Raw genomic sequence first — 121,896 nt, 5'->3', positions numbered from 1 at the left:
TAACAATGCACCTGGCACTGTTCTCATCTCTTTACAGGAATTAACTCATTTAATTATCATAACAGCTCACTAAGGTAGCTACTATTCCTGTCCCTACAATTCAGTGAGGTAGGTACTAATGAGGAGAGGTTAAGTAAGTGCCTGAGATCTCACAGCTAGTGAATAAACAGCAGAGTTGGAATTTCAACAACCAGCAGCCATATACTTAATCAAACTTACAGAGCAATGAGGAAAAAGAGGTGGACATGCTAGGGGCAGAGGACATGAATGGGATACTTTGCTTTTACCTACATACATTCTTATTGTTCAAATTTGTATAATGAGGATGTATTTATGCATTCACTTGTGTAATATCAAAATATATAAAACTAAACTGAAATAATAAAAAAAGCGATGCAAACACCCAAACAAAGCCAGGCGCAGTGGCTCACTCTTGTAATCCCAGCACTTTTGGAGGCCGAGGCGGGGGGATCACTTGAGACCAGGAGTTCAAGACCAGCCTGGCCAACATGGTGAAACCCCATCTCTACTAAAAATACAAAAAATTGGCCAGGTATGGTGGCGGGTCCCTGTAATCCCAGCTACTCGGGAGTCTGAGGCAGGAGAATCACTTGAACCCGGTAGATGGAGGTTGCAGTGAGCCGAGATTGCACCACTGCACTCCAGCCTGGGTGACAGAGCAAGACTCCATCTCAAAAAAAAAGAAAAAAAAAATCTCATTAAAAAATGGGCAAAGGACTTGAACAGAAATTTCTCCAAAGGAGGTTTACAAATGGCCAACAAACAAGTGAAAATATACTCACTGTCACTAATCATTAGGGAAATGCAAATCAAAACCACAGTCAGATGCCACCTCACACCCATTAGGCTGGCTATTACCAAAAACAAAAACAAACAAAAAAACAGAAAATATTGTGTTGGTGAGGATATAGAGAAATTTGACCGTTTGAGCACTGTTGGTGGGAATGTAAAATACTATGGAAAACAATATGGCAGTTCCTCAAAAAACTAAAAATATAACTACTATACTATCCAGCAGTTCCATTTCTATGCATATACTCAAAATAATTAAAAGCACAGTGTCAAAGAGATACTTGTACACTCCGGTTCATGGCAGCATTATTCACAATAGCCAAAAGGTGAAAACAACCCAAGTGTCCATCAGTGAATGAATGAATGAATAAAATGTGGTATATCCATACAATGGAATATTATTCAGCCTTCAAAGGAAGGAAATTCTGACACATGCTACAACACGAATGAACCCTTTAAGGACATTATGCTGAATGAAATAAATCAAGGGACAAATGCTGTATGATTCCACTTGTATGAAATACCCAGAGTAGTTAGATTCATAGAGACAGAAAGTAGAATGGTAGTTGCCCAGGGATGAGAGTTGGAGGACAAGAGGAATTAGTGTTTAATAGGTGCAGAGTTTTACTGAAGCAAGATGAAAAGAGTTCTGGAAATGGATAGTGATCATGGTTGCAAAATGTGAATGTACTTAACGCCACTAAACTGTATACTTAAAAATGGTTATGATGGTGTATTTTATGCTATCAATATTTTTTGAAATGGGGCCTCAGTATGTTGCCTGGGCTGGCCTTGAACTCCTGGGCTCAAACAATACTCTTTCCTCAGTCTCCTGAGTAGCTGGGACTACAGGTATGTACCACCACACCTGGTTTTTCCACACTTAAAAAAAAAATTGATGCAAAAGGAGCATGAAGGTGGTAAGGGAGAGTTTAGGAGGCGACTAGAGGGTTTGTCATGGTCTGTCAGAATGTCATATGATTCATGCCTGGATTCTTTTTTTTTTTTTAGTTTTTTAATATTTTATTTTAAGTTCTGGGATACATGTGCAGAATGTGTAGGTTTGTTACATAGGTATACATGTGCCATGGTGGTTTGCTGAACCTATCAACCTGTCATCTAGGTTTTAAGCCCCATGTGCATTATTAGGTATTTGTCCTAATGTTCTCCCTCCCCTCAACCCCCAGCCCCCAACAGGCCCTGGTGTGTGTTGTTCCCCTCCCTGTGTCCATGTGTTCTCATTGTTCAGCTCCCACTTATGAATGAGAACATGTGGTGTTTCGTTTTCTGTTCCTTTGTTAGATTGCTGAGGATGATGGCTTCCCGCTTCATCCATGTCCCTGCAAAGGACATGATCTTATTCATTTTTATGGCTGCATAGTATATATGTATATATAGCACATTTTCTTTATCCAGTCTATCGCTGATGGGCATTTGGTTGGTTCATGCCTGGATTCTACAGAGAAAGCCTCACCTCTACCCAGGTTGTATTCTCAAGAGACTCTGAGGGCCTTGGGGAAAAGAGCAGAGATGCTTTGATGCTCCAGGAGGCAGAGTATGGCACAGCCCCTGGAAGAGACAATAACCCCCACCTCTCCCCTGGAACACACTGAGATTGAACCACCACGAGCTCCTTTTACTATTCCTGCTCCAGCACTGGAATCAACTTTTCCTCCAAGAAACTAATTTATTGACATGTTTATCTTTCTCCATTTACTTGGGACCTTTGTTTGAAAATCTAATATGTATATGCTGGGTGCAGTGGCTCACTCCTGTAGTCCCAGCACTTTGGGAGGCCGAGGCGGGTGGATCACCTGAGGTCAGGAGTTCGGGACCAGTCTGGCCAACATGGTGAAACCCGTCTCTACTAAAAATACAAAAATTAGCTGGGCATGGTGGCAGGCACCTGTAATCCCAGTTACTTGGGAGGCTGAGGCAGGAGAATCATTTGAACCTGGGAGGCAGAGGTTGCAGTGAGCCGAGATCGCGCTACTGCACTCCAGCCTGGGCAACAAGAATGAAACGCCGCCTCAAAGAAAATAAAAAAATGTGTATATATGTTTGCATGTGTATATATATATATATATACATGCACACACACACATATACATACTTTCCATTCAGTTCAACTTTACATGCTTATGGCAATATTGTACTGCCTTTGATAAATGTAGCTTTGTAGTGAGTCACAAAGTCAGGTAATTTAATTCTTCCAGTTTTGTTCTTTGAAATTGTTTCGACTCCATTAGGTCCTTTGCATTTTCCTATAACTTTTAGGATCAGCTTGTCAATTTTTATTTTAAAAGTCTGTTGTGATGATGATTGGGATTGCATTGAAACTACTGGTCAATTTTGAGAGAACTGACATCTTAAAAACATTGAGTTTTCCAATCCATAAATGTGGAATGCCTCTTTATTTATCTGGATCTTACTTAATTTCCCTCAGGCATGTTTAGTAGTTTTTAATGTAGGCAGAGGTCTCACATTTATTTTGTTAATTTTTTTACTAAGGGGTCTATGTTATTTGATGGTATTGTAAAGTGAACTGGTTTTTTGTACTTCATTTTGTAACTGCTGCTAGTATGTAAAATAAAACTGACTTTTATATTTTGATGTTATATCTTTGTAACTTGTTAAATTAACATTTTAATTAATTAAATTCATCTACAAATAGGGATAAAGATTTGTATATTTCTTTCTTTCAAATCTTTATGCCTTGTTATTTCTTGTTTTATTGCCTTGGCTAGAAACTCCATTACAATGTTAAAAGAAAAGTGGGCCAGGCACAGTGGCTCATGCCTGTAATCCCAGCACTTTGGGAGGCCGAGGTGGGTGGATCACCAGGTCAGGTGTTCGAGACCAGCCTGGCCAACATAGTGAAACCCCATCTATACTAAAAATACAAAAAATTAGCCAGGCGTGGTGGCAGGTGCCTGTAATCCCAGCTACTCGCGAGGCTGAGGTAGGAGAATCGCTTGAACCTGGCAGGCGGAGGTTGCAGTGAGCCAAGATTGCACCACTGCACTCCAGCCTGGGTGACAGAGCGAAACTCTGTCTCGGAAAAAAAAAAAAAAAAGAAAGAAAAGAAAAGTGGAATCAGGCCTTATTCCCAACCTTAAGAAGAAAGCATTCAACATATTACCATTGTACATAATGTTTAGTTGTTTGTTTTTCATAGAGGCCATAGCTCTAGTTTGCTGAAAATTTTTATTATTAATGGGTGTTAAATTTTATCAAATGTAGCTGAGCGTAGTGGCTCATGCCTATAACCCCAGCACTTTGGGAGGCTGAGGTGGGTGGATCACCTGAGATCAGGAGTTTGAGATCGGCCTAGCCAACATGGCGAAACCCCGTCTCTACTAAAAATACAAAAATTTGCTGGTCCTGGTGGCGGGCACCTGTAGCCCTAGCTACTTGGAGGCTGAGGCAGGAGAACTGCTTGAGCCTAGCAGGCGGAAGTTGCAGTAAGCTGAGATTGCGCCACTGCACTCCAGCCTGGGCGACAGACCGAGAGTCTGTCTCAAAAAAAAAAAAATTATTAAATGCTTTTTCTGTATTTATTGAGATGTTCAAATGATTTTTCTCCTTTATTAATATGTTGAATTTCATTGATTTTTAAATGACAGAGACTAACTTGAATTTCTCATATAAACTACACTTGATTATTATATACATCCTTTTTATATATTGCTAGATTTAGTTTGTTAATATTTTTAGTGAGTTTTGCATCTAGGTTCATAGGTGATATATGGTTTATATTTTATGTCTTTGTATTGTCTTTTAAAGCTTTTGTATCAAGGTTATGCTGGTTTCATCAGAGAAACATGGAAATGGTTTCTCCCTTTTTTTTTTTTTTTTGAGACAGAGTCTCGCTCTATTGCCCAGGCTGGAGTGCAGTGGCGTGAACTTGGCTCACTGCAACCTCTGCCTCTTGGGCTCAAGCAATTCTCATACCTCAGCCTCCTGAGTAGCTGGGACTACAGGCACCTGCCAGCAGGACTGGCTAATTTTTGTATTTTTGATAGAGACAGGATTTCGCCATGTTGGCCAAGCTGGTCTTGAACTCTCGACCTCCAGTGATCCGCCCGCCTGGGCATCCCAAAGTGCTGGGATTAGAGGCATGAGCCATCGTGCCTGGCCTCTTCTCCCCTATTTTAAGGCTGATGTCATTACTACTCTTAAGATTTTATGGAACTCGCCAGTGGCACTAACTGGGCCTGGAGTTTTGTTGTTATTGTTCTAATAATGGATTTAACTTCTTGGATAGATATAGGGCTATTCAATTTTTCTATTTACTTATATGGCAGTTTTGATGAGGTTTTAGGAGGTTTGTTGTTGTTGTTGATTTAGAGACAGGGTCTTGCTCTGTTGCCCAGGCGAGAATGCAGTGGCACAATCATAGCTCACTGCAGCCTTGAACTCCTGGGCTCATGCAATCTTTCCACCTCAGCCACCAGAGTAGCTAGAACTTCAGGCATGTGCCACCATGCCTAGGTAATTGTTAAATTTTTCATACAGATGGGGTCTTGCTATGTTGCCCAGGCTGGTCTCGAACTTCTGGCCTCAAGAGATGTCTCCTGGCCTCAGCCTCCCAAAGTGCTAGAATTACAGGTGTGAGCCAACATGTCCCACTGACAAGTTTTGCTTTTTAAAGAAATTTGTGGCTCATATCAGTGGCTTACGCCTATAATCCTAGCACTCAGAGAGACTGAGGCAAGATCAGTTGACCCCAAGAGTTTGAGACTAGTCAGGGCAACATAGGGAGACCGTGTCTCTACCAAAATAATAATAATAATAATAATAATAATAATAATAATAATAATAATAATAGAAGAAGAAGAAGAAAGAAGGTGGAGGAGGAGGAGGAAGAAAAGGGGGACAAAAGATGAAGAAATCGTGTTGTTCAAAAAAGATGAAGATATCCTTGTTCAAGGGTCAGCTGTATAAAGGCATAAGGGTTGCTCATATATTTCCTTATTGTCCTTTTGATGGTTGTAGGATCTGTGGTGATTCCCCTCTTTCATTTCTGGTATTTTTAGTTTGTGTTTTCTCTTTTTTATTGGTAAGTTTAGCTAGAGGATTATCGGTTTTTCAAAATCTTTTCAAAGAACCAAATTTTGGCTTTGTTAATTTCCTCTATTGTTTTATTTTTCTATGTTATTGACTTCTGCTTTTGTCTTTGCTTTCTTCATTATTTCCTAAATGAAACTACTTACTATAGATTTAATTTGCTAATTTTTCCCCAGTTTCTTTCTTGCTTTTGTTTTTTTTTTTTTGTTATTTTTTTTTTAGACAGAGTCTAGCTCTGTCACCAGGCTGGAGTGCAGTGGCGGTATCTTGGCTCACTGCAACTTCCGACCCCCTGGTTCAAGCGATTCTCCTGCCTTAGCCTCTGGAGTAGCTGGGATTACAAGCTCATGCTGCCATGCCTGGCTAATTTTTTTCTTTATATTTTAGTAGAGACAGGGGGTTTTGCCATGTTGCCCAGGCTGGTTTCGAACTCCTGAGCTCAGGCAATCCACCCACCTCGGCCTCCCAAAGTGCTGGGGTTACAGGCATGAGCCACTGTGCCCAGGCTTTTTCCCAGTTTCTTAATGGGGAAACTTAGATAATTGATTTTCGATCTTTTTGAAATTATTGGCTGGGCACAGTGGCTCACACCTGAAATCCCAGCACTTTGGGAGGCCAAGGTGGGTGGATCACCTGAGGTCAGGAGTCTGAAACCAGCCTGGAGAACATGGTGAAACCCTGTCTCTACTAAAAATGAAAAAATTAGCCCAGTGTGGTGGTGGGTGCCTGTAATCCCAGCTACTGGGGAGGCTGAGGCAGGAGAATCGCTTGAACCCAGGAGGCAGAGGTTGCAGTGAGCCAAGATACAGCCACTGTACTCCAGCCTGGGTAACAAGAGCAAGACTCCATCTCAAAAAATAATAATAATAATAAATAAATAATCATTTGGTTCAAAATATTTTTAATTTTCCTTATGATTTCTTCTTTGACCCATAGATTAATAGAAGTATGTTATTTAATTTCCAAAGATTTGGGGGGAATTTTAAAATTATCTTACTGTTATTCATTTCTTATTTCATTCTCTTGGGGTCAGAAAACTTACTTTGTGTAATTTCAGTCTATTCAAATTTATTGAAACATATTTTGTGGCCCAACATATAGTCTATCTTGGTGAACAATTTATGTGCCCTTGAAAATAATGTATATTATATTGTTGGATGTAGTGTGATATGGTTTGGCTATGTCCCCACCAAAATCTCAACTTGAATTGTGTCTCCCAGAATTATCATGTGTTATGGGAGGGACCCAAGGGGAGGTAACTGAATCATGAGAGCCTGTCTTTCCTATGCTGTTCTCGTGATAGTGAGTAAGTCTCATGAGAGCTGATGGGTTTATCAGGGGTTTCGCTTTTGCTTCTTCCTCATTCTCTTGCCACCGCTATGTAAGAAGTACCTTTCACCTCCTGCCACAATTCTAAGGCCTCCCCAGCCATGTGGAACTGTAAGTTCAATTAAACCTCTTTTTCTTTCCAGTCATGGGTATACCTTTATTAGCAGTGTGAAAACAAACTAATACAGTAAATTGGTACCAGTAGAGTGGGGCATTGCTGAAAAGATACCCAAAAATGTGGAAGCGACTTTGGAGCTGGGTAATAGGCAGAGGTTGGAACAGTTTGGAGGGCTCAGAAGAAAAAAGAAAAATGTGGGAAAGTTTGGAACTTCCTAGAGACTTGTTGAATGGCTTTGCCCAAAATGCTGATAGCGACATGCACAATAAAATTCAAGCTGAGGTGGTCTCAGATGGAAATGAGGAACTTGATGGGAACTGGAGCAAAGGTGACTCTTGTTATGTTTTAGCAAAGAGACTGGTGGCATTTTGCCCCTGCCCTAGAGATCTATGGAACTTTGAACTTGAGAGAGATGATTTAAGGTATCTGGTGGAAGAAATTTCTAAGCAGCAAAGTATTCAAGAGGTGACTTGGGTGCTGTTAAAAGCCTTCCATTTTAAAAGGGAAACAGAGCATAAAAGTTCAGAAAATTTGCAGCCTGACAATGCAGTAGAAAAGAAAAACCCATTTTTTGAGGATAAATTTAAGCCAGCAGCAGAAATTTGCATAAGTAGCAAGAAGCCTAATGTTAATCCCCAAGATGTGTGGAAAATGTCTCCAGGCCATGTCAGAAACCTTCCCAGCAGCCCCTCTCATTACAGGCCTGGTGGCCCAGGAGGAAAAAGCGGTTTCATGGGCTGGGCCCAGGGTCCCTGTGCTGTGTGCAGCTTAGGGACTTGGTGCCCTGTGTCCCAGCCACTCCAGCCATGGCTGAAAGGGGCCAACATACAGAGCTCGGGCTGTGGCTTCAGTGGATGGAAGCCTTAAGCCTTGGCAGCTTCCATGCGGTATTGAGCCTGCAGGTGCACAGAAGTCAAGAATTGAGGTTTGGGAACCTCCGCCTAGATTTTGGAGATGTATGGAAACTCCTGGATGCCCAGGCAAAAGTTTGTTGCAGGGGTGGGGCCCTCATGGAGAACCTCTGCAAGGATAGTGCAGAAGGGAAATGTGGGGTTGGAGCCTCCACACAGAGTCCCTACTGGGGCACTGCCTAGTGAAGCTGTGAGAAGGCCACCATCCTCCAGACCCCAGAATGGTAGATCCACTGACAACTTGCACCGTCCACTTGGAAAAGCCACAGACACCCAATGCCAGCCCATGAAAGCAGCCAGGAGGAGGTTGTACCCTGCAAAGTCACAGGGACAGAGTTGCCCAAGACCATGGGAACTCACTTCTTGCATCAGAATGACCTGGATGTGAGACCTGGAGTCAAAGGAGATCATTTTGGAGCTTTAAAATTTGACTGCCCCGCTGGATTTCAGACTCGCATAGGCCATGTAATCCCTTTGTTTTGGCCAATTTCTCCCATTTGGAACAGGTGTATTTACTCAATACCTGTACCCACATTGTATCTAGGAAGTAACTAGCTTGCTTTTGATTTTACAGGCTCAAAGGCAGAAGACTTGCCTTGTCTCAGATGAGACTTTGGACTGTGGACCTTTGGGTTAATGCTGAAATGAGTTAAGACTTTGGGGGACTATTGGGATGGCGTAATTGGTTTTGAAATGCGATGACATGAGATTTGGAGGGGCAAGGGTGGAATGATATGGTTTGGCTGTGTCCCAACCAAATCTCAACTTGAATTGTATCTCCCAGAATTACCATGTGTTGTGGGAGGGACCCAGGGAGAGGTAATTGAATCATGGGGGCCCATCTTTCCTCTGCTATTCTCATGATAGTGAATAAGTCTCACGAGATCTGATGGATTTATTAGCGGTTTCTGCTTTTGCTTCTTCCTCATTTTCTCTTGCTGCCACCATGTAAGAAGTACCTTTCACCTCCCGCCATGATTCTGAGGCCTCCCCAGCCATGTGGAACTGTAAGTCCAATGAAACCTCTTTTTCTTCCCAGTCACAGGTATATCTTTATCAGCAGTGTGAAAATGGACTAATACATAGTGTTATACAAATATCAATTATATCAAGATAGTTGATTGTGTTGTTAAGCTTTTCTGTATTCTTAATCATGGGCGTGGGGAGGGGCTACAGTTGTTGGGAGGCCTTAAATCTCTAATTATAATTCTGAATGATCTATTTCTGTTTAGTTCTGACAATTCTTACACAATGTATTTTGAATCTCTGATTTAGATACATACACTTATAATTTTATTATTATGAAACATTACCCATTTTCTCTGGCAACATTGCTTGTCTTGAAGCCTACTTTGGTCTGATGTTAATATAGTAATTCCATCTTTTATATGCTTACTGTTTGTATAGTATATTTTTTCCATTTTAATTTCAACCTCTTAGTACCTCTATATTTAAACTGTCTCTCTTCTAGATACCACATTGTTGGATGTTTTGTTACCTATTGCTATACAATAAACTACCTCAAATCTTAGAGGCTTAAACTAACAACTATTTTATCTCTTTGGGTCAAGAATTTGAGCAGGACTTGGCTGGGCAGTTCTGGATTATTCACTTGGCTGTATTCATCTTAAACTGAGCTAGAAGGTCCAAAAAATTCTCACTCACTTGACTGGTGCCTCTGTGTTTCTCCAAATGGCTGGGTCAGGTTTCTTCGTAGTATGGTGTCCTCAGGGCATCTGAATTTCTTACATGATGGCTGTCTTCTAAGAGGGAGTGTCATCGAAACAGTTATTCTAAGTTGATGTGTCCCTTTTTTTTTCCTTGTAAACAGAAACTTAATTTTCTTTTCAGGTGACTTATTTTCAGGTGTGATGTACGTTAGGGGATGCTGTGCTCTTCTCCAGCCCCAGAGGATGGATATAGATTAAGAATCCAGTAATGATTAATCTATTCCTTTAGCCAGCAAACGGTTTACAAACAGGCTGATAACACAACTCTGGATGAAGCTTGAGGGAAAGTGAGAAAATGGGCTTTTGGGGAAGTGTTCCTTAAGTCTTAAAAAGGGACACAACAGAGGAATGTCCCCTTTTCCTGCTGCTAAGTATTACTATCTACATTGAACACCAGGAACTGTGTGGTCATATTGCTCTCCATGATGGAAGAGAGTATAACAGGACAAGTGAACATGCTGAGATAGCCAGTGAAAAATATGGAAAAAACCTGGGTCCTCGATTATGTTGCTGAGATACTGCATCAATCAATCCTAGAACCACAAGATCTCTGACCTGCTTTGTGAAGTAACACAAAGCATTCCTCTTTTACCTGCAGCTGAAAGCATTCCAAAAGATACAAGAGGAAGATGTTAAATGTGGAGGTGAAACTGGGTCCAGAGTTATTAATCTTCTATTAATAAATACTGTAATTTTATGATTAGTTATTGCAAGGAATGTGTTTAATACATTTAAATCTTTAGTGCAAGTTACAAAGCACAGCAAAACACATACTCTGAGTTAAAATTTTGACTTTACACATCAAATTAAAACCCAAAGAAACAAAATTGTTTTCTCTTCCAAGTGGCATCATTACTGTGGAACTGCTGCTGGGAACAGACCTGACATTGCATAGGGCAGAAGATAGGAATTGTGTTATCAGAAAAGAGTATCTTGAAGTTAAAAGTATGGTGACTAATATCGCATCTTTCAGCATTTCAATCAAATCACAGATTTGGGTTTAAAAATTAAAATTTTTTAATAATTTAATAATTTGTAAAGATAGAATACAGACCAAAAACCTAAAAGAAGCTCCAAATGACTAGACCTTAGGCCAGTGCTGTTACACCTATCACATCTAATGCTGTGCCTTAATCATGAATATTTCTATTTGTTGACAGTCATATGGGATTGCCTTAATATTAATAAGAGGCACAATAGGTATTTAGATTAGTGCACCCATTCTTTGGCTTCTACAGAAAAGTAATTTTTAAGGTATTGGACCAGTGTATGATTTTTGCCAACTTTTAATCTTGCCTTGCCAAGTAAAGCTATTAATTTATTATAATCATTATTTATAAAAGAAAATGTTTAACATCTCAAAAGACTATAATCTTGGAATTTTTTTTTTTTTTTTGAGACAGAGTTTTGCTCTTGTCACCCAAGCTGGAGTACAGTGGCACGATTTTGGCTCACTGCAACCTCCGCCTCCCGGATTCAAGTGATTCTCCGGCCTCAGCCTCCTGAGTAGCTGGGATTACAGGCACATGCCACCACGGCCGGCTAATTTTTGTATTTTTAGTAGAGACAGGGTTTCACCATGTTGGCCAGGCTGGTTTTCAACTTATGACCTCAGGTGACCTGCCCGCCTCGGCCTCCCAAAGTGCTGGGATTACAGGCATGAGCCACCGTGCTCAGCCAATCTCGGACTTTTAAAAAGATTAAATTTTGCTTTATAAAATCCTGTTAACTTCCCTTTGTTCATTTATTTATATTTACCACAGACAGGTGAACTCCTTCATGGACTGGCATGAGCCTGCACATGGAAAACCCTGATTGCAAATATTTTCTCCCAAATCTATTATACACTGGAAAATGTTACCTTCATCTTTCTATACTTAAAAATAGCCTTTTTGCTCCTTTATTCAATGATTATTTATATATTTGTGACATGCAAGGCCTGATGAAAACCACTGTAGAGAATTCCAAAACATATAAGACCTCACTCCTGACCTTTGACCTGTTGATGCCTTGGCTGGGCCATAAGACACATCACACAGCATCAGGCAAATTTTGTGTTCTCTGCATCAAGCCTTTTTTATTTATTAAAGTCCAAATACCAATTTTTTTTGCCTAGCCTAATTTTCTTTCAGGTCTCAACCTCAACCTTGTGTGTCTTTACTAATAGGTAGCCAGCCAAACAATTGGCAAAGCTGGTTTTGATAGTGCTAGAAAACCAGAGGTGTAGTGTTGTAAGGGGCGATGCTAATCAAAGGCCAGAGAAGGACCATGACAGGAGAGTGTGAAGATGGCAGCATCCTGTGAACAGGAGTCCAGCCACACATAGATTCATCTCCTCTGGGGCCTGTTCTTTCTGGACCCTTACTGAGATTTCTAGCCCTCTTTGAGCAAATAAAATGGATGGGGAAGCACCCCTGTTATTTCTGTGTTCTCTGATTTGTCTAGCCTTCAGAACTGTGTTCTAAGAATGTCTGAATTTGATCAGGACCATAAGATGATTATGTCCTCACTACAAGTGGATTGTGAACTAAATGTATCAGTTTGGCAGCCAAGATCAATAGCCTTGCCTTTTTTTTTTTTTTTTTTTAATCAAGTTCCCTTTGGCAGAGGCCATTAAGGGAAATCCTATCTATCAGAATTCAGCATAGAGTACAGAATTTTCTAGACCTGTCCACTGGGCAAAATTAGCTCCAACCCATTGCTAATTTGGCTCAAGAAAAAAATGCTGTTGTTTCTAAAAAACACACTAAGCAATGTTTGAGGATTTTTAAATGATCAAGTAAGGAGAAAATTGTTTAAAAAACAAAACTAAATAGCTATTTCCTGCAACACATGTTTAAGGCATCTCTACATTATTTTCAAGCCTTTCTTTCTACTACCAATAAATCAACACAGGCAAGCCAAAGCAGCCTCATAGTTCTATCACAATTTCATACATCAAGGCTCTTGGAGAGCCTATATATTTTGGTTTCCTCCCAGCTTCTTCTTTTTTTTTTCCTGTGAGCTTGTTTTATAATAAACATTTTAAACATTTTCCTCTCAAAGTGCTTCTCCACAAATATCTTTCCTAAATTGTACGTTATGTCTCAGTTCTGCTAATTGATAATCCTAATTTCCACTTCATTTAACATGCAAGCCTCGGCGTTGAAACCCTGATGGACTAATCGGGGTCATTTAAAGCCCATCTAAGAAATGGGCTTCTTCTTACATATGCTCAGTGAGATTTTGGAACACTATTGTCAGGAAATACAAGCAATCCCTGAAACTTTTTCCCCCTGGGTTATCAGAGTCCGAGACAATTGATGACATTACATCGGTCGTTCATTTTAGATTCGTGGAGCCCACAAAAATCAATAGTTTTCCATTATCAGGTCCAGCTGGGTCACTAGTCTGTCAATGAGCTGTTACAATTGCTGTACAGGGGTGAGCCTGACCAGTCAATTGCTGCTGACAAGAGGAAAACATGCTGACAGCCACGGGAACAAGTCAGAACACAGATTTGCACTTCAGTTTGCCATCCAAAGAGGCTCAGAGCAAGGCCATTTTCAAGACACAGGGCATACTCCCTGGGAGGTGGGGGTGGGGGGTAGTGGCGGGTGTGGAGGGAGGACTACCACCCCCGGGTTTTGTAGCACAAGTGCCTAAGGGCCTGTCCTGGCTCCAGCCAACCATCTCTTATAGAGATAGCTGTAGTCACTGCCTTTGTTAGTAAGAGAGCATATACCAGCCAGAATTGTCCCTAAACACACCACATTGTACCACAGCAAGATTAGGAGGAAGGAACCCAAATTTTACTATCACTGGCCCAGATGAAACTATATAAAACTTGAGAAATATAAAAGCTTAAAGAGGAAGAAAATGGGCCAGAGGCATCAAATCTAAACAAATATGGCTAAACATGTTGCAAGTAAGTATTGACTGAGGACAGGAGGTCCTCTGGTGTTGGTACATAGGCTGTCCCCTTGTTGTCTCATTGTTTATAACATTATCTATACTTCGATCTCAACATGACATATTTAACCAAACTAAGCCTCCCTGATTGGTGACTGATCCACAGCTAACTGTCTGATGCAGTGGGCAGCAAGGGGAACGGAGTCTAGTCTTACCCTGCCTACAACCAAGAAGTAAGAGTATGGAGTGGTGAGCTCGGGCAAGTATATTAACTGCCCCATATTAACATGGAGACATGCTTGCCTTACATGTGTTACAAGGTGATCATGAGATTAAAAATGAGATCAATTGGCAGGGCGTGGTGGCTCACACCTGTAATCCCAGCACTTTGTGGGGCCCAGGCAGGCAGATCACCTGAGGTCAGGAGGTTGAGACCAGCTTGGCCAACATGGTGAAACGGGGTCTCTACAAAAAATATAAAAAATTAGCCGGGTGTGGCGGTGGGCACCTGTAATCCCAGCTACTTGGGAGGCTGAGGCAGGAGAATCACCTGAATCCAGGAGGTGGAGGTTGCAGTGAGCCGAGATCACACCACTGCACTCCAGCCTGGGCAACTAGAGCAAAACTCCATCTAAAAAAATAAAAGAAAAAGAGATCAATTGAGATGAGAGTAAGCTCTGTCCAAGTAAGGGACTGTGCGAGTGTGCATGAGTGTGTATTTGTGTGTCTCTTACTCTGTGGAAGCTATCCATACAGCAAGAAGTTGGGAAGCAATTGAAAGAAGTTCTGCTCCAGAATAATTCATTTTTGGTCTAGACTAAATGTTGTCCTTCCTTAGCTGAATATATGAATAATCTCTAAAGACCATCATGAGTGAAAGCCAGAACTTAGAGGACAGCTCAGGAGTCTTAATGGGTTTTGTGGCTCTCCTTACTCCATAGAGAAGGTGGTTTAGATGCTGGCAAGGTGGACACACACCATCTGGAGCTTGCAAAGCATCATGAATTTGTGCAATGCTCTGGTCTTCTCACCCTGGTTCAATTTCAGACATCAAACTTAAGAGCTCAAAAGATAAATATTTTGAATTTATTTCAATATTATGATTTGTAATGTTCGACTTTTATTAACATCTTTCAAGTATTAAATTGTAGTATTTTTTCCCCTCAATGCCTCCAGTCTTGGGTTTGAATCTTTTGGAAGTCAACATTCACTTGTGTTCCATCATCAAAGCTGGTAATCAACTGTATTACTGGAAGCTAACTAGGGCTTTTTTTTTTTAATGCTACCCCCAAAAATTATTTTATTTAAATGAGTAAAAAAAGTAGTTTTTACAAGAACAAATTTGCTAGTAATTAGATGAACCAGTCTTACGTCTTCCAGCACTTGGAAACGTGAAATTCACCAGAACTCTCACAGCATTAATTAAAATGAATTTATGTTTTTTTAAAAAAATGCTTCATGTTTTAGCTCCTTCATTCTTCCACCAAATGTGATTATGTGGGGGCTGAAGGGAATTCAGGTTAATATGTTGACACACTTAACAATGCAGGGTCATGTTGCACAATACGCTTCACTGGTTTGGTTCAGTACACCCCCTGACAGGGCCTAATCATCCCCTGCCCTAAAGGCAGAGGGAAAGAGAGGATTTTAATTACTGCTCTGTATGCAAGTTTGCCAGCATTAAATTGAGACATAATTAGGCCTCTGAATTTTAATAATTGTCCTAGCTAATTGGGCAGACAAGTACGTTATACAGCATGCCGTGATTAGATAATTAGTATTTCCAAATGACAAAATTGGGCTCTTGATTACAAATTCTACATGAAGGAGGAAAAAGGTAGCAAGCAAATCTTTACAAGTCTATTAAGAGAGAGTTTAGCGATGTTGGTAATTTAAAGTCCATTAGGAAGCAACATTTCACTCTCAGAGCTGGATGTCTGAGACAAGGGCCTCCGGCCTCCTCTGGCTCCTCCTCACGGTGCTCTGTTTTCCCTGGGGTCTGCTGCATCCACCTTCCCCCATCAACCCCAAGGTTAGCAGCCATCATTGACCTTGGGTGAGGTCTGTTTTGCTAGATGGCAGGTGTAACTCTGAAAAAGAAATCACGAAGGGTAGGAAGGATAGAACAAAGAAGAGGTAATCTACCAAGGTGGGGAGGGGCTGTGTAAGTACCCAATGTGGCTTTCTATTGCAAACAGCTGTTCTTTCAATCGTCTCCCAGAATTTACCACTCTCATTGTATCATCAGCTCCACTAAAATCTTTTTGGTGGAAAAAAATCTTAAATCAAAATCTCAAATTTCTGAAGTATTATATTATTGGGATGAAGAGTGTGGGTATTGGAGACTGACTTGGATTTGAAGTCATCACTTACTAGGAGGGTGGTCTTGCATAAATTACTTAATCTTTCCAGGTCTCAGTTTTCTCTTTGGCAAAATAAAGAACCTTCTCCAATAAGATTGTTGAAATAATTAAATAAGATAATACACATACAGATGGTCCCCAACTTAGAATGGTTTGACTTAGCATTTCTCTACTTTACAACTTTACGATGGTACAAAAGTTCCTTCATTTATGATGGGGTTATGTTCAAATAAACCCATCATAAATTGAAAATATTGTAAGTCAAAAATGTACTTTCAACTTAACATATTTTTAAACTACAATAGGTTTATCAGGACAATCCCATCATAAATTGAGGTGCATCTGTAGTTTAAAGCTCAGTGCCTGGCATGGAGTAAATGTTCAATAAATATTAGCTGTTAAATGCAAATTAAATCAATAATATTGGAAGGCACAAGGTGAAGGTGCTGGGTCTGGCTCTTTGCTATGCCAGTCCTCAGATGAAGCAAGGTTCCCTATCCCCATTGCTTTCTGACAGAGGAATGTGGTACTTCATTTATGCTGTGAGGATGGGGGTGAAAGCCCAATGGCAACAGCTGCCTCCACAGCTCAAATACCCAACGAGATTTCCTTTCTCCCCATTCTTCAAGGGTTGGCATTGCAGATAAGCCCTCCCATGCAAAAGTCATGGGGGCACTTAACCTAAGAAGAATGTGGTATAAATTCTGCATCTTACCTTCACACCTTGTGATTCACTCTGCATGAATGTCACTTTATTACTACAAAGGCATAATTCTAGCTGCTAAATTTTTTTCACAATCAATAACCAGTAGTCTAGGCTCTAAAGCTATGTTTTTCAGGCAAAAGGAATATCACTTGGATGCAAACTAGAACCCTTCTAAAAAATGATTGATAGGTGGTTCATGGATGACTATCTGATGAAAGTTTGTAAGGGGAAAAACTCAGAAGTTCCAGATGTATATTCCTGACCACTGAGAAGGAAAATAACAATGTCTCCATGGCCTGGTCCAGTCAAAATAGCTACCAGGCTGAATCAGTATTTTTTTTTTTTTTTTTTTTTTTGAGACAGAGTCTCACTCTGTCACCCAGGCTGGAGTGCAGTGCAGTGGCATGATCTCAGCTCACTGCAACCTCCATCTCCCCCGCTCAAGAGATTCTCCTGCCCCAGCCTCCCGAATATCTGGGATCACAGGCATGCACCACCATGCCCGGCTACTCTTTTATATTTTTAGTAGAGACGGGGTTTCACCATGTTGACCAGGCTGGTCTTGAACTCCTGACCTCAAGTGATCCGCCCGCCTTGGCCTCCCAAAGTGCTGGGATTACAGGCGTGAGCCACGGCGCCTGGCCTAAATCGCCCTTTCTTATTACTTTCTTAGAACTTTGGGCTATCTCATTTATGAATGATGGAAGAGTTCTGCTGAGGATTTCAATTCAGAAAGCAGGGTTCTCTCTGTGGGTAAACTTCATATCACCCAGACATAATTTCTACCGAACATCATCAATTAAATAACAAGAGAGGAGGTCAACACCTTGAGACCTGAGGAAGAAGAAAAAATACTTATCATTAAGTGTAGGATGCAAACATTCTATTAGAAGCTTAGAAGCAAAGAGTAAGATATTATTTTCGTGGATACAAGAGAAGACAGAGAAAGACAGAGGGAGCGGCCCTTACGACTGATTTGTGTTTACACAATAAGGAAATCTCTCCTCTGGGGTCTCTCCGTAGTTCACAGGGACCCTGCTTCCAGGGGCACGCGTGGCGAAGAGAGTCCGTCCAGAGCTCCAGCCCTCACTGCACTTCCCAGGTGCCAAGACAAAACATCACTGGGTGGGGAGAGAACTGTCATGAGGATTATTCCCCCGCCACACAATGCTGAGCTTCTCTCCCTCTCTTTTTGAAGAAGTGCGTTTATGACTGATCGCTCAACACCTTGTTGGTTCTGATTGCAGAAAACACACCTTATAAATATATGATAACCATCCTGTAATAGAGAGTGTGACAATTTACTTCACAGTGCGTTTCGGGCTGCTAATTGATCGTTTCAGTCCAGGGACGATTTGGAATAAATTATAGCCATCAAAAGGATATCACAGCTCATTTTGGTGGAAGGGTTTCCACGTCGCTTCGCGTTCGTCTCCCGGAGAGAGCAGATTGCACCCGGCGGGCGTTGAGGAGCGGAGGGAGGGGGCAGGGGAAAAGGAGGCCAGCGGGGCGGGGATGGGCCGAAGGGCGGGGCCGGGGGGCGGGGCAGCGTCTCCCGCGGCGGCTGCAGGTCCGCCGCCGGACGGTAGAGGCCTCCCTTCCGAGGAGGCGGTGCTGGGGCGGGCGCAGGACTGCAGGCTGGGGCTCCGCTCCCCGGCGGGAGCCCGCGCGTGGTTCCCAGCGAAGTCCCCGCGCGGCTGGGCCCAGCGTGAGTATTCTCCGCCCGCTGTCCTCCCCCTGGAGGCGGCAGCGCCCGTTTATTTGAGGTGAGAGTCTCCCTCGGGCAGAGGGCCCTGCTTGGGGCGGGGGTGCTTGCGTGCGCGGGGTCTCACCTCCTGCCCGAGGCTTCCCCTCAGTGGGGCTGCTCCGCAGGGCAGACGCGGTGACCCAGGGCGCTGCGTTCTGCGCTCCTGGAGCTGGAGGTAGCGAGGCGTGGAGGCGCCGTGGCCCCGTTGGGGGCTTTGTGTGCACTTGGGGCTCGTGACTCGGATAGCTCTGGTTCCCACGTTGCAGTTGGGGAGGAGGCTAGTGGAGAGACCCAGTCTGGAGGGAGCTGTGCCCACCGCAAACCCCAGGAGAGGGCGTGGAGAGGGCCGGCCCGCCGGGACGGCGCAGCCAGGCGATGCCGGGGTCGCCCGGGGGTCGCTAGGGCAGCGGGTGACGCGCTGTGGAGCGCGGCGAGAACGACGGCCTCTGACCCCGGAGCGCTCGCCAAGGCCACGCCGAGGTGGCTGGACCCTGCCCCTCCCCGCTGCCGGCCTGGGCCCCAGCCTGCCTCAGAGACTTCGATTTCAGTTTCCAGCAAAAGTGTGTGCCATTGTGTGGTGGTCGTGGAGGAGGGAGACCCACGCGCCTGTCTATCGCTGGATGGGATTGGAATTTGAAGAAAAAATGTCCCTACTCCTGTTGCGGGTTCTTGCCTATCTGGCCGCCTCCAGTCCCGCCCACGAGACCTCCAGCTTTCATTTTCTTCCTGAACTAAAGCCCGAGGACTGAGGCCCTTCACGCGTAGCGTAGCCCCCACCCCCGGTGCCCAAAGCCGGCCATCGCACGGCGGTTCTTAGCTTTTTAGTCTCTGTCACGCTAATACATGCTGTTAGTCCAGGTCAGGGATGGTTCCATGCAGGCGATTTTGACAGCAGTCATCATACCAAGCTATTAGGAAGCGTGATGTCAGTGCGTTCTGGAAGGACAGATAATTTATAAACCAGTTCTTGACATGGTATCTTACAAGGAAACATCTGAAGCCATCAGTAAAAGAGGCATTTTAATTCACACACTAAAAATATTTTGTGTTTAGTTAACATCGTGCAAATGTTGAAAGAGGTAGTAGCATTTATCATTTTGTAGGTATTTATCAAGGTACTCAAAAAAGTCCCTATAGGAAGGAGGAGGTTTTTGTCTTATTTCCATTCTGACATAAACTGAGGAACAGAGATGTTATGTAACCAAATAGTCCAAGTAAGTTAGTGAGAGAGCTCTATTTATGTGACCAAACATTTTCTAAAACTGGAATAATAGGAAAAATCAAGTCCAAATTTAAGCAGATGCTTTAGGCTTAATATTATATGATAGCCAGAAGTTGTATTTACATGGACCAAATACTTTGGGAGGCTAATCTGTGGGAATTAATTTTATAGTGAACTCCATATGGGGCCCAAGATACAGTTTTCTTTTCCTCCATCCATCCATTCAATAAGTATTTATTCATTATCTATTATAGGTCCTCCACTTCCCTTTGCCATTGAACATGATCCCTATGGACCTTTAATAAGTAATTGTTGAAATGTAACTAAAATATGTATATTTTCTCCTTGCTCCAAGAAACTCAAGGAACATTATTATGAAAGAGTTAAAAACTGTGGCCTTTCTTTGATACAAATGGAAAATTGTGTTGATTACCTTTAAGTAGAAAGTCAAGGGAAAAAAATAAATTAGGAATCAGAAAGTTTTCTCCAGATTGTGCCGTATTCACAGTACCACACAGTACCATGTTTTTTTTTTTTTCTCCTTTAAAACTCATTAAGCAAAGTTTAAAGGGCATACATGATTGAAGGGGATATTCTTTTAATTACTTTAGAAAGCAAAATAATCCTTAAAAGGTCTTGCTCCTTATTTGGTATACTGGACGGGCTGGTTTCATTTGAGTTGAAAGCACTATATTTCTAGTTAAAATCAAGACCACATACAGTACCTTTTTTCCCCCCAATCTTAAGTCAGAATTGTCTACAATTAAGTAAACAAAATGCATCCCAAGTAGTCATACATACACCTGGTTAAAATTAATTGGTTTAATAAAAATATAAAAACATACTCAATATGTTTATCTCAGTTATAGTTTTCATCTTTCTTGGATAATGCTTGAAATCATTCAAAACAATATCTAGATCCTAAATATTAAAACATTTTGTGTGAAATCTGCAAGATGCACCTAAAGGATGTACCATTTTTTGAAGTACAATATGTTAGGAATAATTTTGTCCCTAACTCTCAGCTGGAGGGCTGAAACGGTATAACCAAGGTCTAACTAATGTCTGCATGTTAACAACTACACCAGAACTTACACAAACATTTTAGTGTGTTCTCATCTATCAAGTCATCTTGGAAGGCTGTCACTTATTGTGTAGGTGCTTCCATTGCTGCCATTGCTCAAAACGTTTCTGGAGCTCTTTGTTGGGCACTGCTTTCAGAACCCACAGCACATCTGGTTTAAGAGCCTTGGAGGTGGCAAGCCATCTTCCTTTAGCATCCTTCAGTGCTCTGAAGAATAAGGTGGGTGGTCAAGTCAGGATAATATAATTTGGGGTCAAAACAAGCTGAAAGAAAATTAGATGACTTCCCTCAATGACTTTTTAACTAGTTATAAAGTCATCATACTAACATATGGCAGCACCACTGGAATAAGAGTAGCTGCTAAAGGACAGCCTTAAGAAAAGTGCTACACATTCTCTTTGATTGTCAATGAATTACTAACTTAACAATCATATACATGTATAGTGCATTGGTATGCATGATAAAGACATTACTTCAAAAAGTTATATTGTCAAGAGTTTGGTTGGTTGATTCTAAATTTTTTGAGTGCACAATTTTGGTATGATTTAAAAAGCTAAGTTCTAGAATATGGAATTGGGTGGGAAACATTCAAGATGTCGTGGCTAAAATTAGGGTTGCCCTATATAATTCCACAGGATTGGCATTCCACATTCCTTGAAATATTAAAGAATCATACTCATTTAAGAAATCAAACATAACTTGTATTCTATTTGGTGAGCAAGGCTTTGACTATTACAAAAAACTTCCCCTTCTCCTAGCCTATGGGTGAGGCCTAACCTGTGAGGTCAAACACTTGTCATTTTTAGTAGTTGATCATAAATACAGACTGAAAAGCATATGTGTAGTGGAACCACCATATTGTTTTAAGTGAATAATATTCAACCTGCTTTACAAAATACAGAATCATGAAACTCCTAGCCCAGTGAACTAAGCTCTTATTATAATATTCAAGGCCAGAATGTGGGAGATGGTATGGAAAGTCATCCAAGGAAAAGAGTGGGATGGGGGAGAAAGAGGTTAGTCATGGGGCTTTTTAATTATAATTAGTTGTATTCATCTGAGGGAACAACTTACCATTGCTTTCCAAAAACCAGCAATTTAAAATTTGAGGAAATAATTCAAATTCAACTCCAGCTGAGACTATACAGAAAACCAAGAAAAGCAGAAAGAATGTAATTAGCTGAGTAGGAATTTTCCTAACAGTTCAAGTCTAATACCTTTAGTATTATATAGAGGGCCAAGGGATCATTAGTGATTAGCAAGAATCCAGACCATACTGATCAGGAGAGATCAAGGCCAATGGACAAAGATGAAAGAGCTTTCCTGCTTAAACCCAATGTTGCAAATGCTGATGCTCTTACATAGGGAAGGTCAGCCAGCAGACAAAGAAATAGGGCAGTCGTCCCAAAGCAACAAGTAGAGTCATTCCTCTCTTTCACTCCAGAGTTAGATTGCATATGGAGATTAACCAAGATTGAGCTGAGACAAAAAGAATATCATTCTTTCAGCCAGGTATAAGGTCTGGAACTGAGTCCTGTTTCTGCTTTGATGAACTTGGGTATTGTCCAGACATTGGGGAAGGGAAAACCTGCTGGGCCCTGGATACCAAGATTACACACCTAATTAAAAAGGTCAGTGAACAAGGTGGACAGACCCAATTCTAGATCTTTTCTGGGGAAAGACACCGGACTGCTTGTCCATTAGGTAGACAGAATGACTCTTAAAATGTATGTTAGATGCCAGGAGTGGTGGTTCATGCCTGTAATCCCAGCACTCTGGGAGGCCGAGGCAGGTGGATCACCTAAAGTCGGGAGTTTGAGACCAGCCTGGCCAACATGGTAAAACCCCGTCTCTACTAAAAGTACAAAAATTAGCTGGGCATGGTGACACACGTCTGTGATCTCAGCTACTCGGGAGGCTGAGGCAGGAGAATCACTTGCACCCAGGATGTGGAGGTTGCAGTGAGCCCAGATCGTCCCACTGCACTTCACCCTGGGTGACAGAGTGAGACTCCACCTAAAAAAAAGAAAAAAATAAAATTAGGGGTACAAGGGAGTATCAGTTATCTGAAGGGAGTATCAGTTATCTGGCAAACTATCCATAAATAGTACTTGTGGAAAAACAAGTAACAGTGATTTTAGCCTTCCTTTTTAAATGGGGAGCCTAACCATCATGACTACCCATCTTGTTGTTGTTGTTGTTGTTGTTGTTGTTTTGAGATAGGGTCTCACTCTGTCACCCAGGCGGGAAGTGCTGCAGTGGCATGATCTCAGCTCACTGCAACCTCCGCCTCCCAGACTCAAGTCATCCTCCTACCTTGGCTCCCCAGGTAGCTGGGACCTCAGCTGTGTGCCACCACGCCTGGCTAATTTTTTGTATTTTTGGTAGAGACAGGGTTTTGCCATGTTGCCCAGGCTGATCTTGAACTCCTGAGCTCAAGTGATACTCCCGTCTCAGCCTCCCAAAGTGCTGGGATCACAGGCATGAACCACCGCACCCAGCCATGACTGCTCAGCTTCTATAGATTTAAGAGTTCGTGCAAATATTTTAAAATTTGAGTCTAAATATTAAATTTTGTGTATAGTGTTTGTAGCTTCAGGAGTGGGGAGAGGGTAGTTCTCAGTATGGTCCAGGTAGTTGTAATAGAAGCCTGGTGAGTATAATTTGAAGTCCATCTCTTTTAAAGAGAGAGGTTCCTGTCTTTAGATTCCAAAATTCACATGTGGATCCAGAGTACAGAAAAGGTAGAGGACTGCCATGAGAATTGAGAAGTGGTAGAAAGAGTCCTGGACTGGGAGTGGGAACTAGGTTTATCATGTCCCAATTATGTTTCTTGAGGCAAATTTTAGTTTTCCTCATAGGCAAAATGTATATAATTGTAATATCTACTAGTCTACTTTGCAGGGTAGTTTGTGCCTTATCTGAGATGAAGTAAATGAAACACTTGCTGTGCATGCGCAGGATTTTGTGTGCTACAATGCAGGTTTTATAGGTGAAGGTAATGCTTATAGCCCTGGAGTTGTCCAAATATATGAACCAAAATATAAAGAAAGCTAGAAACCCACCTGTGGGAACTTGGGAGAATAGAATAGTTTTAGCGTGGATACCAGAGACAAATGGATAGTATAGTCATTACTCCTTTTTCAGATTCATAGGAAGTACCCTGTTGCCATTGCAAGAGATTTTGTTTTTACACTTCCTGAAGACCTGTTGTGTATAAAGTAACCTTAAGATAGCCCCCTTTATACTATCAAGCTCAATTCTGCAGCAGTGGCACTGAAAGGACAAACTTTCTTTGTGGAGAAAATTGACCAGACTCCTAGGCCTTGATTATTGTACTCCCAATGGTCCTTCTTTTCTTAGAGATTTCATTAATCCCCATTGCCATGTTCATACCTTAAAGGAGAAGAAGAAGCTGACTTGAGTTCTACAGATTGGCTTAATCGGTCAGCTATGAACATTTTCTAAAAACAGTTGTTATTCTTCCCACAGCAGCAATTCATTTCTTTTGCAGACACAGCAGGACCCCACCTCTCTGGACCCTGCAGACCATTAAAAGAAATTAACAGTTTAATTTTCTCCTTCTTTCCTCTGTGTATTTAAAAGGTACAGAGGATTAAGGGGGAAGGGCAGTTTGCCTCTCTACCTCACAGAAACCCCTGTACAGATATAGACAGCATCATTGGCTCCCACCAACATGAGGCATGGCTCCTAGAGAGGAGGGGGAAGTGGATGTGGGTGTCCTCAGGTGGGTATATACTCATCCTTTCTTCTGTTGAGTTGCCGGATTTCACCTCATGAAGAGTAAAAACAATGCCCCTTCTCTGAAGTCATGTTAGAGGGATGTTTTCTGGAGGCTTGTTGAGTATCCTCCATACAGGAATGCTTCATAAGTTCACATTGTGTGAGGGACCATGTATGTGAGCCAGGACAATACAGTCACAAAGGAAAAGGGGCATTTGATTCAGGCAGTATGTGTTTGAACATCAGATCTGCTCACCAGCTTAGTGGCTTGGGCAAATTTCTTCATCTCTCTGAGTCTCAGTTTCTTTATCTGCGAAATGGCAGTAATAACAGTGCTCACTTCTAAGGATTAGTGTGCATGAGGTGAGTGTATGACAAACGGGAGTTGTAATATTAGGCTCTGGGGAGTCAGGGAGGAATATAAATAAATATAAGGCAAATTCCCATCTTCAAGGAGCTTTCAGTTTGGTTGGAAGGGACTGAATAAAAATAAAGCTGACAATACAAGGCAGAAAATGGGAGCACCAAATGAGTGCTGCAGATGACAAATTCAGCAGTCTGCCAAGGACTAGGATGATGGTTGAAAGGTTTCAAGACAGAGGTGGGAGTTTCTCTCCGGATTTGCAGACTGGACAGGAGTCAGATATATGGAGTGAAATTGAGAAATCATCCAGATGACAAGAGGAAGGAGGAATCAGAACACACAGCACATGCATAGCAGGGGGGAGAGTATGCTGGAGTGGAAAGTATACCAGCTTTTGAGCCAGATGTAAGAATCCTAGTGCTGCTGTGAGACCTTAGTTGGACAAGTACCTTAACTTCTTTAGCCTTCTACAGCCTTAAAATGGGTATAATTATACCCATCTCTTAAATGGAAGGGATTAAATAAGATAATATTTGTAATGCCTAACATGGTGCCTGGCATCTTCAGTAAAATAAAGACAATTCACATGATGTTTTCAGCGGACAAAGAGAGAGCTGTCTGCCTGAAGAGCTGTCTGGCCTTGTGTAGGCTAGTAGTGGAAAACAAACCAGGAACAGCTAATTAATGCCTATGGGGAGGGTAGGAAGGAGGCTTGAAAGCCAATTTAAGAAGCTGGGGCTGGCCGGGAGCGGTGGCTCACGCCTGTAATCCTAGCACTTTGGGAGGCTGAGATGGGCAGATCACCTGAGGTCAGGAGTTCAAGACCAGCCTCAACATGGAGAAACCTCAACATGGAGAAAATACAAAATTAGCCGGGTGTGGTGGTGCATGCCTGTAATCCCAGCTACTCGGGAGGCTGAGGCAGGAGAATTGCTTGAACCTGGGAGGTGGAGGTTGTGGTGAGCCGAGATTGTGCCATTGCACTCCAGTCTGGAAAACAAGAGGGAAACTCCGTCTCAGAAAAAAAAAAAAAAAAAAAAAAAAAGAAGCTGGGGCTGTTATAGGCAATCAGAACTACCAAGGCAAAGTAGGGGTTTAGGATAGTTAATCTTAAGGCACTCTGAAAGCTGTATTTGAGGAAGGAAGAAACTCACTCCTTTATGTGTAAAGTGATCAGGGTCTAGATGAGGATGGTGGAAGGGTTAGTAGACCTGGCCAATGTCTTTTTAAAGTTATTTTCATAAAAGCAATTTAGGGCTCAGCAGTGTGGAGTAGGGGGGAGCTTTTTTGTTTGTTTTGTTTGTAGATTCCTAATATTTAGTATTGATTGTCTACAATAAAACTAGGATAGACCCACAACTTTGGAAAAGAGAGATCACTCAGCATTCAGGGACAGTACAAGGTGAGAAGTAATTCTGATGCTAAATAAGCCCTATAATTTGCTTCAACTTATAAAATAGCCCCTTTTAAAAGCCCCTTCCCCCTTCCTATTATTAATACAGATCAAGTGTGTTCCAACCACTGGTTTTCAGGAAGACATAAGTACAGATCATTTATCGTTGTATGGAGTTTGCAGTTAGGATTGTAACACCAAGAGGGGTTGGGGCAAAGGGCGAGGATGCTGCCAGCAAAATAGTAATGTTGATGATTTTATTTATTTGATAATAGTGAAATTCTGTTCTCTCCTGGGGTTTAGAAGTGATTTAATTAAAAAACAAACCTAGGAAATAGTTTTGGATACTAGGAATTAATTTATAATGTCTCACATTTTCTACCTTTCTCTTTTTTTTCTGTCTTTAGTAGTTTTGTAATGGGAGAATACATGGTAGATAATTCTGTTTCTAAGGAAAATCACACTGATTATGTATATGAACACTGGTTTTTAAAACGTTAGGAAATCCTAACTGTGGTAAGCCTTAAACATATTAAATAGGAACTGATAACCAACCTACCTCTGATTTCCTGAACTTTGCTGTTCTCTTATTGGGCTGCAAGGGCAACATTGTGCCAATAGCTCTGGGGTGCCTGAATAGTGCATTGCTTCCCTTGGAAGAAAGATGTACATGAAAGAAGATTGTGTGCAGTGGTTGACAAACACAGAAAGAAGATAAGTGACTAAGAAAAAGGTAGGCCCTGCAAGGTTAGAGGCAAAGCCAGCTGGCTTAGTCCCAGTGCTTCGAGCAGGAGGAGCAAGGAGTGTTCATTTCATTTCTTGTCTCCTGAGTTTATTTAAATCATCTGCTGGGAGGGGGGAAGGAAAGAAAGCATGATGTTATAAGGCTGATTAAGATGCAAACATGCAGATTATATCAGGCTACTGGCAGTCCTTTTCACTCCAGCCTAGAAAGAGAAGACTGTATAAGAAACCTGATCGAAGGGAAGGGAGAGGAGAAAGCAAAAGACATCTCTTCACTTTTTAATGAAAGAGTTTATGAATATCTATTGCTTTTGGATTTCTGGTATCCGTGCCACCCTAACAGATCATCCAAACTAGCCCCTGGCTGAAAGCCTGGCCAGGGGATTTGGACCAGCGGCAGATGCCATTGGGAAGAGGGTCTTCAGGGTCTGCTGGCATTAATTTTGCTAAAGAGACCTCATCAGAGACCAAGCCTCCTCTTGCCTACAGGTGGTGGGCCTTGGAGAGGGCCTCCATGGAGATTTCAGCCTTGCCCCCTCCTCCAACCTCTCTGCCTTCTGCTTTTGCATTGGGACCTCTCTTTCTCTCTTCCCCCTTTTTTCAATTAAATGAATTAATTACCAGGCGTTTAACTTTTTGCCAGGCTCTTTTATTATGCCCAGAGTTGTTGCTGAGTGGCAAAGGGAAGTAATAACATTCACAGTAAGGGGCAAATCCTGTTAATGAACAAATTAAAGTTCAAACAGTGATTCAAGTTCACAACCTCTCTGTGGCTCTTCTCTTTAATAAGAGTTTTACATGTTACTTTCCTCGCTCTTTTCTCCCTTTTATTACTTTTTAAGCTTTTCATCAACACTGCCGGGGCATATTTGAGGCTCCCAACCTTTCAGCCCTGACAAGGACTCGAGCAGTTATAATCCTGTCTTAATTTGGCAACTTTTGTAAAACACATAAAGGGCCCAGGGTCACCTTTGGTCGCCAAGGCCCTGGGTGACCCTATAGCTTCCACCTCCTGCCAGGGCTGCGTAGGCCACTCTTCTCGGTATTCATGCCCCTCTGGCAGTCAGGATCAGAAGATTCACCTTCCCGCCCCCGACACAGCCAGGCATAACCTGTCCACAAGTTAAGGGTTCGAGCCCTTTCTTCTCTCGGTCCCCTCTCCAACAGTCCTTTCTACCCAGCAGCGCTGTGGGGGGAAGGGGACGCCATGGGGAGGGAGGAGCCTACGGACTAAAAGCTGGAAACCTTTATGGGGAAACGGATTTGAGGTGGGACGGATGCCCGACTCCCTCTCCACTACCACTACCGAATGCTGCTCGCCTCGCTGAGGTCGCCTCACCACGCGGTTCCAAGGGCAGGAGGCCCAGTCCTCCTTAGTACTCTGACGTGAGCGGAGCCTGGGCCTGGCGGGAAGAGCTCAGGAGGGGTCCGGTCCCCGCCCACTCCTCTCCCCTCTCTCTCTCTCTCTCTTTCTTTTTTTTTTGTACTGTGGATTGCGTGGGGGTCTTTTCCACCTCCGCGCCGGCTTCTCACCACCATCCCCCGAGCATGGCTAGATATCATCACCATGACAACTGCAATCTATGAGCATACACATAATAGAGATGAAATAGACAAAAGATTAGCATGCCATGAAAAGTACAATAAGTTTCTTATTTAGCATTTAGATAACTGTCTTTCCTTCGGAGCAAGCTTCAAAGTTGAAGCCAGTTTAGACCAAGAGGATTAATTCTTTCTCCCGCATGCTTCATTGAATCTCTCATTACCAAACTTTGTCTGTATTGATGTAAGATTTGATTGAAGATTAGAGCATTTAGCAAATCTTGCTTTTCTGCATGTATCAGGTCCTTTCAAGCACGGATCTCGGTGCCCAGTGGTCAATACCCTTACTTTTATCCAGTGTCTGCTTCATTTAAACTTAATCAACTCCATCAATGAACTGGAACAGGGAAACGTCCCTGTGGTAAGAATGTTGTGCTTTTGTGGGATAATTCTTTGCTCTTTCCCGATCTGTTGGCGTTAAACCTAAAATTGCACTATGACGAACTTTTTTTTAATCAATATGATAATGACAATTGGGTCTGAAAGCTCTGGTGGGACTTGGAGTAGAGCGGGATCTGTCCCCCATTACCAAAATAACTTCTCGTTCTGCGATAGTCGAACTCCTTTTGTGTGGCTTTAATACCTTTTCTTCCCTGACATTGAATATTGCTCAAGCTGGAAAATGATGCATCTTTGTAGGGAAGGCTCGTATGTCACAGCCAGAAAGTGAAGCAGACCGATTGGTTGTGTGAATTATCTGACTTGCTGCAGTGAATTATTTGCACTGTTTCCCTACCTAGTCAACAAGTTCCTGAGGTATAGTAGAGATCAATCAAAACTGACAGCCCGCGTGTGAAGGCTTTACTGTGTAAATCTGGCGCACTCATCCTGGCCATGCCGGCCCTGGCATCTGTATATCATTTTTATACTGCTACCAGTAGAGCAATTTCAAAAGTATTTGCAAGGAAAATGCGTGTCCCCATCTGTTCCTGGAAGCATAAATGTGCCACCTTCAGAGGGTTTTCACTGGTAATCATATCTTTAATGATCAACAGACTAGTGATATATACCTTTCCATAAAATGGGGTTTTCTTCACTTTATTGTGATTGGCTAGAATAAATAGCTTTTCCATATGTTAGGGAGATAAAATACAAGATTAGCAGAGGTCGTTTGTTGGATAGTAAACAAAAGAAACAATTCATTCCAAATAATCTTGAAAAGAAGCAACGACAAAATTAAGTTGCAATCACAGAGTATCTGAGGCCCCAACATCAGAAAACAGACCTCGTTCCTCCTTGGAAAAGGAGCCGTTTAAGAGCAGAAACTCAAGAATCTTCTAGGGGACTCTGGTGACTTATTCTTGGAGTCGGAGAGGGGCAGGATAGGGAAGGAGAGAGAGGCTGGAATAATACTTGTTTGTTCAACTTTGTAGGATTGTATTTCCTTTCTCTTATCTCAGGTGCTATTTGGCCGCCTCCACTGCAGCACCCTGGGTAAATTGGTAGGTGATGTGTTCAGAAAGCAGGAAAATGCCACTCTGCTGAATTTCTCTTCAGGACTTTCAAGGAGATGGGGATTGTTCACATACTTTAAAATAAAGGTTAACTTCCCCTAGCCAGAGATTTCTTTTCCCATAGAAAAAGATGTTGGAGGGTGGGGCAAAGTTCCCAGCTTTACGTGAAATTCCAAAACCTAGGGAAAGGGGCCTCAAGAGATAGCCAAAACTCACTGGAGAAACCCTAGGAAATGTTCTTAGTCATCGAATCCCACCTGTATAGGTAACAGTCTGCAGATACAATCAGGCCCTGACCACTATCCCTCCTCCTCCCACACACCCACTCTCAGTGCCAAGATTCCTTTTTCTCAGATGCAGCCACTTTCAGTTTGCTGAGCCATCTGTTTTTTTTTTTGTTGTTGTTGACAGGGTTTCGCTCTCTCACCCAGGCTGGAGTGCAGTGGCATGATCTCGGCTCACTGCAACCTCCACCTCCCGGGTTCAAGTGATTCTCATGCCTCAGCCTCCCGAACAGCTGGGATTACAGGTGCCTGCCACAACACTGGGCTAATTTTGTATTTTTAATAGAGACCGGGTTTCGCCATGTTGGTCAGGCTGGTCTCAAACTCCTGATCTCAAGTGATCTGCCCACCTCAGCCTCCCAAAGTGCTGGGATTACGGGCGTGCTGAGCCATCTTGGCGAAATTTGGAAGCTTCTCCTTCAAGATTCTGGGCGCAGAGGTTTGGAGGCAGTGACTGCCTGCTTAGGAGACTACAATTCTATTTTGTTTCCAGGGTTAGGACAGAACTTCCCATTCCACAAATATTGTATTGGTTGCAGGTCACCAGAATCTGAATGATGCCCTCAGCCTTTGTGCTCTCCAGAAAATAGGTGTGAGCTATGAGGACCTGCTCCCTATGGTCAGGACTTGAGAAGGAGTTGGGGGAGGTTCTCTTTAAACATTGGGAACAGACTCTGGTTCTGCATTCTTTCCTGTTGTCTCTTGTTATGTATATGTTATGTATTGATGATCTCCCCATCCCCTCATCCCCACTGCTCCCACCCTTATTCCACAGAATTCTTTGCTCTACCCAAATGCCTACTGCTCTTATTATAGCAGGAGTGTGTAGCAGAAGTGTGTTAGTTTCAATGTGGGAAAGGTGGTCTGTAGGCAGGTCCCAAGCAGAAAGTTTCCATTAGCATCTCAGATCAAATTTGTGTTAATTTCCTGGCCCTAGAGAGACTTGGGAAAAACTTTTAGGACAGTAGAAAAACAGCTCACCCAAAGCCCATGGTGAGAAAAAAAATGCATAACTAAGGAAATACTTTTTTTTTCTTAATTTTAGAAACACTATATACATATATATATATATATTCCTTTATATATATATATTCCTTTATATATATATATATATTCCTTTATATATATATATATATATATATATTTTTTTTTTTTTTTTGAGATGGAGTTTCACTCTTGTTGCCCAGGTTGGAGTGCAATGGCACGATCTCAGCTCACTGAAACCTCTGCCTCTCGGGTTCAAGCGATTCTCCTGCCTTAGCCTCCCGAGTAGCTGGGATTACAGGCATGCACCACCACGCTTGGCTTATTTTGTATTTTTAGCAGAGACGGGGTTTCACCATGTTGACCAGGCTGGTCTCGAACTCCTAACCTCAGGTGATCCACCTGCCTCGGCCTCCCAAAGTGCTGGGATTACAGGCGTGAGCCACCACGCCCAGCCTAGAAACAGAATCTTATAGGCTGGGTTGCACATAGGCAGGTATGGACATATAAGTCTAGATTTACAAGTAGGTCACACTGACCTGAAACCACATTTCCTGTAGTATGCAATTAGACTGAAAGAAAGTCACATCTGTGTTTTCCACATTGTGATGTGATGCACTGCAGGTCTTCAGTGAATTCGCTTGCCACAAGGAAATTCTGGCATGTGTTGTATGTGAAATGTGATATGTACTTAATTTAAAAAATTGAGTTTCGTGATTTCTGTGTCTTTAAATTTGATACACGTTTTGTATTGAATTTCTATGTTAATTGTTTTCATAAAGTGAAAAGAAGTAAAAACCTCACCAACTGGTTTTATGTAGAAGAGGTAAATCTGTGACGTTTGCTCCTTCTCTTGTCCAGGAGGATGAGGCTGTCACTACTACAGTTGGGACTGTTTCATACTCCGTGCTCTTGTGCTATGCCAGGGGGTACTGTCTAACCCACAAGTCTCTGCCAGGAATGTTGCTGTCCACACTGGAGTGTAAGACACCTGCGGAGCTCGTCTATGGGGCTCATGTTGGCTGAGGCTCTGAACTACAGAACTGCAAACAACCAAGGGAGCGCCCCAGGCCCCAGGTATTCCTAAACCTTAGATCAGAGCCATTTGCAGCACAGAGTTGTGTGCTGTTTCAAAACCACAGACCCTGTATATACGCCCCTCCATTGCAGAGGTGGATGTCTTGGCAAATGTAGGACGAGGATTGAAAATTAAAAAACAAACACACCGTGTTCAGGGTGAAAATTACATACATTGACAATACTGTCTCTTTTCCTCCACAATCTTACTGCCACCAGGCAGCCTCAGTCAGTCCGTGCTTATTTCACTGAAAATGTACTTAATCTCAGAAAAGCTATCTATATGTAAGAACATATTTTGTTAATCAATTTTATGAAAACAAAACCCCTCTCACCTTAGTTGAATAAAGTGCTAATTTGAAATACTGCCTCATGATTGTAATATGCACACATATGTAATAGTATTTGTTTTTTAGGTGTCCCTTAACAAGACAGGGATGAGCAAACTATATGGTGCGTGCTGGAAAGAAATTCAGTTTTAAATGACCTTAAGGAAATGGCTTGTTTGGTTAAGGAAAATAAACTCAATTGACAGTTAAGGTGAAATGAACTTGTAAAATTTCGTATCAATTACAACTCTTATCGATAAAATGCCACCTGGATCTTTAAAATGCCAAGGTGTTCAAAGTTATCAGAAAATTTAAAATTGGGGGGGGGGGGTTGAAGTATTTTTGTTGTTGTTGTTATTGTTCTCCCTCGCACTAAACAGCATAGAAGTAATAGTTTCCGTCACTTCAGGCTTCTATTGGGGGATTTTCATCTTGTTCCAGAAGGAAGTAGCAGGAAAGCAACTTGTATAGGTAACAGCCTCAGTCTAAAGGGCATTATTTCCAGGCAGAATTTCTATAGTTACCCTTGTCTGGGAACACTGTTAAGGGATATGTTTTAATTTTAGGTCAGAACAACTGGGTTAAGCATTATGTAAGATCTGGAGAAAACACTGATGAGGGAAGGTGGAGGAGAAAGCAAGCAACATTAGTTTACTGCGCGGCCAAAGGACTACTCCAGGCACCAGTGAGGAAGGGTAATTTAGATTTCTAGTGGGCACCCTGCCGGCCCATTTCATAACAATCAGGGGGCCTGGAGTGGGGGGGCTTGCGGGTAGTTGATATCAAATCCCGGTCTCTCTCACTTCCGCTCAATCGGCTTTTGGCCAAAGACGAGTATCTTCTTCCTGGACTGCCTTCTCCCACCCCAACCCAGACACCAAGGGGACGCGACAGCGGTTTTGGGACGCTGGCTGATCATCTGAGAGGAGGCGATCCCGGCCCCGCTGGGCGTTCAGGATCCCGATCTGGATGCCGTCCACCCCGCCCCGCCGGGGGCTGGGGCGAAAGCGGAACAAGTCGGCGGGGCTGGTTGGGCCGCGACCTCCGGGGCACGTGGCCGCAGACAGTGCCCGTGCCGGGGCGGGGAGGCGAGTTCTCCCTGCGGCCGCGGACCCTGGATGGTGGCGTCGCCCGAAGACGCGCCTCACCGGCCTGGGTGGGGTTGCCTTTTGCCCTCGAGGCTGGCCTAAGCGCTGGGGGGCCGCTGGCTAACCCTGAGGTAGATACTCGGGAAATGGGTGGAATAGGGAAAGGGACTCAGCCCTTCCGCCCTTTTCCCCAGTCGAGGCCCGCGTCACTGCCCTGTGGGTGCAGACGCCTCCAGTGTCACTCCCCTGGATTTCGCTTGGGCAGAAGAAGAGATTGTAGGCCGGACCCCAACGCCGAAGCCCTGAGGTGAGAGGGGACGGGGAGTCTCCGCTGCGACTGGCGGCCCCTCCCTCAGGCACCTTCTCCTAACATTTCTGACTAAACGCCCCCAGGGGCGAAAACCGCTCCTCCTCCCCAGTTCCTGCGCTCGGTGGCCTGGGGCTCGGGGTTTGGGGGTTGCTCCTCGTCTGCCTCGAGGCCACTCGCTCGCGCTCGAGGGTCCTCTCCCGGCCAGCCCCGTGGGCTCGCCCCTCTCAGCCTCCTGCTGGACGTTGTCTGAGCTCCTCGCGGGCGCCGCTTGAAAGTGGGCCCAACCCGTGGGGGCGCCGGGCTGGTCTAGGCTCTGCCCTGGGGCTTCTGCGGCCTGGAGCTGAGGAGCCGGGGCCTTCGCGCCTCTCGGCGCCGGCTCCTCGCGTTGCTCGAAAGCCCGTCTGAGTAATAGTCAACTGTTTTTGTCACTTTCTTAAGATGCATCATCCCTGGTCTCTCTTGTTTCATTACGAAAAATCCCAGAGAAACCACCCGGCAGGATCAATCAGACGCAGGCAGCCAGACAGTTTTCTTGTACTTTATTAAAGTGTAATCAAACATCGGTTAAGTGGAAAATAAATATCCAGATCTAATAAGCTGCTCAGTCAGATCGTGTAAATGCAAATTACAAGCTGGTTCCCATCTTCCCGCCAGGGGATTGAACAAGCCACAGCAATTGCTTCATCCACTGCGATTGTAAATCAACTAAAATAATGGCTGGATAATGACCAGTTTGCGGTTTCAAGCAGATTGAATGATAACAAACTGCGTGTGTCGCACCAGCTTTTCATTTAGCATCTCATCATGGAGCGAGCAGCCCGCCTAACAGCTTGGCTCCCTCATTAGGTTGTTGTCTGCAGCTTGTAAATTCACACTGCAGCCAGCAGATTACCTGACAAACTTCTTGATAGGAAAAGCTAGACAATTCAATCCGGCCCATCAATCCCTCCCTGCGAAGGCAGGCACATTGATCTATTGCTGAGCGCTGCGGCGAATTGATAACAATATGATGCCTCCTAATGTGGTGGAGGAAATATGTACGCATGTATACATGCAGAAATATATAGGGAAGCACACTCATGGGTACGCACGCGAACAAGAGCCGTGTGTGCAGGAGAGAGGGGTGCGCCACAGACACGCCGCCCACCGCAGCCCCAGCCTCTCGCGTGGGGCCTCTGCCCGCACACACGCAGCCAGGCACTGTAAGCATCTTCACTTTTTGTTTTTTGCTGATGTTGATTTAGTTGCTAATTGGTGACAGAAATTGTCAAATAGGTGGCAGATAGCGACTGCGGAAACTTCCGTTGAAGGAGGTGAGAAAATCCTTTCAAAGATGAACTGCCGCCTGAAAAGGGATGGCTCACTAAATTTCTCCCAGATATTTATTGCTCGTATTAAAAAGATAAATCAGAAAAGAGGAGCGAAGGCATAAACCAGGTATTACAAATGCCATCTACTCTTTATTTAGAACATAGATCACGGTGTTTGTTTGTGGAATCTGTTTGCTTCTAGGATGTAATTTAACATACTAACACTCAACCTATTTAAACAGAAAGACAGATAAAGGCTTACTGGGGATCTCTGGGGGCGGCTGCACAACCCTGCTTTGACTTCGCCTTTCCTCAGGAGCATAAAATGAACAGTAATTAGGCTTTGATACTCTGGCAAATGAACAGTAATTAGAATCTGCTACCTCAAGTCCTTAACTCCACTCCTCATAGAATATTCACACCATTATTGAACATTTAGATTAGGCAGCTTCTATTCCCACAAACGTGGCTTGCCACAGCCCACAGATGGCCCAGGGAAAGAAGAGAGACGATTCGCCAGAGCCTTTGGACCCACAGAGGGGATTTTCTGGTTATTAGAACCCTACTAGATCAGGGCCAATTATAAAGAAAACTGTCAGTCAAGAGAAAATTGCTACATGATTAGTGAAAAGGACAAAAATCAGGTGAAAAGTGTGAATCATTCAGGCAGCTTTGATTTGCTAATCAGGGGAAGGAAAAGAACAGGAAAGTCCCCAGCTGTATCCCTGGTTTACTCTTTTCATTTTATCATGACCTTCTTAGCAGTTACTGATATAATCTCTGCGAAAAAAGAAACAAGCAACCCTCATAAGCACAGAGACCCAGCTCCCAGTGAGCAGGGGAGGTCATGCAGTGTAAATGAGATGAGGAGACCCCGATAACAATGACGGGAGCATGAATAATCAAGGCTTGGGTCTCTGTAGTTACAAGGGCAGGAGATTCCTAATTATGTTAATAGTTTTTAATAGACTAATTCCCACTGAAAAGCCTTTGTGGAGAGACACTGCCTTCTCTGGAGAGAACCATGTTAAGGAACAGCAGGAATGATGTTTATTTTTTTAACCACATTTCTGGGGGAAGCTTCTGGATGGCTTTCTGGTGGAGTATGACATTGAAGGGTGTGGTGGACCCCTTTGTCAGGGCTGGCTGGGCCTGTAGTTTTCCGTCTAGAGAAAAGACAGGTAGCACCAGAGAAGTATATAATGAAGATCAGAGACTAGAGATTGTGACAGCTCTGGCAGCTGATGTATTGGGTCCATGCTAATTTTAGACAGAGGCATTGATGGATCCCAAAATCTTGACCACACATCCCATTAGCCTCTGTCTATGACAGTGGGAGAAAGATATTAAAAAACAGTACAAGTGCCAAAAAAAAAAGCTGACTGAAAGGTGCGGAGCAGTCAAAAAGCCTCAATAAAATCTGAAATAGCTTCAAAAAATATTTCCCTGATATCTTACTATTAAGTTAACCTTGTGGCAGGAAAGTAGGAAGCTAGCTTTTTATTTTTTTCAGACATTTGAAGCATAGGAAGCAGTTCTAAAAGAATTCATTCCATTTAGCAGATTTACAGATGGAGAGGTATAACTTTAGTAGGGCTTCAGATTTTGTGTCGATTAATTATTCCCTGAAGCCCCTGAAACTACAAAGAGCTGTAACATTTTCATACAATCCCAGGGAAATGCTGCAGAAAGCTTTTGTTTGTAGTTGGTTGTTGGCACAGAGATCCCCATCTCTTGCTGAGCTCCTCAGTCCCTTGCTTCTCGACTGTGTGTCTGATTGAAATTGGGTGCTGGCATCACCCGGGTCCAAAAGAACTTTGGAAATTATTTTGATTATTCAAAAGAGCAAGCTGGAAGGAAATTTCGGCATTGGCATTAGAGAAAGGGTCCCTTTCTTTTTAAGCTAGAGAGCATGAGATATTTGGTGGTTGCTCTGGAAAGTCTCAGAATGCGCACCCTCTCTCTCTGCATCCCCCTAACACTCCTAATCCCGCATCCTCAGAACCCACCAATAATGAAGAACCCAAGTGTATCTTTTTTATGACTCTTTCGTCTTATTGTGCGGATCAGGCTAAAATTTTTGACACATTGCCTAAAATATAAATGATCTCCTCTTTGGACAAATAGGAAAGCTGGTTGGAAGTAGCTCAGTTCCAGTCAAAACGGTATCCTCAGTTTAAAGTTGACAAATAATGCTGCATGAAGCTTAGAAACTGAGAGGTTACCTTGACAGACAAGGAGCACAATTATCACAATATGATGAAAGAGCTTCCATGAGTATGTATTGCACCGTTAATTACTGTCCTTTTTCTACAGGCTTCTAATGTGAGGAAAAACACGGAATGACAAGTGTGGGAAAGAGCAAGCACTAAATTACTGTCAGAAAAATAAACGGAGTAGCACAGTGCTGCTCGGTGATTTACGGGGGCAATTAGTCACCACCCCACGGCGCTGCTGAGGACAGCACGGCAGCAGACAAGTCAGGCCCATGAGGAAGAAGAGGCTTTGCACTGCTCTCCAGACAACTTTTCAAACAACAAGAGAGGATATTTGAGCACATTAGGTTTTGTGTCTTCATTCTGGGTACCTACTCTTCATATTATTCTACCAACTTAATACATAAACATATTTTTAGCACAATATGAACCTGTTCTATGTGTGTTTAAAAGCCTCCAGCAGCAACTTTTTTCTCTCCCACTGTCCAAAGTTGGGTTTTCCCCATCCCTTAAAAAACAAAACAAAAAAACCTTTCTTCACTCCAAATTGTCCCCCTGGTGTGTGGTTTTGGTCTTTCTCATTACTTCTTGCATCTTGCTACATGTTCTGCATTTGCTCAGAGCCACTGGGTGCTAAGGAATTTGGTCTGCTGCTCCTCTGGGAAAGTTTGGTAAGCTGGTACAAGGAGGTGATGAACAAGGCTAAATGAAAATCATACATAAACTTCCCAATATTTGTGAACATGTTCTTTAACATACCATACATAGTTTCTATGTATATGTAACATAGCAAAACAAACTTGCTAAGGTATAATTAATTGGTATGCATGCCTTCATAAATATTCACCATCAGAAGAAACCTAGAATGAAAGGTTGTGAAAGAACCCAGGAATGAGAAAGACTTTATTGACTAAAGGCCATGTCTATGTAGGGGCAACAATGAAGCTGTGGGTGAGCAAATGAAGCTTCATCAGGAGTTTAGTATCCTTATGTAGCATTACCTAAGAATGCTACCATAGTAAATTTCTGAAGTACTTTACCTGTTACAAAGAACGTTTGTAATCTCCTTTTCTTATTTGATCTTGCCCTGGCTTTAGTCAGGAACACCTGCTCAGTTAGAAATGTATTCGGTGGGTATGTACGCAGTTGGAGAATGTGCCCCAACACACGCCGCCTTTGGCCTGTATGTTGGAGTCCTAGAGAGGCAGACAATGTTGATGAGCTTGGTACCAGCATGGTGCGCCATTCATCCGGACACAATTTCTGATAAAGAGGGTCACAACTGGGAGAAACCTCAGATTCTACTTGCTTCTCTTCTCCACGTTATTAGACTTTTTTTCCCCTCTTGAATTTTATAAGCACACTCCTTTTAAAACAATTAATTAATAACGAGCACTGGGATTTGATGTAGAATTGCGTATTTGTAACTGCAATGGCACTGGTTTTCAACTACCCTGTAACAAGGAAGCAATTCTAACCAGCAAAAGAGGCAGACGTGTTTCTGTGCAACATCACAGGCGTGTGAAATTGTTCAGATATTGAGATATCAGGAGTGATATAAATTGGAAATTTAACCAAAAATATTTTCCATCAGTGAACAAAGCCGATTTTAAAGTGCCTCTTGCATTTTTCAGATCTTTCTCTTTCTTTTTCCCAAAGTCACATTGTAGTTTCTGATAAAGGAACACACTGGGAAAACTAAGCACATATTTAATCAATGAAATTTAAGGTGTAAAAATTCTGCATTTCTGACAAATTTAATGTTCACTTTTTTCTTGATTTAAATAGAGCATTCTAAAAATATTACCCCTATAGGGGATAAATTTTTATATGCATGTTATTTTTCTTTACAAAGTGTGGGCTAGTAAAGAGTGAAAAAGACCTTGGCTATTGTACTTATTTCTTGAAAGAAATAATAGCATCTTAATGACTGGATTCAAATCTCTGCTTATCACACAACTTCCGTACAGTTCAAAGAGAGGACTTGGATTGAATGAAAACAGAGAGCTGGGGCTTCCTACATTCCCCTGTGTTTGTGTTCATACAGAATATTTATGCAATATTCTGACTTGGCCATAATCTGTAATTCCTGCCTATTATTCTCAGTTGCAACTATAAATTCTAGATTAATGGTTATAATTTTGGTAAGGCATACATGAAAAGTTATATGTTCCTGCTTGAAAGGAGGATCATTAAATATTCATTATTACCACTCAAATTAGTTGTCATGCTCTGTGTAATAGTTACCCGTTATCATTTCACTAGTTTGGATTCAGCAGTAAGTGAACAGCAATATATAGCTCATAGCGCCAGAGGACTTTTTTTGTCGGGGAACAGGGAGAGAAATGATTTTAAAACCCATTTGACATATTTATGTTGACAAATTATTTAAAGGAATTACTGTGTTGTAATAAACATGTTTGTATGTTGGAATAGGATTGTGGCTAAATTTGCTTCTAGCTGTTTAATTACTCTTATTATGATTGTGAAAAACAGTGCTTCTTCAAGTAGTTCCAAGGAAAAAAATAGAAAATGGAAAAGTTGAGCTATTTCAGTCTTTTGCAGGTATCTAACCTTGCCATGAAAAAGCACTTTTCATTTTTGTAAGTAGATATTGAAATCTTGCTTTTTCAGCGAAGCTAGATTGTATAATTTATTAGTTTTCTCCACCTGGTAACACATCCTTAAGAAAAAAATTGCCAAAAGTAAAGCATGAGATGGATTTTAAAATAAATGTTGTGGATGAACACATATAGAGATCGTGCTTTGCCAATCCATTTTGGGAAGATATGAGTAAAAATAAATCCAGAGATATTTTAATGTAAAAACATTTTGCTTTTGTCTTCCACATACGTTGGTATGCCAGTTCAGTTATGTGAAGATATTAGGGCAGCCACATTTTTTTTGGATCACAGGTATGAATCATTCCATACTCCTCAGTAATTTTAAATTGGTTCTTTTCCCATGGAAAATAACCATAAATTTGATTCTGATCTCATCTTTAGAGCTTTCTGTTTTAAAGAGTCAAATTGCAGCTGATGAACACATTTTGCATTTTTTCACATTGCATCTGGACTCTTCATAACGATGGTTTATTTTATCTTTTCTGCACAGAGGAGAGGAAAAATATATAGGTCCATGAATCAATCTAGATAATGGGGAAGGCTGACTGTAATAAATAATACAGTAACAACCCTAAACTAATGAGCTGTTGCTAAGGTACATTTCATAGGCTCATCCTGTATATAAAAAGTCACTAATAACCCCTTGGTGTAATCAGATGATAAAGCTTTGCCATAAGGCAACACCTGTGCAATTAGAACTGCAGATTCTTTTGCACGTTTCATTAATTTCAGGATTTTGTAAAGGCACAATGACTACACTAATAATCTAGTCTACTTGACTCCATGTCTACTGGAAACAAAGTGTCTAATTAGATAAAGGTAATTAATTAGAGATAAATGGAGCTAATCAGGCTCAGTTAACACTAATTCTCTGAATTAAGACATTTTGGGACACCTACTATCCCGCTGACTTTGATATTTTGCATTAAGAATAGGTTTAGAGGAGTCAGAAAATACTAGCATTTGAGAATTGAGCAGTCTTTTGATGACATATTTAGGTATCTGAAGCTAAAGAAGAGTTTTTTTTTTTTCATATTGTACTATTTCACCACCTTTCGATAGCAGCTTAAAGAATTCACTTTGTAGTTATTCCAATCTATGCTAGTCTCCGTATAAATTTTAATAACCTTTGCTATCATTTTTATTATCTGTCTGGCCCACCAATGGAAGAAAATCACAGGTTGTTCTATCTCTTAAATAAAGACTTAACTTGTTACATTAAGGAAATGTCAAGACTCATCAGCCTATATCCTAAAATTCTGATCCTTTAAAGAGAACAAACACCTAAAATTCTGATCCTTTAATTCCGATTCTTTAAAGAGAACAAACCTCTGCTTTGCAGTGTTGGAAATTCAATGATGTGGCGAAAAGAGCATGGGCTTTGAAATCAAAAGACCTGAATTCAAATTCCTGTTGTATTTCTTACTAAATGAGTGATCTTAGAAAGTAGCTTAACCTCTGTAAATAAAATAGAAATAATATTGATTCACATAATACTAATATTAACTTTACGGGGTTGTCATGAATATTGAGTGAGGTAACTATATATTGGTTATTATTACCTGTTAGGCTGGGATTGAACACATAACCCAGTACCATATCTCAACTGACTACAAGATTAGGTGTTAAAAACATTACATTTTCATCTCAACCTCATGATAATCTGTGAGCTGCATTTAAATGTGTAGAAAGGGACACATTAAAAATGTTCTCCCAATTAGTCCATCAGAAAAAAACAAATCCCCCAATTTTTTAGTTGAAGAATGTGAATTTATCTGCCTTGGTTCTCTACATTGAAATAGTTATCCCTCTTGGCAAGTTGTTCCCAGTCCTCAAGAGAACAGAATTGAACTGTGGGATATAGCTTAATATAAAGTGGACATTTGAGTCTTCTAAAGTGTCTCTGAGATATGCCCCTTGCTCTCTCTGGTCTCTGTTCTAACTTACCTGGACTACTCCTAGATTGCTCTAATAGTGTCCTAACTAGTACCCCTGCTTTCATTTCTTTTTCCTGTAATTCATTGTCACCAAATTAATCTTCGTAGGACACTTTCCTCATTCTCTTACTCATCAAGATCATAAGCAGTTTGATTTCTTGTTAAATTAAGATCCTATCACGCAAGCAGCCATATCTGGTTCCATATTATTTATACAGCTTGATCTCCTGCTGCCCTCCCTGCCAAGGTAGACTTTACTATTCTTCACCACACTCATCTTTCTTTTATGCTCTTGTCCAAGCCTGGAAACCTCTTTCTTCTTTCAAGACTAATTTCAAATCCTGCCTTTTCCCTGATGCCTTCCTTGGCAACTCTGGCCTACCAAGAGCATTCTTATTCCCACATTCCCACAGCAGCTCTCAATGGCATCATACCTATTAGCCGTGGCTCCAGCAGTGATTGGGTCAGTGATCCTGCTTCCCTTGTCTTTCCAACACTGATGAGATGTCTGAGGCCAGGAACCAAATTCTCCTTGTGTGTTTGGCCTTGCTCACCATCTTCTTCCCTCAAACTCCAACTTTCACAGGGTGTGGCCCTCCAAGGGACAGAACAAAACACCTGTGTAATTTATTTGTGAGCTGTGGCCTGGCCGGGTCCTTGGGAAGTGAGATCTACATGATGTTGTAGTAACCCTGGGGCTTTTTGCTGACTTTGGGCTGGGTTGAGTGCTGGGTTGAGCCTTTGTGTTTAGAGATAAGATAACCTTGAGAGACCAGCTGTATGTCCCTGAGGCTTTGTGTCTGGCTTGTGTGGTATCTTTCTTTTATAACATGCAATGAGGGGATGCCAGGAAGTGACCATTAGTATTTCATGACAATCAGAATGTCTAGCAAGCAATCATACTACTTCTCCAGCAAACATTTCAGAAAGAGCTGGGCAAGTGAGGGCTGATTAACATTCATTAGAGACTGTGATGTTAATTTTATGTGTCAATTTGACTGGAACATGGGGTACCCAGATTAAACATTATTTCTGGGTGTCTTTGAGGGTGTTTCTGGATGAGATTAGCATTTGAATTGGTGGACAGAGTAAAGCAGATTGCCCTTTCCAGTGTAGATGGGCATTAGTCAAGCCACTGACGACTTGAATAGAACAAAAAGGCCAAGGAAGAGGGAATTCACTCTCTCTGCCTGACTACTTGAGCTGAGCTATTAGCCTTCTCCTGCTGTTGACTGTGACTTACACCATCAGAGCTCTGATTCTCAGAACTACACCACCAGCTTTCCTGGGTCTCCAGCTTGCAGACAGCAGATTGTGGAAGTTAGCCTCCATAATTGTGTGAGCGAATTCTTTCATATATATGTGTGTGTGTGTGTATACACGTATATACATACACACATGTGTATGTATATACGTGTATATGTATGTGTATATACACATACATGTATGTGTGTATACACATACGTGTATATGTATGTGTATACACACATACGTGTATATGCGTGTATGTGTATGTATATATACACATATACGTGTATATGCGTATGTGTATGTATATATACACATACACGTACGTGTATATGCGTATGTGTATATACACATACATGTACGTGTATGTGTATGTGTATCCTATTTGTTCTATTTCTCTGGAGAACCCTGAATAATACAGAGACCTTTAATGCAGCTTCTTAGTGAATGCTCAGGGCAGGCGGTTTTCCATGGAGACTCTATGCCATAAAAATCATGTGGATTAGAAACTCATGTAGATTAGATGTCTAAGTTGACTAATTGTAGTTGTTGCAAAAATGTCCACAATATATGTTCCCTTTCTTTTATCTATGCCCTTTGATAGTACCCTTCCAACACTGACTCTGAGTTTGACCTTGTAATTTGCTTTAGCCAATGAGACAGAAGCAAATACATCACAGGCAGAGACTTAAAGAACACTTGACTATCAGTACTTGCTCTCTGGCTGCTCCTGAAACCCTGAGCTACCCTGTGAATGATACCCTGAGCTAGCCTGCTGAATTATGACAGACATGTGGCCTAGTATCTCCCTTTGTCCAGCCAACAGTTAGCCAACCCCAAAAGTAGAGCTACCTAGCTGACCAGCAGCGGATCACAGAAGCACCTGTGAGTCCAGATGAGAGCAGCAGCAGAAGGACATATAGGAGTGAACTAAATAGATAGTTATTTAATTAAACCTTAAGTTTTTGGGTCATTTGATATGCAGCAATAGATAACTGATACACTGGTGTAGGCTCTTTCACTGCTTAAACTTAATGGAAATTCAGAGAACATTAAATATTTGGTCTCCAATCTTGGAAGATATTTAAGCAGGAGCATCATGGTAGCTTCAAGAGAATGGAAAAACGAAGAAGCCTTCTCAGTCTTTTTTTTTTTTTGCCTTCTCAGTCTTGAGAAATAAAAAAATGGGTTCAGTTTTCATCCTTTTGGGTTGGTACATGTCAAGGTTGGAGTCAAGACCCCTAGAGAAGTGTTAGGCTGGAATTGGAGATCTGTATGGAAGGGACAGCTGAAGTTGTGGGATAGGACCAGAATGCAGAGAAATTAAAAAGGACAGGATTGTACTGTGGGAACTCAGACTGAGAACTGCAAGAAGGAGTGAGTGGTCAGCAAAGCTGATTGCTAGAAAGGGTGAGCATGACAATAATAATGACTAATAATTTAAGTGCAATTTATAGTTTATGAAATTTACTTACATACATCTCATTTCAATTCAGTGGGATAGAGAGGGTCAAGATCATTATTATGCCCATTTTGTAGAAGACAAAACAGGCACAGAGCCATTACATGCTTTACAAATATCACTTATTTGGTGACATGGCAAATCCCAGGTGTCTTAAAATCCATGCTATTTTCACCTACTAGAGACCACTAGTACTGTAGTTAAATCTGTCAATAGTAAAGTCATCAACAACCTTTAAGGAAGTGGTTTCAGGAGAGCTGGGGGTGGGGTACATGGTAGCTGAGTGGGAGCGATATCTCATGGGGAGAATATACGAGGATATGGGAGGTGAGGAACAGAACTCCGTTGAATGGCAGGAGAATGACTTGATAGGAACTTGAGGGATGACAGGTTTGAAAGGAGGGTAGGGGTGACAAACAAGGTTGTAGATGGAATGGAAGGACTCAGTGGAGAGGGAGAAGAGGAAGATAAAAGCAAGAGAGAAAATTTAAAAAAACAGGGAAAATAAAAAGAATAACAGTAAATAAAAGAAAAAAAATGAAATGAGAGAAATGTTTTTAAAAAGCAGTTCCTGAAGGAGAAGATGCCACTATCTAGAGAACAAGTGAAAAAAGGACTTAGACTCAGGAGGGGCTAAGAGACTGGTAGGAAAGATATGACAGTGAGAGATTTTGAGGTGGAGAAGAAGGAAGGTGAGTCAGTTCACACCTGAATCTTCAAATCCTGAGATCATTTTCACTCCAAGAAGAACAGTTTGCCTTCTTAGGAAGCACCTGACATGGATCTGCCTTTATAATGAGACAACTGAAAGATTTCTGGAATTGCCTTTGTAAAGCATGTTGTCCTTCCTGGGCAGAAATATTTAATTCTGTGATGGAAGGATATTTCTTGGGATAAGGATCCTGCATGACTACTACGTGTGTGTGTGTGTGTGTGTGTGTGTGTGTGTGTGTGTGTGTGTGTGTGTTTACGAGAAAGGACTTCTGGGACCTGGGAGACTGGGCTCATGGTGTAAGGGCACTAAAATACACTAGTTATTCACTGCTCTGCCTTGAATCCAGCGTTGGCCTAAGAGGTGGAGCAGATGCCCTTTCACATGGAGGAGATCCTAATTAAAGAGTACCTTCCTACCCAGATCCTGGAAATTTGCCATCAGGACTTCCTTTCAATGACTCAAGGCTTCTAATTACTGCTTCAAGACAGATGTTTCTGGGAGGAATAACCTACTAACCCTTAGGGTTTGTTAGACTTTTCCTGAGAGCAAGCATTGTTACATGATGAGGATGAGGACAGAAATCTCCCAAGCCCGCTACACTCCTCACATTCTACTGTAAGAGGTTCTGTGGATGTTCCTACATCTCTCACCTTAATCCTTATCACCATCCTAATCACTCACCTGCTGTCTCAAGGTGCCTCTGCAAGGTGCCTAGTACATCATCAGTGCTCAAAAATACATGGATCAATGAATGGCCTCCCAACTGGCCTCTGCTGCCAAGTTGGGCCCCCTGCAACCCATTCGTCAGCATGCTGGCATCCTAGTGATCTTTACTAAAGCCCAGGTTTGGTCTATATAGAGTCCTTCGTGACTCTTTGTTACTTACAGGATTGAATTCAAATCACTTAGCTTGGAATACAAGGTCTTTCATGTATGCTCCTTCATGTTGGACTATACGAGGTCCAACTCCTACAGAGTTTCCCCTTCCCAATCTGGCAGCCCACTCAAAACCCCGTGTGTGCAGGTACATATTGGCACACCCCCTCTAGACTCACTACAGCCATATTGAACTTCTAGATCCATAAACACCTGAGATGTTTTAAACTGTACCTTGCCTGAGTTATTTCTTCCTAGGACACTACCTACTTCATCCTGTGTCCTCCTGGTAAATATCTAGATTGATCCTTTCAGAGTCAATTTAAATGACTCCTCCTCAATGAAGCTTTCCATGAGCTCCTTCATCAAGGTACCAATCTCCCCTATGTGCCTTCCTTGTATCTATCTGTGCTGTTATAGCAGCTGGCACAAATGAATGGCATTTATTTGTGAACATGACTAGATGATAATGTCCCTAGAATGCAGGACCATTTAAACATTTCTTCTTCTTTTTTTTTTTTTTTTTTCCAGTCAGAGCCTCCCTCTGTCGCCCAGGCTGGAGTGCAGTGGCATGATCTCGGCTCACTGCAACCTCCGCCTCCCGGGTTCAAGTGATTCTCCCATCTCAGCCTCCCAAGTAGCTGGGATTACAGGTGCCTATCATCATGCCCAGCTATTTTTTATGTTTTTGTATTTTTTTTTAGTAGAGACAGGGTTTCACCATGTTGGCCAGGCTGGTCTCGAACTCCTGGCCTCAAGTGATCCACCTGCCTTGGCCTCCCAAAGTGCTAGGATTACAGGCCTGGCCATGTATTATGTTCTTAATAAATGTTTAATTGAGAGTTTAGGCAGTAACTTCTTAAGGACAAATTTCCTTCGTTTTCTCTTTTCCCAAGAATTGTCCTGGATATAGCATTAGCTCAGTTACTTTCTTTGTAAAGAAAGAACATAATTACAACTATGAATCTTTTTTTTAGATTGTTTAGTTAAGCATCTGGCCCCAGAGTGAAACCCTATAAAGGGCCATCCACTTCTGGTCTGCCCCTGGGAACACCCTAAGCCTCGTGTCCAGTGCCTGAGAAGATGCAGCGGGTACCTGCATTCTCCCTCCCCAGGGGCTTTGGGGCAGGAGGCAGCCTCTTTTGCTGTCATGAACATGCTCTGATATTTATTTGCATCTGGTTTTTCAGAGGCAGGCAAATGAGGCCCACTGGAAGGATGCACGATGACTGCAAGGATCCTGCCCATGACATCATTTCTGCTTCCCCTTGTCTTGTAGGTTTCTGTTGGCTATTTGCCAGAGATGTTTCCGGGTAGACTGCCTTGTGATCTAAGTTCAGCCTATTATCTGCTCCGCAATCTAGTGAGTTTGTAGACCCAACTATTTTCTAAAGTTGCCCAGCAAAGTGCTCCCAGAATGGAATCTCTGTCTTTGAAGAGGGCGATAAGTTTTCCATTCTCCTCTAGGATCCCTGAGAAGCCAGTAAGCTGGCTTCCATGTGACCTACATGCTCTAGTGCCTCTTTAGGAAGGAGTCCTCACTCTCCACTTTATTCACAGAGACAGAGAATCAGCTTTTCAAGTGGGAAGTTGAGGCAAAATAAATTGCACTAGGGTAGATAAATGTCAGCAGCCACTGCCTTCAGCGTTGGAAGATCACATTCTGAATTCTTCTCTCCCGGAAGCTTAATCCTTCTTATATCTGGGAGTGAAGTTACCAAAGGGAGCAGATTCCTAGTTACCTAATCAAACCATGTGCCGAGAGCCAAAGTCACTGCTTCCTGGATGATTTCTGCAGAACCCAGTTCTTTCATCCTGGTCTAGCACAGACTTGTGCTTCAGTGAGTCACAAATGCCCTTCCCATTGATGTGGGTTGACATTATCAAGGGCCAAATTTTAAAGGCCAGACAATGTCTGGATTGAAACCTGCTGAGGCAACTGAGTCAAGGCTTCAAATACGGTATTAGGACACAAACAACATTTTAGTTTTGGTTTCACAATTATTTTTGGTCATGTACTGTCAATTATTATAGAAGATTTGTGACTCAGTGATATCCTCTTATTAAGTGAATGAACCTATTCCTCTATTGGTTATTTAATAAGCCACAGACATCTGGCAGAAACAAGGGTTTATTTGAAATACTTCTTCACAGGAAAAACACACTCTCTAGCACACCGAAAGAGTTTGCATAAGTATTCTTAGGGGCCAGCCTAAGCAACGGAAAGCATTGTTCTGAGAGAAATTTAACTGCATTGCAGTTCCCAGATATTTAATACTTTAAAGAGGAAGTTCTAAAATTTAACAGTTGATTTTATTATTACTCTTTGGATGTAATTAACTAGGGATGCACTTTAAACTGCTTTATTCTGGCTACTGAAATGGATTTTATGGTTTACACTGGGGAAAAAAAAATTCTGTCAGATCATGGGCCTCTCCCTTGGTGCACATTATTAGAGTCTTTTTAGAGACAAGCAAGCAATTTTGCTGTCACTGGTCTTGTTCAACTAGAGTATGTTTATCTATGCAATACTCTTGGGAAAAGGTGTCAAAAAAGGATCACCAGTTAGCAGCTGACATAGCTCCTGCATACACGCCGAAAAAGCTCCTCAAATAGCAAATGAACACATATATTTCATTTTTTATGTGGCTGATAAAATGTTATATCATTAAGTCAAAAGAACATATTTGTCCCATCTAAGTTGACTTTCGAACCAGCTCTCACTTCTAATACAAATGAGGGCCTTGCAGCTCAACAGAGGATGCTCTGCAGAAACCAAACAGCCATTCAGGACTTGAGGGAAAGCAGGTCTTTAAACATTGAGCACCGGTTCTTTAATGGGCTGTCGGCATATCCCCAATCGGTTCTCAGGTATTTAAATACCAGTGGGCTACAGAGAAACCAAGCCTTCCTGGATGTTTAGTTTAACTTGTGTATTGTTTTATTTCAAATACCGAATTTTCATCTAATTACTCTGTTAAATCAAAGCATCCATTCACTTATGTATTCAATAAATAAATATTGAACAACAAATAACAAATATATAGCAGGCACCATTCTGGGCTCTTGCAAAAGGGTAGACAAAACAAACAAGGCGCCTACCCTTAAGGAAGTTACAATTTGGTCAGGATGTTAAACAAACAAGCATGCAGTAAACCTAATCACAAATCAGAAATGCTATGAAGAAAGAGGTTGTGTATTGGAGTCAGACAGAACTAAGGCCTCAGCTTTTTCTTTTCTTTTTTTGAGACAGAGTTTCGCCCTTGTTGCCCAGGCTGGAGTGCAATGGTGCGATCTCAGCTCACTGCAACCTCCATCCCCCAGGTTCAAGCGATTCTCCTGCCTCAGCCTCCAGAGCTAGGATTACATGCTTGCACCACCAAGCCCAGCTAATTTTGTATTTTTAGTAGAGATGAGGTTTCACCATGTTGGCCAGGCTGGTCTCGAACTCCTGACCTCAGGTGATCCACCCGCCTTGGCCTCCCAAAATGCTGGGATTACAGGTGTGAACTGCCGCGCCCGGCCAGCTTTTTCATCCGTATAATGTAAATGATGACACCTACTTTAGAGTTTGAGAATTGAATAAAACTAGAGACTGCAGATAAGTTTCTTAATGCAGTGCTCAATTTGAGGTGAGATATAATTGAATGCATGGGGAGGATAAATGGCATATTTGTTATGACTTTAAAATTTGGTAAAGTACCCCAGGACAGAAGTTCAGTCTTCACATTTTGAGGTGCTGTTACAGAGACCAGGAGCTAATCATTCTTGCCATTTATTTACAAGAGTAAGCATGACGGTTTACCAATTAGTTTCTCCTAAAGTACAAAGTATTAATTTGGCACTATTAATTATTTTCTTGTTCTTAAAATGACAACTTGTTTTATTCATATTCAAGAATAATATTGATAAATTTATCAAAAATAATATTGATAAATATTAAAACAACAAACTAAAACCCAAGCTTTCTCCTTCCAGATGTATAGATGTATGTATGGAATCATGATGTGCATACAGTCATCCCTCGGTATCTACAGGGGATTATTTAGAGCACTGCCCTTGGACACCAAAATCCATGGATGCTCAAGTTCCTCATACAAAATAGCATAGTATTTGTACATCACCTACACACATCCTCCCATATATACTTTAAATCATCTCTAGATTACTTATAATACCTAATACAATGTAAATGCCATATAAATAGTTGTTACACTATATTTTAATTTGTATTATATTTTATTGTTGTATTATTACTTTTTATTTTTTCTTCTCAAATATTTTCCATCTGCAGTCGGTTGAACCTGAGGACGTGGAACCCTTGGATATAAAGGGCTGACTATATTCACCTGGTGTTTTGCTTACAAATTATTTCAGTTCCTTCGAATGGCATAGTTGTTTGGGGGGCCTTTTCAAGGAATCTTTCACCGTGGAAACTCACTCTTTCACTCCAGCCTCAGTTTAGATTCTTTTATAAAGCAGTTGATTCTTACGGTTCTTTTTCACCACCTGAGACCTGGAGAGATCCCTGACTTGGGATACCCTACTCCCTAGATGTGATGGTTACTTTTATGTGTCAACTAGGCTGGGCTAAGAGATACCCAGACAGCTAGTAAAATGTTATTTCTGCATGTATCTGTATATTAATCCGTTTTCATGCTGCTGATAAAGGCATACCCAAGACTGGGTAATTACTAAAGAAAAAGAGGTTTAATGAACTCACAGTTCCACATGGCTGGGGAAGCCTCACAATCATGGCAGAAGGTGAAAGTCACATCTTACAGGGTGGCAGACAAGAAAGAATGAAAACCAAGTGAAAGGGGTTTCCACTTATAAAACCATCAGATCTCATGAGACTTATTCATTACCATGAGAACAGTATGGGGGAAACCACCCCCATGATTCAATTATCTCCCACTGGGTCCCTCCCACAACATGCGGGAATTATGGGAGCTCCAATTCAAGATGAGATTTGGGTGGGGACACAGCCAAACCATATCAGTCTGTAAGGGTGTTTCTAGAAAAGCATAGCATTTGAATTAGTAGACTGAGTTAAGAAGGTCAGCTTCACCAGTGTGGGTGGGCATCAGCCAATCTGCTGAGGGCCCAAGTAGAGCAAAAAGGCAGAGGAGGGACAAATTCCATCTCGCTGAGCTGGAACATCCAGCCGTCTTCTCCCGTTCTCAGATATTGGTGCTCCTGGCTTTTTGGCTTTCAGACTCAGAGCAGGCCTTCACCATAGGCTCCCCTGGTTCTTGGGCCTTTGGACTTGGACTTCAGGCTTCAGATGGAATGACTGAATAATTACACCCCCAGCTTTTCTTTTTCTCCAGCTTTCAGAGAGTGGATCATGGAGACTTCTCAGCCTCCATAATCACATGAGCTGACTCCCACAATCTCTCTCTCTCTCTGTATATATATATATATTATATATATATATAATATATATATATATAAAACATATATATATGTACATGCTCTAGTGCCTATATATATGTGTGTATGTGTGTGTGGTGTATGTGTGGTGTGTGTGTGTGTGTGTGTTTCCTTTTGGCTCTGTTTCTCTGGAGACTGCTAACTAAGACACTAGAGATTTGTTCACCATTTACTATGTGCCCCAATTATATTTAATTTAATCATCAAATAGCCCTGTGAGGTGGGTATTATCCTTTGCATTTTTTAAAGATGAAGACACAGAAGCTCAAGGAGGTTAAGCAGCTTGCCCAGGGTTAACAAGTTAAAAAGTCACTTAGACAGAATTTATGCTTATCTCAATTACGTTAACCATTAATTGGGTGCCTGCTATGTTTCAGACCTGTGCTGGGCTAGGTGGTGATGATATACCATTGAAGGAGACAGATGTGGAGGAAGCAGATGGTTAAATAAGTAATTCGAAGTGTGATGCTGTTGTGAGAGGGAGACACAGAGGGGAGTAGGAGCATGTGACAAGGGGACCTATTGTTGGAGGCTTCTGTGCAGAACACCACCGAGATCCAAGGGGTGAGGTAGGCAAAAGGGTCTTGGAAAGATGTGGTCATAGGCTGGGGGAGAGGGTGGCCTAGGTGAATGGACAGCATGTACAAAAGACCTAAGGCACAAAAGAACATGGTGTGTCTTCACCAAAAGAACTGCGAAAAGGTAATTGTATGTGGAGTTTCAAGACCAAGAGGGACTCACACATCCTCACATCCTGGATACGATGAGGGAGAGGATGAAGGAGAAGGAAAAGGACCAAGTCATATTGGGCCTGGAAGGCTTTGTTAGAGTTTGGACTTTATCCTAATCCCAGCAAGAAGTCATTAGAGGACTTTAAGCTGGGAAGCAATTTAATCATATTTAAATATTTTTAAAGATTATGCTGACTACTTGAATAGAATGGAGTGGGAAGGGGTACACCTGAGGAAGCAAGAGGACTAATTATGAGTCTATTGCAATAGTTCAGGTAGAAAATAATGGTAGTTTGGACCAGGGTGGTGGTGGAGGAGATGGAAGTGAACACATTCTAGAAATATTTAGTAGGTAGACCTATGGATGGAGTCATTTGGAATGCTTTCAATTGTAAGTAGTAGAAACTGATTTAAAAGTACTGACTTACTGGCTTATATAACTGCAATATGTAGAGATGAGGCTGGATTCAGGCAAAGCTCAGTAAACTCTCGAGGGGACTGCTTTCTGTTTGGCTCTCTATTTTACCTTTTGCCATATGTGTTTTATCTTAAAGGGACTTCCCCCATGCCCCATGCTCCCAAGGTAGCTGCCAGTGGCTCCAAGGCTACATGCTTCTTTCTTTTCACCCTATTTGAAAGAAAGCATCTTTGTTCCAGCATTCTCAGCAAAAGTCTCAAGTCTCACTCTAATTGGACCAATTTAAATCTCATGCACATTTCTGAGCAAATTATTGAAGCTAGAAAGATGGAATTCTCTGATTGACTTAGCTCAAGTCATGAGCTCTCCTTCTAGAGCTGTGGGGTCAGCTTTTCTAGAGCTATGGGGTCAGCTTTTTTTTTTTCCCCAGATGGAAATGGAGATGGTTGAGAAGGCAGAAGGGAGGAGTGCAAGCTGGAAATGAGTAAGGGTCTTTTCTCTTAATGGGTTGAATGTCAGTCAGAGTTTAGGGAAAAGAAGGTCAAGGATGACCCTCTTCTAGTGGTATCTCTCATTGAGGAGGGGAGCAAGAGAACCAGGTTTGTGAAGGAAGATAATGAGTTCAGTTGTGTTTGCAGGGCTGGAGAAACATCCATGGGGAGATGTCAACCAGGCAGTTGCATGGGTTAGCTGAAAGCTCAGAATGGAGGTCCTGGCTGAAGAGAGATTTGTGTGTTGTTGACTTACCTGATCCCAAAACTTGTGCTCTTAATTTGAGGCATATTTTACATTATTCTTAAGGACTGACCAGCAAAAAGATGAGACTGCCTTCATGGTGGTGGGGATTTGGCATTGTTGTGCGGAAGATTCCAAGGTAGTAGCTCCAAATGGATTGCAGTCTGGTCAATTGCCACAGCAAGTCTTAGTGGCTGAGGGACATTTAATCACACAATGGTTATATATCTCACTTATATATTCTTTTAATGCTCACAATTATTAGTTTCCCCATTTTATAGATAAGAAAACTGAGTCATAAAAAGGTTACACCTGAGGTCATGGAGCTTGAAGAGTAGCATTGGGATTTGAACCAAGAAAGTCTGACTCTGGAGTCCATAGTCTTAATTTCTATACATACTGTTCCGCTCAGGAGGGAAATGGCTAAGATGGGCATCAGTCAATCAGGTGTTTTTAAACACAAAGCCAAATGGTTGCTCTCATCTATTCATAGTTCCTGCTGGGATGCTGGTCTCTGGGTTCTGAATTACCTTTGAGGGGCACAGCCCTAGAGGCGAGCATTCCTGTTTACAGTGATCTTCTAGGCCCCAGCATGACAAACAGGGGAAGAACCCTTCATAGTCCAAGGTATGAAACCACTGAGCAAACCAGATGATACATGTAACCACGAATGGGGTTTGTGATTGAGGATTCTGGGCCTCTGGAACCTTCTCTTGCCCCATTCTTGCTAATTCTTCATCCTTTCTAAACCATTTCTGACAGCATGACAGAACCGGGGAACGTAAAATGAGGTATATGGCCCTTTGACTTTTTCCTTAAGCAAAACAGAAATGATAGCTCTGTCCTGTCATTTTGTATTATCTGTGGCTCTTTGTTACCATTAGTATGGATAATTAAGAGCTGAGGATAAACTCTCCTTTTTGTAAAATTACTTTTTTTATCCACTGACTTATAATATCCCTAACATTTTTCCCTTTGAATGAATGATATAAACAAGCAGGAGGAAAAAAAATAACACTCATAGTAAGCAATCCTGTGAACTCCCTACATTATTTAGTGAGAAGATTTTTTTTTCCCCTGAATCAGATGTTGATCATAATGGTCAAAATAATCCTTGGTACTTTCTCTAAGCTTGCTCATTATCATTCAATATGTTCAACAGAATTATTAAATTTAAAATAATATGGTGCACCTGGTTGAGATGACGGTGAGAGATTTGGCTTCCTGTCTCTTCGTTAAGGATGAATTCAGCCCTAGGGTATACTATGAACTTGGCAAATAGCATTATAATAGTGAGAGAATATTGCCTATTGGGTAGCAGGAGTTGATGATTAAATTTAAGTGTGTACTGTCCACATAAAACAAATAATGCATTTTTTTTAAAAACTTTTACTGTGAACATTCATCACTGGTGCTGAAGATGCACAGTTGCTAATTATTGTGTTTTTAACTGTTAACATACTGTAAATTTTGTATAATACTACTGTGACCTTATACAGAATAGAAAAGATGACAGGAAGCCTATAATTATTGTATGGGGAAGAAATGCCTATAATTGTCTACTATTTTTAGGAATAACATGCATAGCCCCTTAATTTACATAAGCTTTAGACATTCACACATTTTTTGTCTTTGCTTGTGGATGATAAATTTTGCTCAAATGAAATCAGAAGACATACTGTTAGATGAGGAGTTAGCCAACTGCGAGCTTGGTTACAATGAACAACACAAGCTTTGGTGCCACCTAAAAAAGGGAACATTTATTTGGATGGAATTTGTTTAAGGCAAGATTCAAAACATTAAAAAAAACACACACACAACACCATATTACTATATTGGGGCCTGATAACGTGTGATTATTTTTTAGAGAATTGGTTAAATTATCTTGTGGAAAAGCATTAACCTAACAAAGAGAAAACTTCCAGGATATTTATCACATGGAGGGTGATTATGACAGCATGTTCTTATTAGAGAGGAATATTTTGTGCTCATTAAGGTTACCTCTTAAGTGCTCAAGGATGCAAAATGCTTTGCAGTGAAGTACTACACTTCTGTTGTCCTGTGAGCACTTGCTGTTAGCTGGAGGCTTTCATTCCAAACTGAGGGGCCTCTCTAAAAGATCCAGCCCTGGTGGTGCCTGTATCAAAGCCACTAGGCAAATGGAAGGGACCAGGAGGTTTTCAAGTCCAACACTCCGGGGATGCATCTGCAAGAATTGAGGGTGATGTTAAGAACCCTCTGGTTTCCTAGTGTGGAGTAGCAGGTAGAAGGACAAGGATGGACTTGGTCCCTGAGGATCTACAAGTGATCCCCACTTGAAGGAAATCAATACGTATGATTCTAAACTCAAACTGTAGGCAAACCCGAACTCAAGCTCCTCACCTTATTGGGGATTTTTCACTGTAAAAATAATTAAAAGCATGACTTCCTCCCAAGTAGAAGTTTTCCTGAAGCACATAAGACTGTTTTTGTTTTGTTTTTTTAGAAAATGACTATAGCTTTTACTAGCTTACTGGAAATGACAAATATGCATTTACTTATTTATTTATAAGACAGGGTCTTGCTCTATTGTCCAGGCCAGAGTGCAGTGGTGCAGTCACAGCTCACTGCAGCCTCGACCTCCTAGGCTCAAGCAATCCTCTTGCCTCAGCCTCCCATGTAGTTGGGACCATAAGTGCATGCCACTACACCTGACTAATTTTTAAATTTTTTTGTAGAGACAGAGTCTCACTTTGTTGGCCAGGCTAGTGTTGAATTCCTGGGCACAAGCAATCTACCTACCTCTGCCTCCCAAAATGCTAGGATTACAGGTGTGAACCACCATGCCAGGCCTACAATTATAATTTAAAAGATTGCATACAACTGTTTAAAAATAGCCTAAGAAACCAGCCTGGACACAAAAACCTCATCTCTACAAAATACACAAAAAAATTAGCTGGGTGTGGTAACATGTACCTGGGGTCCCAGCTACTGGTGTAGGGGGTGGGTGCTGAGGTGGGAGGATCGCTTGTGCCTGGGAAGTGGAGGTTGCAGTGAGCCGAGATGGCGCCACTGCACTCCAGCTTGGGTGACAGAGAGAAACCCTGTCTCAAAAACAAACGAAAAACAAACAAAAAAAAACAAGAAACAAAACAAAAATATCTTAAGAAAGATATAGCTTCCCTCAAACCCCTCTTCTCTTCCCCGACATTTTAAAATCTAAGGCATGGCAGAAAAGCAAGTTTAAAGTCTTGGCTGATTGAGGCACAGCCAATTTTGGTTGATTGGGGTTTTCAAGGGCCATGTAAGAGATAATTTTAAGTGGTCAGGAGTCAGCAAGATGTGTAGATATTCATCATATCCAAGGCCTCAGCGTGCGTATGCACCTTAAATTTGGTTTGTTTGAATCAGGATTCGAAGAAGGTTTACCTATTGTATCGGGAGGTATATATATATACCCCCCTCCCACCTCCCCGAAATGGAGTCTTGCCTTGTCGCCCAGGCTGGAGTGCTGTGGCATGATCTCGGCTCACTGCAACCTCCGCCTGCAGTGTTCAAGCAATTCTCCTGCCTCAGCCTCCTGAGTAGCTGGGATTACAGGCGCCTGCTATCATGCCCAGCTAATTTTTGTATTTTTGGTAGAGACAGGGTTTCACCATATTGGCCGGGCTGGTCTTGAACTGCTGACCTCAAGTGATCTGCCTGCCTTGGCCTTCCAAAGTGCTGGGGTTACAGGCGTGAGCCCTGCATCCAGCTAGGCGGTGTATCTTTTGAGTCTCTTAATCTATAGGCTCATCTTCCCATTCTTTTTTTCCCTTGTAATTTATTTGCTATAGAAACTTATTCATTTGTCCTGCAGAGTTTCCCACATACTAGATGCTATTTATTGTATCCTTGTGGTATCATTTAACAGATTTCTCTGTTGCCTGTATTTCCTGTGGGCTGATAATCTTGATTAAGTTCAGATTTGGATTTTTGGCAAGATTGCTTCATAGGTGGTATTTGCTTTTGTCAGGAGACACATAACATCTGTCTCTCTTTTTGTGTCTCTTTTTTTGTGATATTAGCAACAGTTGACTATCATAGCCTAAATCCATTATTTTTTTGAGAATTGCAAAATGGTGATAATTCTATCATCTCATTGACATTTTTTAGCTACACTACTTTGATGGTAAGAAACTTCCCTTCATCAACTATTTGGTTACCTAGGGTATGACTGGTTTGACTAAAGCAGTCTCCTCCTCCTGTAAGCTTCTCCTCTTTTTGTGGTAAAATACGTTGAATTTTGAAGATAAAGACATCTTCATGGGTTTTCAGTGAGATGCTGGAGTGTAGAGATAAGCTTAGAATGTAGAGATCAGCTTAGAAATGTTGAAGTGTAGAGATCAGCCCAGCCCCCTTCAAACTTCACTTATCATCATCTGCTCTTTTGAAATGGCAATGATAGGGCTGGGTGCAGTAGTTCATGCCTGTAATCCTAGCACTTTGGGAGGCCAAGGCAGGCGGATCACTTGAGGTCAGGAGTTCAAGACCAGCCTGGCCAACATGGCGAAATCCTGTCTCTACTAAAAATATAAAAATTAGCTGGGTGTGGTAGCATGTGCCTGTAATCCCAGCTACTCAGGCGGCTGAGGCAGAAGAATTGCTTGAACCCAGGAAGTAAAGTTTGCAGTGAGCCAAGATCGCACCACTGAACTCCAGCCTGGGCAACAAGAGAGAGACTCTGTCTCAAAATAAATAAATAAATAATAAATGAAATGGCAATGATTGCTCTTTGACCTATGTTAGAGTTGCTTTCATACCTGCCTTATCCCCTCTATTGGATGTAAGCAACTTGAGGGCAAGCTCTATGTTCGATTCTTTATTTTTTAAATATTTTACACTCAACACAGTGCTTGACACATAGTAAGACTTTAGTAAATATATGTCATTTGGAAGAATGAATAACTGAATGATGAAGCCTTGGGGAAAATGCCATTCTCTTAGGGTGATCATTGCCAGTGTGGACTGGTAGAAAGTACATTAATCTGGGACTCAGTTGGACTTAAGCTTGAATCAAAGTCTTCTACTTTTTGTTCTTGGTCAAAATGCCCTAATTTCTGGTGTATAAAACAGCGCCTGCCCTAGTGTGCTCACAAAGTTATTGTTAGGATCCAGCAATCCAGTAGGGAGCTGTGGTTTGAGGGTAAGGACTTGGCAGCTGAACAGAGAGCAGTGTGATGGGTGCCCACCGTTTACCCTCTCCAAGCCTGTTAAGTTATCTGTAAAATGAGAATAACAGTAGCTTGTTTCCTCTCCAGGTTGAGGTAAGAATTAATGTATGTTGGCCGGATGTGGTGGCTCATGCTTGTAATCCCAGCTCTTTGGGATGCTGAGGTGGGTGGATCGCTCAAGGTCAGGAGTTCGAGACCAGCCTGGTCAACATGGCGAAACCCCATCTCTACTAAAAATACAAAAATTAGCTGGGTGTGGTGGTGCATGCCTGTAGTCCCAGCTACTCAGGAGGCTGAGGCAGGAGAATCGCTTGAACTTGGGAGGTAGAAGTTGCAGTGAACCGAGATCGTGCGACTGCACTCCAGCCTGGGTGACAGAATAAGACTCCATCTCAAAAAAAAAGAACAAAAAAAGAATTAATATAATGTATGTATGTTAAGTAAACCTTTAAGAAAAGGTTTTTGTTATTTTTATGTAAAAATGCTTTGTTATTAGAAGTGCTATGCAAATTTATTATTATTAAAAGCAATGCTTCCCATGAACTGTATCTTCTTGGTCTTTAGAATTGTCTTCTGCTTGAAAGTGCTTTGGAAGTGATTAAAAAGATGAGATTGTTGGTTTAGTGCTCACCAACTGAGGATCAACACTGCCAGGATGCCAGTCTGGTTTGACTTGCTTCCTCTGGCCCTGGCGCTGGCTGAGTGCTGGCTAGGGGAGAGGCCCTGGATGAAAGATGTCCTGGCAGCAGGAACATTAACACTCACTCTTGAGCCAGGAGGTAGGCGTTAATGTCTGTAGCTGGATTTCTAGCAGTGGAGATATTTAACACCCTCGCATGATCCAGCAACCAGGCACCCTCTCTTTAAACCTAATTTGGCAAGTGAAAGAGAGAAAGAGTATTTCCAGTTGAGCAGTTGAGAAAGTACATAAAGCTCTGTGCCATGAAGACAAAAGCCAGTTATTGGAGGCTGAACATTATATGGAGAAGGAGTCTTTTTTGATTGCATTGTCTAGAGAGTTACTCTGGTGGGACTTTTCTTAACAGGTCTCACTCAATATGGGCCAGTGGGGCATGTTGGGAAAGTAGTGGCTCTAGGGCAGTGTAAGGATGTATGAGGTTCAGGACAGGTTGGAAATCCACATCTGAATGCAGCCTGAAATACAATACTGTGACTAGCGTGGTTGCCTGAATGGTTCTGTTCCCAGGAGGACCAGGAGTTCCTTGGCATGGTTGTGGGGGAGAAGGATAAATGGGAGAACTCAGAGGAACCAGTCCCTCAGGAGAAAGAACAGGAAGTAAAGTGCCTCGCCCAAATTGCCCTGTGAAGCTGAGCCCAACCAGCTTGAGGTCAATTTGGAGGATGCTATGGGCATCCTAGTTACAAAGTTCATGGTAGAAGTCAGGTCACTGCAAGAATGAACAAAAGCTCCTCTTTTGTCAGGGTTTGACTGACGGCAATGGTGAATTTTGACTTTGACTGAGCTTGAAACGTGCTTGTTTTCTCTCCAAAGCTGAGGCCCATTTGCACAACAAGCAAAAAGACAAGGTAAACAACTTCTGTTTAGACTTTCCAAGGTCTGTTTCTCTAGATGACATCTCAAGAACTCTATGACATCACCTCACCTGGGAGTGAACCCAAACACTGAGGATCCTTTCAACATCCAAAAAGGGTCACTTCTTTGAAATGTGATGACTCCCTAGGACAACTTTCTCATTTAAATTACATAGCTATCAGAGGAGCCCAGGCCAGGAGGTGAAGCAGAGCAAACTCACACTCTTCGACTACAAAAGCAAATGCATATTTTTGATGAGCCTGCAGTGGCTGCCTTTGCATGCTTGGAATGATGTTTTCTTCCCCTTTTTGCCTACGAGGAATGTTGTAAGCAGGCATAAACAAATGCCTTCATTATTTATCCTAGTCTCACTGCACTAAATCTTTGTACATGGGAAATTTGCTGTTTTGTTTGGCTGGCAATTGCTTAAGCTAAGGGGCCATGAGAGTCTTTCTCAGGGTTGCATCTTGGGATTGTTCTAGTGCAAGTGAATACCCATTAGACTGAAAGTTGTTATAAAAATTGAAACCATGAGATTGAGTAAAAACTTCTTCATCACTCTTACCTCTGGCACCTTGTAGCCCAGGTTCTACTGTGATTGTAAGAGTAATCGGCCAGGCACGGTGGCTCACGCCTGTAATCCCAGCACTTTGGGAGGCCGAGGTGGGTGGATCACAAGGTCAACAGATCGAGATCAGCCTGGCCAACATAGTGAAGCTCTGTCTCTACTAAAATACAAAAAATAGCCAGGTGTGGTGGCGCTTGCCTGTAATCCCAGCTACTCAGGAGACTGAGGCAGGAGAATCACTTGAACCAGGGAGTCGGAGGTTACAGTGAACTGAGATTGCGCCACAGCACTCCAGCCTGGTGACAGAGCGAGACTCCGTCTCAAAAAAAAAAAAAAAAAAGAGAGAGAGAAGAAAAAGAAAAAGAATAATCACCTCTCCAATGGGGCTGTGGCCAAGTGTGTCAGAGAGCCCTCGATGAATGTCTTGCTGGAAACCAGACTAATGGGCAGTCTTCTCTCCAAGTTTTTTCATTTTGTTTTGTTTCATATTTAGAATTATCCTTCCTAATACAGAAGAAATGGTATAGAACAGCAGGTTTTCCAAATAAAAACTCTGGTTTGGATGATTATTAAATACCTTGTTTTATGTCATGCTAAGAAAAGTCATTGACTACTCTTTCTGCTCTTCCTTTTCATGAAACTCCCAGAGACTAAGTTAGAGACCCAGATGGAGTGGACATCTTGCCATCTGTCCCGAAGCTGCAACTTTCCTGATTCTCCTTGCTTTCATCAATGAATGGCACTACCATTGTCCTCATACAGGAATATGGATACCTATTCCTGAAGATTCATCCTTTGCTATTCCTCCCAAATATGGCTAGACATTTTCACTTCTGGTTACAGTATCATATTTCAGGGTGCATTCAGATGTAGATTTCCAACCTGTCCTGAACAACATATTAACATTACTCTAGTACAGGCCTACAATCTCCATATGCATCTCAACTCCTCTTTCTGCCACTGCAATGCAGTGCCCATGGCCTATAGTTACCTATGTGGGCTAAGTACTATGCTAAGTGTTTTATATGGGTCTTTTCATTTGATGCAAACAATGATGCTAAGAGGTAGGCACTCTTTTTATACCAGTTTCCAGGTACTTTGCTCATGGTCACATAGCTAGAGGAACTGGGATTTGAATCAAGATATTTGCATTTATCATTCCAATTCTTCACCCCTTCCTGTGTCCTTGCCTTTTGCCATGTGACTTTGTAGTTCCCCTATGAAGAGGTGGAATCCATTTTCCTACCCCTTGATTCTAAGCTCAGCCATGTGACTTGCTTTGGCCAATGGGATGATAATGGATGATATAAACAGAAGCTTTTAAGTAATGCTTGTATATTTCTGTTTGCACTCTTGTCCTCTCCCATGACCATGAAGAAAAACATGTCCAGGCCAGCCTGTTGGAGGATGAAAGATTCATTCATCAAATCCAAGTCATTCCAGTTGTCCCAGCCTTGGCTATCTATGGTCAGCTTACAACCAGCCAACCTTCAGACTTGTGAGACCAACCAGGACAGCAGAGCTGCCCAGCTGCCTAGCCTCCAAAATCCATTACATAATAACTTTCAATTATGTCATCTTTCTGCTAAAATCCAACCTATGAATCAGTTAACCAATCTACCCATCTTTTAATAATTCCATGCTGCCTAAAGATGAAGTACAGATTTTTGGGTTCCTTTCTGGCATGTAAAAACCTTAGAAGTAGCCGCTCCACTCTAAAAACAAGTAAAAATCTGACCAAGCTGAAAAATCAATTCTTTTTAGATCTGTCAGGAAGTGAGGTTACAGGGTAAACCATTGCCCTTAAAACCGGGGAAACAGACAGACAGATAAGAGAATGACAACTTACCGAAGTAGAAACCCACAAGCAGAAACCTTTATAGAAACCAATGCTGGGATAGGAAAACCTGAACTGTAATTGATTAATTACTAAAAGCTCAGTGTGGACAAATCTGTGAATTAAAAACTCTAGGAGGCTCCTCAGACTTTTTCGAGTCTTACTGCCTGGAGCTCTACTATGTTCTCACAGTGAACATCTCCTCATGGTTCTGGCAGGGGGATGGAGAAAAAGTGGCCATCTTGAAGTATGCCAGAGCATTCTGTTCTCTTTAACAAGGCTTGCCCTCAAGAGAAATTATTTTACCAGATCCTAACCTATCAGGGGTTTAGACAGACTAACCAAACTGGCGAAAGGGAAATACCTAACTCCAGCAACTTCTATCCACCCTGTCCCATCTAATATGGGGGGAAACTGAGAGTCACTTGTGAAGTTCACAACCTAGAGGCACAGGCTCACTAAAAGACTAAGACCTAATCATAGGACTATAGAATCCTCCCCCTACTCCCCACCCCCACACAACACCTTACTGCTACATCACTAAAGGTCTATTTACTGCAATTCCTCTCATCTAGTATATTACGTCCAGACTAAAAAAAAAATTACAATACATACTAAAAGGCAAACAACAACAACAAAAAAAAACCCAGCCCCACCCCTCCATTAACCGCCCCCCCCACCCCCAAAACAACCCAACAAAACACTATCTGAAGAGACACAGCAAGTGTCAGAACCAGACCCTCATGTGGCAGGATTGTTGACATAATTAGACCATAAATTTAAAACAACTACTATTAATGTGCTGAGGGATCTGACAGAAAAAGTAGGCAACATACAAGAACAGATGGATAGAGAGATGGAAGTTCTAAGAAGGATTTACAAAATACTGGAGAACAAAAACACTGTAAGAGAAGTTAAGAATGTTGTTAATGGGCTTACTAGTAGACTGAATACACTGAGAAAAGAATCTCTGAGCTTGATACTTGGAGATTAAACAATATATTTCTAAATAATTAATGGGCCAAGAGAAATTTTAAAATATTTTAATGAAATGAAATTAAATTTAAAATACATAAAATGAAATAAAAATGAAAATACAACTTATTAAAATTTGTGAGATGCAGTGAAAACAGTGCTTAGAGGAAAATTTATAGCATTGAATGTAGATATTAGAAAAGAAAAAAGGATCAACTACTTGTTGATCTTGGATTCTATGCTTTTTACCTGGGTGATGAAATAATATGTACATCAAACCCTCACAACACACAATTTATCTACAGAACCAACCTGCACATGTATCCCTGAAACTAAAATAAAAGCTAAAAAAAGAAAAGCAGAAAGCTCTAAAATCAATCATCTAAGTATCCACTTTAGATACTAGAAAAAAGAAGAGCATATTTAACCTAAAATAATCAGAAGGAAAGAAATTGCAAAAACTGGAGCAGAAATCAATGAAATTAAAAACAGGATATCAACAGAGAAAATCAGCCAAACCAAAAACTGGTTCTTTGAAAAGATCAGTAGAATCAATAAGCCACGCTAGAACAGGGTAACTAAGAAAAAAAGAGAAAGGGCACAAATTACTAATATTAGGAATGAAAGTAGGGGGACATCACTACAGATCCCATGGACGTTAAAAGGATAATAAAGGAATATCATGAACAACTCTATGCCCACAAATTTGATAACTTACATGAAATAGAATAATTCCTTGAATGACACAATCTGCTAAGACTCACACAAGAATAAATAGACAATCTGAATAGGCCTATATTGATTAAATTAAATCAATAATTCATAATATACCCAAACAGAAAGCACTGGGTCTAGATGAGTTCATTAGTGAATTCCACCAAACATTTGAGGAAAAATTGTACCAATTATCTACAACCTCTTTCAGAAGACAGAAGCAGATGGAATACTTTCTAACACATTCTATGAAGCCTGCATTATTCTACTACCAAAATCAGAAAAGGACATTATGAGAAAAGAAAATTACAGAACAGTATCTCTCAGGAGCATAGATGCAAAATCCTCAACAAAATATTAACAAAATGGAATCCAATAATGTATGAAAGAATTACATATCATGACCAAGTGAGATTTATCCCAGGTATGCAAGATTGGTTCAACATTTGAAAATCAATTAATATAATCAATCACATCGACAAACTAAAAAAGAAAAATTACTTGATAATGTCAGTAGGTGTGGAAAAAGCATTTGAGAAAATCCAATACCAATTCATGATAAATTCATCAGACTAGGAATAGAGGGTAAATTCCTCAACTTAATGAAGAATATTTATAAAAAACCTACAGCTAACATCATACTTAATGGGGAGAAACTAGAAACTTTCTCACTCAGATTAGGAAAAAAGTAAAGGTATCCCCAGTCATCCCTGCTTCCCAACATTGCACTGGAAGTCCTAGCTAGTGCAATAAAACAAGGAAAGAAAATTAAATATATATAGATTGGGAAGGAAGAAATAAAACTACCTTTGCTCGCAGATTACATGATTGTTTATGTAGAAAATCCAAAAGAATTGACCAAAAAAACCCCAAAAACTCCTAGAACTATTAGGTTGGTACAAAAACCACATGGCAGAAACTGCAATTACTTTTGCACTAACCTGATAAGTATGGCAGTAAGGTTGCAGGATACAAGGTTAATATACAAAAGTCAATTGCCTTTCTATATACTGGCAATGAAATGGTGGACTTTGAAATTAAAAACACAATACCATTTACATTAGCACCCTCAAAATGAAATCTAACAAAATATATACAAGATCTATATAAGAAAAACTATAAAACTGATGAAAGAAATCAAAGAACTAAACAAATGGAGAGATATTCCATGTTCATGAATAGAAAGACCAACATTGTCAACATGTCAGTTCTTCCCAACATGATCTATAAATTCATTGCAAACCCAATCAACATTCTAACAGTTTGCAATACAGTTATTGGCAAACTGACTCTACAGGAGAGGCATAAGACTCAGAATATCCAACCCAGTATTGAAAGAGAAGAACAAAGTTAGAAGACTAACACTACCTGACTTCAAGACTTACCATAAAGCTACAGTGTGGTATTGGTGAACAAATAGGCAAATAAATCAATGGAACAGAATAGAGAGCCCAGAAATAGACCCATAGAAATATAGTCAACTGATCTTTGACAACTGATCTTTGACAAAGGCAATACAATGGATAAAAGATGGCCTTTTCGGGAACTACTAAACATCCACATGCAAAAAAAAAAGAATCTAGACACAGACCTTACACCCTTCACAAAAATCAGCTCACAGACCCAAACATAAAACACAAAACTATAAAACTCTTAGAATGTCATAAATTTGTTAAACATAGTTGCTGCATTGGCTTCAATATTTGGGGCCTGACATAAGTTCTTTGAAACCCAGTTGTACCCTGTCACCTTTGGCCTCATTAAAACTTTTTCTGTGTGGTTATTTTTAATATAGCCCACTTGTTCCTCATCTCATTAACCCAAAACCCAACACATTCCATAGCTGCTGATTATGATGTCAATATCTAATTGTCAACACCAGAATTATGTGAAAAAATCCCCTACTTTGCATTTTTGTTTGTTTTTGAGACAGGGTCTCACTGTATCACCCAGGCTGGAGTGCAGTGGTGTGACTATGGCTCACTGCAGCCTCAACCTCCTAGGCTCAAGCAATACTCCCACCTCAGCCTCCTGAGTAGCTGGGACCACAGGAGCACACCCCTATGCCTGGCTAATTTTTGTATTTTTTTTGTTGAGACAGGGCTTTGCCAATTTTGCCTAGGTGGCCAAACTCCTGAGTTTGAGCAATCCACCCACCTTGGCCTCCCAAAGTGCTGGGATTACAGGCATGAGCCACCACACACAGCCTGGCTATGTTTTCTTTAAAGTAGCCAATTCACAGCTCCCATGGGAAAACCTAAGGACTAGCGCCCTTGATAAGGGCAAAGTCCCACAGGTCTTCTTTCTCTCCCACTCTCCACCTGATGGTTGAGCTCCCTGCTGCCTCCAGATTTCCTGATGACTTCCTATCAGCACCCCTAATCTCTCTGGTACCTGTAAGTAATACATTTCTTCTGTTTTAGGCATTCTGGTTTCAATTCCTCATTCCTCATTGTGCTTCACCTGACACAAGCACTTGAACCTAACTTTCCTCCTGGTCAGCCCTCTCCTAGAGGGTGGCTATCTTGGCTTATTGCTGCTCTCAAGAGAGAGAGCTCAGGATCAGATTAGAAAAAAATCACAATGTAGAAGATAACATGGGACAAAATATAGATTGCCTTGGGTTTAGCAATGACTTTTTACATATAATACCAAAGGCGTGATACATGCAAGAGATAATAAGCTAGACTTTATTAAAACTAAAAATGTCAGCCGGGTGCGGTGGCTCATGCCTGTAATCCCAGCACTTTGGGAGGCCGAGGTGGGCGGATCACGAGGTCAAGAGATCGAGACCATCCTGGCCAACGTGGTGAAACCCAGTCTCTACTAAAAATACAAAAATTAGCTGGGCGTGGTGGTGCTTGCCTGTAGTCCCAGCTACTCAGGAGGCTGAGGCAGGAGAATCGCTTGAACCCAGGAGGCAGAGGCTGCAGTGAGCTGAGATCATGCCACTGCACCCAGCCTGGTGACAGAGCGAGCCTCTGTATCACAAAAAAAAAAAAAAAAAAAAAAAAAAAAAAAAAGAGAGAGAGAGAAAATGAACAACTTAATTTAAAAATGGACAAAACACTTGAACAGACACCTTGCCAAAGAAGATACACAGATGGCAGATAGGCAAAATAAAAGATGCTCCACATCACATGTCATTGAGGAAATGCAAATTTAAACAACAATGAGATACCACTACATGCCTATTAGAATGGCCAAAATCCAGAACACTGACAACACCAAATGTTGGCAAGGATATAGAACAATGGGAATTCTCATTCATTGCAGGTGGGGATGCAAAATGATACAGCCGTTTGGAAGACAGCCTGTTTTTTGTTGTTGTTGTTTTGTTTTGTTTTTTTTTACAAAACTAAACATACTTCTACCGTATGATCCAGCCATTGAGTTCCTTGGTGTTTTCTAAAAGAAATGGAAATCACCTTTACACAAAAATCTGCACATAGATATTTATAGTAGCTTTATTCATAATTGCCAAAACATGGAAGCAATAAGTTGTCCCTCAGTAGGTGAATGGATAAATAAACCGTGGTACATCCAGACAATGGAATATTATTCAGCATTAAAAAGAAATGACTATCAAGCCATGAAATGACATGGAGGTACCTTAAACGAATATTACCAAATGAAAGAAGTAAATCTGAAAGGTTACATATTGCATAATTCCAGCTATATGACATTCTGAAAAAGGCAAAACTATGGATACAGTATAGAGGTCTCAGTGGTTGCCAGGAGTTGGAGAGAGGTAGGAATGAATAGGGGAAGCATGGAGGGTCTTCAGGGCTGTGAAACTATTCTGTATGATATTATAATGGTGGATGCATATCATTGTACATTTGTCCAAATCCGTAGAATGTACAACATCAAGAGTGAACCCTAATGCAAACTATGGACTTTGGATGATAATGATGTGTCCGTGGAAGTTCATCAGTTGTAACCAATGTACCACCCAGGTGTGGGATGTTGAGAATGGGGGAGGCTGGCTGTGTGTATGTGAGGTCAGGGAGCATATGGGAACTCTCTATACTTTCTACCTCAATTTTGCTGTGACCTTAAAACTGCTTTACAAAATAAAGTTTATTTAAAAGGGGGGGAGGGGAAACAAATAAAACAAATCACCAACAACAACAACAACAACAAGAACAAGATTAAGTACAGATCCTGAGCCTTGACAGAGCAGCCCCAGAAACCTTTGTTTTCTCAAGGTCCCATCACAAACCTCTGCTCTAGCCTAAGCAGCCTATTTAAGGTGCCCCAAATATCCCTTTTCCTTTCCCAGCATCTTCCCAGCTCACAATGTCCTCTTCCCCCACTCCTACCCTGTCACTCAACCACATTCTTCAGTGTTCAGTGCTGGTTCTACCCCTCTGGGAGAACTTCTTAACTTATCCTCACTAGAAGGGATGTCTCCGGCCTCTGCACTCCCCTGCACCTGGGCCAGTCATCTGGCTCTTAACGTTGGCTACCCTGTGGAGTTAGATAGAGCGCATGGTTTTTATGGATGTGTAGTAGTTCTCTAGTGTGCAAATTCTTTCAGAACATGTATTTTGCTGTATGATTTGTGTCATTGCCCTCAGACTTGTTTGTATTTAATTCAAGGATTAAATCAAAATATCAAAACTTACATTAAAATTTCAAAGCAATAAGTGGCCACAAAGCTTCCACACTGGAAGATGCATCTCACAGTCCCTCAGTGTTATAGTGTCACTGGTGGGAATGACTCTGAAGCAGCATGCAGAGCCACCTTCTGGGCTCCAAGGTGATGAGCCCCTGGGAGTTACTATTCCTGCCTCCTTAGTGAAGACCTCGGGCTCTTCAGGATTTTCTAGGGGGTCGCTTTAGTCTGTAAAACCTTACATGGCTTACTACCAGAGGGGTCACCCCTCTGTATGCTCACCCTGGGAAGAGTGAGATGAATTCACTTCCAAGACTAATGATCTGAGAGCCTTTTCCTGGGGCAGCAGGCTCTCCGATCTGGCAGCTGTCCTCTTCCCCTGTTGCTCTGCTGCACTGATTTGCAACTAGGCAGATTTGACGGTGGGGGTGGGAGAGAGCATGCAGAAGCGCCCCCACTGACCTCATGTGCCCTTCCCCACCTAGCCTCAATCACACCCATACTGACTGAGAACCATGGCTCCAACAGTTAAGCCTTTAACGTGAGGGAACACTGTTTTCTCAACTAGGCATATTCTGCTAGAAATATCAGATCCTTTTCAGTGTACCTTAATTTTACAAATATTTCAGATGAAAGTTACTTTGCCCTTGCCCCAAATTACCTGAGCCATGATCTCAATCTGATCATTTTATTTTAATAGTCCCAACCTTAAAATGTTCAAATCCACCTTATTCTGTAGAGAAGTCCATGTGTCTGCAGAAACACCATGTTTCTTTGTCTGTCCTTGTGAGTCTGAATAATTAAACAGGATTTTGATGGCGTGTGTGCCATGTGTATTTATTGTGCACACAGGTAGATACATGCATAACATATTAATTGAATTATTTTAAAAGCATAAATATTTTGCTGGGTTACAGAAACACACACTAAATATCTAAATCTACAAACTGCTGACAAACAGCACCTTTTCTAACAAAAGAGAGCAGTTTAATAACAGTGTTAGAAAGCTGGCAATATGTTTGCTAAAATCTTTAATTAGGGACAGGCTTTCCCAGAGGCTTCTGAAGGCAAAAGGTGTAAATGGAGAAACTGTCCCAGCCTGCATGCTCCGCGGTGGCTGTGTTCCGAGCACAGATGGGCTGGTGAGGAAACTGTGAATGGACAAATGATAACAGACTACTCTGTAATTCCAACATCAGCTCATTAGCAATCTGTCAGAGATTTTAATATTTATACTGGTAAAAATGCAGAAATCACACGATCGTTACGCGACAGTGTGTGTGTCTCACTGAAAAGGCCATTATCAACGGATTGGCATAATGGCTATTAATAAAACAAAAATGTCGCGGGAAGCACAGGCATTTGGATGCTTTGTGCTCGTTAGAAAATGATGATTTTGTGTGCTTTTAGGCCATAACAGGAAGCTGAGATAACAATGGTTTCATGATGGAAATCATTAATAAATAAACAACCAGGCCAGCATGGTGGAAAATGTGAAGGACATGAAGCCATACCAGTTTCCAAAAGATGAACGGTGACATTTCTCAGTTCTGAAAAATCCTCTGTGTCAGCAACTTTAAATTCCCTTGGATCACAAACCTGGTTTCCAAATGATTTTAAACTTGCTAGTCAGTGGGTTCAAATAGTTGCCATTGAAAACATATCTATTTAGAATGCATGTACACAATGAGCTGAAACTGATGAAGAATCAGGGTTTAGTCTCTGAAGGGAGAAAGAGAATGAACATTTATGAGGTATCTATTGTATGCCAAGTAGTTTATATTTGGAATCTTGTTTAATTTTCACAACATTCGAGTGAGATATTTCTCCCATTTCACAGGTGTAGAAGTAGCTGAGCCCCAGAGAGATTATGTGACTTCATGAAGATAGTACGGCTGGTTAAGTGGAGACAATTTTATTTGAACTTGGTTCTTTACGGTTGCAAAGCTAATCTTTTTTTCCATTGCATTATACTGCCTTTCAAGTTGTCTATCATGTACACTGGGGAGTAGCCTTTTAGGATCCTCATTACCTTACTATGGACAGGCACAAGGGCCCCAGAGACTCAGGGATCAACTTATATGAAGGCATCCTTTTTTTATTTTATTTTTTTTTGAGATATGGTTTTGCTCTGTCTCCCAGGCTAGACTGCAGTGGTGTGATAACAGCTCACTGTGGTCTCAACCTCCCAGGCCTCAGCCTCCCAAGTAGCTGGTCTGACAAAGCCATCCAATTTTAATGGCACAAATGGACACTGACTTATTTGAAGTATATACTTTAAAATTTCTTTTTGGGGAATAGTTCTGCTTCAATATTGAGAAATGTCTGCACCTGATACAAAGAGTTAAGCTAATGATCTGTGAAATCTAGTCAAAAAATTTTTGAAAGAAAAGAGTTCTTATATTATGATTCTATAAAGCTTAAAAATAAGTCAGGACAATGAAAACGGTTAGAAATCAGGATGATGATTTCCCCTGGAGAGAACAGTGACTGCAAGCAGGCACCGGGGGACTTCTGGGATCAGGGTATTGCTCTATTTCTTTTCTTTTTCTTTTTCTTTTTTTTTTTTTTTGAGATGGAGTCTTGCTCTGTTGCCCATGCTGGAGTGCAGTGGCATGATCTTGGCTCACTGCAAACTCTGCCTCTCAGGTTCAAGCAATTCTCCTGCCTCAGCCTACTGAGTAGCTGGGATTACAGGCATCTTCCACCATGCCTGGCTAATTTTTGTATTTTTAGTAGAGACAGGGTTTCACCATGTTGGCCAGGCTGTTCTCGAACTCCTGACCTTGTAATCTGCCCGCCTCGGCCTCCCAAAGTGCTGAGATTACAGGCATGAGCCACTGAGCCTGGCCTTGCTCTATTTCCTGATCTAAATGCTGGTTACACCACTGTGTTAACTTTGTGAAATTTTGTTGAGTTTGTAAATTTAGGATTTGAACACATTCCTGCATGCATATCCTACTTCCGTAACATTTACCAGAAAAAATAGAGGACAAATTTTTTTTCCTAACATGATTTAAATTGGAGTCTTGCCTGTTCAATTTTCGTATTTTGTGGCCATGGGCAAAATTATTCTTTTATGTGAAGCTTGTAATTGGAAGTCCTCCTTCTGGAGTTTGGAGACTATAAGCTGGGGAATATGTCTCCCTTGTCCATGTGGGTGAGTATGTGTATGCTCATTTAAATGTGCTCATATCCTAGAAATGGAGAAATACCTGTGTTCTTTTACTGCCATCTTTCAAATTCCTGAGAAACCTAAAATGGGAATGGAATGTTACTCAAGTGCAAATTTTATACAAGTGAGCTTGGGGATGGAGCTGTCTTATTTGGTGACCCCTTATTGGTAGCAATTTCCAGTGCAAATGGCAAGGGCAGGCACCCTCTCCTCTCAGGAACCAACATCTCCAGCCAGCATGTTGAACTCACTCTCACCTTGTGTCTTCGCCCCATCCCTGCTCAGTTCTTATTGCCAGGCTCTGCTGGAAGAGCCAAGGCAGGAGGATGTCTGCATCCCACAGACATCTGAAGGGCTGATTCTGAGGGCTCTTGAACAGACTCAACCTATTCATTTGTGCCTCAAACATATTTCCTACCTTACAGTACATGCCTATCTTAATGATCTAAACTTTTTTTAATCACCAAGATAACTACAAACAAGGTAGATTGTTGAAATGCTGCACTGCATTCACTAGGTCACTTCTGGAACTTTATCTTAAGGAAATCATTAGACAAGTTTGCAAAGATATTTCTCAACGTGTGTTTTGAGGACTACCAGTATCCATATCGCCTGTAGTGCTTGATAAAATGCAGCTTCCTGGGTCTTATGCCTCTCTTATTGAAGATGTGAGGCTCATGCATCTATATTTTAAAAGAGCCTCAGATAATTCTTAATCACATTTAAGCTTGAGGATCACTAATGTACAGGGATGTTATTGCAATATTGTTTAAAAGAGGAACAAAAAGGAGCAGGGAGCCTAAATGTTCATCAGAGGAGGATTAGTTAAAATAATGATGATACAATGACATTCTGCAGCTTTAAATATGTAATATAGATCCATATTTATTGACATGGAAAAATGTTCACAGTATATTGCTGGATGCAAAAAAGGACATGTTGTCTGATAATATTTTTGTTTCTAAATATGCATTTGGGTGAGGCCAGAATATCAACAGTGCTTATCTCTGGATGATACTTTTATTTTTCATTGTTTTCTCCTATGTTTTTTGTTTTTTTTTTGTTTTGCAGTAAGCATTTGTTACTTTTATAATCAAATAACTCCAATAAAGCTATTATAAAAACCAGAAAAAGAAAACTATTTGATTTCCTAAGCAAGTACTTCCAGTGTACTATTCCAGTGAAATTTGTGTATGGTTAATTCAGAAGATCGCAATAGCTGTCTGATCCTCTTAACATATGAAATATCTAAAAGACATGTCTGTGTTGGTCCATGAGATCAGTCAATATTGCCAATGGAGTAAAACCTTCTGAACCCAAGAGTGACTTTATAGCTGATGTTTATATCACAGATATTTTTACTCATTAGAACTAGTGCTTTTTGCAGGGGATAAGAATGGTGAAGAGGGCTGGGAAATGCATACTGTGATTTGGGGAAGTGTATCTGGTGCATAAAGACTGTCCAACTCTTGTATTTAGAAGATTTGCAGCAGTGGAAGAGTCCTGAAGAAATCGAAGGGTCAGTGAACTTCAGTTGTATCCTGCTTTTTATGCTTGCTTTCAATCCTTTACCCTTAAAAGTGTTTTGTTCTTCTTCTTCAGCTTTGTCTTATAATGAAAAAGATAGGGAATGAGATCCACTGAAAATTCCAGGATTTTGCCTCTCAGAACACAATCTTGAGAGTACATTTTTCCTAATCCAATCTGTTTTAAATGTTGTCAGGAAGTACCATAATTGGTTGTGGTAAATGACACTGGAACCACATTGCTACTCACTCTGGAAATGATATGAGCTCAGCGTGCTGCTGATCAAATGCGTTTCTGCATTAAAACTATTACAGGCAGAATGCCTCAATGGGATTCTTTCCTCCTAATAGTTTTCCAGGGTTTGTGCTGAAAGGGTTCTGTCAATCAAGCCTGAAAATCAGCTTAACACTCTGACTTGGGTTAATAAAATGCAGCTGCCAGGATCTCAGCTCAGAGGCCACTGTTCCCTGGTTCCAACATTATCAAGCCCCACTAAAAATGCCTCATTATAATTGATACTCACTGATAATACACTTTTTTTTATTGCAAAGAATGCCTCCAGAAAGACTTTGCCTTACATAAAGCCTGCTAGAAGAGAGACCCCATATCAAAGACAGATAGCTAAGAGGAAGTAGTACAGGCTAAATGTATTTTCACAAGTACCCTGGGGACAGACTTGGTGCAGATTCTGACTTTCCTGGGTGGCTTGGATAATGCACCAAGAATTGATACTGAAATAAGGATATGGCCCAGATTATATGGTTGTGAAAGAGGCTCTGATAGCACTGTCACCAATTAATGGGAAGATGAGATTCCAAATGAAAAGACTTATTTTACTAAGGAAAACAAGATGTCATAATGCAGAAAGCCCATGACAACTGACATGCCAGTGAGAAGAGAAAATGTCCCTTGAATCACTAAGTCACTGCTTTGCTGGAGAGTCCATATCACTGTCTCTTAGTTCTTCTAAGATTCAGACTTCTGGGCCAATTGATTCTAACTCTCTTCAAATAGAAATATTTCTCCTCTAGTTTCATGGACAGAGGCACTCACACAAAAAAAACCCACATTAAAAGGACATTAGGGCCATCAAAGTGCTGGAGGGAAGCATGATGGCTTTCAAAGTAATTCTACTTTCTAGAAAGTTTCTGCTGGCTGTCTCTGAGGAAGGAGAAAATGAAATAAACACAGCCCTGGTGTGGGGGGTGGTATTTCCACCCAGTGAATTCTCATCATGGTAGAATACCACAAAGGTGGACAACCAAGTAGGAAACTGAGAAAGGAACATTGTTAATTATACTCCCGTGTTGTTTATTTGAGAGTTTCTGTTCAGAGACAACTGGAGTGACTTTCCAGGAAGGGAGAAGGAAACGGTTTTTCGTGGCTGGTAGAGCTATTGTTAGGAAAGCTTTAAGGAGGTACTTTGGGCACGGTCTTCTTTACACAACCAAAATGGCTCTGGGGGCTGCAGGATCACATGACATTATGAGGGAACGCTTGACTCCATTACATTTGCTTCACATTCCCTTTCAAACATTAATTGCCTGAATTTCCCTGGTCAAGTGAAAAAAAAAATAAGCATACACACATTTATCATGTTATTGTTTTATTACTTTGGCTGTACTTCTTCCAAATGTGTTTTTATTCAGGTTATATATTCTAGCACACACTGCCCCCATGTGCAGTGAGGAGCAGACCCCTTACACTCTCCTTAGGATGATTTATGACTGATACATATTGAGGACTTGTGTGCTGCAGCCTGTACTGAGCTCTTCACAAACGTTCTCTCCACCTGATCCCCATATGACTGTGTGAAGTTGATAATGTTCTTTTTAGTCCTAATTTACAGGGAAATTGAGTAAGAGGAAGGTTGAGTAACTTGCTCCAGATTATCCAGCTGGTGAGCAGATCCTGACCTGGTCTATCTACAAAGCACTGCTCCTTCACTGCTATTCTCTACACCTGCTGGCTGATGATGTTCTATACTCGAGCTTCTCCCAGTATGAATTAGTGGCCTATGGTCAGTAGTTTCCACATGTGGCGTTTCTAGGAAAAGGAACTATCCCTATTCCCAGAACAAGCCCTAGGTTACACTTGGATCCAGGCCTACTTTGAGAGATTGTTGCCACTGAAGGGGAGACAGCCTACTAAAGACAGAGCTCTAGCTTCAAAATTGGAGAGATCAGCTTTCCATTTTGGCTTTCATATTTACTAGCTGTGTGATCTAGGTCAAATAATTTAACCTGTCTGAACTTCAGCAACCCAGCACTATATTTAACATGGAGAGAGCTAAAAAGTCATTAGGGACATACGAGCCCTAGATTACACTTAGGCTCTGTGCTTCTAAAAATCCGACTCCTCTGGGGAGTCGGAAGTGAGAGTACGTGTGTTTGGGAGAAAGATATAACAGAGTTGATAAAAAGTGGGCAATAGTGATGCTACCCACCTCTCCTAAGCAGACCTCACCAGTTGATCAGGGCACCATTTTGTGATGAGTCTGGTTTCAGTGTCAGAATTCTTCTCAAGGGTTCCAAGCAGTTCAATGGAGTTGGTGCTCAGAAAGAATCCTATTTATTATCCCATGCATAGGGATATCAAAATAGGATCTGCACATGGGGAGGAGTAAAATAATAAGGTAAAGGATCTGAAAAAGAAAAAAAGAAGTGAAACTGTGAAACCTGAACATTATTTTTATCTCATTTTGTTTATGATTTAAAAAATAATCCTTCTCACATTAATAAAAGTGGATTTCATAGTAGGAGTGGGATCCTCAGTTGGAAACTAACACTGGTGACTACTTTACATAGATTATCACCTGTGAGCAGTAAAACAGCCCAGGAAGGGAAGATTAGTAGCCCCATGATACAACTGAGGAAACTGAGGCTCAGAAAAGTAGAGTAACTTGCCCAATACCACATAATTATCGAGTGGGACCTTCTAGCACCAAATGTGGCCCTCTTTCCACAACACCGTCACAGGACCATGCAACACTGAGTTCTAGGCCTTTTGCAGTTAACTCAAACCCATCTATTTTCCCCTGGCTTCCCTGGGTTCCCAGTAGCTGGGCCCACTGATCTCTCTACCTGCCATGGTAGAGAGGGGTTTGAGACAGAGCCAAGGGGTTTGAGACAGTGTTCCCTGCAAAGTATTGCAGGAAATTTGATACTAGAAAAAGGTCACTTAATGTAATTCCACTTAAAATGGGTTTCCCAAGTTCTACTGTATTAAAAAAAAAGAGGTTGGACTAGGACCTTGTCTTGAAAATGAAATGAAAATTTATGAAAATAGGTGTTCTAGGAATTAAATCTGTGGCAACTGTGTAATTCATGAATGAATGAATAATAAACAATAAGTCTAACTTGAGGACTTCACTTTTTTATTTTTATAGATTTAGAGGGTACATGCACGGTTTTGTTTTGGATATATGTGTAATGGTGAAGTAACTGTAATTTGAGGAAACAAATTACCTCAAGTCTTTGTGGCATAAAATGATGAAGTATTATTATGCTCACAGATTCTGTGGGTCAGGAACTCAGCCTGGGCACGGCACATGACTCTATGACTCTTCACCATCACTTTCATTGATGTCAAGAAATCCTTCTCACCTACTTAGCTTTGTAACTGTAGTAACTCTGATCATGAGTATTTCTCTTAGGAATTTCCCGACTTTAGCTCTGCCTCTTCCCTCCCTGATTGCAGTGCCTTATCCCTATGCACTGCACTTCGGGGTTATTTCTCCTTCCGTAAGCTTAGTTCTGCCCCTTGCCTCTGACTACGCTCTGTGCCTTCAGCTAGCCTTCATTCTGTTTCTGGCATCTGTCTTGACCCCTATGGCCCTGCTTTGTTTAAGGCAGTTCTCCTCCTTGGGGCCTGGACCCTGCCATAGGACCAACCCAATAGGTTGAACCTGTCCCCTATGGAGAGATGGCCCTGGCCCTGTCTGCTAACCTGGGCTCTGAGCCATTCCCTTGTTTTCCTTTTCCTGTTCTCAGCTCACATATTGGGGCACTTTGCTCGAATGAGCTCAAGGAAGGAAAACACCTAGTCCCACGGCTGACTCACAATGGGCACTAAATTAAATGCTAGAATTCCCTTGCTCAGCAAGGCCCCTGACTGGAAATGGCCACATTCCCTGGACACTGGGTCTTGACCACTTATCAGAACCCATTCTATCTATGCTGCCCGTGCCTCCAGCTCCAGTGCGTTGATTTTTGAATCAGCCTTTCCCCTCATAGTGTCTGCATTACTGCTGAGAGGTCTGCTGAACCTAATCACAGATCTTCCTCAGACACCTTGAAACAAATGTCTGAAGAGCCCAGAACAATTTCACACTAAAATTCTCTTTCACTCAACAAAGATATATTGATGATTCAGGCGCTGGGCTTCTGAGGTTCCAGGCCTAGACTAGAAACTGGCGATACTGTGGTGAACGCAGTTCCAGCCTTGCCTCTCCTGTTACCCTTCAACTCTTGCTGGCCAGGCGTGGGGTGGCTCATGCCTGTAATCCTAGCACTTTGAGAGGCCAAGGCTGGTGGATCACTTGAGGTCAGGAGTTTGAGACCAGCCTGGCCAAGGTGAAACCCCGTCTCTACCAAAAATACAAAAAATTAGATTACAGGTGCACGTGTGGTGGTGTGCACCTGTAATCCCAGCTACTCGGGAGGCTGAGGCAGGAGAATTGCTTGAACCTGGGAGGTGAAGGTTGAAGTGAGCTGAGATCGTGCCACTGCACTCCAGCCTGGGCCACAGAGCGAGAGTCCATCTCAAACAACAAACAAACAAACAAAAAAACAAAAAAACCTCTTGCCCCCACCCCCATTCCAGGGAGCCATGCACAGTTCCTACACTCTCTACTCCTATCCTCTGACATCTTCAGGCAGTCCTGCTTTCTACTCTTGTTCTAATTGCTTTTCTGTGTCCTCTATTTGACATCCACACAAGAGAAGAGTGTGTCTTCTCCCCACTCCACTGAATCAGTGCTGGGATGATATTCCTTTAGAACTCGACTGTTCCTTTCCAAAGTTTCTAAAGTCCTCAAGTGAGAGTTGAGTAAGAGACACTGGAGACTTCAAAAGGTGGGAGAGTGGGAAGGAAGTAAGGGATGAGAAATTACTTATTGGGTACTGACATGGTTTGGCTCTGTGTCCCCACACAAATCTCATCTTGAGTTGTAATTCCCATGTGTAATCCTCACATGTCAAGGGAGGGAAGTGATTGGATTAAGGAGGCAGTTTCCCCCATGCTGTTCTCGTGACAGGGAGTCTCACGAGATCTGATGGATTTGCAAGTGGCAGTTTTTCCTGTGCTCACACTTCTCTCTCCTGCTGCTTTGTGAAGAAGGTGTCTGCTTCCCCTTCTGCCATGACTGTAAGTTTCCTGAGGCCTCCCAGCTCCCTGCCATGTGGCACTGTGAGTCAATTAAACCTCCTTTGTTTATAAATTACCCAGTCTCAGGTAGTATCTTCATAGCAGTGTGAAAATGGACGAATACAGGTACAATGTGTACTTCTTGAGTGATGGTTACACTAAAAGCCCAGACTTCACCACTACACATATATCCAGTAACAAAACTGTGCGTGTACCCTCTAAATCTACAAAAATAAAAAGTCCTCAAGTTTGACTTATTGTTTATCATTCATTCATTCATTCACCTATCAAATATATGTTGTGGCTTAAAACAACAACAATTTGTTAACTTACAGTTATGGAGGTCAGAAGTCTAAAGTGGGTCTCACTTGACAAAAGTCAAGATTTTGACAGACCCGTATTCCTTTCTGGAGACTCTAGGGGAATCTCTTTTCTTGCCCTTTCTGGCTTCTAGAACCTGCCTACATTCTTTGGCTAGTGGCCCCCTTCCATCCTCAAAGCCAGCAGTGGCTGGTCAAGTCTTTCTCATGATGTTATCTTTCTGGTTCTGACCCTTCCATCTCCCTCTTCGCCATTACGGACCCTTTTGATAACATTAGGCCCACCTGGATAATCCAGGATAAACTCTTTATTTTAAAATCAGCTGATCAGTCACCTTAATTCCATCTGCAACCTTAATTCCTTTTTGCCATGGAACATAGCATACTCACAGGTCCCAGGGTATAGGACATAGACATCTGGGGGCAAGGGACAAGGTTGTGCCTACCACTCCTACTCTTAGAGTTTTTTTATTTAGTATGTTCATGGAGGGGCCCAGGAATTTGCATTTCTAACAAGTTTTCAGATGATACTGATGCTAATGATCCAGGAACACACTTTGAGAACCACTGGTGATATGGTTTGGATTTGTCCCCACCCAAGCCTCATGTCAAATTGTAATCCCCAATGTTGGAGAAGGGGTCTGGTGGGAGGTGATTGGGTCATGAGGGTGGATTTCCCCCTTGCGGTTCTCATGATAGTGAGTGAGTTCTCACGAGATTTCGTTGTTTAAAAGTGTGTAGCACTTCCCCTTCACTCTCTCTCTCTCCTGCCCCAGCCGTGTGAAGATGTGCCTGCTTCGCCTTCCATCATGACTGAAGTTTCCTGAGGCCTCCCCAGCTATGCTCCCTATACAGCCTGCAGAACGGTGAGCCAATTAAACCTCTTTTCATTATAAATTACCCAGTCTCAGGTATTTTCTTTTTTTTTTTTTTTTTTTGTGATGAAGTCTTGATGTGCTGCCCAAGATAGAGTACAGTGGTGCAATCTTGGCTCACTGCAACCTCCGCCTCCCGGGTTCAAGCAATTCTCCTGCCTCAGCCTCCTGAGTAGCTGGTATTACAGGTGCATGCCACCACATCTGGCTAATTTTTTTTGTGTGTGTGTGTTTTTAGTAGAGATGGGGTTTCGCCATGTTGGCCAGACTAGTCTTGAACTCCTGACCTCGTGATCTACCCACCTTGGCCTCCCAAAGTGTTGGGATTACAGGTGTGAGCCACTGTGCCTGGCCTCAGGTATTTCTTTACAGCAGTGCAAAAATGGATTAATACAACTGATTTAGAAACTCTGTTCACTTAACATTTTAATTCATTCAGTTCTATGTGCCCAACACTATAGCAGATGCTGGGGATGGTGCCTGCCAATTTAAAAAAGCCCATAAATCTAACAAAGGGAGCAAACAATTTCAATTTGGTGTAATATATATTCTAAGAGTGCAAATGGAAAGTGCTAAGTGTGCAAAGTGGTAAGCATTCCTACAAGACAGAGCAACTAACAGGAGCAAGGGAGGCTTCACAGTGTAGGTGACATTGGATATTAAAAAATAAGGAGGACTTTGGGAGGCTGAGGTGGGTGGATCATGAGGTCAAGAGATTGAGACCATCCTGGCCAACATGGTGAAACCCCATCTCTACTAAAAATACAAAAATTAGCTGTGTGTTGTGGCATGAGCCTGTAGTCCCAGCTACCCAGGAGGCTGAGGCAGGAGAATTGCTTGAACCCAGGAGGTGGAGGTTGCAGTGAGCCAAGATCGCGCCACTGCACTCCAGCCTGGTGACAGAGTGAGACTCTGTCTCAAAAAATAAAATAAAATAAAATAAATAAATAAAAAATAAGGAGGAGATTTCTAGAGAGTTGAGGGGGGTAGAATATTGCAGGTATTGGGAATACCATATGAAAAAGAGCATGACGTGTGTAGGGAATGGGGAGTAGCTCTGTGTAGTTGGAGTGGATAGTTCATTGCAGTGTAGAAAACTTGGGAGTTGACACTAGAAAAATAACATATGTCACATTAAGGAATAGAGTGGGCCTGTCTGAGTTGCCTGCCCAGCCCACACTGTCTTCTCTGAGAACATTCTTCTCTACAGCTTCCACTGAAGATGTGGGCCTCCACCGCTGTCATGTTTTGTCCATATAACCTCACCCCTTCATGGTCACAGCCAATTGAGCATTTGGCTCATGCGATAAGCCAATCAGATTTTCTTTCTCAATAATTTGTTCTGAGAGATATGATGGGTAGGTAGGCTTGGATTAAAAATGTGTATAGGGGGCCATGTGCATTGATGAACAAGCAGAGGGAGACAGGGTGGGAAAGTCTTCAGAAGAATGGGGTAAAGTCAAAGAAAGAAGCAGAGATAAGATATTGAAGGCAGTGAGAGAGGAGCCAGCACACGGGGTACTCTGTCCCTGACAACTCCCCTGCTACCTGGCCGTACTTCTTGCTTCATGAGAGTCCCCTATTTCCTGATAATAACACTTCTTTTTATTAAAATGAGAGGGAGTACTTTTTTTTTCCAAAGGGTTTAGATTTTATCTTGGCAGAAGTGAGCCAGTGGAAGCGTATAAGGCAAAGGAATAACAGATTTGCATTTCAGAAGATCTCTGGCTGCAGAAGAGGGTCAGGGGAGCAGACGAAAGGCTCTGCATTGGCCTGGGCAACAGAGGTTGACAGTCTAAACTCAGGCAGTAGCAAGGACTTGAGGAAGGGGTGACTCTGAGAGATACTTGGGGTGTAGAATTGATAGGACTTAATGTTTTGGGTTGTATGAAGTCGAGGTCAGAAGGAGTTAAGGACAGTCCTCTGTTTTCAGCTTGATGAATTGAAATAATTGAAAGGCTGTTAACAAAGAAAGTGAAGACAGAATTACATTTTGGAAGAAAGATATTAAGCTCAGTTGAAGACACATGTTGTGTTTGAGGAGCCTATGGCAATATCCAGTAGGCACTGACACTATACCTGCGGGTTAAAAGGAGGTTAGAATAAAGATGGATATAGGTGGTATTCCCCTAACTAGATTAGATTCTGGAAAGAATTTAACATGAGAAGGAAGAAAAGGGAAGAGACAACAGAAACATTAACATTGACAAGCCAGAGGACAGACACCAGCCAGCCAAGGGACCTGAGGAGGAATGGCCAGAGGAATAGAAGGAGACAGGAGAGAGTGAACACAGGCATTAAGGGAGGAGAGTTTTAAGCAGGAGAAAATAGCCATACAGGTCAAATTGTGCAATGAAGTTAAGTAAGATGACAGCTGAAAGTTCATAGTATTTGATATTTGATCCATTGTTGTCTTTAAAGAGAGTAGTTCCATCAAAAGGGAGATGGCGGAAATAAGATGAGGTCATCTTGGGTGAGGAGTGAGTGGTTGGTAAGGAAGTAGCCAAGGCTAGTGATAACGACCCTTTCTGGAAGTTCGGATGTGAAGGAAAGGAGACACTTAGGCTGAAGCTTAAGGATGAAGAGAGATATTGTAGGATTATTACAAAACTGACCCTAATTCTCCATCCCTCCCTGAATCCACATCCTTTGTGATGTGACTTTGCAGCTCCTCCCATCAAAAAGTAGAGTCTATTTCCTTGCCCCTGGGTTGGACTTGTGACTTGGTTTTGCCAATAAAATGAGGAAGAATTGGTTTTGTGCCAATTCAAGAGGTCTTGTATTTCTGCTTTCTCTCTCTCTCTGCCTCTTGAAATCCTGCCCAGCAACCATGAGAATAAGCCTGAGCTAAATTGCTGGATGATAAGTGATCAGTGTCCCAGCCACCCACTTCACCATAACTAATAACCTGCTTAATTGCCAGGCATGTGAGCGAGCTCGCCCTTGACCAGCCTGCCCTAGCTGACCCCCCAGCTAACTGCACCCTCATGAGGGTGTGTAGTCACTATTTCGGGCCCAGCTGAAGTCAACTGAGCCTGGCCCAGATGACTTATCAACTTGTGAATAAAGTTCTTTCTGTTTGAAACCACTGTTTTGGGGTGCTTTGCTTTTACATCAATAGGTTACTGATTGAAGAGATTGCTGGAAGATATTTATAATTTTGCATTAGCATGGAGGAGATTTGAACATATTTGCACATATGGGAAAAAGACAGATTTAAGATTCAAGAAAGAGGGGTAAGTGATGGGAGAAAGGGATGTGATCAAAAGCTCAGGTGGGAGATTAGCCTGGGAAAAGACAGAGTGCCTCTTTTACTTTCAAGATAAGAGAACAAAGTAGGGATGGGAGTAGACATCCTGGACTGAAATTCAGTGCATCACTAGGGCTGTGGCTCTCAACTGTGAACATGGTGGTAGTTTCTCTAGCTGTATCTTGGGACATGCTCACATGTAATATCCAACTAAAAATTAACTCTCCAAACTCATGCATTTCCACATCTGTCAAAGCTAAAAGGGGCATCTGAGACAGATTTCCTTTTGTTTTCACTGGCGTGTCAAATGCCACAGTGACAGCAAAGGAATAATCTTCAGTTTGTGTATAATGAGGTCTGAAATTTCCGTCGCCACATATTGATCATGAATCTTATTTCACTAGATAAACTGACAGCAGAGTCTCAGTTACTTAAACAAAATTTTGAAGAAAATCAACATTATCACCCACATCTATGGCTTTTTTTTTTCCTACTGTCACTTTCATGGTTCAGTTATTTTGTCTATATGCAGTGATTTCCAGTTTTTTCTGGATTCCTCAATAGTCAAATCTTTCCTCAATCCTACATATATGCTCCTACATCCTTAAAAATATGATTTAATAGAAAGACAACTGGTTTGGCAGGCAGAAAAACTGAGTTCTAATCTTAACTCTGCTGTTAACTAGCAAAATTATCTAGGCTAAGTCTCTTAACCTCAGCTTTCTTATCTGAAAAATTTATTCCTCCAATAGGTATTTATTGAGCAGGCATTATGTGCCAGACACTATTCGAAGTGTTCAGGATATATCAATGAAAACAACGAGGCCTCTGCCCTCAGGGAGCTTACATTCTAGAGGAATCAGACCATGAAAAACATATGCAAAAGACAGGATAATTATATTATATAATTGCAGGTGCAAAGTGTTATGAAAAAATTAAAAATAAACTGGGAGTGGGGACAGGTTGCAGGTCAGGAGAGACCTCTGAGGAGGTGACTAGAAGGAGGTGAAAGGGTTACCATGAGGGTGTCTGGAGGAAGAATATTCCAGAAAAAATTCCTAACAGTGTTTCCTCAGTTTTTTTTTCCCCTTTAGATTCCATTTATGCTTGTTTACCTCAGTGAAGATTTACAATATGTACGACCATTAGGCCAGTCTTGTATATTATTCCATACATTTCTTTGAATAGTCAACAAATGACCAACTATTCCCTCTAGAGCTAGCCCCATGGGTCCTAGGTACAAGAGCCTGTTGCCTTGTATTTACTTTCAGGGACTTCTGTGTGGTATTTTCCACTGGAAAGGTCAGGTTTATATTATATCAAACATCACATGAGGATTGCCTATGCACATTTCTACCTTGCATAGGGTAGCTAAAGCAGGCAAATGTATTTTTAAAAAGACACAGCTCTTGAGAAAGTCACTACTATTTCTGCAAACCTCTAATGTGTCAGATGCTTTACATTCTTTATCTCCCCTGATGGTCACAACACTCCTCCCTCCCTCTAATGCTAATGAGGTTAGCAGTTTTCTAACTTTACAGATGAGAACATGGACATTCAGAGAGTTTCAGAAACTTACCTGTAGTCACATAGCTAGTAAGTTTCAAAGCCAGGATTTGATTCCCAAGTGTACGTTCTTTCCACTATCCCACACTGCTTCTTTTGTTTTTGAAGACTCTTTGATTTAGCTGGGAAGCCAGATGCATATGTATATGAGACAATCAGAGAGTCATTTTAAGGCAAGTAGCACAGTGGTTAGGAGCTTGGGCTCTGCAGTCAGGCAGCCGGGGGTCAAATTCCAGCTCTGCTACATCACTAGGTGATCATAGGTAAGCTCCTTAACTTTTCTGAGCCTCTATTTCTTTATTTATAAATATGGATCATATGAGGATCCATCTGATAAAGTTGTTGGAGGATTCAATGAAATAATACATGTGAAGTGCTTAGCATGGCATCTCTTAAATAATTGCTAATCTATGTTAACAGTAATTCTCATACATTGTTGATGCATTTTTTAAAAGTATATATCCTTATACATATAAAGATATCTCTGGAAGGCTCAGAAGGAGACAAAAGGAGCTGGTCACAGAGTGCCTGTGAGCTGGGAGCTAGGGAGCTGGGACAAAAGCACAAATTACTTTTCACTTTGATTATTTGTACACCCTGTGTACATTTAAATGTTGGGCCACATGATATTACTTATTTAAATTAGCAATTATAAATTTTTTAAGAAGTGCTGTTGTTGTTATCATTGGAAGGAATTTGGAATAAAGAAGCTATTAGTTGGATAGACTCATTTGGAGATTTCCTGAAGGTGATGAATTGGGCAGGGCCTTGAAGCAGGTGCAGAATTTTGGTGACGGAATAAAGACCTGGGAGGTATTTTAAGTGAAACGTTCTAGCAAAGTACAGCATAAAGGTGGAAATGAGTAGCTGGTGAATGCAGTCCATCTGATTGGTGTTGTGGAGACAATGAATCCAGCCAATAGATGAGAGTGAGGGTGCTTTCCAAATACCTATAATAGAAAAGAGAGGATGTAAGTGAGAAATTGGCAGAAACACTCCACCTCAAATACAAAAATTGAGAAAGAACAGTTCTGGAAAAAGATTGCCAGTTGAGGCCAATTCCATGAGCCCTGCTACCCGGATTATTCTGGTTCATCAATCCAAATTGAGCTGGAGGAACCTTTGACATCCCCCTCTCTCTGCCCGCAGGTCGGCTGCCTCCAATCCTGAGGTCATCACTCATCAAGAGGGGATAATCCCAGGGACAGCAGGATCTGCTTCGTTACTTGGATTTAGGAGCCAGAAACCCATCAGGCAACTAAACAGTAACAATGACCCGCCATTAAACACACTGAGAGAAGAGCATGATGAAGAGTTTGTACAAGAAGAAGCCAGGAGCACTTGCTGACAATGCTTACAGAGACGCAGGCTTCTATGAGCTCTGCCTGTTGAACTGCAGTAAAAATAGATCTCCTTCCCCAGAGAGGCTTGGATGTGGGCACAATATCAGTTCAGACGATGGTCAATGCATGTACTTAATAGAGTGAAAAGACTTTGGACTGTGAAGTCAGATTACCTGGGTCTGAATTGTTATTCTTCTACTTCTTTGTAGTATGCTTTCACCACATTAAAAATTGTCTGAGCCTCAATTTTTTTATCTGCAAAATGGAGCTAATACCTACACAGGGGCTTTTAAGAGAATCAAATGCAACAATGTTTGAAAAGCAACATACTCCCCTTTATGGAAAAAGAGCCTGTAAAGGAACCAATACAATGGCTGGGCGTGGTGACTCACACCTGTAATCCTAGCACTTTGGGAGGCCGAGGTGGGTGGATTGCCTGAGCTCAGGAGTTCGAGACCAGCCTGGGCAACATGGTGAAACCCCGACTCTACTAAAATACAAAAGATTATCCTGGCGTGGTGGTGTGCACCTGTTATCTAAGCTACTTGGGAGGTTGAAGCAGGAGAATTGCTGGAACCTGGGAGGCAGAGGTTGCAGTGAGCCAAGATCACACCACTACACTCCAGCCTGAGTGACACAAGACTGTGTCTCAAAAATAAATAAATGAATAAGTAAATAAATACAAAATAAATAAAATAAAGGAACCAATACAACAAAGGCTGCTCTCAACATTTTCCCTGCTCCTAGGCACTCAATATCAGAATATAGGCTTCTTTCTTTTGCTCAGATACCAGGGATAAGAAATGAGAGAGAGAGAGACAGAGTAATGTGGAAAGACAGGAAGCCAGATTCTGGCTCTTAGAGGAAAAAATTCACTCTAAATAATTTTCAGACAATGTTACTCTCCTTTCTCAAACACTGGGGCCACAGGCATTATGCCAAAGGAGTCAGCAGCCTGGCAGATATTTTAAACTGATTCTGAGACTGAACGACAGCCCATTTGCACCATATGCCACTGACACGTTAATCTAGGCAAGGATGCTAGGCACCTGGGGAAATCCATGCTGAAATGCCATTTAGGCAGGACATACCAACTCCAGTGGCAGAAGTTCATCAAAACAAACAGGCAGGGTGGCCAAGAAGATAGAAGTGGAAAGCAGGAGTGAAGGGGACATGCAGTGTCCAAGGCACAAAATGTGTTCTGAGTTGCAGACACTTCATTGTGCTTCTAGGAGAGCTGCAGATTCAGCAAGACATTAAAACTGGGTATTTGCAGTCTGGACAAACGAGTATCTGCTACTTTTGCATCAGTTATTCTACATGGCCTCAAACCCTGTGACCCTTCTATCCATTGGCAAATACTGGGCGATGCTCCAGTTCACCAGAATGGCCTCCTTTATCCCTGCAGTTTCACTGTAAAAAGCCCGAGCAAGCGGCTGCCGAGTGACTCTAGTAGTTGCTCCGGTGTCAGACTTTCCAGGATCCAATTTGGTGGGAGCACTCTGGGCCTTTGGTCTCCCTCTACTCTTTGCCAGGCCCTGTTTCTTGGTTACTCTGAGCAGTAATGAGCTTCTCCACCCCAGCATGAGGACAGGCTCACAGCCAGCACATGAAAAGGGCTGTGCTCATGTGTGGCAAACTACTCTATTTCATGGGCAGCTCACACGTCTGTTTTTTTTTTTCCTTCTTCTGTGATGCAACTACACTAATGATTTTTTAAAGTAGGAATAAGGCAGTACTATGGCTTTCTGGGGGAAAAAAAGTCACACAGCAGGAAAACTGCAGCAGATATCATCAAAGAAGCTCAGAATAAAATGCCCACCCATTCTTGTTATTGGCCCAAATGATTTTCCAGGAGCAAAAGGATCATTCTAACAGGCATCTTAATAAACAAATAGAATCATTACCTTAGTTATTTTCCTCCAGGCAAATGAGGCTTAAAAAATCAGCTCTTCCTGTTAATGTTAGTTATTTTTCATAGTCAGAAGAATCTGAAAGATCATAAAAATAAGATTAGGCCACCAAAGAATGTGGATAAGCAGTTCAGAGATGTTAAGCGCGGGCTCTGGAATCAGCTTTTGGTTCAGATCTGGAGCTCTGTCCCTTACCCTCTGATGACCATTGGCAATTTACTCAACCTCTACCCCCAGTCTCTGTTTCTTCATACAGAAACTTGTATGAATAACTTATACAGAATAACCCCACCTGTACCTTGTAAAGAATAACCTCACCTGCCAGGGTTGTTAAGAGGATTAAAAGAGAAGGTATGTGTGTAGCAAGGAGCACATTTCCTAGCACATGGTCTGGGTACTTATGTTCAAATGATAGGCCTGATCTTGGAAACCACATGTCACTTATGTGTTGTAATGTAGACAGATTGTTTCTATGGATTCTTCGCAAAGACTAAGTAGATGTTCAAATGAGAAAATCACAGGCATTTTCTGCGCATTCACCACTACACACATAGGGCTGTGCTGTGTATTAGGAAAGATTTATAAGAAGTAGAAGAGTTAGTTTTTACTCAGGAGTAGCTTAAAGTCAACCCTGAAGAACAGTAATACCACTCTTAATTCAAGACCTGATGTCCAGCAACCCCATGCCTTTACCCTATGCACCCAGAAACCCATCTGAAATGAGATCTAAACACGCTACCACAGTAGTGGCCTAACTGATCTCCCCGCACCCCTCCTTGACTTCATATAGCCAATCCACAGAGCAGCAGAGGACTCTATATAATGTAAAATAAATCATATCATCTCAGAATCCACTGATGGCTCCCTACCTCACACAAAATGGGACCCAAAGTCCTCATTCTACCTGCAAAGCCCATCATGGTTTGAGCCCCGTTACCTTCCTGATCACTTCTCTTCCTGCTTCCCTCCTTTGCTCGCCCCCTTCCAGCCACACTACCCTCCTCAAACACACCGAGCATGCTCTCACTTCAGAACATCTGGACTGCTACTTTCTCTCTCTGGAATGCTCTTGTCCTATGTACTCATATGGCTTGCTCCTTTACTTCATTTAGGTTTCTGCTCAAATGTCACCTAATCGGAGAAAGCTTCCTTGACCATTCTTTTTAAATAGTCACCCAATCCTGCTATTCTCCGTCTCCCTACTCTGCTTTATTTTTCTTCACAGAGCCTTCAAGACTTCATAAAGGAAGGTTAATGTAATGAGGTCCAGTCCTCACTGCTACAACTGATCTCAATGCCATAATTAATATTTGTCACCTTCATCTTCCACCCCTATTCTAGTTTTGCCTCACCCTTTACCAACACCTCAGCTGGTCTAGGGTGCCTCCCAGCAACCTAGGAGTCATCTAAGAGTGACTCAGACCTTCACCCACAAGGGGACTGGGTTGCGTTAGCCCCTGTGGGCTGAGGTTGCTGCAGTTGCCAATTTACAGTTATCAATGGACTTTGGAGTTATCACCAAGAGATGCCCCATTAAATCGCTGGGTCCTAGACGTACTCCCTTCTGCCCTATTGCCTCCATTGTGTAATAGCAACCCTATTTCCTCATAGGAATCGGGGTCAATTGCTTAACAAATGTTTCACAAGTGGATCATTGAGAATGATGGTGAAAAGAACCAATCTTATTTCCACCAGTTGATTCCTGGACCCATATATTATAGCTAGGAGAAAATCACCACTGTTTGTTCTGTGCATATACTGCATGTTGGAGTATACAGTTCAACCCCATAGGGTATTATGCCCAAGCTAGCACCTTAACTAGGCTCTTCCATTATTCTACTAGGCTGGCTGCCTCTAGGTGAAGAAGTACATTGTAAGATCAATCAATCCCATGATCATGTGCCCATTGTCACAACCCTCTTACCATCAAATGGATCCCTTAGTCTGAGGCACAGTTGTGTGGATTCCCATTTCAGTAAAGAACACATTCCGTAAGTCCTCAGGTAGCAGTGTCAGCAACAGCACTGACATCAGGGAAGGCAAAGCCATATCCAACTAGGTGTCAATTCTTATAATGGAATTAGGTGTGATGTCATCAACTTGCCACCAAGTGCCTGGCTAGTATCTCTGAGGATGGTGCCTTATCTATGCCAGCCTGTCCTCTGGCAGGAAAAATATTCAGCAATGGCAGGAGCTATATCAGCCCTGGTGAGAAGGACTTGATACTGTTGTGTCCATGCCTAGTCTCTACTCCTGTCACCATGGCCATGCCATTAATGAGCCAATTGCAAAAGTACTGGAATGGCCATGGAGAGACACTGACATCCAGAAGACAAAAGTCATCCTGTCTACTTGGTTGTTGATGCTCTATTGATTCACTATGGTGGATGCTCATGGACATTAACATAGGATTTAAAAAATCCTCACCCTTTATGCCTATCCTCATAGGTCCATCCATATGCCTTGGCCCTATACCTCCTTATAGAGAAAGCTGATAAAAGCAGACATTAGAAAGCTAGTCATTATTGTAGGCCTCTGAATGTGACTCAGAGTTTTCTGCCCAAAAGCCAGAAAGGGCAGCTCTACTCACCAGATCCTATCTTTATTAGTCAAGGGTTGCCCCAGGGAATGTTAATTCTCTCAAATGTCTAGATTTGCATTCTAGGTTTGCATATGTGTGAGTGCTCAGGAGATTCTAGCAGACATCTATTCAGCTTAGAAAAACTCAGGCTAGAGAGTGGAACAGATTCACAGTGCAGCTGAGACAAGATCCTTATCTGGTTATACCTGGGCATAGCTGCTTGCTGCAGCAAAAGTTGGAAAAAAAGGTGGGTTGAGAGGATATGAGATGAAGCCTAAGAGGTGTCTGATATACCTTCAAAACCTGGGAAGGCAGATATGACTGTGAGAAAGTGTTAAATTATGTATTTCAGCTAATTAGATAATAGGGTATTTAAAAATATATGCTAATTGTATGGTGCTCTCAACAAACGCAAAAGTTGTTAGCAAAGGAAGAGATCAATTGGGCTAGAATTGGCAGAAAAGGAGCTGGTGTCTTGAGCCATGGCTGGTGGGGAGCTGAGGATTCTGAGTAGAGTCCCTCCATGTTAAGGAAGGTGAATTGACAATGCCCTGGAGAAGAGGTGGAGTCAAGCACAAGACAGACAGACTGCCATCTTTGTTGTGATACAGTGTAGTACATGGCTAAATAAACATGCTTTGGAGTAAGACAGGTCTGTTTTGAATCGTGGCTGTACTGCTTGGGTAAGTTCCTTAAGCTCCTCACACTTTAGTTTCCTCATTTGTCTAATGAAAACAGTGCCTACTTCATAGATTCATAATGAGGGTTCAAATAATTAATTTACATAAAATACTTAAAATAGTGCCTGGTACAACATAAGCCCCAGCAAAGATGAGCTAATACTATTAATAGGGAAAGTACAAACAATGGCTTTTTAAAAGCGAAAGGAAACCTAACTAGAACAAAATTATAAGAACAGGAAACACTGGGCAGTAAAGGGAAAACAGATACATCATATTTTCATACAGCACAAAGTAACTGACTTTAAGGAAAGTTCCACAAAAAGTATTCAGTTATGTCCTGCAAAAAGTACCCAGAGATGTCTGAGGCATCTTGGAGACACTCAGCAGAAATTCCTTTTAGACTCAGTGCAAAGAAAACTAATCAAACAATAATGGCGATGTTGACATTATCAGAAAAAGCAATGGCAAAAAACCTGTTGGTAGCACGTCTTCTTTTGGAATCTATAGGACATATGGGTAGCTTGGGCCTTTCGTCATTTCTCCAGTGTATGGCTGGATTAGCCAGGCAAATGCAATCTGCCTCCACATCAGAAGGAGAATATTTCCAGGCAGAAAGGGCTGCAGCTGTCACCGACGAACTCCAGGCATCCTGGGGATAGAATGGTTTGCTGCAGCCAAGTTTTTTGGGGAAAAATACTTCTCTTCTTACCTGAGCTGCCTACTAGTATTCCTTTGCTCATAATTTGTATGAGCAGAACAACTGTGTTGATGATTCCATGCACTGAACAGGATTGAGACACTATCAAAGCATTTGGGCGTTGGTTTGACAAGTTATCCAAGATATCACGAAGAGTTTCCTTTTTGGTCTTCTGCCTTCAAGGTGCACCCTCTCCAATGCTAAAGTTCTCTGTGAATCTGCCTTCGCAATTAGCATGAAGACATAAATGACCTTTGGCAATCATTAGCTCCTTAATCATCATCTGCCTTCCCTTTATTCTCCAACAGATCCTGACCCACTTCATTTTTGTGTTATAAAAACCTTCCATTATTTTCTGAGTTCAAAGGGCCTTCTTTAAATCTTTTCTTTTATTATAAAAGTAATACTTGCTTATTAGGAAAAAAAATCAGAGAATTTACAAGGTTGCAAAGTGAAAAGTAAAAGATTCACTCCCCACTTGACCAAGAAACACCCCCACCCTACTCCCTACAGGTTCACCATTGACAAGAGTGAGTTGGGTATGCTTCCAGACATTCCCCTTTTTTCGAAGGGGATTGTACCCCCTCCACACAACTCACAAGCATTGCTGCCTTGCAACTTACTTTTTTATTGAACAATATTGGGAATATCTTTTCATGTGTTCATATAGATTCAACTCATTATATTTAATGAGTAAATAGTATTCCATTGTGTGGCTTACCAGGAATTTTCTAACAAGTCCCTGATTAATGGGATACTTAAAGATATTCTCAATCTTTCTCTGTTACAAACCATTCTGATATGAACACACATATATATATAATTGTGTACTTGTGAAAGTGCATGTCTAGAATAAATTCTTACAAGCCTATTTTGCTAAATTTCATGGTGTGTACATTTAACATTTTGACATATATTGCTAAAATTTGAACCAATTTACACTCCCATTAGCAGCATATGAGAGTGTCTGTGATTCCACTCCCTCCCAAGGTTCCTGACAAAGTAGCCTGGGCTTTGAAATCAGGCAGAAAGGTTTCTGAATCCTGGCTCTGTCATTTATTAGCCCTGTGACCACTTTTAAACTAGTAGGCCCTTTGGGGCCTCAGTTTTCTGTCCCGTGAAATGGAAAAAAAAAAAAACCTTCTGTAACTGCTTTAATAGTTAAGTGAAATGATGCAATTGAAGGACCTAGTACATTGCCTGTCAGACGGTAGCCACTCAGCACAAGCCATTTCCCTTAACTTCAATTTCCTAACGTGACATTCTGGTTTATACCTGCTTCTCACTGGGGTGTCTCCTCTTCCTGGTATGCCCTTTTCTTACAGTGAGGTAACAAGAGACACATATGCTGGAGTTTGATAATCACTTTCTTTCTTTTTTTTTTTTTTTTTTTTTGAGACAGGTCACTCTGCCGCCCAGGCTGGAGTGTAGTGGTGCAATCATGGTTCACTGCAGCTTCAAGTTCCTGGGCTCAAGTGATCCTCCCGCCTCAGCCTCCAGAGTAGCTGGCTGGGACTACAGGTGCATGCCACCACCCAAGGCTCATTTTTATTTTATTTTATTATTTTTTGTAAAGAAGGAGTTTCACTTTGTTGCCCAGGCTGGTCATGAACTCCTGGACTCAAGCGATCCTCCCATCTTGGCCTCCGGAAATGCTGGGATTACAGGTGTGAGCCACTGAGCTGGCCAATAATCATTTTCTTCTTTAATTTCATCTGCATTTGCATGTCATTACAGAGGTGATGACACTTCTCTGGGGCATCATTTCTGGGAATTTGAGCATTCTTTGCTAATCAGTTCCAGAACTAATAAGTTAACTACCGATTCCTTTTGTATCATTTTTGTACAAATTCACCAACCCTAAAAGATTATAGAGACTTCAGCAAAGAAGTGACTTTTGTGGGTTGTAGGGTGACTGAAGTTTCTCCTTCAGAAAAAGATTCCTGAAGTCTTCCTCATAGAAGATTATATATAACCCCCACCAGTCCCATGACCTACCCTCTGGTCACAGACAAAAATATCAAAAAATAACTGGCAGCTTCTATTTATTCTCAACCTACGTAAGCTCAAACAGTACAATTCAATCATTGGGTGATGCTTATAGCTACCTTATAGTATGTGCATTCACTGAGTAAGTCCACAGTTTTTTCTGTTTTCTGAGTTTCTGGCCTGAGCCATTGAAGACTAGGGGATTGTAGCTTAGCTGATTCACTTCCCAGCAGCTCAACCCTACTTTTATAATTAGATTTTATTATTATGATCTGGGAGAACTAAAGACAAGACCACCCCAACCAGGTCCATTAACTTATGAGAAAGGATTGTACCCAGTGAAGAAGTGGGGAAAGCAGACACATTCAGACTGTTCTCCATGCAGTGTTTCTTCTTCAGGGATCTTTCCCAATTGCTAGAAAGTAATTCAGCTCACAAAGCTCAGATGGCATCATGTTGTGGGGAATGAGATGTGATGCTCTGTGCAGCAAGGGCACCCTAAAGTTAAGAAGATCTCTGTGAGCATTGACTGCAAGGAGATTTTAGTTTTAGCATGAAAAGCCAATATCAGATCATTTGAATTTATTTTCCACTTCAGTTTGCCCATCTACTCCAGGAAATCTGATTTAAATATATTTTATCAGAAGCTTTCCACAGACACCAAGTTACCTAGCAACTCCAAGTTGCCTTTAGTGAGTTGTTTCCAACATAAAGAGAGTTCAGAACTTGGGGATGATGTGTTTTTAGCCTTCAAAGTTTACGAAGCAAGAATTAAATATTGAAACTGCCATTCTCACTCTGCATGAATGTAGAACCTATTTAAATTACATAGAGTCTTGGGGGCTGTATTTCTAAAGAGAAATTTTTAATTAACCTACATGACCATAAATGTAAATGAAATAGTTCTGTTTAATTTGCAATAACCAATCCAAATGCAGCATTGCTCAGGTTTAATTTAAGATCTTTAACAAAATCTAAATTAGTGCTTTGCATTTTGTGCTTGCTTTGGTAAGTCAAAAAGATTGAGTATTTCTAGACCTTGGCAAATATATCCCCTGGCTCCATTGTAAGGATATGGGCTTAGACCTGTAGATGGTGAGTTGAGCACACGCAGAAACATCACTATTCTCCAAACACATAGGAATGATAGATTCAATATTAAATATATATGTATATATAAATGCATGGCCACAATCTAAAGCATAAAAGGAAAATCTTTATGGATCACAAACTGAAAGGAAAACCCAGTGGTTAGCAAGAACTGAAGCTGCACACAGCGCATGGGGAGCCCAGAGTGAATAAGGCCACCAAGGTTGGAGTCTTAACACCAGCTTAGGGACTGGCAGCTAACACCTGCTGCATGTGGTAGGAAACTGGGACTAGGCTCCCCACATGAAGCAGGAAGCCAAAGCCTCTTTAGCGTGTTTGTGAACAGGAACGAAAATCACTTTGCTCATTACCCAAGGTTGTAACCAGAAATATACTATTTGCAATGCTCAGCCAAATTATTATTTAAGAGTGAGGATGAAGTAATCATATTTTCAGATAGACAAAGACTCTGAAAACTTCCAACCCTCAGATTCTCACAAATCTAATACCCAAATCTAAATGTAAATAGGTAGTACAATAATATTAACTATAATACTATCAATAATTTTTTACATAAAACAAGTTAGAACTAAAATTCTAAACAATTACAAGGATTTTAATTGGGGTGGATAATTTTGGGGACAGACATATTGTTCTGAGGTTTTTATCTTGTTTGGAAAGATAATAGAATCTGCTTCAATTTAGATACTTCAAAAAATATTAATATAACTACCTCTGTAGAATTGTAAAGTATATGAGCTGTGTTTCTGACTGAGGTCTTGAAGTCTAGGATACCAGCTCATATTAAGGAGACAAGAGTGAGGAAACATTGAGCAAAAATCATTTTCCATCAGCAACAAAGCAAAAGTAGGAGACAGAATAGTGACTTCAGATGTATAGAGAAGCTAAGTTACCAGCAACAGAAGAGATTTTGAGCCAACAGGGTGAAAAGGCCTAGGGCAAAGCTTTGGGTTACTGAGGTGACATGCTGCAGCTTGGTCAGCTGGAGTCAAACATACCTTTTAGTAGTCTTTCTAAGGCAGTAGTTCCCAAGCTTTTTCGTCCAAAGACCCCTTTACACTCTTAAAAATTTTAGAATTTTAGCGAGGACTCTAAAGAGCTCTTTGTGGGCGTATTAGTCTGTTCTCATGCTGCTAATAAAGATATAACTGAAACTAGATAGTTTATAAAGGAAACAAGTTTAATGGATTCACAGTTCTGTGGCTGGAAAGGCCTCACAATCAAAGGAAGACAAAGGAAGAGCAAAGGGACATCTTATTTGGCAGCAGGCAAGAAAGTGTGTGCAGGATAGCTGCCTTTTTTAAAAAAAATTATACTCTAAGTTCTAGGGTACATGTGCACAACATGCAGGTTTGTTACATATGTATACATGTGCCATGTTGGTTTGCTGCACCCACTGATTCGTCATTTACATTAGGTATTTCTCCTAATGCTATTCCTCCCTGCTCCCCGCCACCCCACAACAGGTCCTGGTGTGTGATGTTCCCCGCCCTGTGTCCAAGTGTTCTCATTGTTCAATTCCCACCTATGGTGTTTGGTTTTCTGTCCTTTTGATAGTTTGCTCAGAATGATGGTTTCCAGCTTCATCCATGTCCCTAAAAAGGACATGGACTCATCCTTTTTTATGGCTGCACAGTATTCCATGGTGTATATGTGCCATGCTTTCTTAATCCAGTCTATCATTGATGGACATTTGGGTTGTTTCCAAGTCTTTGCTGTTGTGAATAGTGCCGCAATAAACATATGCGTGCATGTGTCTTTATAGTAGCATGATTTATAATCCTTTGGGTATACCCAGTAATGGGATGGCTGGGTCAAATGGTATTTCTAGTTCTAGATCCTTGAGGAATCGCCACACTGTCTTCCACAATGGTTGAAGTAGTTTACACTCCCACCAACAGTGTAAAAGCATTCCTATTTCTCCACATCCTCTCCAGCACTTTTTAATGATCGCCATTCTAACTGGTGTGAGATGGTATCTCATTGTGGTTTTGATTTGCATTTATCTAATGACCAGTGATGATGAGCATTTTTTCATGTATCTGTTGGCTGCATAAATGTCTTCTTTTGAGACGTGTCGGTTCATATCCTTTGCACACTTTTTGATGGGGTTGTTTGATTTTTTCTTGTAAATTTGTGTAAGTTCTTCATAGACTGTGGATATTAGCCCTTTGTCAGATGGGCAGATTGCAAAAATTTTCTCCCATTCTGCAGGTTGCCTGAGAACTGCCCTTTTATAAAACCATCAGATCTCATGAGACTTATTCACTATCAGGAGACCAGCATGGGGAAAAACCCACCCCATGATTCAATTACCTCCCACCTGATCCCTCCCACAACATGTGGGGATAATGGGAGCTACAATTCAAGGTGAGATTTGAGTGGAGACACAGCCAAACCATATCAGTGGGCTAATGTGAGATAGATAGATAGATAGATGATAGATAGATAGATAGATAGATAGATAGATAGATAGATAGATAGATATATTTATCATGTTAGAAGCTAAAACTGGGAACATTTAAAAACTCGATACAAAAGGACACATTTCATGCACTATCAGAATAAGGATGTCATCACATCACCTGACCTCTGAAAAACTCCTCTGTAAACGTATGTCAGAATGAGAGAGAAAAAGATAAATAAAGTCTTGATATGATCTGAAAATAGTTTTGACCTCACAGACCCCTGTGAAATAGGCTGGAATATCCCCAGGGATCCCAGACCTTATTTTGAGTCCCAGTTCTAAGGGATAGAACATACCATATACTTGTTCAATGTCAACCCATAAGGTTGGCCTCCATCTGACTAAGCTCCGGGTGAGGGTTTCTACTCTGGCCCTTTTCTGAACTCACAGAACTCATTGCCAGAAACACATGGGTTGCTTATTTGGACCATCTTTGATAGTCTTGTTTTGTTTTATAATTCAATTTTTAAATAAATGTATGTCTTTTTAATTTGATCAGAATTTCTGGAGGGCAAGACATGAATATTCTAGTTCTTTATTCCCAAAGGAATTAATATGGGATACTATGAAGTTAGTAAGAATTAATGGTGATTATAATGGCTCTGGATTTATTAATTAGTTGTAACTATAATGGCCACTCTTAAAATGATTCAGCAAATTACTTTATCATAGATCAACAAAGCAACAGGAATCAAATTGAATTTGGTCTCTTTCTATTCCAGGTGGTCAATAGCATTAGAGTGCAACCAGTCTCCAAGGTCAGACAGAATGGATTCATGCACAGGTCCTACTTCTCTGTTCCCATCTGATTGGCTGGTAAATTCTGTCATTTTACTGTGGAACTGTCCTCTGGGATGGCCCTTTCCTCCCATTCCTACTGTCACTTCCTCAGTCAAGTTTTCAGCACTTCTTGCCTTGAGTATAGGAGCAGCCTCCTTATTAGAGCTCCTGGCCTGACTCTCATCTCTTCTCATTCCAGTACATGTGCCTCACGGTCACTGCTCATTTTCCTGAAAGCAGGCTTGATCTTTGTATTCTTCTCGTGTAAAAATTACCTGTGACAACAAAGTCTATTTGACTGGATGCCAGGGTATATCAGGTTTTACTTTCCTAATACACTTGGCTAAAGGGTGGTCTTCAGAGTGGGTGCTCTGGTCTCATGTGGCCCTGGGCCAACAGGCAGAATAAGATTACCTAACTACACAGTCAAAAGATAGAGTTTACCTGGGATGTATAGGCTACATGACAGAAAAAAATTCTGGATTTCTTTAAAGTGGAATCTGGAAGAGCAGACTGCCCCCAGCCACTGTAGATTATGCTAAAGTGTTTCTTTTTCCACTCCAACTCACTCTATACTTCTACTTTGCCTCTGGAAGAGTTTCCTAGCATAGAACCTACCACAAGAAGTATACCAGTGATTCTCAATGAGGAGCAATTTTGTCCCCAGGAGACATTTGGCAATGCCTAGAGACATTTTTGGTTGTCACAAATTGGGGGTGAGAGCCACTGGCATCTAGTGAGCATTCAGGGATGCTGCTGAACATGCTACAATGCACTGGCCAGCCCCCCACAACAAAGAATTATCTGGCCCAAAATGTCAATAGTGCTGAGGTTGGGGAATCCTGACAGGCACAATGTAGCTTTAGTAATATATGTAATAATTTCTCTATATAATGTCCCTGAGAAGCTTATAGGGGTATCTCTTCCATGACCATTTGCAACCTGAGATCACTGCCCAGATGGAGTCAGCCTCTCATATGGCTACACAATAAAGCTCAGACTCTCAGACCTGATGTTGGAGCCCCTTCCGGATGTGCTCCTGCTTCCATCAGCTTCATTGTCCTCCCCTTATTGCTGCCTGCCTTATCTTACACTACATTAAACTCCCACTGTCCCCTGAAATGCCACACTCTTCAAATCTTTGTGTGGACTCTTCTCTGATTGGCCTACCCTCTCTTTTAATTTACTTAGCAGATGTCTACTTATCTTTAAAGACTCAGCTCAATTAAAGCCCTCCCTGACACCCTCTCCTGTCTGTGCACACCTATTCCTCAGACTTTCTATTTCTTTTATAGTACTTGTTTATTTGTCTTTCTTACTGCTCTGTGGATTTTTAAAATCTTTTATATTAATTTGATTGACAGCAATTAGCACTGGGCCTGGCACTTGGTAAGTGCTCAAAAATTATCCATCAAGTGTATATATGCGTGTACTTGTATGTGTATACACACATGAGTAAATGCATGCACAAGTGGATGGAAACACACACACACACACACACACACACACACACATACGCCAAAGAAAAAGACTGGCTGAAGAGAGACTTTATCGCCATTGCTGTGCAAGATTTCTTCTCCCAGACACTTGCATAGTGTTCCTGGGGTAGGAATTTAAATCAAGATTCAAATAACCAATATGAAAAATCATCTATGTACACATAGGTGTTCAGATGCTTGCCTATTGTTCAAATGCCAAAATGTTGCCAATGCAACAGGTACATCTCCAGCCAAAGGAGACCTGGTACAACATTCCAGAATTGTATATGGAATAGGATTTCATCAATAGTACAATCAAAGTTGCCTGTGTTTTTCCTAGAGTGTAACCAAGACTGAGAAATCACCCCTGAATCTACTCACCGAGAGCTGAGAATGCTGAGACACAGAGTGTGTGTTCTGTGTGCACATATAAAGGAACAATGCTTGGTGCTAAATCCATTAAAATCTGAATTCTATGCTCATTGGTCATTTTTGTTAATTTGTTTAGTGAATCACTGGATGAACCAGCCACACGTGAATCCTGATTCACAAGCTGGGGAGCTGTGGGGGCAAGGCTCCCTTGGTCTGTCTTTTTCCATCTATAAAATGCTCTTTGGCACCTCATGAGGTCATAGGATAAATGGATCATGTATAGAACCCAATTCTGCCTGAATCCAGAGTTAATCTGGAGCATACATATTATGTATATATCTCACATAATGGATATCTAGCAGATTCAGAAGTATAATGTTACTACAGTGGGTCTTCATTACCTGTGGTTTTCTATAGGCTGGATCTGATTTCTCTCTGCTCCTTTTTTATTTTTTTAATGGAGAAACAAAAGCTTTACATATAAGATGTTCATTAAAGTATTGGTAAGAGGATGGAAAGGAGAATATTGACTAATATTGAGGATTTTTATGAACCTACTACATCCCAGGAAAATTGGAAATGAGCAAATATAATTAGAGTTTTCAAAAGGGGATGAAAGTGGGTTTCCAAGACTATGATGTAGAAGCCAAGGATTTAGTTTGAGAACTTTGGGCCTCAGTTTGTTGAACACATTGATATTGAAAGTTTGTCCCCAGCCATGGAGGGTTCCTAAGTTGGAGGACATTTGATTTTCTACAGCATCAAAATGAATGGTGAGGAGCTAAGTACAGATGATGTACTAACTTAGTACAACTATGTACTATTAATAACCAACCCTGCTAAGGGGTTTCCATGACACTGACAGAGATCAACAGGAAAGGAAGCTTCTGTGACTCAACAGATGAATTGCATACATAACGCTAGATTAAACCAGGAAGAAGTTGAATCCCTGAATAGACCAATAACAAGTTCTGAAATTGAGGCAGTGATAAATAGCTTACCAACCAAAAAAAAAAAAAAAAAAAACCCAGGACCAGACAGATTTACAGCTGAATTCTACCAGAAGTACAAAGAAGAGCTGGTATCATTTCTTCTGAAACTATTCCAAACAATTGAAAAGAGGGGACTTCTCTCCAGCTCATTTTATGAAGCCAGCATCATCCTGATACCAAAACCTGGCAGAGATACAACAACAACAAAAAAGGAAACTGCAAGCCAATATCCCTGATGAACATTGATGCAAAATTTTTCAATAAAATACTGGTAAACCAAATCCAGCAGCACATCAAAAAGCTTATCTACCACGATGAAATCGGCTTCATCCCTGGGATGCAAGCCTGGTTCAACAATATGCAAATCAATAAATATAATTCATCACATAAACAGAACTAAAGACAAAAACCACATGATTATTTCAATAGATGCAGAAAAGGCCTTCAATAAAATTCAACATCACTTCATGTTAAAAACTCTCAATAAACTAGGTATTGATGGAACATATCTCAAAATAGTAAGAGCCATTTATGACCAACCCACAGCTAGTATCATACTAAACAGGCAAAAGCTGGAAGTATTCCCCTTGAAAACTGGCACAAGGCAAGGATGCCCTCTCTCACCACTCCTATTCAACATAGTATTGGAAGTTTTGGCCAGGGCAAACTGGCAAGAGAAACCTGGCAATAAGAAATAAAGAGTATTGAAATAGGAAGAGAGGAAGTCAAACTGTCCCTGTTTGCAGATGACATGATCCTCCATCTAGAAAACCCCATCATCTCAACCCAAAAGCTCCTTATGCTGATAAGCAACTTCAGCAAAGTCTCAGGATGCAAAATCAATGTGCAGAAATCACAAGCATTCCTATACACCAACAACAGACAAGCAGAGAGCCAAATCATGAATGAACTCCCATTGACAATTGTTATGAAGAGAATAAAATACCTAAGAATACAGCTAACAAGGGAAGTGAAGGAACTCTTCAAGGAGACCTACAAACCACTGCTCAAGGAAATAAGAGAGGACACAAACAAATGGAAAAACATTTCATGCTCGTGGATAGGAAGAATCAATATTGTGAAAATGGCCATACTGCCCAAAGTAATTTATAGATTCAATGCTATTTCCATTAAACTACCATTGACATTCTTCACAGATTTAGAAAAAACTACTTTAAAATTCATATGGAACCAAAAAAGAGTCCATATAGCCAAGAAAATCCTAAGCAAGAAGAACAAAGCTGGAGGCATCATGCTACCCAATTTCAAACTATACAAGTCTACAGTAACCAAAACAGCATGGTACTGGTACAAAAACAGGGACATAGGACAATGGAACAGAATAGAGATCTTAGAAATAAGACCACACATCTACAACCATCTGATCTTTGACAAACCTGACAAAAGCAAGCAATGGGGAAAGGCTTCCCTATTTAATAAATGGTGCTGGAAAAACTGGCTAGCCATCTGCAGAAAAGTGAAACTGAATCCCTTTCTCATACCTTATACAAAAATTAACTCAAGATGGATACCTATGTAACAAACCTGCACGTTCTGCACATGTACCCCAGAACTTAAAGTATAATAATAATAAAAATAAAGAGACTTAAATGTAAAACCCAATACTATAAAAACCCTAGAGGAAAATCCAGGCAATGCCATTCAGGACACAGGCGCAGGCAAAGATTTCATGACAAAAACATCGAAAGCAACTGCAACGAAAGCAAAAATTAACAAATGGGATCTAATTAAACTAAAGGGCTTCTGTACAGCAAAAGAAACTATCATCAGAGTAAATAGACAACCTACAGAATGGGAGAAAATTTTTGCAATCTATCCATCTGACAAAGGTCTAATATCCAGAATCTACAAGGAACTTAAACAAATTTACAAGAGAAAAACAATCCCATCAAAAGGTGGGCAAAGGACATGAACAGACACTTTTCAAAAGAAGACATTTATGTAGCCATCAAACATGAAAGCTCAACATCACTGATCATTAGAGAAATGCAAATGAAGACCACAATGAGATACCATTTCATGCCAGTCAGAATGGTGACTATTAAAAGTCAAGAAACAACAGATGCTGGTGAGGCTGTGGAGAAATAGGAAAGCTTTTATGCTGTTAGTGGGAATGTAAATTAGTTCAACCATTGTGGAAGATGGTGTGGTGATTCCTCAAAGATCTAGAACCAGAAATACCATTTGACCCAGCAATCCCATTACTGAGTATATACCCAAAGGAATATAAATCATTCTATTATAAAGATATATGCATGCATATGTTTATTGGAACACTATTCACAATAGGAGAGACATGGAATCAACCCAAAGGCCCATCAATAATAGACTGGATAAAGAAAATGTGCTACATATACACCATGGAATACTATGCAGCCATAAAAAGGAATGACATCATGTCCTTTGCAAGGACATGGATGGAGCTGGAAGCCATTATCCTCAGCAAACTAACACAGGAACAGAAAACCAAATACCACATGTTCTCACTTATATATGGGAGCTGAACAATGAGAACACATGGACACAGGCAGGGGAACAACACACACTGGGCCCTGTTGGAAGGGCAGGGTGAGGGAGAGCATCGTGACAAATAGCTAAGGCATGTGGGGCTTAATACCTAGGTGATGAGTTGATACGTATACCACCATGGCACACATTTACCTGTGTAACAAACCTGCACATCCTCCACATATATCCCAGAACTTAAAATTATATTTTTAAAAAAGAAAAGCATATGTGAAAAAAAAGATAATGCCAGATTATAAATGGAAAAGGAGGCCCAATAGAACTAGCAGTAAAGAAGAGACTACGCTTGGTTGTAAAGCTTTGAAATATCAACTCATATTTCTATTTTGTGAAAATGCATCCAGAGACTGCAAAGAGAAAACCTTCTTTGCCTCTGTGGACTTGGAAACCAAAGGACCCAAGGACAGGTATCAATTTATAACTTGTTGGTAAATAGAGATGTTTCTCTATTGGAAAATATGTGGAGCAGAGAACGTATTATGTAGGTACGTAAAGAGTATAACGAAGATCAAAGACTGGCAATTACAGGAAGTTGGAATTTTGGCTTAGCATAAGAAAATATTTTATAATCACCATCCCTGCTGTAAAAGGAAATGGCTTCCCTTTGTGGGTAGTGAGCAACCTGTCCCTGGAAATGTTTAAGCAGAAGCTGCACAGTGATATAGAGGTGGATTGTGAGCATCTGATGGGCAGATCACTCGACTGATATCCACTGAGGTCGACCAAGTGCCAGGCACTCCTCTGCATTCGTAATTTATTTGGGCCTTGTAGTCTGTTCTAATGATTCCGATTTACATGGAATCTTAGTGATCTTCATCCTCAGCTATTTTGCCCTACATCATCTTTACTGTGGATCATTGGTCATGCCTTCTACATTTTTGAAGGCTTGTGAAGCCACATAATTTTATGTTATGCATATATAAATATTTAAGAGCCAACACTGAGAGAATGCTATTGGGGAGCCGGAAGAAGAGGTGGCAAGCTCTTTGTAGCAATGTGGTATAGTGGTCAAGAATGTGAGCTTTGTATCAGACCTACTCAACTTTCCAGAGGCTCAGTTTCCTCCTCTCTTAAATGAGAATGATAACAATACTTACATCATAGATTATTGTGCCTATAAGGTACCTAATTATCATATGGTAAACCCCTGTTTAACCTCCTTATTGAGACTATTATGAGGCTCTGCACAGGTTTTCAATTAACACAGTGCCTGGTACACAGTAAGTGTTCAATAAATAGTAGCTCTTAGTAGAAATAGTAACAGTAGGAGTAATAGTAGCATTAGTAGTAATAGTACTACTACCAGGGGTAATAGTAGTAGTAATAGATGTTATAGCAGCATCAGGAGCAGCTGAGCTAGTGTCAGAGGCATTCAAATCAGAGCGACTCCATCGTGAATACAGGCTGGGTAAAATGAAGATGAGACCTACTGGGCTGCCTTCCCAAAAGGTCAGGCATTCTTAGTCACAAGATGAGATAGGAGGTTGGCACAAGATACAGATCACAAAGACCCTGCTGATAAAACAGGATGTGGTAAAAAAGCTGGCCAAAACTCACCAAAATCAAGACGGCAATGAAAGTGACTTCTGTTAGCTGGGCGTGGTGGCAAGTGCCTATAATCCCAGTTACTTGGGAGGCTGAGGCAGAAGAATTGCTTGAACCCGGGAGATGGAGGTTGCAGAGAGCCGAGATTGTGCCACTGCACTCCAGCCTGGGCAACAGAGTAAGACCCTGTCTCAAATAAATAAATAATAAATGAATAAATAAAATAATAAAAAAAAAAGAATGTGACTTCTAGTCGTCCTGGCTGATCATTATATGCTAATTATAATGCATTAACATGCTAAGACACTCCCACCAGCACCATGACAATTTACAAATGTCATGGCAATGTCAGGAAGTTACCGTATATGGTCTAAAAGGAGGAGGAATCCTCAGTTCCAGGGAAATCCCCACCCCTTCCTAGAAAACTCATGAGTAGTCCACCCCCTGTTTAGCATATAATCAAGAAATAACTATAAGTATATTCAGTTGAGCAGCCCACATCGCTGCTCTGCCTATGGAGTAGCCATTCTTTTATTCTTTTACTTTCTTAATAAACTTGCCTTCACTTTACTATATGGACTTGCCCCAGATTCTTTCTTGTGCGAGGTCCAAGAACCCTCTCTTGGGGTCTGGATTGCGACCTGTTTTCATAACACTAGGATTTAAATTACACATCCGGACTCCAAATTCAGTCCTTTTTCCAAAACCTGACAATGTGAGTTTTATGCTTGTTCCCATTTTGCTATGTAGTGGTTAGATGTGTGGTTTGAGACTTCAAGTGTTTCTCCCTTTTAAAAGTGAGAAGATCAGACTAATAATAGAAAGTAGATTTGTCCTCTGTGGTTTCTGGACTCTTTACTCTGAAAAGGATATTGTGAGGATGATGTGAAAACAATAGGAAGATGCAGAAATCCCAGTTTCACTAGTACACAATGCAGTTTATGCCAGTTTTAGAGTTAATAATAGTCCCCTTTCACTCTAAAAATTGTCATAGTTTGGGCAGGGCGCAGTGGCTCACACCTGTAATCCCAGCGCTTTGGCAGACCGAAGTGGGTGGATCACTTGAGGTCAGGAATTTGAGACCAGCCTGGCCAACATGGTGAAACCCTGTCTTTACTAAAAATACAAAAATTACCCGGGCGTGATAGTGGGTGCCTGTAATCCCAGCTACTCGGGAGGCTGAGGCAGGAGAATCACTTGAAACCAGGAGATGGAGGTTGCAGTGAGCCAAGATCACACCACTGCACTCCAATCTGGGCAACAGAGTGAGACTCCGTCTCAATAAAATAAAATAAAAAATAAAAAATGTCATAGTTTGGATGATTAACTATATGATTACTCTAAATATAATACACTCTTAATTGTAGTCATTTAAACTTAGACCAAATTGCACTGACTCCAGACAAATTGTAATCAAACTAGTATTTTTTTAAAAGCAACTGTCACTTTTAAGTGAATGAGTGTCACTCTCATGGGCATAGATAAATAGCCTATCAAAATTGTCCAAGCAGGACCACTTGCAAAGAATTTTCCTGTTTCTCGGAGTATCTGGAATGTGAAATTGACATTCTTTCTTGCAGAAATCTGTCTTATGAATAGCGTTTATTGTTTTTCTTTCTGAGAGCTTGGTGAAAAATGAGTGTGTGTTGGGCTGGGGAGGGAGGGGTAGAAGAGCTCAGGTGACTCTGTCTTTGAATACAGGAGATGTAGCATGGAGATATGCCCCAGGCTTTTTCGGTGCAGAAGGAAGGTGAGTGAACGAGCAGCTCCATAGCCAGCCTGCAGTTGGAATGGGGCCGGAGACTCCTACTTTGGCATCAGCTGCTCCACACTCCCTAGATCAAATATCAGCTGCCAGGACCAACTGGTGCCTCCTGGAGGTCTTTAAAAAATGATTTTCCAGCTGTGAAAGGCTGTGCCATTGTTCTGCTGTTTGGCCACCTTCTCTCTGGCCAGCCCACTGGCAGCAGCCATGCAGGGCAGCCAGAATGAGTCAAATCAAAGGGTGGACAATACAGCAGCCACCCAGCCACCGTCCCTCCTCCCTCGGCTGTCTGATGTCAGATCATCAAAGGCCCTGCATATGGCCCTGTGCTTGCTCTTCATTCACCTCACAGGCCTCTAGAATTTTCACAAGTCAGAGGAGGCGCCAGGAGAAAATTTGCGGCCCCTGAGGGTGCCCTAGGGGTGGTTAATAGCCAGGGAGGGTGACAAGAAAGGGGGAAGTTTAGTGTTCTGCGGATCCCAATTGTTTGGCTAACAGCCGGAGGTTGACCTTGAGCTTGCGTCTGCCACATGGCAGAGGCACCAGCCGGGCAGCATGTTCTGAAGGATCAGGAATAATGGAACTTGAAAATGCAAATGGCTTTAATGAATACTTCTCCCCTTCCACCCCCTACGCCAAAGCTCCGTGTGTTCGAAGAAACCTTTCTCAGTTTACAGCGAAAAGTCACTTACCTCTTGCTCTACATCTAAAAGTACAGTTTCAGCACAAAGATATTTCATAAACAGAGACCCATCCTGTCAAGGCCCCTGCTCGCAGCCTGACTTTCCTAGATCCCAGGGAAGCACCATGTGTCGTGACTTGATCCCAGCTCAGGGCAGTGGCCAAAGGGTGACTACAGACAGAGAACGTGTCTTGGCCTTTTATGAGAACCATAATCTGGAACTGAGAAGGTAAAAGCACTACTGTGGACTTATCTGACACTGGCAATGGGTCCATGTAGAACAGACCGGGCAGCTGTGTGTGCTCCTGGGGCTGCCTGCAGCGTTGCTCCCTCAGTCCAGCCAGGACACAGCGCACCAAGCTGGTACGGAAGGGAGTGGCACCTTATAGCAATTCCTGCTGCTCTGCCTCACTCCACTGCCCCAGACACTGGTATCTCCTTCCTTCTAAAATGCAGATTGGGAGAGAATTGAGGGGCTCACCTTGTGCCTCGTCAATGCTGTTGCTGATTAACTTGACTTTACCTCTAATGATCTATCAGATAGTTGGCCAGGTGGGATTCATCCTTGGCCTTAAATTCTGAGCCCCAGCAGCTTTGGGTGGCGTAATCAACTTCTTTTAAAAAAGAAAATTGCTCCCCTTTATTTCCCATACCTAAATTCTGATCCTGGCACTTGTGGCTCACTTTCAACCCTTAAGGGGTTTGCATATAGGTAGGGAAGCTCGATCTATGTAATACAATGTATGAGATAGAGGAGGCCTATGAAATATGAAAGTGAATGTGGGTTGTCATAATTTTCATCTCCGTATCTCTCAGTTATTCAAAGTGTTCTGTAAACTGTAAAGTAATATGCAAATGTAATCTGTTGTTGCTACAGTTATTTTATTTTTAAAAAAGATAAGCAGCAGTTATTATATTATTTTGTAGAATTGGATATATGAGAAAAATCAAGTGAACACAAAAAGCACTAGCTTTGCCCCATGGCAGTTGTTCAAAATCTGTTTCCAAGGGTCACATTTGTGTGGCATTGTTTGCCCTGAGCTCCACTGTAAAGACAAATTAGAAGTATGCATCATCTTAAAAATGGGCTTTGGAAACAAAGCCAGTTTGGAACAAATTTTAAGGGATGTGATACTAACATTTTCAATTGTAAGCTATACAAACTGCATTAATCAATGGAAAACTATTATTAGATGCAGGGTGTTCCACCATACATTACCTGCTGTATCCTCATAAACAAGCTCTATCTAGGGGGGCTTATTTATAGGCTGTAGAGTTTGCATAAAGAAAGAAAAAAAATAAATTGGAGGCTCTTTGAATATGGCATAGTGATGAGATCTCATTTATTATTACTTTTTAAATCTACATGTCTCTTCAAATGCTTAAATTATTTTTATTGAACAGCAAGCTTAGGCAATGAACCTGGATTTATACAGTTGTTCTTGAAAGGGGCTTTGAAAGTGTTGTGAGGTAATTTTTTCAGAAAGGAAAAACTTAGTTACAGAGCCATAGACCATTGTCCTGAAGGAGGAGGAATTAGTCAGTGTTTCTGTAAAGGTGGTTAACCTGCAGGCAGAAACAACTGCTCAGGACATTTTGCAAATTTACATTTACGTTTGCTGATTCCATATTAAACTGAACAACCAGGCACATAGAAGGAAAAACCCTCTTTTAATTAACCCTCTTGGTGTGGGCCCATGTGATTAAATATGATGGAGCTGCTCCTGGGGTTTCTGCTACTGAAAATACTAACAATAATCATTTGTTTTGTTTTTATATTTAAACACATTATTGCATAGCTTGGTGCAGAGATAATTACCAATTTTATCTCCTGTGTTTTTCTAATGTTCATTAATAACAATAAAGGGTTGTAGGTTAAAAACTCATTTAATTGCCTTTATGTTAATGACATTATGAATAGCCCTAGCTACAAGATTCTAATTCTGTCCAGTATCCTCCTTCTCAGTGGAGCCCCAGGAGGGCTGCTCATTTTATCAGCATTACTGATTCAGAGTTTTTCCTTGCAGGTGGGTTTTTGTACATAATCAGAATTAATGCACAACACATTTTGCAGGGAATGGAGTAGAAGCACTCAGAATAAGTAATTAACTAGAGTGCCCAAGGAAATATGCCGGAGCATTTTTTTTAGCATATTCATAAAACATTAAGAACAGTCATAAACACAGTAGAAACAATTTCCTGGTAATGTGCTTTTAGACTATTTTCTGGCTCCTTTTTTTTCTCACATAGGGAATTTTTTTTTTTAAACTGAAAAATCCCAGGGATGCAAATAAAACGCCCAAAGTGTGGTGCTTTGGGATTAGATGTGCTTCTGTGCTGCTGCAACCAAGCTGGCAGGAGTCTGGGTACCATTCCCCTGTCCCCACCTCCATCACATAATTTATCAGATAGGAACAGGACTGAATGCAGCTTGTAACATCCCAGGAGATGTGATTACTGCCATCCCCCCATTCCCAATCTCTAGAATTAACCTCTTTGCATGGGACAGAATGCCCAGGAAGGAGGAGGGGGCAAGAAGCAAGGGACTATTATAGTGAATGCTGTAGTGACCACCCAGTTCCCCTTAGACTGACACACTCATCCCTCTAGTTCTTGATGGCTGATGGCTCTCAGCTAAGTCACTCTCCTTGGGTTATTAAAATCATGCCCCCATCCCCAACCACAAGCATCCTGCAGAAATATGGTCAATAGGAGAGATTAACAGTCTGTGCAGCCTAGGCAACATAGCAAGACCCCGCCTCTACAAAAAAAATTTTTTTAAATTAGCTGGGTGTGGTGGTGTATGTCTGTAGTTCCAGCTACTCAGGAGGCAGAGGTGGGAGGATCACTTGAGCCCAGGAGGTTGAGGCTGCAGTGAGCCATGATCACATCATTGAACTGCAGCGTGGCCAACAGAGCATGATCCTGTCTCAAAAAAAGTCTGCCTCCTCCCTTGCCTCAAGGTGGTATAATTCACAAGGGCCATCCTGGTATCAGAGTGCCCTGTGGGATTGGGTGAGGTGTTTCTCCTGCATCCCTCATTCCTCACAGATATTGTTCCATAGAGCACTTCCTGATGAATCTCTTATGCACAAATCTCAGAGTCTTTTTCCTGGGGAACCCTGACCTACAACAGACAGGTAAGACACAGTGACAAACTAATCCATCTCCATGCTGACCGGTGGGCACTGAAGCAGTAGATACTCGCAGACCTCTTTGACCTTGGTGTCCTCTTAGGGTGTGTTGGGCACAAAGTGGCAGCAGGAGCAGGGTACAGATACTTCTCCTTCACAGGCAGGTAGCATCACATGACCAAGGCATATGAAACTGTTTTTGAAATCACAGACCTTGGAGTTAAGTGGGTGAGTTCAAATATTATCGTCCATGGCTCTTGGCTAAGTTGCGTATCATCATTGAACCTCGGTTTCCTCATCTGGAAAGTGGAGCTGAGGGCACAGGTAATGTTTGTATGGTGTTCAGCCTAGTGCCCAATATGTAATATGCTCAACAGTTTCGATAGCTTGTTTTTTCCCCTTCTCCATCTTCATACTAGTTTTTCACATGGACAGTGTAGCTCTGGATACTACAAATAATCTTCATTCTTAGCCAGATCAGTTTCTTCAAGATTGAGGTTTCAAATAAGCCTGGTTCAGGGTCTCAAAGAGATATGTATACACCCATGTTCCCAGCAGTATTATACACAATAGCTAAAATGTGGGAGCAACTCAAGTGTATTAGTCTGTTCTCACACTGCTAATAAAGACATAACCAAGACTGGGTAATTTATAAAGAAAAAGACGTTTAATGGACTCACAGTTCCACATGGCTGGGGAGGCCTCACAATCGTGGTGGAAGGCAAAGGAGGAGCAAAGGCACCCCTTACATGGCGGCAGGCCAGAGAGCATTTGCAGGGGAGTTGCCCTTTATAAAACCATCAGATCTTGTGAGATTTATTCACTATCACGAGAACAGCATGGGAAAATCCACCTCCATGATTCAAATACCTCCCACCTGGTCCCTCCCATGACACATGGGGATTATGGGAGCTACAGTTAAAGATGAGATTTGGTTGGGGACACAGCCCAAACCATATCACCAAGTGTCCATTGATAGATGAATGGATAAGCAAAATGTGGTTTGTACATGCAATGGAATCTTTTTTTTTTTTTTTTTTTTTTGAGATGGAGTCTCGCTCTGTCTCCCAGGCTGGAGTGCAGAGGTGCGATCTCGGCTCACTGCAAACTCTGCCTCCTGAGTTTAAGGTATTCTCATGCCTCAGCCTTCCAAGTAGCTGGGATTACAGGCACGCGCTATTGCATCCAGCTAATTTTTGTATTTTTAACAGAGACGGGGTTTCACCCTGTTGGCCAGGCTGGTCTTGAACTCCTGACCTCAGGTGATCCTCCCATCTCGGCCTCCCAAAGTGCTGAGATTACAGGCATGAGTCACTGCGCCCAGCCTGCAATGGAATCTTATTCAGCCTTAAAAATGAAGAAAGTTTTGACACGTACTACAACGTGGATGAACTCAGATGACTTTACACTAAGTAAAATAAGCCAGTCACAAAAAGACATATGCTGTATGATTCCAATTATATGAGGTACTTCGAGCAGTGAAAATCAGAGAGATAGAAAGTAAAATGATGGTTGCCAGGTCTGGGGGAGGGAGAAATGAGGAGTTATTGTTAAATGGGTACAGAGTTTCAATTTAACAAGAGGAAAAGAGCTTTGGAGATGGATGGTGGTGATGGTCACATAATATTATGAATGTATTTAATACCACTAACCTGTATGCTTAAAAATGGCTAAAGTGGTAATTTGTTATATGTATTTTACCACATGAGAAACAATTTGGGAAAACACTGCAATCATAATGAATATGAATTATTAAATCTTTATTTTCTTACTAAAAAAAAAGGAATATCCTTGGTTTTTTAAAATATCAGCATGCAATCTAAATGGGAACCCACAGAAGAAGGGGGAATGGGCCCAGGACAGGGCATTTGGCTAAAGGAGGAGCCAGAATGTGTGTAAGATCCCAGTTGACTCAGAAAAAGGCCAGATTTAGTTCTTCCAAACACTGGTAAAGAGAAGTAGGCATTGATATTAGTTTGCTATGTACCTCAGTCCCTTAATGCATTGGTTTATTTAATCTTCATAACATCCTTAATTAGGAAGTGTTATCATGCCCATTTTGCAGTATAGGAAACTTAGAGAGGATAAGTAACTTGCCCTAGGTTATACTGCTGATATGTTGCAAACCAAAACCCTTGCCTATAACCTCACTGAATAACAGAGAAACCCAAGGCTTTAAAATGTATTATTATTATTATTATTATTATTATTATTATTATTATTTTGAGATGCAGTCTCATTCTGTCACCCAGGCTGGAGTGTAGTGGTGCGATCTCGGCTCACTGCAACCTCCGCCTCCTGAGTTCAAGCAATTCTCCTGCCTCAGCCTCCTGAGTAGCTGGGATTACAAACACCCACTACCATGCCCGACCAATTTTTGTATTTTTGGTAGAGATGGGGTTTCACCACGTTGGCCAGGCTGGTCTCTAACTCCTGACCTCAAGTGATCCTCCTGCCTTGGCCTCCCCAAGTGTTAGGATTATAGGTGTGAGCAACCGTGCCCACATTTTTTAATTTACTTTAATGTACTTAAAGTACTTTAAGTACATAATTTTAATGTACTTAAAATTATCCCCAATATCAATATTTCCCAGCCAAATAGATGTCCTAGTCCTTTTTAATAAAAGTATCAAAAAATTCAAGTTCCATCCAAAGACCATTTTATGGTGGTGCCTGGTGCCCATGATGTTTCACAGTGAAGTCAAAATGTGCTGGTGCTTTAACCATAGAAATGTGCTTTTCCTATGGCATTCTAACTTGGAAACACAACTCCCCTGGTCTTAAAGTTAAAGACATTTGCTTTGAAAGTCCGGTTTAAGAGACATGGAAGTGATCACCTCAAAACAATGTAACATCAGATTTTGGTTAAAGATACTGCATGTTTAGCTGATTGCAGTGGCTCACACCTGTAACCCCAGCACTTTGGGAGGCCGAGGCGGGCGGATCACCTGAGGTCAGGAGTTTGAGACCAACCTGGCCAACATGGTGAAACCCCGTCTCTACTAAAGATACAAAAATTAGCCGGGTGTGATGGCGGGCACCTGTAATCCCAGCTGCTCGGGAGGCTGAGGCAGGAGAATCGCCTGAACCCAGGAGGCAGAGGTTGCAATGAGCCAAGATTGCGCCACTGCACTCCATCCTGGGCGACAGAGTGAGACTCTGTCTCAAAAATACATACATAAATAAATAAAAATTAAAAAATGTTGAAAATGTTCAAAAATGCAGAGTGCAATAATATAATTTCCTTGTAATACTATAGATATGTACAGCACATAGAAATTTATCAAATGTTTTTACACTTATTTGGCTTCACAAAAACTTGGCGGCATGATATTAGAGCCCCATTTGCCAGATGGTAAAACTTCACTTTTCTAAGGAAACTGCCCAAATGCAAAACGTTCACTTGGCAGCCAAGATGCCGAGATGAGTCTCGATCTCACTCTCTAGACCCTTTGCTACTCAAGCTGTGGTCTTTGGGGCAGCAACATCAGCATCATGTCACCTGGGAGTGTGTTAGAAATGCAGACTCTAAAATGTAATAGGAAAATAAAAGGCTGTGAAATCTGACATACCAGAAAAAAAAGGAAATCATCCATGTACCGTATTTTCTACTATTCAGCTGTAAAAAAGAATGGAATCCTGTCATTTTCAACAGCAGGGATGGAACTGGAAGACACTATATTAAATGAAATAAACCAGACACACAAAGACAAATATCCCATGTTCTCATTAATATGTGGGAGATTTAAAAAATCGAACTCATGGAGTCAGAGAGTAGAATGATGGTTACCTCTCAGGAACTAGGAAAGGTGGTGGAGAGAGAGGATAAAGAGCAATGGTTAATGAGTACAAAATTACAGTTAGGAAGGAATAAGACCTAGTGTCCAGTAGCATAATAGGGAGACTATAGTTAACAATAGTTTATTGCATAATTTAAAATAACAAAAAAAGTGGAATTGGAAAGTTCCTAACACAAAGAAAGGGTATATGCTTGATGTGATGGATACCCCAATTATGCTAATTTGATCATTACATGTTGTATGCTTGTATTAAATATCACATGTATCATATGTACAACTATTACATATCCATAATAATTAAAAATTAAAACAAGAAGGCCCCACCCAGATCTACTGAATCAGAATCTGTCTTTTAACAAAATCTCCCATAATTTCATATGCACATAAATTTTGAGCACTGTCCAAGAGCCTTGACCCAAGCCTCTCTTCTGTAGTGGTGTCTAGATTGTAAGACTGCAAGCCCCATGAGGGAAGTCCTGCATCTTATCCACCCTTGTATCTATAGCACCTGCCTGATGTCCTGCCCAGAGCAGATGTTCCAGTAGACCACATCAACAACTGTGTCATTGGGTGGTTTGGGTAGCTTGCTCCATCTGCCTGCCAGCCACTTCCTATCTATATCCATTCCTAGAGGAAACAGGGTAATTGCCCATGTTCCTGAAGGTCCATCATTAGCACAAAGGTATCTGTCTTGGTCATTTGAAAAAGGTGGAGTCATGCTTGAAAGATTAACTGAAGCCTGTGGCTTGCAATCCTCTTTCTCAGCCTATAAAACATGTGCCTATAGGGAGTGGGAACATCGCACTTTGTAATGATTTAAATGAAAACAACATAAATGGAGAGGAAAGGGCTGTTTATATCAAGTGCTACTAATTAAATGAGAAATAATGGGTCCTGCTGAGAAAGGATACAGATGGAGAGAGCAAGAAAAACTTCCTGCCAGTAAAGACTAGCAGACAATGGGACAGTTTTCCTAGTGGGATAATTATGACTTCTGGAGTAGATTGTCTGAGGCAAGATAAGATAAGTACCAGGAAAGTATAATGTGCTTCCAGCCCTATTATCAATGACACTTTCAGACACCAGCTCTGGGTCACAGATTTTGAATACACTAAATGCTTAATTCAGTGCTGCCCTTTCACCCAAAAGATCTCAGGGTAACAGAAAAATGTGTGCACCAGTCCAGTGCTCTCTGATTTAACTCTTCACTAAAATACTCTAGGAATAAACCATGGGAGGTGGAAATTATAACCTCCACTTCGCTTTCCCACCTGGAAGGTGATTTCCATTTCAAACAGCTGATAGAGCAACAATGTGGTCATCAAAAAGCTTGTGAAGATGATTCCCTACCTCCTGCCTTATTTTTCTTTGATATCACTCTGAAGAAATATTTTAGAAGCAGGAGATTGGTGGTGTGGAGGTGAAATTCTGCTATTTAGAAAATCAGTGCAGATTGAGGTTTCATAAGATGTTGATTTCTAAGCTGCTGTGTTGAAAACGACTTGCTTTCTCATTAGTTGGAAATAGTTCATGGCTATGATAAAAATAAGACAACTTAAAACATATACTTGCAGAATATGTTTGACTTTCAATTTGTCCTTGAAAGATCTGGGACCTAAGTAAAGATGCATTCACAGAGAAGCCTAAAGCCTGCAAGTCGCAAATGCAACAGAACAACACGCTTAAGAGCTCAGACTCTGGGGCAGAAAGACCAGGGTTTGTTTGAGTCCAGGTGCACGCCACATCTTCATGGCACCCGATCCAAACACTTTACTTCTCTAGGTCTTGTGTTCCTCATTTGTAAGGTGGAGGCAACAATAGTAACTACCTCTATGGTGGCTGGGAGGATTAAATGACATTGTTTTATTCCATAAATGGGATGCACATTGCCTGGCTGACTAGGCTGTAGGTAAATGTTAGCTGCTTTTGCCATGCAAATCAATGGCTTCTGTTTGAAAACCTTCCAATTTTACACGTGTTTACTATGTACCTTTTATAAGACTGAAACAATGAGGACTGAGAAAGATTATCTGGAACCCATTTCTTGCCTTCAATGAGCCTATTTCTTGTCTTCAATTAACTGGGAAAATGATATGGGGACATGAAACTATAAAGAAAAATGAAGAGCAAGCCTGATGAAAGATGGAGCCAGAGGAGGAGCAATGACAAACGAGAGGGCTGGGACAGCATGGAGAGACGAAAGGCAAGAGCAGTGGGAAAAGGCTTCAAGGAGAAATAAACCAGACTGTGGCAGGGCCCTGGGGGACATGTGGATCTTGAGAAGGGTGATGAGCTGCACAGCAATGAAATCATACTAGACATGATCTCGAACTACCTTGGTATCTAACAAGAAATTTTTACTTGGGAATGCCTCTGGTGAGCATGTGTTGGCTTGTCTTTATGGTAACCTACGGATTTCATTCTTGGTGACTCTTGGATAAGATATTCACTCATTCATGTATATTGAGCATATAATCTGGGGATATAGATATGAACAAGACCAACTATGACCTGATCTTTACAGAGCTCATATTCTAGTGATGCAGATATAAAATAAGAATCTAAATGTATGATATGACATCAATAGTGGTGAAACAGGGCAAGAAACAGGGAAAGTTGGTGAGTAGCCATTTTACATAGACTGCCTGGGAAGGTCTGTCTGTGACATATGAACACATGCCTGAAGACTGGAGGAAGAGTTTTCCAGGTAGAGAGAAGAGTAGGTGCAGAGGCTCCAAGGTGTGCGTATATTTCCCACTTGGAAAGAAGGCCTGTGGCGCCAGAGTGGAGCAGGCCAACTTCTTCCGTAGTACATAGTATGTCTGCCCAAATGACACACTAATGAGGAAACCAAAGCTCAGAACCATTGATCTTACTTCCAAAAGTAAGTTAACAAATAGAATTGAAGGGATACTAGCGATGCAACTGGCATTTGCAAGCTGATGAACTCATTTATCTTATGAAGACCAGGCAGATTTAAAATATGTGTGATAGCTTAGGCAGTTTGAATTATTTTCCATCTTTCTGCTTGTGGAAAACCCCAATGCTGTTTATTATGTAGTAAAATTACGTTGTTTAGTAAAAATCCATGAAACAGGTCGATTTCTGGATAAGAATAAATGAGTACACTGTGTACTGGAACCTTCATCTTGGGACTTCCCCTGCATAATACTGCATTATTGTCTAACACCAATAATTCAAGTGACAATGTGTTGTTGCAGGTCTGTTAACCTGAAATCTTGAACTAAATCTGTCAAAAGTTTTATTTTTTTGCAAACTGGCTAAAACGTTTAGTGGCAGGAAAAAAAATGCCATGGAAGAAATGTTAAGAAACCTTTGTTTCAACATGAAGGGTTGTTTTTACTTAATATTTTTTGCCAACAGGCTGGTAACATATTTTACTTTTGATTTACCCATTTTCTTAAACTCCTCTGGTAATATGTAGACACATGCCATAGGCAAATAATAATACTTCACTCTCCTCACTAGAGGAAGAGAATAATTATCGATATGTATGTATAAATGGCGTGTTCTTCTTGATTCTTTAACCTTCCTGTGGAAAAGACCCTTGGGACACTATTGAGGAAAAAGTGGTTTTTCCTTCCAGATGGATTCATTGGCTAGGACAATATTTTTAGTTATGCCAATAAAATGGAAGGGAGACAGAAAACCAGGCAACGGCAGAGTGGTTAGTGTGGGACTATTACCAAGGCAGAAATGAGGCCAAAGAGATGATAAATGTGTGCCTCTTGCCCACTCCATCAGCTGAAGCCTGACCTGGATCCTCTTTTCCATCTGAGCTCCATGCAAGCCACCATTTTTCACAGCAGCACTTAATAGTGGACATTAACTTAGCCCTCCCCGAAAGGGCTGACCTGCAGTCTACCGTCGGTGCTTCTCCAAACTGTAACCACTTGCTCACTCGGTAATTTTATCAAATAGCATGCACCTTTTTCAGCCACTTATTGGCCAATTAAGTCAAGTTCTCACTGAGGGGGTCCAGCTGGCTTCAAGTTATCTTAGATGAATTGATTGAAGACATTCTGCAATCTATGAACCCAGTTTAATGATCTAGGTGATAATACTTGTAATTCTTCTCAGTCAGGGGAATTTGCTGCAGCTGTTGTCGGCAAATCCATGTTCTGATACATTGAAGTACCAGAAAAGCATTAATCCGCCCTCAGAGTTTCATAGCAATGGCTGCATTGTGAAAAGGGAAATTTAAAATTCACCCAGCATTGCCAACTGAAGACAATCTTTCCGTTGATGTGTTTTTATTTTATCCCATTGTAAGTGTTTTTTTTTTTTTTAAGGTGGAATATGGGAAGAACATATTATTGATCATCATTAAGAATGGTGAAACACAATTAAATGCTCATTCAATATTACTGCTGCAAACAGTGCATCAAATGTTTGAGATGCACAAAAGCACTGTTTTAAGGCAAGAACATAATATTTTCTAAAATATTGGGGTGGGGCTTAAAGGACTAAAGTCATTATTTTTTGTATGAAGTGTTACATGGAAGACACAAATAGCAAGAATTTGTGCTCCCACCCCCTGGATTCACTGCTATTGAAGTGATAATGAAGAAGTGTCATACAGTGACATGGGCCTTGAATATATCTCTAAACACTTTTCTCCACAGTGACATATTTTTAAAAAGTAATCATTAAATAATTTGCTTGCTTTCTTTCCTATGTCTGTGTTTGTTCCTTAAACCACTGAAACATTAATTCTCCTCCCTATGAAGCAAATACTATAAATAACACTCTGGAGGTTTTTCTGGGTGTTGCAAATTCAGAATACTTAGGAGCATTCTATCCTACAGTGGGTCTGTGAAGTGTATGTTTACAAACCGAAAAGCTGGTTTTGATTTTCTTATGAAAGTGGCAGCTGTGATATTAATTTACGCAGTGCTGAGGAGCTGCTGTCCCTCTCTTTCCAGAGTGGGTTCTTTTTTGCCGAGAGGTGTGATTGAACCTGGCTTTGGGGATGTGTGACTTGCTGGGAAAGCCTGGTACTTTTGATGAGATTTTAAATTCTTTCCAACGAGGAAGGAAAAACAATGGACTAGGAAGGATGTATTTGCAAGTGGAGTGTAGGCTTTGGTGGAAAAACTTACTTGGATCACAGCTGTACTTTGTATTTAGGGGTCCAAATTCAACCAAGACAAAGAGCCGGAAACAAAGAGTGACATTTTTCTTTAATTTTTCTAACCAGGAAAGGGCAAAGCCAGGCAGAGTTTTGGGGTCTTTTATGAAACAAACTGAGTTTTCTGAGAACAAAACACCTAATTATTCAAAGAACAGTTTTCTGCACTTTTTTTTTTTTAACCTCTGTGTGTGGCCTCTTCCACCCTCTCCCACTTTGTTGATAAATTAATCTAACTTAAAATTTTCTAACTACTGTAAACAAAAAAATCATCCAATTATGATTAATAATAATAGCTAATAACAAACACGTGTCATATGCAGGCCCTATTCTAAGGATGTGACATGGACTAAAACACAGTTAATTCTCACAAGAACCTGATAAGGTCAATGCTATTATTTCCTGTGTTTTACAGATGAGGAAACTGAAGAACAGAGAAGTTAAGTGACTTTCAAATTCACACAGCTTGTACTCCTTAAGAAATGGGAAGGAAAAAAAAAAAATAAAACAAATTCACACAGCTGATAAGTGTCTGAGCCAGGGTTTGAGCCAAGGAGGCTGGGGGTAGTGTCTGTGTGCTTATTGATTGACTACACAATACTACCTCTGATTCCTCATGAGTACAAAGCTTTGAGTTTTCTCTATTTACTTTCCAGCCTGCTTCCCATGTTATCTCTACAGGGAAAGAATTACAGAGGAGCAAAGGGACAATTGGTGTCACAGCAAACAGAAACCTCAACTGTTCCAAGTCCTCATCTTCAGGAGGCCTTCTCTCTGATGTATGATTTAGTGCCTATCTAACCACCAAGGGGCCCAAAGCACTTTACAAACTAACTTTTTAGTTGTCAGTACATTAGCAAAGTGTTAGAAGGGCAGAGATTGTGCTTTAAAAATCATAAAATAAAATAAAACAAATCAACACCAAAAAATGAAATATCAAATCAACCTCGAACTCATCTCTCCTAGGTTTGAGCCTGGTTTCTCCTTCAGGCCCATTTTGTCTCATTGAAACACAGATACACGTGTCCCTTTCCACACATATTCAGATTATTCTTGGGGTCAGTCTATTTTGTCTAGATTCAGCACCGTAAGAGTTATTGGAAAATGCTATACATGTGAAGAACTGGTATGGAGATAGGGAAATAGGAAGAGAAACCTTTATCTCAACTTTACAGGTGAGGAAAGAGGCTAATGTCACATATCAACTTTTATTTTTTACTGCTTAGAGAATCTCTTTCAAGAAATTAAAATGTATTACA

At 41.4% G+C, this 121,896-nt stretch overlaps 4 long non-coding RNA genes across 7 annotated transcripts, besides 10 other annotated features; 2 read left to right on the top strand and 2 right to left on the bottom strand.

Moving 5' to 3' along the window:
- Window positions 1-15,280: 15,280 nt before the first annotated feature.
- Window positions 15,281-18,421, bottom strand: LINC01763 (long intergenic non-protein coding RNA 1763). The gene is made up of 2 exons (NR_146610.1): window positions 17,901-18,421; window positions 15,281-15,952 (listed from the first exon to the last, which is right to left on the bottom strand). It is a non-coding gene; the product is annotated as a long intergenic non-protein coding RNA 1763 (long non-coding RNA).
- Window positions 18,404-18,803: a silencer, noted in NCBI's record as "silent region_1063". NCBI's record gives its function as "represses an Ori minimal core promoter by ATAC-STARR-seq in GM12878 lymphoblastoid cells {active_cell/tissue: GM12878}" and the evidence as "EXISTENCE:reporter gene assay evidence [ECO:0000049][PMID:35858748]".
- Window positions 18,530-87,196, top strand: LINC02609 (long intergenic non-protein coding RNA 2609). Of its 4 annotated transcripts, none has more exons than NR_147931.1 (3): window positions 18,530-18,697; window positions 32,415-32,630; window positions 37,984-40,633. It is a non-coding gene; the product is annotated as a long intergenic non-protein coding RNA 2609 (long non-coding RNA). The 4 variants fall into 4 exon arrangements; NR_135038.1 differs by lacking the exons at window positions 32,415-32,630; window positions 37,984-40,633 and adding exons at window positions 80,693-80,782; window positions 86,757-87,196 and having other exon boundaries at window positions 18,542-18,697; NR_147930.1 differs by lacking the exon at window positions 32,415-32,630.
- Window positions 18,997-19,497: an enhancer, noted in NCBI's record as "H3K27ac hESC enhancer chr1:91316240-91316740 (GRCh37/hg19 assembly coordinates)". NCBI's record gives its function as "activates a minimal SCP1, AML or CMV promoter by ChIP-STARR-seq in primed H9 embryonic stem cells {active_cell/tissue: H9 hESC(primed)}" and the evidence as "EXISTENCE:reporter gene assay evidence [ECO:0000049][PMID:30033119]".
- Window positions 19,094-19,213: a silencer, noted in NCBI's record as "silent region_1062". NCBI's record gives its function as "represses an Ori minimal core promoter by ATAC-STARR-seq in GM12878 lymphoblastoid cells {active_cell/tissue: GM12878}" and the evidence as "EXISTENCE:reporter gene assay evidence [ECO:0000049][PMID:35858748]".
- On the bottom strand, window positions 20,708-34,517 carry LINC02788 (long intergenic non-protein coding RNA 2788). Its single transcript, NR_186594.1, has 4 exons — window positions 34,261-34,517; window positions 24,381-24,526; window positions 22,059-22,124; window positions 20,708-21,191 (listed from the first exon to the last, which is right to left on the bottom strand). It is a non-coding gene; the product is annotated as a long intergenic non-protein coding RNA 2788 (long non-coding RNA).
- Window positions 28,522-30,175: an enhancer, noted in NCBI's record as "VISTA enhancer hs612". NCBI's record gives its function as "enhancer in: forebrain[5/6]" and the evidence as "EXISTENCE:transgenic organism evidence [ECO:0001131][PMID:17130149]".
- Window positions 30,989-31,513: an enhancer, noted in NCBI's record as "OCT4-NANOG hESC enhancer chr1:91304224-91304748 (GRCh37/hg19 assembly coordinates)". NCBI's record gives its function as "activates a minimal SCP1, AML or CMV promoter by ChIP-STARR-seq in naive H9 embryonic stem cells {active_cell/tissue: H9 hESC(naive)}" and the evidence as "EXISTENCE:reporter gene assay evidence [ECO:0000049][PMID:30033119]".
- Window positions 34,781-35,420: an enhancer, noted in NCBI's record as "H3K27ac-H3K4me1 hESC enhancer chr1:91300317-91300956 (GRCh37/hg19 assembly coordinates)". NCBI's record gives its function as "activates a minimal SCP1, AML or CMV promoter by ChIP-STARR-seq in naive H9 embryonic stem cells {active_cell/tissue: H9 hESC(naive)}" and the evidence as "EXISTENCE:reporter gene assay evidence [ECO:0000049][PMID:30033119]".
- Window positions 58,477-58,618: a silencer, noted in NCBI's record as "fragment chr1:91277119-91277260 (GRCh37/hg19 assembly coordinates)". NCBI's record gives its function as "represses an EF-1alpha promoter that drives an FKBP-Casp9 reporter gene in an ReSE screen in HepG2 liver carcinoma cells {active_cell/tissue: HepG2}" and the evidence as "EXISTENCE:reporter gene assay evidence [ECO:0000049][PMID:32094911]".
- On the top strand, window positions 59,672-62,708 carry LOC124904217 (uncharacterized). Its single transcript, XR_007066218.1, has 2 exons — window positions 59,672-60,805; window positions 62,028-62,708. It is a non-coding gene; the product is annotated as an uncharacterized LOC124904217 (long non-coding RNA).
- Window positions 60,033-60,644: an enhancer, noted in NCBI's record as "NANOG-H3K27ac hESC enhancer chr1:91275093-91275704 (GRCh37/hg19 assembly coordinates)". NCBI's record gives its function as "activates a minimal SCP1, AML or CMV promoter by ChIP-STARR-seq in naive H9 embryonic stem cells {active_cell/tissue: H9 hESC(naive)}" and the evidence as "EXISTENCE:reporter gene assay evidence [ECO:0000049][PMID:30033119]".
- Window positions 82,255-82,504: a silencer, noted in NCBI's record as "fragment chr1:91253233-91253482 (GRCh37/hg19 assembly coordinates)". NCBI's record gives its function as "represses an EF-1alpha promoter that drives an FKBP-Casp9 reporter gene in an ReSE screen in K562 erythroleukemia cells {active_cell/tissue: K562}" and the evidence as "EXISTENCE:reporter gene assay evidence [ECO:0000049][PMID:32094911]".
- Window positions 107,639-108,495: an enhancer, noted in NCBI's record as "NANOG-H3K4me1 hESC enhancer chr1:91227242-91228098 (GRCh37/hg19 assembly coordinates)". NCBI's record gives its function as "activates a minimal SCP1, AML or CMV promoter by ChIP-STARR-seq in naive H9 embryonic stem cells {active_cell/tissue: H9 hESC(naive)}" and the evidence as "EXISTENCE:reporter gene assay evidence [ECO:0000049][PMID:30033119]".

The sequence above is a fragment of the Homo sapiens genome, chromosome 1, assembly GCF_000001405.40.
Source record: "Homo sapiens chromosome 1, GRCh38.p14 Primary Assembly".
NCBI classification, from domain to species: Eukaryota; Metazoa; Chordata; class Mammalia; order Primates; family Hominidae; genus Homo; species Homo sapiens.
This window is presented reverse-complemented; position numbering and strand designations above follow the sequence as displayed.